The sequence below is a fragment of the Zonotrichia leucophrys genome, chromosome 5 (assembly GCF_028769735.1).
Source record: "Zonotrichia leucophrys gambelii isolate GWCS_2022_RI chromosome 5, RI_Zleu_2.0, whole genome shotgun sequence".
NCBI classification, from domain to species: Eukaryota; Metazoa; Chordata; class Aves; order Passeriformes; family Passerellidae; genus Zonotrichia; species Zonotrichia leucophrys.
The window spans coordinates 15,315,113-15,459,291 of NC_088175.1; the positions used below are offsets into that span (position 1 = coordinate 15,315,113).

Genomic DNA, 144,179 nt, shown 5'->3' on the forward strand with positions numbered 1-144,179 from the left:
TTTTTTCTTCTCATGCTGTTGTGGTTCCCATGACCATAATTTTTAAAAATTAAATGCAGATATATCAGAGATCAAACAAACATAAAAGTTTAGTGGATTTAGGCTTGCCTTGGATCCTCTACCCAATGGGAGTAACCAGCCACTTAAATTTCACCTAATGTGTTACATTTTACAAAAATCATGCAGTGCTATACCTGTCTACATTCTCCTCTGGTTTTCTTCTTACTGCCAAAGTAACAGCTTGCCCCTGTATAAGGTATACAGTAACAGGGACACTGTATACCTTATTAAAAATGAGAAATTATCTCTCTGCACCTTTTGGCTTTGGCAAAGAAATATTTTCGTTGGCACAGGCTGACAACAAAGCATACAAAACTATCCAGCAAAACCAATGTATCATCAAAGGAATTTCTGTTTCTTTTGGACCTCTCTCTAGCTTCTCAGATTATCTTCTCAGATGACATAACAACTAGGAACCCAGACTTGGTTCCATGCACGTCTGTGATGTGGTGAAAACTTGTGTGACCTGGGCCACATGAATATGCTTCTGCCTTAGCCATAATGAAGAGGGATGAGAGGGATGAGATTGTGCTTGACATGGCAAGGAAGCTCTGAGCATATGCAGATGCTGTACATGGCCCAACACATGCCAGAATCGCAGCGGTAGAAACACGTATGCAGAAATTAGATGATAAGATAAAGGAGAGTCACAAGTAGCTCAGAGAGGAGGTTAAAGAAGACCTTCTCCAAATCTCGGCAGTACAGATCAGAGGTTCTGGTATCCAAGGCAGACGTTTCCCAGATGGCGAGAGAAGGTACACCCCACGAGCTGAGCTCTAGTTCTACCTGCGTGATTGTGGAAGAAACATGAGGAGCTGGGATGGAAAATCTGTTGCTGTTCTGGTACGATGGGTGCATGAATTGAAGGAAGACAGGGCTGAGAGAGGGAGTTCCACCAGAAGGAAAGCAGCTCCAGTTGCCCGTAGCCGAACTGCCAGGTATGATGATGATGACATGTCCTATCCCCTTGAAGGAACATCCAAGGCATATGCCCAGGGAAAGAAGGATAACCAGGCTTAGAGGAGCCCTGCCTCTAGCCAGGTAGAGGCATGGGAAAACTGTGTTTTCTGGACTGTGTGGATTTGTTGGCCTGACACATCTGAACCACAATAGTATAAAGCTTTGGTTGACACTGGTGCTCAATGTACATTAATTCCGTCGAGACATGTGGGGACAGAGTCTGTTTCTATTGCTGGTGTGACAGGAGGACCCCAGGATTTCACTTTGGTGGAAGCTGATGTGAGCCTGACAATATTGCCTGGCACTGTCCAGAGGCAGCTTGTCAGCTTCAAATATCTTCCAGCTTAAACTCTGTTTTCTCACAACCAATTCTGATGACCTAGTACAGCTCTGAGCATAACAGAGTTCTTAATTCTCACAACATGACCTAGTTTGCCAGAAAAGACCAGAGATGTGTATCCCGTCTCTAATTACAGTACAGCTGGAGTGATTTGTTGCAGTATCTTGTGTGTTACTCTCTGGCAGCCTGCCTCTCTCCCTCTTTTATTCCAACTTCAGAGTTATTTTTTATATTTCACTGTGTATGGACAAAGCAAAGGAAAAACAGATTTATTGGTGGGAAGATAAGTAGTCCCAACACTGGAGTCATTTCAGTAGCCTATCATAAACCAATTACTCACTTGTCTGGTGTACTTAACATTACTAATAGGGTAACCTGCATTAGCTACTCCATCATAATTGTGTTTCAGATTCCTAAAAAAGAGGAAGGGTAATTTGCTTCACTGCTCTTTCACCAAGAGCAAAGTATTTTGGAATACCTTTCATTTATTAGGGAAAAGGAGCATGCACATAAATACTGGCATCAGAAGCTTTGGCATGCCAACAGCTCTGTGGCAGTAGTGATAGTTCAGAAAGTGTTAATGGAAGGAAAAGTATCTTCCCAGCTATTTCTAAGGGATCAAAAATGGAAATGATAAAAGATTCCATATAAAAAATGGCAAAGCTGACACAAAGATGTTCAGAATAGACTCTAAAATAAATAAGAACTGCTTAATACATGATTTCTGGCCTTGAACCATAAATGAGAGAAGGAAGGGACTCCTGTCATTGAAGGTCTGATAGCTTTGAAGGAAACAGGACAGAACATGCACCTTCAGCCTGGAAAGAGCTCCAGGTCTGGATGCACCTCCTTCTGTGCTTCAAGACTTGGCTTGCACATTCTGAGCCAGGAACATCAACATAGTTTGGGTAGAAAAATGACTGTTGGCAACCATATGGTGTTTCTGTGGGCACTGGCTTCACTCGGAAAAGTTAAGTTCTAAGTAAAATCATGTTTGCATTGTAGTTTCTAGCATGTTTAAGGAATTTTGTGGTTACAAGTTTGCAATCACTGTTCAGTTGTTTCCCTCTGTCAGGGCTCTGGCCTGGCCAACCCAACCATGCCAGCACCATGACCCTCTCTAGGAGCTCCGGGGTGAAGTAGGAGTCCTTGTAAAGCGTATGTGTTGTATAAGTGGCCTTGCCCCGATCCTAGTTGTTCTAAATGAGCTACAGCTGTGAAGTCCTTAATTGGGCAGCAGCTGTGGCTCATGAAGGCAACTGGGATAAAAGGGGGGTGGGGGGTGGGTTAACTTGTCAGGGAGAGCTTTGGTGGAGCTCTGATGAAGCAGCAGGAACATCACTGCTGAGAAGAACTGCTCATGAGAAATCCAGCCAGAAAGGTATGGGACTCTAGAAATATAATAACAACAATATGATTACAACACTGGGGTCTGGATCAGCTCAGGCCTGAGCTATTCAAACACTGAACTCATTCCCAGCCTGATTCCCACAGCCCCATCTTGCTGACTGGTTTTCCTGCATTTACTGGAGACCTATGTGGTAGCATTGTCTTCTCTCCAGTCCTGTCTCCTTGGCAGACCTTGGACATACATTATTGTCTTGCCTCCAGGTGTCTCCTGCTCCTCATAAATGGACACTGGATCTATTTTCATTCCCTGCCTTGCTGTGACTGTCAGTATCACCAACCCAGTCCTGCTGAGATGCTGCAGGACTGTGTCCTGTTGGCAAGACCACTCTCTGTGCTGTGGCCATGCCTGGCTCACAGCCTGCAGTCCCCTCCTAGAGCGGCCTGTCAGAGCTGAGACCACTGATGGCCCTGACTGCCCCTGTCTGGCCTCCACCGGGCCTTTCCTCCAGCCTGCACAAAACCCAGGACCGAGTCAGCCTCCAGGGCTATCAGTCCTGCCCTAGCACCACCATGCACAAACAGGGGCTGCCTGTTCATGGGCCCCGCTAGGCCAGCCCTGACACCCAGGCTGCCATCCTGGCCCAGCCTTAGCCTGTCCCAGTTCCCCAAGGAGGTGACAGTACCTGGGGTTGTAGCTGCCCCAAAAGCCACCAGCAGCCCAGTCCCTCACAGGGCTGGTGGGATGGAATGGAATGGGCTGCCAGGCCCTCTCTGCTGCTCAAGGAGGATCCTCTGTGGCTCCTGGTGCTGCCCTGAGGGAGCTGCTAGCCTTGCATTGCCATGCTCTGGCTTCTTCTAGCCAGTTCCCAGTCCTTCTGTTCAACTTTTTCAAGAACAGGTCCAGTGAGATCGGGGAAATAAGAGTAAGTTTGTAAGTCTACAGATAACCCCAGGCTAGGGAGGTCTCTGAACTCTGGGTCAGAAAATAAATTCTAAATAGAAAAATACAGGTAGCTACATGCAATAAGACACACTCTGCATGGCACAAATATGGAAATACATTGCAATTATTCAATTTCACTTTGCATTTATAGCATTGTCTGGAATATTTTATCATCAAGAAGTAGACAAACAGGATTATTGACAGGATAGTAAGGAAAACAGTAGGTTTAGAAACATGACCTATACTGAAGGAATGATAGAACACAGTTGCTTAGCTTAGTTAAGACTGCAACTGTTGTAAGCTGTAAAAAAGAACAATAATCAATAGTTTTGATCACATCAGTTTTGAAAAGTGATGGCATCTAGCAGCTTAGAGTGACTGGCAACTTTTCAACCCTGTAGAATATTAATAAATGTTTCTCTTTTATATACTAACACCAGTTAATGTATTAAAAGTATCACCAACAAGTGTACATCCACAATTATAAATATAATCCTAAGAACAGACATGCAAAATCCTGTATGCCCCAAGGCTAGAGAAATTAAGTCATTTTTATCAATTAGAATGTCTTGTGCTCTGATTCAAATGCACATATAGGAAAGAAAGTCACTTTTAAATCACTGTATATTGCAGATTTTTTTCCTGGCTCTTTTTCAGAGACCCCTGCATGTTCCTATTAATTTAGATACAGCAAGGCTTGGCAGGCATTTTTTCCACTGTTATAGGCACTCCCTCTAGTGACAGCCACAGTTTGTCATTTAGTACATGTCCTCTCAAGCATTGCAAGGCTCCAAATTCCATAATTTTTGTGGTGCTTTCTGAAAAAAATAACATTATTATCATATTTCAGATTTGATGCAGTTTCTCACTTATCCTTTCACTGCTTATATGGTTTATACACAAATCAGATAAACCACAACAGGTTCTAACAAAGAAGCAATTAGGTCTAATTAGTGTTCCACATAGATCACCAGGTATCAACAGCCACATCTAGGAACAACTGCATGAGGAAATGTTTAAACTGGGAAAACAAATCAGTAAAGAGTAGATTAAAAGACTTGGTGGGGTTTTTTTCCTGACTAATCCAAGTGTTTTGACATACTAGATGCTTGGAAGATATGCCAATTCCTACCTGTTTCTATTTCAGTATTGCAAATAATTTCTGGCCTCTCAGAAAAAAATACATTAGACACACTGCTTTGACACAGCATCATTTATCAAGTGTTTGAACAGCTATGTGAAATAATTTTATTCTAGGTTCTTGAAGATTCATGTTCATATAAAAAAACTGTCTTCTATTTCAAGGTAGTTTTGGAGTTTTATGGTTACGGGATATTGAGGAACTCTTGTGCTTTTCCTTACTGTAAGAATCCATGAAAAACTGTGAAAATTGAAATACCCAGTAGGCTGCAGGATAAAGAGGGGGTACTGCTGTGTAAAGCCTTATAAAGTCTGAGGCTGTCAATTCTAAGAGTGCTCAGACAGATGAGCAAGATGAAACTATCTCTTGGCCTTAAGCAATTAGTTTAGGTAAGAATGATGAGAGCTGTTTTCAGGCAGTATATTTGTCTACAGAAAGAGTTATTGAATCACTGAGTCACAGAATCATTGAGATTGGAAGGGACCCTGGAAGCCATCTGCTCAAGCTCCTGCTCCAGCAGGGTCACCTAGAGCTGGTTCCCCAGAACTGTGTTCAGACAGCTTTTGATTATTCCAAGGATGTAGATCCACAGCTTCTTCATGCTCCCTGTGCCAGTGTTTGGTCACCCTCAAGACTGAAAAGAGTTTCCCGATGATGACAGAAAGTCCTGTTCCGTTTGTGCCCATTGCCTCTTGCCCTGTCACTGGACACTCTCCCTTCAAGTATTTACACACCGATGAGATCCTCCAAGCCTTCTCTTCCCCAGCCTAGACAGCCCAGCTTTCTCAGCTTTTCCTCAATGGAGAAATTAATTATCTTGGTGTCCATCATCCTGCCAGTAGCTACCTCAGCAGCCATGGGTGCATCCCAGGGCCTACGGACTTATGTCTCTCTTTGTATATTTTTTTCCCTCAGGCTTACATTCCCTGTGCCTCTTCATCTGAAGTCAGCTTTCTAGCCATCTTTGACTTCATTCTGCTCTGTCTGCATCTCTTGCCTGGGCATCCAGGCTTAGAAATAACCTCTAGCAAAAATGAATTTGCCCTCATAATTCTGACTTCAGACAGATCTTGCACTTTTCTTTGACTTGGGTCATGGCACATACTTCCTTTAATAAGGAGACCAGCATGTTTAATAGAGGAGTTTGAGTGTTTATTACAACAATCATAAATAAAAAATGGCTTTCAAGCTCACTGACTTAGGTGACAATTCATCTACCACATGGTGCTTCTCCTCTTTTATGCATTTATGATAGCTGTTCACAAAAGAACTCATTTTCTGAGTACCATGAAAGATGAATCTGTAGGACAGTTATTTATTTTGTGTTGTCTTTTTTTGATAGCCTTGTGAAAGAAATAGCGAAACAATTTCCTGAAAGCTACATGAATAATGACTTGTCATGGAGGACAAGTAGTATAGCATGAAAAAGTATCATTGGTGACAAATACAAAAATTTAAAAAATTGAATTTAAGCTTAAAAAAAAAGTTATAGTCCTTCTGGATTTTCCAACTCTTAAGGTATGTGTCCTCAGACTCAATACACATTTATTTATAATATATATGCACATTTAAAAAAATATATTATTCTGACCCATTATATATATATATAAATAAGTTTTAGCCAAGATCTGTATTTGTATTATATATTTGTATTAGTCAAGGGGCACAACAGCATTAATCAAGCAGCACTAACGCAAAGCAGAAAGACCATGCTGGCCTCTCTAAATGCAAGCACCGTCATGTTACTGTCTAACACAGCACTTCAGATAACAGAATGCTGGGATATAATTTTTCAAATCCATCTAATAAAATTAAAGGGTTCTGTTCTTATAAAGTTAAACAACTTCTTTATAATTTTGTCTAGTATAGTGGTTTCTTTTACACAGTTAAATAATTTCTCATCATCCTCATTCCAAACTGAAGATGTATTGTAGCAATCTTATGCACATATTTAACATCCTTATGACAAAAGGAAACAAACAAAATCGCAATACTCTTTAGCTTCAAAAAAACAATTCCAAAAACAACTCTGAGAACTGTAGTGGGTACATCAGTATAAACTACTAGGAAGAATAAAATTAATGCATGTATGCTCTTTGAAGGAAGAATCAGAACAGCTTTTTTGAAGGACAGATGTTCCTTATATGTTTTGAAAGTCCTTTGAAGCTGTCAACAGAACTCTTGATACAGTTTATTTAGATTTTCAATCTGCCTTTAGCACAGTCTTCAGCAAAGACCCTTAAATTATGCAAAACCACAGAGTAGTAATAAAGCACTTTTACACACTCAGAAGTAAGCTTCCAGAAATCATTGCTAGGAGGTCGGGAAGGCACACAGGATTATACAAACTGCGGGTCTACAGGCCTGTAAACAGACACGGAAGGAAACAGCCTTCTTACAAACGAGCTCTGACGCGACAAATGTAGATGCCAGAAGAAACTACAGAGGGTTAGAGCATAGTACATAGCCAGGTTCATGTGCTCTCTCTCAATATCCTGCTGTCACTGATGAACACAGTGTGCGGGGCCAAATGGACCACCAGGGCAGTGCAGTTACCTTTGGCTGGAGTGCTCACCTACAGGGGATCAAATATTCCAGTGAGTGTTGGCCTATTGCAAGCTATGCCCAAATTTCAGAGGCCCAGGAGATATTTCCTGCAATCGGTCACAGCACTCTTTATCCCTTTTCTCTCTTATAGGTCAGTCAGAGCAGCAGTGTGTAATACCTGGTCGTTCTTACTGCACACAAGGGTAATGGATACAACATTTGGGAGCAGGGGAATGCGTGGCTTAAGGAAACAAGAAGAAGCCAAGAACCAGGAAGGGAGACGCCTCCTTGTAAGAACAGCTGCTCTCGGTAGCTCAATGCCTTTCCCCACCCAGCCTATCAGCCATCTGCTCGCAAGCGGAACAGACTCGCCGGCTTTACCAGTGTGACAGCTTTTGTTTCTGCTCTTCGCAGTCATTTAGCTGCCTTGTTTGTAAACACCAATGTGTATTTTGTAAAAACTCAGCGTTTCACAAAACAACGTTCATAAACACCAGGTCACTTGCGGAACCTCCCACCACCGCTCTCCGCAGGCCCAACGGCCTCCCAGCAAGGCGGGACCTGCCCGGCCCTCGCCGCTCTGCTGCCGCAAAGCCTCTCGGGAGTTGAAGTCCCGCACGCTGCGTTTTCCATGGCGGGCCTGAGGCTTGTGGACTCGGTGTCCCAAGGAGCGCTGCGGGGGGCCCGGCGCCCGGCCCGCGGCCCCGGCAGCTGGCGGCAGGGCGGCTAGTTCAAGTTGCCATAGCGGCGAGGTGAGGCGGGCGGGAGGCGCCCGGGGACGGGGCGGCCTCGTCTCCGAGCGCTGTGCGGTGCGGGCTGGGGGTGCGGAAGGGCCGCGGCCAGGGCGGTGTGCGGGAGGCGGCTGTCCGGCATGGAGCGCCGCGGGCGGACGGGCGCGGCTGGGAGCGGCGGCGGGAGGCGCGGGGTGCCGCGGGGCGCTCTGGAGGCCCGGCCGGCGGCGTGCCCGGCGCTGTTCTGGGCTCCTGTCCGGGCCCAAGAAACGGGGGACTCTCGGAGCTGGAGTCGGGTGTTAGTGAAGTTCCCTGCGTGCCCGGCAGGAGGAGGATTCCCCGCGGGCATTACTTGCTAATGAACAGTGCGAAGGAACCGTTTCTGAGTTGTGCTGCTGAAGAGTGCTGGGAGCGCGGTGTGACAAATTGATAGTAAAATGGGGTACTGGTCCCTGAAGGCACGATAGTGAAATATCACCATATGGGATCACCTTCCTGTCTTTTTCCAAACTCAAATACAAACACTGAAAGAAAGGGCCTTTCAAATGTCATATTGTTCCTTTCTGAAATGATTATAAATTTTTTTTTTCGTTGTGCTTAGTCTTGGCTATAAGGCTTCAACCATTCTTTTAACACTAAGTTAGTTACCTAGCGATAGATTAGTCTGTGTGGAGCTGAACAAGTAAAACACTCGAGGAATAATCAGGTTGTGTACACTGACTTTTATCTTTTGTTTACTCGAGCTGAAGAGCTTGACGTTGAGATTGTCAGCTCTATTTCTTACCTGGCAGATCTCTTAAAAAGTCCTCAGTGAAGCTGAAATGCTCTGTTTCCTACAGGAAATGAAAATTCTGAGTATTGATGCTTTTCATCAGTTCAGCAAAGGTTATGATCTGCTTGGGTAGAACTAAAAACCAGTAAGAGCCAAATGATTCTTACTGTCCAGTAGGTCATATGTGCTGAAATTAGTGTAGCTTTTTGGAAAAAGTGATAAGCTTTTGTTTTGTTTGTTTCAATTGATAGGCAGATGTGCATGAGGAACATTTCCACAGATTTCTGCTTCTTGGTGATTTTTTAAAATCTAAAGTGAAACTTGCACAGTTCCTTTAAAAATGAGGATACTGACTTATGTGAAACAACTTCTTCACCTTAAAAGTACTTGTGGTTCCTTCTAGGTTGCTCATGAGAACAAAGAGGAATGCTTAACCGTAAATAGTAAGTTTTCTTCAGACAAAATGTCCTCCTTATCCTGTGCTTTCTTTTATTTTTACTTTGATTACTGACCTTTCTTCTGTGCTTTGGCTAGTATGTATCTTAATGAGCCTATTTTTGGACAGCTGAAAATAAACCCATTAATCTTTCATGCTGTAAATCTTTATTTCCCTTTTTTTCCTCCTCTCAGTAGTTGGGGCTTTTATGGTTTGGTCTACTTCTTTATTGGGTTTTGCTGATTGTTTTTTTTTACCAAATTACAGTAAAACCAATATTATTCCGTGTTATTATCTATACCAGTGTTTTATTTTATTTGTCTTTGAAAATCTCCCGTAATTTCTATTTCCCAGTGTTTAGTGTTTATTCTTGTTCTGTCTCATTAAGACTTCAGTGCAGCTGACTAGAGTGAGGCATTGGAATAACAAATTCTGATACTGTTGGTAAAAATGTACTTTAGTGAGGTGAGGTAAGAAGAGGAAAGATGAGTTAAATTCACCAGTTCATTAAAGAAGGAATACTGATATACTTGAGCACAGACTAAGCATGTTGATTTGCTGTTCTTTCATGTTTGAAAGGTTTTTATTCAAGTCTGGGGGACACAAATGTGCAACCTTTTGAAAATTAAATATAAAGACTTGGAAAAACATCAAGTTGCCTCTATATAAAATATAATACAAGATTTGAATCCATCCATGGTTTCTTTTGTAAATTTCAGCCCTCATAGCTAGAAGAATGTCATCTTTACTGTGACTTTTTTTTTTGTTGACTACAGGGGTTCAAGAGTTTGCTAGTCTTATTTCTTCTTTCACCAAGTCATTCCATGCAGGCAAACTGCTGCAGTGTATAATAGTTTAAGAAAAAATTTCAATCTAACCTACCTTTTGAGGGTTGTTATTTAATCAGTTACTATGTGATTTTACTATTCTAGGCACAGCTGTCTGTAGTTTTTAATAATTTCGCCCATCTGATGATTGTTGACCTATTTTCCCTCTATTTTGCTGTCCTTGAGATTTAGCAATCCCCATTGTGAAGACAGCTTAGTGAGTAGTGTGAAGTAAAAGAGAGTGGTTCTGCAGACCAGGAAGATTGATAAAACATTGATGTTTTATCACTCTGTGTTTGGAGGGGAGAATTTTCTTTGGGCTGTGATTTGATAATGGGTACTGAACATTTGGAAGCAGTGAGATTGCATATTTTGATTTAATTAGCTCCTAAGAGGCTCTGCCTTCTGCATCTTGACCCTGCTTCAGAGTGGGAACAAAGGCAATAACTGAGGGGCAGTTGCAAGATCTGCTTCAGAAGTACATCCTGCTGACCCAAACCAGAAAGGCAAATGCCATCTGAGTTTATGAAGTTGCTTTGGGAATGTTGTGCAAGACTTCAGTTACAGACAGGAATTAACACACATGAATTTTTCTTCCTGCCTAGGCTTCAAGACACTGATGGCAGATTCATCCAGTGATTCAGACAACTTATTTACAGGTCGGGTTGGAAGGCGGCCTTTGAGAGCATCCCACAGCAGAGCTCAGAACTATGGTGCTGAAGAAGTTACAGAGAAGATCCATACTTTAGCAAGCACTTTGCAGGTTGTTTACAAAATACAACTTTAAAGCATTTATAGAGCCTGCATTTCTGTAACACAGGGTCAAATTTTCATTTCTAAAGCTGTGGAATGTACTGTACAGATGGGAAACATTGCTTTCTCTGCAAACCAGAGATGGTTTTGGGAAATAATTCATACTGCTTTTGAGCTGAAAGTGTGTGGCTTGTCACACTTTGATACAGCAGCTATATCAGACAGTAGTAGAGTGTTGTTAGAAATAATGATGTGTTGGGGAATACTATTTATAAAGTTAGCAAACTGAGTAAGGGCAAATCAGCTTTGTTAGATTCTCACAAAATGCATGAAATTTTCTAGCAGAAGGTTTCAGCCTTGTCTTGGTTGTCTTTGTACTCTGTAACATTTCCAAATTTCTGATAGATATGTAAGCGGTCAATTCCTTCAGGAGACAGCTTACATTTCAGGTATTTTATAGATGTGGAAAAGCACTGTGAGAAGCATTATTTCTAAACTTGTAAGAGAGCAAGAAAAAGTGGAGAGTGCAGAGGGAATATCTGTTTTGCAAATGGAAGGAGACATTTAGCTATCCTGACACCATTAGTGCTGGACAATTTATTCTCATTCTTCTCTAGTTGACAGTTTTGAATACCTAGAGTGGGTGGGTGTATGTTTTATTACTTATTGTTTGGATAGAATTTTTTTTTAATATGAGAAGAGAAAAATCAATATAGAATGGTAAATTTAAAATTTCTTATCTGGAAAATAAACATCAATCTAGAAAAAATATAATAATAAGAATACAGTCTGACTACTTTTTAAAAGGGATTCTTTGGTATTCTGATTCTGTCAAACCTCTTTCTAGCTGCTCTTCTGAAATTCTGATTTTAAGCAAATTGCTTTTTGTGGACTGCTTTTCAGCAGATCTTCCATCTGATCCAGCTGTTTATCTGGTCAGAAAATACTCATGCAGTGACCTTACCTAGTGTGTTCACCTTCAAAAACTTGTTATTTCTCAGATAACTATTCTGTTCTACAAGCAGGTAATGTTAAGATTGTTGGATTAAAAAGTTTTTTCTACAGAATGGCTGAAACTTAAAAAAACTTTTTATTTGATGCTGAGGCCTTACTGTTGTACTGAAATTACAGAATCTGGTGGTTTTTTTTTTTTTTCTTCATTTTCCTCCCTTTAGCCATGCTGTATCCTTTCATATTCTGGTTTACTTGAATAGGATTTTGAATGCTTAGAGCCTTTAGAAAACATTTGTGTTTCAATTGAATCTTAGTAACCAATAAGAATAAAGACAACAGTAATGTTTGATTAGAGGAAGTTTCTGTTTTGACTTTTTTTCTAAACCTTTTTTGTTTAAGGATACCAACAGAAATCTAAGACACGTTGACCATTTGCTGGGACAATACAGAGAATACAACAAGGAACAAACCAAAGCAATAACAACTGTGAGCAACTTTCAGTTTATCTTAACTTTTTTGGTCTTTTCCATTAGTAGAATTCATAGCTTGGTATTGGTAAAAAAACATCTTGGTATTACTGGATGGAATATATAAGGAGTTAAGTAGCTGTAAACAGAAACTTTTATAATTTATTTGAGCAAACTAAATCATTATATAGTAATATGTTGTGTAATGAAACACTGACAGGTTTTGTAGGCTCGTTACTTCTCTGTTTATAAGCACCCAGTAGATTATGTTATAGTGCTATGCAAAGGACAAGATGTGTAGCTGAAATAGAGTATTAGGGAACATGTTTCTTTTGCAGGAAGAAGTGGTAAGATAAAAGCTGAATTACAGCAGGGAATGAGATTGTGATCATACTGGTGTAGCATTTTTTCCTGTCATTTCTATAACAGTTGACCAGCTTGCTCTAAATTGCAGAGAGGATGCAAAATTCTAAAATTAGTTTTCTCATTTTAGAGAAAAACTCAAACTTGTACAAACTTGAAAACAGGTGTCTTAGAGAAGACAAAACAAATTAGTGCTGCTAGGGCTAGAGAGAGGTTTACAATTCGGTTACAAGCTGCAGCAGGTGCTGCCTTAAAACAGATACATATGAAATGTAGAATATTTTGCATGTGAAGGTAGAGAGAGTGAAGAAGCAAATGTGTAGAAAAGACAGCTTGTTTTCTTCAGAGGAAGAGATCCAACACCATATAATTCTGCAGGAGTAAAGCATCAATTTAACCATTGTTTACAAGCTTCTCATAGAAGAAGGAGAACCTTTAGAAACTGATGTTTTGTGGATTGTCAGATAAAGGTGTAACAAGGCAAGTGGCTAAGAACCAAAGTTAACAAATGCAATTGTAAAAAAAATGAGATGTAAGTTTGAAAAATGAAGAACTAATTTTTGAATAAAGCTAGTTCTGTAGTCTTAAATTGGGAATGGCTTCCTTTTCCTGGAAGTAAAACTTCTAAAAATAGAGGTTTCTGTAAAGCTGCTTAGGGAAATTTGATAGCCATATAAAATTGATTCCAGATAGGGCTGGTGGAGGAATTCCAGTAAAAAATAATTTCTTGGAAGTTATTTTCTGAATTTTGCAGAACTGTTAATGAGCATTGCTGGCAAATAGGTCTTATTTTGGTTGTAGGAGATAAACTTTTGAGTTTTCATGGTGGTGCACCATGTGGTGCACCGCTGTTTTAAGAAACTTGATATTTGAAGCTGCCAGTGTTGGAAGCATGTTTTGCTATATTTACAGGAATGTAATATATGAGATATTGAAGAAAAGCTGTTATTAATTCATAGCTGTAATTGGCTTAAAATAGTTTTTATACTGTTAATGACTTTTAAATAAACAATATTTTCCACGCTTTTTAAAAAACAAGTCTGTGTTCATATTTCAATAAGTTATAACTTTTCTACAGTTGAAAGAAACACTGGAGCAATCTATAGGTCAGTTGAGGAGCCAGCGACTAACACGAAACTGTGGAATGAGAAGTGCATCTCTCTCAAGCTTATATCCCAGTGACCTGGATGGAGAAGGAACATCAGGTAAAATACTTGAAGGGCTTGAGTATGCTTGAATTATGTCATATGGCTGTGCTATGCAAAAAGGAAATTAGGAAAAATGTATAGAGATGGTCTTATGGAAAGTCATCGTTGATGACTTAAAAGAAACCGAGTTTAGAAATTTGGGAGACCTGCACTAAGTTATGCAGTTGTTTATGTGGTAAATTTTCCAGCTTTGTGTTTCTGTTAGTATTTTCTGCTGGTATCCCAGGAGAGCTAAATGAAATGTTGATTCTTTCAGCTGAGGAAATTAATTTTCCACTTCATGAGTTGTAGGTACATACAGGTTAAAACTAAATCCAAAAGATATTGCAGCTTCTGAAGCTTGCTTCACAGCAAAAAGGGAATTTAAATTTTAAATGCATAAGATGATGGATGTTTGAAAACAGTGGAAAAGAAAAAAACCAGAAATTATTTATGACACACAAAAGAGTAGGTTTTTTTTTCCTTGTATATCTCACAAAATTCATTAATATTTTGGGAAAAGGTTTGTTTGGGAGGAGTATTTCTTTTAGAAGTAATATTGAATATATTTTCGCAGAAAGCTGTAAAAATTTAATTTCTATGTAAAAGCTGTGAAGTATAATAGTTTGAAGATCTGATAGATTCATGTGGAGGAAAAAGTGATTGGTTGGGCAAATGAAATTTGAGGAAACACTACTCCTTGGAGAAAATTTCCTCTTTCTGGAATACTTGTATGTCATGGGTAAGAAATGTTTTAAGTGAAGAAGAATCCTGGGAAGAGCTAGGAGTCATATGCATGATATGTAATTCAGTAGTTGTTTTGTCTGTAATGTGACCTAGAAGGATATTGTCAAGATGAAATAAGCCTTTTTTGTGAAGCAAAATGCAGAATTTCCCATACAAAATTTTGTTTTCCTGCTTTTTTTTTTTTTTGTATCATATCTCCTGCAGGCAACCACCACTTCCTGCCCACTTCATCTCTCAGGGATTACGGAGGCGCACAGGGCAATAAGCACCGAAGGTCTCGCTCTGCAAGTGTTCGGTTTGTCAGTGAGGCAGACAATGTGGAGCAGGTACAGAGCACTAATGGGAGCTGCTGCCAAACAGGCAGTATGTTTGTTCTTTGAGAGTCCAAGAGTCTCAAAGACTCTTTGCTTTTACATTAAATGAGGTGATTCTGAAGATGCAGCTAAGAATGTTTCAGTTATGATTTGTGCTTTCAATGTTACCTGCTTTTTTCATTAGGCAGTCACCTCTTGTATCTGTCATGAAATTTCATGCAAATCATTATAGAGAAAAAGATGTAGATGATAGTGGTATCAAAAGTAAAATATTAAAATAATCTTCCTACTTTTTAGGCTGTCTAATGACAAAGAAAAATAATCTCTGAATAGCCTGTTTAGTCTGGAGAGTACTGAGATGGGATCTCAGTAATGCATATTAATATCTCTAACATGGGTGTCTAGAGGAGGGTGCCAGACTGTTCAGTGGTGACCAGTCACAGGACAGGGAGCAATGGCCTTAAACTGAAACACAGGAATTCCACCTCAGTGTGAGGAAGAGCTTTACAATGAGTATGGCAGAGCAGTGGCACAGGCTGCCCAGGGAGGTTTTGGAGTCTCCCTTTCTGGAGACATTCAGAACCCACTTGGACAAGTTCCTGTGTCACCTTTTCTAGGTGGCCCTCCCTTGGCAGGGTGTCACAATTGAATCAGGAATGGATGAATGAGTGACACACTCCAGATCTCTTCTGGAGGCTAATAATTTTATTAGGAACCCATTCCTTTTTATACCCTGTTCAGACACGGATGGACCTGACTGGTCCTTTAATCAACACAGCTCACATGATTGGCTAATTAAGGAGACACCCTTTGGTAAACATCATGGGAAAACAACTGTTCAGAACACCAGCTGCAAGGCTGTTTTAATTCTTTCTCTCAGCCTTCTTAAAACTCCCCAGAACAATTCTTGGGATTGTTTATCTGGCTTTCTCTCTCTGACCAGGTTGTCAGTATCCACAGCAGGGGGCTTGGATGGGATGACTTCCAGAGGTCCCTTCCAGGCAGTTAACCTTCACCTTCGTGCTGAAGTTCAGTGAGGCTGTGAAGGGGATTGTTCTGCTTTAGCTAATGGTGTAGGGTCTTAGTGCTTTTGCTTTTAGTTCACTGTAGCTTGACTTAATTTTGAACCAGGTAGTTCTTCATCTTAGTTCTTGGTCTGACCTGTTAGTGGGATAATTTTAGCCTGTTTCAGGGAGATGATGGGAGGAGAAGATGTGTGTGCCACAGGTAATTTTCATATCCCTTAACCTGTATCTGCTTCCAGACTTCAGAAAAAATAAATTAATTACCTTAATGGATAAGATTATAGTGTTTCTGTTATCCTATAGGTAGAGAGGAGATTTCACTACCTGTTTTTGCTTTTTTCAGACAGGGTGGATAGACTTGCTTGAGTGAATCTGTGTAGACTAATGTTAAAGAAGCTGATTGTAAGGTATTCACGTTGACTTTATTAAATCAATCTCAGCTTCCAAATAATTTTAAACTTAACTACAACAAGTTTTCTCAGTTGACTTTTTGGGAAACTATAGAAAGTTTGGACTTTTATTTTACCCTGTTTCATTGTCTTTTCAATCAAGTTCTCCCCCCATTCCTTCCTCTCCCAAGGTAAGTGTAGAAAATAATCCTTGGAAGGAAATATTATATGGGAATCTTTCCTCCCAACCATCCAAAATCCTTAGGACTATTTTAGATTATTTCTTGATATTCTATAAATATCTTGGAAATTTTATTCAAGGGAGTTCCTGCGATGCATACAGAGTTCTTCATATTAAGTAACTATGTAGGCAAATAGCATTTTTTTTTCTGGTTTTGATGATAACTGCTGGTTTATTCCTTATTCTTGCTTTTCAGTGGGTGAATGTGGCCTTTTTCTTGTCATTAACTATTTTGTGAGAAGAGTATAGTGCTTTGAGGAATGGTAAACTAGAAGTAGCCATTGATCATGATTATAGGTAGAAATTACACCAGAGATAAAGCTGTACTGCTAAAGTAAAGTTGTGGCTTTTTCTATTTTCTGCAACCACTGTTCTCTTTATTCCCATTCTGAATTTTTCTGGCTGAAGTAATTTTTCAGCCAAATGGTCTTTTAACTCATTCAAGTCCCTCTCTTTCTTAGCACATACATGTTGAAAATACAACGTGTTATTTCAAAGTCCTTCAGGTCAGGTGGGAATTTATGGTTGATCATACAGGGGAGGTAGTAGTGCCTGTGTCTGAATGTTGAGGGCAGTCAGCTTGATTGTGGAAGATCCAGGTTTAAATCTAGGACACAGAACAAAGGAATATTATAAATTAGGTTTTTTCATAAAGATAATCCTGGCTCTGGAATTGTTGACAGTAATAGGTTGCATTAGGATGGATTAACTGTCACTTTCTGTTCCATGAAGAATGAATGACCTATTCATTTTTTTATTTGCTCCCTAAAACTTTGATGATAAATGAGGAGCTTGCTGAATGGGGAGAATGGGAGGTTTTTTAGAAAAAACCTCCTTTGTCAGAAAGTACTTTTCAGAAAGTAGATGGGTGGTTTTGTTTTTTGTTTGTTTGTTTTTCCTGAGGTTTGAAAAAGGAGTATGTAAAGTCTTGGGCAAGGTAAAATACCTATTCTTGGTAGTTCCTGAATACATTATACTGTTCTGCTTGTTTCATTTCAAGTTCCCTTGTAATCTGTTTATAGTAGCATATATAGCTGGGCAGAACTTTGTTCTACCTATACTAGTATCTATTAACATGAAATATGTCCCTGAACATTACTTGTTCAGATATTTCAATTTGCTTTGCATTGAGTTGAAGAGCTGGTATAGTTTGTAAGTTCTGAACCACATTAAAAAAACCATAGTTAGGAAACTTGGTTTATCAAATAAAGTACTGAAAGTTAAACTACAATGAGCAAGTATTGTGAAGGGTGGATTGAAACAGAAGTGCATAAGCCTCATCCAGTCATCCAGGCTCAACTACAGTTCATGGAGTTTAAGTTTTTTTAGGTTATTTTTATCTACTTTATTTTCAGAAGTGTGTAATGTGTAGATATGTATTTTTGGAATATCACAGAAAAAGAGTTCCTAAGCCTTGGCATAATTTGTGTATTTCATTTACAGCTGCATTCTTTCCACCAGTCTCTTCGGGATCTCAGCAGTGAACAAGTTCGCCTGGGAGATGACATCAGTCGCGAGCTCTCAAGAAGAAATCGGTACAAACAGAATAAAACTCTGTGTGGAGAACAGTGTGGAAAAAAATTCTAAAAACTTTTTTAGTTCAGAAAATAATTTTGTGGAGGAGTGATTGTGCAACATGTAGATGAAAGCAGGATTATGAACTGCTTGTTTTATGTCATTTCCTGCAGTATTTATAAATGTAAATAACACCTACTTATTCCAAATTGTATAATATATGGGGCTTTCCTCAGCTTTTTCAAATATATGCACAAAATCACAAGGTCTAGGGATTTTCTTTTATTATAGCTTTGCTTGTAGTTTGTTGTTGTTACTGAGTCCCTTCAGGGCAAGCTCTCCTGCAGGCTGTAATGTATATACTTTCTCAACATGTGGTGCTTTGTTCAATAGCAATAACAGGAGTTAGACTGTTAACTCCTAGTAGGAAAGGACTGTTCAAAAGGACTGTGTAGATGTGTCCATAATTTTTTACTTGTTGACCTAATACCTGGCTGATACTTAGATGCTCTGTTTCTTCACTTGAGGAATGGGAATGCTTTTTATAATGCATTTTCCACTTGGGGCTTGTTTCTCATTATGTTATAAATTATTATGAATTGGCTATAGAACAAATTGAGGAAGCAAAAAATTCTGGGGGGAGTTGTTGCTGCCTGAAATTATCATGGGTGCTACTTAGCTTCTGCACTATAGAATGTTGTCTTACTTATATTTTTCTATGAAGGACTGATGCTGAATTAAGAAAGACTCTAGAAGAATTGTCTGAAAAGCTCACTGAGTCCCAAAGACAAGAAACGGTGAGTGTGACTAACATGAAAAGGATTATTTTAATCTGGTATTCTAAACAAGATGTGGGCTTCTAGTTTGAAGTATCTGTTGGTAATTGGTATGACATACTGATATGTATATCTGAACATGATCTTATTTGGGTTGCTATAGGTTGTTGAAATGTTACCCTTTGATGATGAAATAAGCAAGGCAAGTTTTATACTTCAGGTGCTTGTTTTAATGTACTTAAAATGTTTTGCAGGTGTGTGTATTGTGTGTTTTTCTGTTTCAAAATATACAGCCTTGGAGAAAGGTGCATTTTAACTTTGAACATTGGTTTGGATGCCTATAATTGTTCAAGGTACCTTTGAAAAGATACAAGCTTTCCCGTGTTAAGATGATAAATACATTTGTTTCTTCTTCCTTCATCCCTCCCTCCCTGTTCTTTTCAATCCTTATCATCTGTGTAGCAAAATGGAAGGAGTCTCTTTGGGCTGTACTCTTCTCTAAAGGCTTCCTGACAAAATGTGGCAAAGGAGGGAGGACAGCCGTGGCAGTCTTTTCTTTTTTGTTTCCTGTATCTGCTGGAAGCAGACTAACTGCACTCTATGTTACTTAAATCTGAGAGAGATCTGCTTTTGAGATCGAAGTCAAACAGCATATTGCTGTAGGAACAAGAGAAGTTGAGAATCACCACAGTAATAAGTAGGTGAGAATCCTGTAGGTAGCTCTTGACACATAGGACTTGAGTGTATGCTTTATGTAAGCATTTACTGTGATACTAGTAGCAAAGCTGACTTTCCAGAGCAGGTGTTATACGTACATATTTTCCTGTAGGTGATTCATCTTGCTCTAAAATTGCATGAATTGGTACTAAATGCTCTGCCAAGGGCTGTAGTGATGTGTTTGTCACTGATAACAATATCATTGGCGTGGACCACCTGTTGGTACCAGCGGACTTAATAAATATCCTTGTGTAAATTCATGTTACTGGATTAAATTGGAGATTGATTCAAGAGACACTATCTGTACCAGTTATGTTCTTGATATGGTAGGGTCTATCAGGGAAAGAAGACTTGCCTTGACAGCCTTTGTAGAAAAATATGATGGAATTGTCTTTGTTAGAATGTTAATTTTGATTTCTCCTAGTAGCCTGGTAGGATAAAATAAGTTTATCTGATAAAGAATTCTTGATACTTGGAAAATGCTGTGTTTTTCTTGTAGCAGACTTCTCAGTATACTTACTTTTTTCTCTTCCATGTACCAGGAATTAGCAAACTCAATTTTAACCAAGGTGGTTCTCAAGCAAATAGCTGCTACAGCTGGCTACATTTCAACTGTTCAGTGCCATTGCATGAGAGAAGCAAATGTTCCTCAATCCTCTGGAATGGAGGCATGCACTGTCTGTTCATTAATGAAAGAAATAACTAGCTCTTTGACCTCCTACACTACTCAGTGCAATACAGCAAGTAGGGTTTCAAGATATGAAATTGAAAGTTACAACTTTTGACCTGAGAGAAGCAAAAACTGAGAGAGGTGAGGTATAACAAGGAAGTCTTCTGTAGATTGTTAATGGTAAGGGCAATATCAGAAGAGTAAGTGTCTTAATTGGGAGGGAACGTTATAATGCAATAAAGCTATGAAAACTGAAATATTTACTGATATTCTTTTAGTGAAGACACAAATGATGCAGTAAGCTGCAGTGGGATGATTTTTATGTGTAGGACTAGTAAGAATTCACCTGGATTATTCTGCTCATTGCTGATTACTGATTTTATGAAGAACATCATAAAGCCAGATGGAAAGAAGACTGGAAAGAGGAGGGGGGGGGAAAGAAAAAGGGGAAAAATAAAAAAGGCCACTAATTCAAAGACTTCAAAAAGACGGAAGAATAGCTGCAATTCAGTTTGCACAAGAAACAGGTCATTAGGAAGGATCTAGCCATGTATGATGAATGCCCAAAAAGTGGAAGTTTACTGTACAATATAAGACAGTCATCTAATGATAATTTTGTACAATACAAGTCTAATCACCTGTGAGTTAGGAGCTTCTTGGTCTGGAAGTGATCTGTCTGCTTTCTGTACTGAGAAATAATCCCTCTGTGGATTTCTTTTTTGAAACTTGTCCAGTCTTTATTATAACTTGCATATCTTTATGATCTTGTCTTATGGCAAGGGGTTCTCAAAATAGATTATATATTATGTGAGGAGTTGCCACTTTTTTGGTGATCTGGTTTCTTGGGATTGTTTGGTCATTTTGTGTATATGTGTTTTGGTTGATGTGTTTTGTCTTGGGTTTTTTTGTTTGTTGTTGTAGGGTGTTTGTTTGTTTGGGTTTTAAATCTAATTTTTCATCCCTAATTTTAACTTGGGAGGTTGTTCAGCTTCTTCAGAGTCTTTTTAGAGTGTTACTTTTCAGGCCAAAAAATTCTGACATAATTCACTATCGTGTCCAGCCAATTCCCTGCCGCTTAAAAAGCCTACTGGTAGCAACATTGTGCACTGCTGCTTTGCCAGGGCTCTCCAATCCTAGGTATGGATCCCTTGCCCTTGTTCAAAGCCTACTGATCTCCTGTTGAGGCTGGCAGAATCAGTGAGATGAGGTAAATGCAAAAAAGGGGAATTTAGTATGGATGTTAAAAATAACTCTCATGGTATGCATAGCAAAGCATGCATGAGATTAGAGTGCATGTAGAAACTAGGGTCTGTTATTGTAGATATTTGACATCCTTTAGCATGTGTATGCATTTAGGAATTTTTCTAATGAGATTGCTTAATTCAGAATTGATTGTCATTGGTGAAAATGAGTTGGATAAGACAAAATACTAAACTTCTTTGTGCAAAGTTGTTTGGGAACTTTTATCCTTAATGCCTTTAGGCTTGGGAGTGTTTATCACCTCAAGCATTGCCATCCATGTATTTATATTCTGCTGTATGATTCTTGGCAATAAATTGTCAACTTGAAATCTTGATAATTTCACAGGATGAGCTCATGGTAGAAACATTCTTTTTGGTTCAGTGTCCTTAAGTCCTTTATTTTTTAGAGACATATATCTAAATGCTTCCAGTTTGGTATATTTGGTCCTGTTTGAAAATTGCCTGTATGTAGATGTGTGATGATAAAGGTCTAAGTCACTACAGTTCTTCTGAGTCACTAGTTCAGGATTTATTTTATAAGGGTTTATGAATCTTAGAGCCTTTTTGATGCTGCATTTGAGTACTTTAGGATTCATACATCACAACAAAGCACAATATTTTACCTCAAAAGAGAGCTTTTCCATGCCAATATAAAAAACAGATGACATTGAAGGTGGTGACTCAAGCATAGTTGGATCCTTGTTTCAAGTCAAGCACTCTTCATGGCCTTGTACTTGAGAATTTGTGTGCAGTTTTGCTAAAAAGACTTTCTGGTTCTGCAGCTCTATATCAGAATCTATTTATTACCTAGACATTTTATGAGATTCCTTTGTTCTTGAAAAGGGTTTGGATGATTGCTAGACAGGCATATAAGCAATTGAAAGAATATTTACTTACTTTATGGTTATATAAGATAGCCCTCTTGGATATTTTGTTGGAATTGCTTGGGTAGATCGACATCTCAAATAGCACAAGATGCTGATCTTTATACATAAAAAGCAGCTTTATCAGAGCACAGTTTTGTTGAAATTAAGTAGATGCTTGATTGAGATGGTGCTGTTATAAAATGATAGTGGATTGTCTCTGGAAGAAGACAACAATGTAAAGTGAAATGTGTGGTTATGTGGTTATGATACCTCAGAGAGCCGGGATTATTGTCAGTTAATGAACTGTTCCTCAGAAGTTCTAGAATAAGGAATTTTGGTGCTGCACTGATGACTTGTAAAAGGAACACATATTATCATTTGCCATGAGAGAGAAGTTTAACAATATTTCATGAGGGCAAAGTTTAACAATATTTGAAGTTATATCTCTGAAAAAAGTTTGCTCTTTTGTGATTTTAATACTCCTGTTTCAAGTATGCATTGATGGGTCGTAGCAAGAACAGCGGCAAAAATCTGTTGAAATAGATTTCTATTAGCAGGACTTTTGCACTAGAAATAACAGTGGAAAGCTGAAAAACAGGTCAGGAACTCAATAAGTAGGATTGTGCTTTTTGTACAGTAAGCATCCAGCATCTTCCCTGAGATTATATTTAGCTGGATGACTTAAATGTCACCCTAGTTTTACAAAGGACATTCTGTTCTTTGTGTTTAATTGTGGGGGAGGGGAGGAGCTTTTTGATAGCAGCAAAATCTATGAAAGCAGATTAAGCTACCTGAAAGCTTAGTGGAGACACAGCTCTAGTATCATCATTATTATTCAGATAGTCTGTTGCTAAAAATGCATGCTTGGAATCACATTCTAATATGTTCTGGATGCAGTAATTTAGTGCTAGCATTTCATGTCATTGTGTAGAGCCTCTATAATCTTTGTACTGGCCTTTGGTGAAGCACTTGTCTGCACTAAGCACTAAGATTTTTGATAACATTCAGAGGTCAAGATACATAGTTTCATGGTAGAGGTGTTGTTCTGAGTCAGGGTCATTTGAAACAAAGGAAAGCAAGTATGTTTTTAAGTTTACTTTGCAAGTACTACTTAATAAATTAACTGTTTCTAATTTCTTTTTAATCCCTACTGTTGTATGCTGCAGGCTCTGTGACAATCTTAGAAAAGTCAGAGAAGCTACAAAAACAGGGAACATAATTCTTTTGGGACATTAAAGCCTTGCTGAAGTGCAAAGGTGTTACCAATACCATACCAATATACAGAGTATGGGAAACAAATAGGAGTTATAAGTAGCATCAAAATGTTTGATGGTTTGTGTTGGTTGTGGGGTTTTAATTTTTTTTTTTTTTTGTTAAAGAGGATTATATCTGTAGCTGAAATTTCCATGACAAATATTATGATATATAATCCATCTTTTGTAGTGCCTTGTTAGAAATAATACAACAATTGTATCCTGGAAGTGAGTTGAAGGAAGTCAGAGGCAAGGCAAATCACCTCATAAAGTTACTTTCTTACTTGTTCTGAGTTAGTGATAATATGTAATGAAATCTGAACTTTGCAGGAATCTAAAGCCTATCTAGTGCTGCCTTGTGTTCTGTTATCTGCTGTGCATGCTAGACCCATTACAGTGAAAAAGTCACTGAAGTCTCCTCTGGAATGTCATCTTCAGGGGTGATGTTACTTTTGAATCTTCTGTCAAGTCAAAATTGTATGTTTTCTTTCTTAATAGTGCAATATAATTAGTGCACTAAATTAGTGCTTAATAGCACTAAAGCTGTTAAGAAAGTGCTTCATTGAAAAAGGTGCATGAGAGACCTGAGAAAGCTTCTGTCTTCAGAAACACATAGTCAAAACTTTTTCAAAACATGTTAAAACATTACTGTTTCATTTCTTTATGTTGGATATGTATGGGAGAAAAGATGACAGCTTATTGCTTGGTTTCAGCAAAGCTGTAACAAGTTTAATGACTATGTTATTTTCTGTTCCTACTACCTAGTATCATTGTTTCTGTTAGCTGGAGTATTTTATGAATTCTGAGAAGTAATGCTAAGTGGTACTTGTCAAAACAAACATTGCCATGTGGTCTTTTTCTTTTATTTATACATTAGTTTTTAGTAAATAATTTTTCTGGATTATGACTGCAGAGCTTTCATAGCTTCATGAAAGTGTGTGGTTTGATGCAGTACCAGGCATCTTCTGATGGTTTTAGGAAAAAATACAATATTCCACACTGTCAGCTGACTGTTCATCTGGCTGCACAAACAAGAAGTGTTTTCTGAGAGATGTATTCTGTTGTAAAGGAAGTGTTTTGTTCATCCAGCCTTGTGAAGCCCAGATTATAAGCATAGCCTTGATTGTGTTTCTGTTGCTACATGAATTGTGTTGCTTGTGGTGACATTTTCTATGCATGCATATGCCTAGTCCTAATAGAAGTGTGCTTAACAGGGAAAGATGAGAACTTATTCATCTCCACGTACATCAAAAGCTAATAGTCAAATGGTGCTTTATTTTTTATCTTTTTTATCTCTTTCTCTTATTATCTAATTATAATTTGGTAATGGATATATTGTTTTCTAGTGTTTTAAAATAATTAGTTTTAAGGTAGGGAGGAAATGATACATAAATATTTTTTCTTACTAATCTTTAATGAAACAAATTTAATTTGCTGCCTCAAGAGGGTGCTGTCTGCTAGCAGCTTGAATTGCAAAAGTGAAGTAATTCTGGTATTCTAGTCTGATTGAACTTTTATGTTCATAATCCAAGTTGCTTTAATAAACACCTGTTGTTGTTTGTATTAGTTTCTACATGGATTCACAAAATACTGGGGAAAAAGCTTAAGTGATGTAATTAATTATTTTGTGTTGTTACACTCATTTTCATGTATTTAGTTCTTGTTTACAACTTTTTACTCACAGATTTTGGGTCATTAAAGAGGCAAACATTGGTCTGTTTTGCAGGCTGGAGATATGAAAGAAATGTCCTTCCAGAGGTTAATCAGGCTTGTGACAGAGTAGCTAAGACTTTTGTATTGCAACTTCACATTAGGCTGCTCTAACCTTGATAATGAGATATTTAACTCTTGAGTAGAGCCACCACTGTAGAGAAAAATATGCATACACATAAAGGAGAATCCTGCCAGCAAGATAACAGTTTGGTTCCCTGCCTGAGTACTTCTGGAGTACTGACTACTATAACTAGTTATTTTCTCTACAATTCTAAATCTGCTCTAATAAAATACAAATGGTGTTCTCTTTTCATTTTGTCCCATGATCTATTTACATTTTTGCCATTGATATTTTCACATGTATTAAAAGGCACACTAATTTCCAACAGCATGTGTTTTTTTCCTTTTGAAGGTATCAGAACGAGTAGAGAGGAGACTTCAGGAGATAGAAGAAGAGATGCGTGCTGAAAGACAGCTCGTAGAAAGGCGCCAGGACCAGCTGGGCCATGTGTCTCTTCAATTACAGGAGGTATGAAATGAAAGCTTCCCCTGTAGTTCAGATTTAGTTAGGAATGTGTTGCATTTGTGAGCCTGTACCTGTCAAATTGGCAGAAGTGCTCATATCTTAGGCACATGTTTTAGCTCAGTCCAGCTCGCATTGTTTTGATCAGATAATACCAAGCACAGTCTCTGTCCTTCATTATATTGTCTTGACTATATTTAGACCTTTTTGGTAACTGCCACAAATCTTCTAACAACCTACCCCCTATGCCCTTCCTGAAAATCTAAGCAAACAAAAGCAAGTCATTACCTGGGTTTTTTCAATTTAAAAGTTTACCTTTTATTTTCTAAAAGGTAAACTTCACTTGCTCATGCAAATGAACACTTTATTTCAACGAGGAATCTAAAGCACTGTGTAGTGGCCAGAAAACTTTTCAGTGCTTTCAGTTTTATTCAACAATACCTGATGAAATAAAAAATACTGTTTAGGAGACAAATAGAAATGTTTAGAATATAATTTAAAATTTGAGACAGCTATTAGCTTTTTTCCTTCTTGTATTAGAAAACATGAAAAATACTACTTTTTGATTTTACTTCTCTTTGGAAAATCTGTTTCTTCACATAGTGTGACTTTTTATTTTGCTCCACTTAAGATTTGCAATGTTATCTCTGTCTGTGAAGTAGGATACTAAAATTGAAAAGAAATGTGCAATTCCTTGGTTTTCACTGTTAGTATTTGTAACATAGCTTTTTGGAAGGCTTGATACTGTGTGGTGATATGAGGAACCTTGTTCATGATGCCACGTATTTCATGTAAAGCTAGAGACTGTTCCAAGATGTTAAATTTTAGAAGATTATATGCTTTTTAAAAAATATATATAAAAAGTAACATTTATCAAAAGACTTGGAATCCTTCTGCCCGAATTTTTTGTGAAAGACCTAATGTTTCATTTTCCCTCCATTTCATGCCCTATTGGGTGAAAAGAACTAGTGTACTGAATTTCAGTTTTTATCTCTCTTTAATATGCCTATGTCCACTTCTAGATTCTTCAGTTGTGTCTTCAGGCTGGGGAAGGGATGCTTAATGCATTGGTGTGATTGGATAGTGTTATCTGCAGAATGGAACATTCTTATTTTATCCTTTTAAAGGGAGGATGTCTTGTGTTCTCTAAAGATACATTGACACTGCCATAGTTTCCTTAGAAAGAAAACTTGAACTCAAGTGAATGGGTTTAAATGTAGTTCAAAGAATTTTCATATGATCTTTCATAGATAATATGAATGATCATAGTGTGTGTGATCATGAACCTCCAGGCTGGGTGCCTTTTATTCTTGGTAGCTCATCTTTTGAATTTCATGCAAAAGGAATATGAAATACTAAGTACATCCTAGACCTTCTATTCCCTTAAGGTGTCCAGCTGTGAATTAAGATGGTTTAATAGTTTCTTCTGTAAATTCTACTTTATTTTTGTAAGTTATTTTTCCTGAGGAGCCCCTTTTAACAATACAGTTAAAGTGGCTGTATTTTAGAAAAAATGTACTTGAACTGCCTTGTGTACTTTTGCATAGCCTAGTGAGAATAAAGTAAAGAAATATTTTGCTACAATTGTTATTTGGATGAAACGGGTTTTTCTATAATTTTGAGCTTGTTACTTTGTTACTCTGTTTCTCATCCTTTGTAATTTGAATTGTGAGTTAAATGGACTCTAAACTCTGACAGTGGCCTCAGTCTTGCAGTAATCATTGCACAGACATAATGTTCTATTGAAGTCTACTTGTGTTTACATTAATTTCTCCAGGATGCTTCCCAAGTAACATAACTGGAAAAGAGCGTAGTGTTTGGACTGAGTTTTGAAATCCTGTCATTAATATGGCCTGAATGATTTACAGAGAAATACTGCTTAAAGCATTTGTGGCTGTTGAATGATATAATTTTTTCATTAGTTTGCCTGTTACAGATTTCAAATTAAATAAAATTTTACTTTTGCATGTGATCAGCAGTTGCTCTAATTAAGACATTGTGTGACATTTGTGAGGATTAAATGCTATTTTTTTTCAGTGAAGTGCAGTGCCTGTAACTGACCACTGCTTGTCAGTGTTTTACCGTCTTAAGAGAATCACCTTCCTAAATTGCAATTATTAAATTATATATTTGCAGGCTCTAACACAACATGATACATTTGTTTTGGCCTTTCTTTTGTCTGTCTTTTCTCTCAGTTTTTTGTATAATGTGCAAACTTCTTATTTGCAATGTAGTATTACATATTACTATAATCATAGACTGATTATGAACCAGGAAGATATCTACATGTATACTGGCCATTAAGAAAACTTGATGTATAAAATGTTTTATCTTTAAGTTTTAAATTTGCATTTTTGTTTTGAATCTTTTACCTGTCTGTGTTGTGTGTAGTTGTAGAAAACTTATTTTCTGCACATTTTATGTCTCTTTTACCTTAGTGTGTATTGGTACATTTAATCAGCAATTACTGCAAATTAGAAAATAGCAATTAGCAAACAAATTCATGCAAATCGTATTATTGTAATTTTTTCTATATTCCTGATATAAGCATTTTTCTGATTAGAAGGAAGAACAAATATTCTTTTCTTGCCAGGGATAGTGACCTGTGTGAATTGCTGTAACAACTGAATTTGTTTTGTAAATGAAAACTATCTTGAGATTCTTCAGTGCTTCTTTTTTTCTATATATAAAGACACCATCACCTCTTACTTTTGTTTGTATTTTTACATCTATTTTCTAAAACAAGATCAAATATCATTCTTAAAAATGTTTTCCTTGCATTCTTTTCTGTGCATTGGGTGTCCTGGATGGCTTTACAAAATTCTCTGCTTGGCTTCTTGGACTTTGGTGAAATGTGTCTGTGTCTTCATGCTTGGCATGCTTTAGGTAAACAGATTCATCATTATAGAACCTTTTGAATCCACTGACTGTGGTAAGGCAGTGACTGCAGTTATGTCTTAAGCTAGCAACTTGGGTAGGCCAGGAAGCATTTTTTAACTTTCTCCTAGTGCAACTGTACACTTAGACTCTGTTTGCCTCCCACTGCAAATACTGTGAACTGCAAGAAGCTGGTGGACGGAGGGTGGGGTAAACTGATTGTCAAAAGTCTTACTGAACAATGTATTTTGCATTTCTTTATCACTGATCTTTATAGACAAACATAAACTTGATCTGTGCTCTGAGCCACCTGGATATTTTAGTGCATTGTTGATACTTGCTCTTTGGCTCTGTGCTATGCCACCTGTGGCCAATGGTTTCTGTTTTGATTGTAGTTTGAATCTGACTCTTGCTTGGAACATAACACTGAAATAGCTAGGTAGTCTCTTTTTAACTGCCTGGCTGGTATGTTTAGGGAGCATACTTGGAGTCATGCTAATCAATAATGTAGCAAGTTAGGGAAAGTATTTTCATTCAGATTACGATGTGGTAAATTTTTGCCTTACTTTAAATTATAGCTTGCGGCTGTTCTGTTTGTATGTTTGTGATAGTATGAAACACTCACTGATCAGTCTCACTTTGAAAGAGCAAGTTTCAGTTTGTGGTCTGTACACAGCTTTCAAAAAGTCTGGTTTTATTTAAAAAGGAAAAACAATACAGCAAAACCAAACTGAGACCAAAACCCAAACCCTAAGAAAAGTTAGTAGGCTTAAGTTGCTGTAAAAGTTATGATTTGCTTTTGAAAGGTTACCATATGTTGGAAAGATTGAGAGCTTGAGTTGTTTCACAATCATCCCCATAGTTTTTCTCATGTATAAGAAAAAATAATCTATGAAGCAGTAAGTTATGATTTTGAAGTTTTGAGGTTCAACAGATATTCTGTGTGTATGGATGAGGTATGCTCAGTTGGGGTATACCAGTTACATTTGTATTTTAATGCCGTCTTATGCTAGTGAGCTCTTTATAAAGACCTATAAGAATTGCCCTCCTTAGTAAAATCAAAAGTTCATCTAGCCTGACCACCTAGCAGGCAGTGGAACTTGTGGCTGGTCCTTTCCAAAGCCATGCTGTGAAGACCTCTGTACATGAAAGTTCTCTGTCTCCTGTGGCCTCCAATATACCTGCCTCCTCCAAGGCCTCATCGACCTCGTCAGTCTCTTCCAGACCAACCTGGACACAAATGCTTTCAGAGGAGGATCTTGGTAGGAGGATCCTGCTGACTGGAGGCCTGGTGCCATTCCTTGGTGGGCAATGTCTGCCTGCTGTTTGTGAGCCATCAGGCAGGAGTGTGTGCTTGAACTGCTGTCCTTTGCATCCTTTTCCTAGTTCCCATTTTTGACATTTGACTTCCTCAGCCCCTTCTTTGGGGACAGCAAATGAAATCAAAGAATCAGCTGGATCTTTAAATGTGTTGTTTGGTTTTTTCTTTTACCCCTCCTAAGAGAAAGCTTATTGAGCGATCTTTAGTGGAGAAAAAATGAGCATAGCCCAAAACAACAAGAGAGAATTATTTAAAAAAGAGGACAGAAAGGAGGCAAAACACAATTAACTTTTACCTGTACAATTTCTGAATTGTCTGTAAGAGCTGACCTTTGTCTGGCTGTGCATGATCAGATGTTTCCATTGCCTCATGACATTTTGATTAACTGCTTACCTGGCACCTACTGGTTCAATGCAGGTTTCACACTCCAAGCAGTGCACATGTAGTATGTTTCATTTACTGTAACATTACTTCTTTTTTGCAGTATTTTAACTCTGGGGTACCTATCTATATCTCTCTCTATATATGAGCTGTTATTTTCCTTAAAATGAAATGGCTATGGGCTATTTTTACAATATGCAGAAAATTAAATGGAAGGTTAGATTTATAATATCGGTTATAGTAAAGGATGCATTTCTGTTTGAAATTATTCCTATTTCATAGCCTGAATATCAGTCAGTGAAGTTGAAATGGCATATTTATTTTCATGGTTTCTACTGGGAATTAGGATGTGCTACTGATGCAGAGATATTTTTTGCTTTTAGCAGGAATAATCTTTGAAAATTTTACTAGTATTCCTGAATCCAGCCCAGCTGTAATATTTTCTTTGTGATTCTGACCTCTCTAGCCAAATTTGTACATGATAACGTGTGCGTTTGGTGCTATGTTAATTATTAATTTAGTGCCAAAAATCAAGTTGGCCTAAATTTGACTGTCTATAGCAAAGCTTCTAATTTTGCTAGTAAAACTGATGGTTGACTGCAATTAATAGACATCATATATTCCAAGTAGGCTGTTCTGAACCAATACTTCTTGTCATTAGAAATAAGCAAAGAAAAAAACGCAAACCAAAACAAAAACCCAATGAACTTGGCTAATGCAAAACAGCATTAGCTGAAGAGATGATCTTAGACTTTTGGTCATGTTGCTTTTTGGGACTTCCCTCAGGAGCCTTTTTGAGTAGAATGTGTGCAGTGTTGAGTTTTACAGTTGACTGGAATGATGGATTTAAATCTCTACTGATTACTTAGGAAAGTACCTTAAATGTGTTACAGTCTTCTGTTATCTGATTAGGGATCAGTATGACTAAAAGTATAGCTCTTTATGTGACATAATATTTTCAGTGGCATAGTTATGATGAATGTCTTCCATGGTCTCAGATTTTAATGTAAGCTGTTCAGGCAGAAGAGTAATCCAAACTGTACTGAAACTCTTAGGTTTTCTGAGGTGAGGTTGTAAGAGGAAGGTAAGCATATAAAGCCATTTATTTTCTCCAGAAAGCTGCTTTTAAAGCCAAAACTTCTAAAGCTGAATGCCTGGCCTCACTGAAGTTGATTAATATCTTGTATTCTGTTTTCATACACTGAAATTGTTCTTCAGTGTACAGTGAAGAGAAAATGTTCAAAACTGAATGAAATGGCACAATTTATAGGGACAGATTTCAAGGAAGATAGGAAGAGATTTTCCTATAAATGTAAAATGAAAATGCTGCTTGGGAATGACAGACTGGGAAAAAGAAATTTCTTTCTGGAAAGGCTGTGCATTTTTGTTGTTGTTCTGTTGTTGTTTTAGCAAGTAATTATGAAAGCAATAAATGTACTTATGTTTCAAGATATGGGATGAAAGTAAAAGATTTGTGCTCAGGTACCTAATTAATTGATTGGTGACTAGTGTGAAAAATGCTTGGTCACGTTGCGCAGATAAAAACTGTGATTTGTGAACAGTTACAGAAATTCATGGCAAGTTATCAGTGTGTGGCTACTGATCTCTTTCAGCTGATATTTCTAAGTGATATTTAAAATGACCCAGTGTGATTTTAGATACCTCAGTCTGAGAGGGATTGGGAAAAGTTTCCATGGAATTTTTTTATTTTTTGTTATTGTTGTCAAGGAAGAGCACATCAATGTTGCTAATTATTGATCAGGAAAGTTTCAGTTGATTCAGTTGTAGTTCTATGGCTTTAAGCATCTGTCCAGATTCAGAAAAAAATAACCTTTTCCTTTTTTTGCTTTTAACTTCTCACACAACCTTATGGTAGTGTTTTCTTGACCACAGTGCATTGAATTTCATAACATGCACACTTTATGTTAGAGACTATATTATTTTTCTCTGATGTGTGCACAGCTAGTCTGTAGGGGATCTCTTAAGCCTTTTAGACCTTAATCTAAAGGTGTTTGGGGTCAACTTGAGAGTCTGGAGCTCTATACATCGGAAGGATGTTAGTGCTGCTTTAGACGTTGTGTTTGTCCCTGTTCTCTGCATGGGTGTGTTTATGTATGCATGAACTTATATTTATCTTTTCATAACAATATACATTGGCTTTACATGGAAGTATTACATGCAGACAGAAAGCATTTGTCAAGATCTTCTTTCTTAAATTCTTTATTTTTAAAAATTTAAAAAAAAAATTATTTTTAAAAATTTTTATTTTTAAAGATTTTTAAAATTCTTTATTTTAACAACCTTGGAATGATGGCTTCTGTAAATTTTGTGATGTCTGCAATATATTTTTCTCCTCTAAAGGTTTTAAGGAAGCAAGATGTTAAAGCAGATGAAACAGAAGAACTCATGAGAAACAAACTTGTGAAATATGAAAGTGAAAAGCAGCAGGTAAGACTTAATTTTTCTTTTTTGTTTGGTTTTAAATGAGTGCATAGTGTCATCTGTTACAGTATGTGCTTTCTTTTTCTGAGAAACCAGCAGAACAAAACTTTCTTTACTCTTCAAGAATTCAAGGTGTGGGATTTTTTCCTGCATCAGAGGCACTGTGAATATAGCTTTGCTCAGCTTGTGTCTCTGCTTCAAAGCTCTTCAGTTATAGTATGTTACTTCTAATGGCTCTTCCATCCTGCCAGGCAGACAGATTTATAACTTGGGCATAATCCTTGATTTCTTTCTCTACTTTTGTCTCTGAATTTGTATGTAGTCTGCTGTTTCTTATTTGCAGGAGCTCAAAGCAGTTTTTCTTCATCCCTGCAACTAGCTCATGCTGGTTATGTTGCACCATAGTTGTTATTAATTACCCTTACTGAACTGTTGGCATAGGTCACTCTTTCTTTTCATAGAAAAGTTCTTGTATTTCTATTCTAGCAGGATGCTAGGGCTATATTATGCTTTCCTTGGTTTTTTTTCCACTTGCATCAAGTTTAGCATCTTTCAAAGGTATACCCCTTTATGCCAAGCCTTTATGTAGTGTAGTGTTTTATGTTATGTTGTTCTCTTCATTCCCTTAATGTTGGTCCTGTTTACTTTGCCCATTTGCCAGGCTTTCAACATCCTCCTTCAGATTGCTATCTCAACAATAACAATTTCTGCTGTCAAAACCTCTATTTATTTCCAAGTGGATCTTTGAACTATTTATGGAAGAAGTCAAAAAATATTTTGAAGCTTTTGCTTTCGTTTCTTTTTTTTTCATGGTCATCGATTTGATGACTATTTCTGATTACACATTTTGAATATTATGTCTTTAGGAAAACTTTCAGTTTTATTAAATTTAGGGCACTTCAATTTTTTAGTCATCTTGTTTCCAGAACAATTCAAATACATCATCTTGCACAACACAGAAACCCCATAGATTTTACCAATTACAGTTCTACCAATGCGTGTCATCTTTAACACTTCTAGGAATAAAATACTTACCAAAGGTGACTTAAAATATTAAGTCATTATTAATTTTGAGTTTGAAAGTATGTTTCAAATCCAGGGACAATGTATTTGAAACTTTGTTAAAACTTATCTTCCATTTTTTTTTCTTTAAACCCAGTAAAAATTTACTTTTGTGTTTTTTGTTTTTTGTTTTTTTTTTGTTTTGGGTGATATGAATTATTTTATATCTTTATGAATAAATTTATATATTTATGGAAAAATTATAGACTGTAAGTAAAATTCCCTTTATGTAATTTAAATAAATATTGCAGGGATTTATTACAAATGAAGGTTTACTTAAAATTTTGGACAAATAAAAATAGTGTGTATATTATACCACATTTCAGATAGATGCTTATGTGGATGAATTTGTGTCAAAATTAAATGTTAAAATACACTTTTATATTATGATGCCTACATTGCTTTTCTTTTTTCATCATCCTCTGAAATACAAGCTTGAGCAGGAATTGGAGCAGTCCCGGAAAAAGTTGAGTGAATCTGAAGGCAGTAGAGAAGCTCTTTTGCATCAGGTAACTGCTTTAGTGTGGTAAAAATCCTAAGGTTTTCATATTAGGTTGTGTCTGAGTCTTTTTGTTTAATATTCTTATCTCATACTTTGATAAAATGGTTTTATGAAGGAAGGCATGAGGTATAGGAAGACAGGTTTAAGTGTGTATAATATTTGGACTGAGCTCGTCATCCTTTTTCTGCTTTCCAAACATTTATGTGTATATGTTCATATCTATTAATTATAGTAGTGATAGTAATGGTATGTTTTCAGTACATAAACATATTTTGTGAAATTTCCTTTCATAATACACTTTAGAACTACTCCTATATTAGTAATCATTGTTCTGCAAAGCATGTGCTATAATTGGTGAAATCATAAATCGGTGACCTAGAGGTATTTGGTACATTGTAACATGTAATAAAAGTAAGTAATTACCTGAAAAAGTATCTAAAGCGTGCTTTAAACAATAGCTATTGATGCATGTATGATTAAATTCAAAATTTGTAGGAATTTGGATTATAACTTCAGAAAGAAGTCCTTTCTCCTAACTATCTTTCCTTTAGAGGGACTGGATAAAAAGACTTGAAATAACTAGGGAGGGGGCAATTGGCATTCTCATCTTTTAGCATTAGTTGTTTGTCTTGTGTATCCAGCAGAATACTAGTTTTGAGTTAGCTGCATTACTGTTTTGAATTTAAATAATTGTAAATGGCATATAGAGTAATATGAATAACAGATATTTTTCTTCAATTCAACTTCAGCATGTTGGATTTTCTCTATTTTCCTACATGTCATCTTTGTAAGTGCTATACTATATATGATAGAAAGGAAAATGTGAAGACCCCTGTGTTTCTTATGAATAAATACATTGTATTTTTAAGGAGCACAATTTAAATAAAACATACACTTTATTAAACTTGGATAGACATTTTCACTAGCTGTGAGAAAAGACAATTGCAGCATATAATATGGTAGCATTTTGTTTGGTCTAAAGAAATTAATGCTCATCTGTGGTCAACATAAATTAAAAGGTTTCCTTTAATTTTGAATAATCAATTTATGGCCTGTAATTAGGAAGTAGTTTGTCTTTTTGTTTACCGTCTGCAGTACTCTCAAGATGTATTTATAAATATTTTTTGTGTGCAATATTTTTAAGTGTTTAATAGAAGTATGCTATTTATGTTTTTTGTTCTGTTTTTCATTGACTTTTGATGCTTGTGCATATATTTTAGATTGAAGATCTTCGTTCTCAGCTTTTGAGAGCAGAAGAAGACCGTGTAGAATTGCAGCATCAAATCTCTTATGCTGCCATGCATCGCCAGAGCTATCAGGATGCACAAGATGATGACAGGAGAATTAGAGCAGGTACAGCTAATACTTTGCACTGGAGACCTGCAAGCTAATTAGTGGGCATGGATATTAATTTTATCTTAGAGTTGCAGTCTAATCTTCTAATGTTTTGACAAAACCAGCCAATTAATTCCTCAGATTTAAGTTAATACATATTCGCACCTGAATATTAACAGACAAATGCAATGACAATTAATTTGTGATAAAATATTTTGACTTGCATGGTTAAAACCGATGAGACAATTTCAGCAAACTGAATAGTGTTTTTACAGAAGAAAAACATGTATTATTTTTAAGGAATAATTTTCCAGAAAACTGGCATTTCAGTCCATTTGCAGTTTGAATTCTGCCATCTTGAAAATGATAACAAGAGTCATTGATTAGGTAGTTAATAAGGCTGATGATTTTCTGGTAGAATTTTTAAGCTGCGTGTTCCTGAGTGGTTTAGAAAATTTTTCTGTATGATGCAGTCAGAGCTTCTGTTTGCACTATGTTAGAGTTTTAGAGTTGGAATTGTTTTATTTAGAAGACAAATACTTTAAACAATTTCGAGATATAATTGCATATTAAATTAGCACTTTAGCAATGTCTTCAATTAATTGCTAGTTATCTATCTGTATTTAAACTTTTCAAACATAATCACATAGGTATTAGAGAAAGTCTTTATCTTTCTCCTTATTAGCATAGCAATGTATTACTCAAGGTAATAGAGAAATAGTGACTCTATTCTAGAGTCCAATGTCTATGGGACTATTTAATTGGTTTGACTAATGACATATTTTCTTAATTCAGAAGCTGAAGTACAAAAATATCTTCGTTTTTAAAATAGGACTCTGACTCCATGTTTTACAAACCTCAGAGCACTGGAAATGGGCTTAGCTTCAGAAGTGTAATGCAAAATAATAATTTCAATAGTTTTTTCTCCAATCCTGTTAATGTATCTGCTTAAAAGTTAGTTTATTTGGAGCAATATGCCTTTCATATTAATAAAAGCATATTTTAACTTTCCTATTAATCTAATAAAACAGTTGTAAAAATATGAGGAAAGTTATAATGTACTGTAAATGTTAAAATACATGAATACATTTGTATAATTTTTGCTGTTGTGTTTCACCTCGCTGTGTTATTCCTGTTTCATCAAAGATATATGGGAAGAAAACAAGTAGAGATTTTTTTCCTTTTGCCTCCAGTAGTTATTTATCACTTAAGACCTTTGAATTTCTGATTGAGAGAATTTATAGCTTACTCTTATCAAAATCTTTGGTTGTAGTTTCAGGATTCAGACATAAAATTCATAGATAATGTGACTTTCAAATTGGGAGGTATTACTCTGGTGAGATAAAACCTTGACCTTGAAAGTGATGGCCAAATTTCATTTACAGCAGAACTTCCCCGCTGTTTCTTCCATCCTATTTTATTTTATTCAGTTTTGCTGCAGCTTTTGTTGTTTTGGTTGGCTTTTTATTTGAGGGGAGCAGCTGTGTGCAGGAGGAAGAGTGGAAACCCCTATAAAATGATTGAAAAGTACTGTTTTATAGTTATTAAAATGTTATTAGCTTATGATACAGGTATGCGATTTTTCACTGATATTTTGGTGAAAATCAGTAGTTGTAGAATATTCTCAAGTGGAGAAACAAATTGCCAAAAATGAATTGAGATTAAATTAATTTACCATGAGCTGGTATTCTACTGAATGTGTTGCTCTGTTCTTGCTGTTTTACAGTAGCTGAAAGGTATGAGAGAGAGAAGCAAGATCTAGAGAAACATATTTTGGAACTTAAAGCAAAGCTGAGTCATAATGCTGTAATGTCAGAGGTAGAAGAACTGAAGAGATGTATAGAGCGTAAGGACAAGGAGAAAGCACAGCTTGTGATGCACATACAGGTGAGTTGGGTTCTGCTGCTTTTTGCCTGGTGGCCTTTTTGTTTTTTGAATAATTTCTCATCTGTTTAACATTAGGTGATGTATCAGATTAGGGATTAACCTTTAAAACTAAGAGTAACAGTCATGCTTATTATTTATTGTGTGAAGAACTTTGAAAAGTGATGAGTTTGCCAACCTTTTTCCTCTCCCATGTTATACTAAAAAAGATATTTGTTGTTGCCCATGATTCCATGGTTTGGATTACTTCTCTTTCCCATTTGCAAAGAAAAGTTGATCTGATTTTATCAGCACTTACTGTTAATAATGGTTTTTGGAACTACTTTTATAAGCTAGTACTTACTTTCTTATTCCCTATTCCATCATTCCACAGAACTGAAGTTCAACTATAAAAATTGAAATGCCTTGTTCTATAGCAGAGTGTAGTGGAGTAACAAAAGTAGGTCACAATTTCCCTTTTTTTAGTAATTAAATGCAATATAGTAATATAATCATAAATATTAGTAGTCTTCTTTATGGTAAGCATATTATAATGTTTAATGTGGTTCTTTATGAGAAGGATGAGAGCAGTCTTTTGTACTGGAATTTTAGTTAGAAGATTTTGACCATAAAACGAGATCCAAGTAGGCAGTAGCCTTCTTATTTAAGATGGGAAATTTCTGTGTTTCTTGCTCTTGCCTAGATGTATCATTGGTAGTGGAATGGCTGAACAGTAACAATTTTCTTCTGTCTGCTGTGACTGTCATGAGAAAAGAGTTTGCAAAACCATGTGTATTATTTCAGTAGTCAAGGATTTCACTTTTTGTTCAGCTTGTATTTTGGCATTCTGTAAGCAAGGAATTTTGTATGTATTTTCCTAATGAAGGTACTTATCTGTGACATGATATTGCATATCTTTGGAAATTCACATGTAGGAATTGATTTTTTTTGTCTTCATAGATTTACAGGACTATACTCTTCAGTTTACTTCTCTTGCTCCTTTACCTTGTCAGTTCTCTGCTGATTTAAATCAAAATAAGACATCAAATTATGCTTGGAAAAAAATGGCCTTCTGAAAATAAGTTCCTACAAGCTTTATGAAATTTGGTTATTGAATAGGCTTAAAAGAACTTAAAGTGTTTCTGTAGAGGGTAAGATGAGCAGAACTCATTTCCTGGTGTCCATCAGCATTTGTATTCTAGCTGGTTAATAAAACCCATGAGTAACTGAAAACATTCTGGGTTTTGATTTTGTTGTGCCTGGGAAACAAATTATTTTGGTGACAGGAATTAATGGGGTAAGAACCCACATAAACCAAATTATTTTAAACTTCTGCTTGTAGAACATGCTTTCTTAAGGGTCAGAATGATTTTATAATACAAATTTCCTGCCCTGAAAATACTCATGCAATACTGCTCAGCTGGGGTCATTGTCATTTCTCTGAGTTAGAAATCTTTGACTTCCCTCATTTTCTCAAAAGAAAATACTTTGTACTTCTTATCTGCTTCCCACTGCCGTTCTCCTACAGGGGCAGTAACAGGAAAATAGCTAGTGTGTTTTTCTTTTAATGAGACATCAAGGAATGCAAGGATGTGAATTTCTAAACTTGTGTACTAACAAAGCATTTTGTCAAGCCTGTTCTGACAGCTGCTCCTATCAGATAGTCTGATTCCCAGTTGGAAGTGACCAGTCATGTTTGACTTGGGTGTGATTTATCTTTGTTTAGTGCGGAGAATCTAACTTGCCTCTGATGTAAATGTGATATTAGACATTTCTTTTGATTTATTAAAATATCATTGTTTGCAACAGTTTGAGTTGTGTGTGCTGTACATTTAGCCTCCTACAGTTTCCATAAAATTACAGTGTGATGTGAAATGAACAGGATGAAAAACGTTAAAACATATTCTTAAACTCATGTTTAGAAGTGAGTTCAATCTTAGTTCAATTAGATTTTAAATTTAATATTTATTTCAGCTACTCTAGTTTACTTAAGGGAGTGGTTGTGCTGTCTTCCAAATGTTTACAATCATCTTCAAGTCATTTTTCTGCATGAAGCCAAATAGATATGGGGCTGTTGTGGCTAACTATTAAGATTTAACTATTATGACTAAGAAATCATTAAAGTGCACAAATTAAAAAGATGCTATACCCTACTTTCTCCGGAAGTGTTTTTAGACTCTTTAGAGTTTTTTAGACTCTTTTAGCCTGTAAACTTGTTTGATTTACTAATTACTCTTCATTTGGATTTGGTGTTAATATTCTTATGGTATTGTCCAGTACAGCAGTCAGTTTGTTAAAATATTTCAGTTTTTCTGAGGGAAAATTATTGATATGTTAGAATTCTTCAGTAATATAAATCTTTCAGTTTTATAAAGATTGATTCATATTCTCACTCAAATTTACTTTTATTTTTCTTCTACAAATGAAATTGTTAGCCAATTAAATGCCAGTAGTGCAAGCCCTTATAGATTAGAAAGAATTTTGGCAACTGCACCCATGTTAACACAGAGATACACACATTTATCGCACATAACTAGGAATTCAGAAGTACAGATCAGTCCATTTGGGACTTGTGTTTTGATATAGAAACAGAGTGTGGAGATACTTTCTCTATCCTCTTGCTTTAACAGGGTTGGCTTCATGAAATATTGACTTGCTATTATGCTGTTTTCTACCTGATTTCTACTGTTGGGTCTGTGCTGGCTTAACTCTTTTAAGCAAAGTGCAAACTATTTGCTAAGGTTTATCTTATTTACACATATTGTAAAAATAAAACATTAAAAGTCACTTCATATTGGTACATCCATGTCAAAATCCAGTTTTCCTCCTCATGCAAATAGTTCGTGTTGATAAATTAGTTGCATCAAGGTAAATACCTAAAACAAATGTTCCTCTTTATTATACTGTAAATCAATAAATTGGAGGTTGATTTACGTCTACATGATAAGGGGAATGTTTACAGTTAATTGAACATTATTTTATGTGTTTAAGATTAGACTCATATTTCATATTTCATATTAAAAAGTTTGTGGGAACAGTAGCTTTGTTAATGAAGGTGTGTACTCTGGGGAAATGATATATAAATAACTATATTTTAGTGGTGCAGTGTTGAGTACTACATCAATTTAGTCTGACATCCTTTATGGTCTCCAGAAAGACATGAAATAGGAAGTGATAATAGCATGTGTAATCATAGGACTAAAAAAATGATGACCCCTTTTAGAAAATCTGTGGAATGGTAAATGTACTATCTGATTGTATTTTATGAGGTTATTTTTAACTTCTGCTATACTCAGTTTAAATCTTTGTCTTTAAAGAAGTATGTTAATCTGTTTTCATTGGAAATTAAGCTTGTTTTGATTTAAATTTTGCTAATTGTAGCTTATGAGCTTGTTTTGGTTATCTTTTTAGTACAGCAAATGCTATCTCAAAGAGATTGGTACAATTTGCTGCCTGCCAGGAGATGTTGGCCTGGTTTGGACAGAGAAAAAACCCCAAACGAACAAACTGACAAGGAGAGAGCCCTTACCAACAAACCCAATCTCCTCCTTCTCCCCAACTTGTGGAAGTATCCATGTCTAAATAGTCATTCTATGTCCATCTGTAAAGTTGCCCAATCTTTCATAGATAAAATTATTTTCCTTTGTCCATTCTGAATTGCAGTCTGTTTATTTCAGGCTACATCCACTTTTTTTTTTCAGTCATTCTGAAATCTAATCCTCTTAAAAGTATTTCAGTCCCCTGAGGCTTGATAATATGTTTGACTGGCTATAGATCAGGTCTATCAAATTTATCTTTCATTATGAAAAGGCTGAGTGGTATGAAAGCAGTCTAAATTGGCTCAAAATGCAGAATACTAATGTGAATTTCTGTGTCATGATCTCAGTAAAATACAATTTTGCTAGTGTACCTTCAAAAACTGATTTCTGAGCATGTCCTTTCAGAATGTGTATGGACACTATTATTCCTGAGTTTCTTATGAGACTGTTCAGAGAAATATGATTTGAGAAATAGAGAATATTTTATTTTTAAAATGTGTGTTTTTAATTTAATTAATTTTTGAAAGGCTTATATATGCCTCTTACATTTTCAAACTTGTTTGCACTTTGTTCTAGAAGCATTTACCAAGCTGCTGTATTCTCTTTGTATTCAATGCTAAGAAATATACCTTTATTTAGCATATTGTTTTCATAAAGGCAACCAGCATAAAACTGGGTAACAACTAGCTCATAAACTATAAATTTCAGTTGTTGTGGTGACTGCTGTTTTGTCCTTTCCAGTTATTCTTTTCCTCTCATCTGTTTACATTAATCTCCTTATATCTTACTGTTTAGTTTATTTCTTATTTGTGTAGTGTGTAATATATAGTCAATGATTGATCTCAAACTTAGAATACAGAAAAATAACAAGAACAACTAGAAGAGGAACAAATTCAGAAAGAATTGAGTAGTATGTATTCTATGTCTTGTGTTGGAATTCTTTACTCTTGCAGAGGGAGAGATTCTCTGGGCTAACAGGACTTTCCTTGATAGTCAAGAAGATCTTTTATGCTGTTCATTCTTAATAAAAATGTGATTTAATGTTGCTGTATGTTACTTGATAAAGTTTCATACTGCACATCTTTAGAGAATGTTTGTATTTTGCTGTTATCATTCCAGATGTTAACATCTGACCTGGAAAACAGGGAGAAGCAGCAGGAAAAAATGCTGGATCAGCTGAAGGAGATAGAGAATTGCTACAAGGCATGTGAGAGTGGACGCAGACAAACTGAACTCCAGTCTGCTGAGTTAGCTCAACAGGTTGAAGAGAGTACCAAGGAAGCAGAACGCTATCTCAGTGAATTCAAGCACTCAGAGGCACTCAGGCTGGAGATTGAGAAAAAAAGAGAGGATTTGAAGGTGAGAGCCCAGGAAACCATCCGCCAATGGAAACTGAAGTGTAAGAAACTGGATCGTGAGGTAGAAAAGCAAAATCAAACTATCAGTGAGCTGATGGACAAGAATAGTCAGGTAAGATTTCTTGATTTTTTTTTTTGGTACCCTTTCCCTTTGTTTTGAAAATGAAGAGAAGGAGTTTATATGTAAACTGTGACTTAAACTGCTTTCTGCTTTAAGTTCTGGACCTCTTCTGTATAATTTTCAGAACTTTTTCTTTAAAAAATCAATTTGAAAATTGATTGTGTAATATTTCTGGGGTTTTCGTTTGTCTTTGTTCAGTATGGCAGACCACTTGTTCTTCCTTTTTTCCTCCTCTAGAGTTTCTCAGGAAAACATAGGGGTTTTTTTGTTTTGACTTAGAAGACTTATTTGTTCAGTTACTGACACTGCTTTAAAGACAAGCACTCACATCAATGCTAATGTTTATCATCCTTTATCAGAATAATGGTAGCAACCACCATTCTGTTGGCATTGAGTTTGTGGGTCTGTTTTCCAGTGGCTGGGTCAAAAGTTGCTTGTTTCTAATAGTGGCTGATATAGTGCTTAACTCTATGCTGTGAGCTTTTATCTTAACCTACATGCTCTGCTGGTGCAGTCTGTCATATTGTATGGCTCTTGTTTTACAGTGCTATACTCTTTTCACATATTTTCTCATGGCATCCTTCCAGTTTAAGTTGCTGAATGTGATGGGCTAGAGAGGGCTCCATCCTCTGTTTTGTTTTGCTCAAAGATTGAGGTTTTCAAGGACTAAATGGGACGCAGTGGTGGATGTCTGTTAATCCTGTGTTGTTTCTGATCAAACGGTCTGTTCTGAGATTGGTACATGAACACAGGCATGGTCAAAGCACAGGAGAAGTCACAATGGGGCTATCACTGAGTTGAAATTAATAAAATGTAGCAAAACTAAACTTTGATTCCTGGTGTTACTATTTCTCTCCTATTGCCTATCATATTCCTTACTTTTTATTATTATTTCCTCTTTCCGTGCTCCAGCAATTCATTCTATAGTAATCTTGTATTTGTTTGCCCTAGCGCTTGTCTGGGAGAGTAAGATTCTTAAACATGTAAGAAGCTGGTCAGTCTTGCCTAAGAAAATGGTGGTTGTAAGGAGAGGAAGAATACCTGAATCATTTAAAAATCATGGGTTTCTATCAAATGGACAAAGAAGCAAAAAGTAGAGACAAATTGTGAATAAGAAGCAGTAGTTCCCAAAAAGGTTCTGGAATCACTGTTCTTTTAAACACATAGGCTGGTCTTTGTAGAGGCACTAGATAACACTTTCCATGTTCAAATTTTCTTTGTTATGCAAGATTGTTTAATATGGATTTTACCTCTTTTTATGTGGCACATATATTCACATGCTAAATGCAGTGGTTAAACTTTGGCTTAAGCTCCATTTAAGAAATGCTGTCAGTATTTGTTTTTACTTTTAAAGTGGTGACCGTCCTGCCAACAGGTTTGAGGTAATTGTCTGGTGAAGAAAGTTTCTTTATTTTAAGATATAGAAAATCAAATGAACTGTGTGTCATTGTGAAGGAGAAAAAAGTACAAACAATGTTTCATGTTCTCAATATAAAGTTGGAAGCAGTTTTACTTATAGGGATATAATCAATCTAGATGCAGCATTTAGTTTAAACTTGAGCTAACTAGATGTACATAATTTAAGTACCTTTGAAATGCAGGCAATTAACAATTGAGACAAAAATCTGTAAAAACAAAGGAAGAAATCTGTAAAAACAATAAAGGCAGTTTGTTTTCTTTGATTTCTGTTAGAAGACTTCAAAGGGTTGATGGAAAATTTTCAAAATTGGGTTACAATCATAGCTTGCAATTTTGAGATTTTTGAAATATTGGCAGACAACAAATGTGCTATACAAAGATTGTTTAGGTTTCATTCTTTTGGAATTACTGGGATAATTTGGTTGAAGTTTTGCCCATGTGGTTGTCCTTAATATTGTTTGACAGTGGAGTTTCTGACATCTTTTGAAACGTTCTTTAAGTTACGTAATGTAGAAAACATACTCAAAGCAAGTAACTTATAGGTTGTAGTTTGAAATTTTTCTGGAGTTTTGTTTTTGTTTGGTTTTTGGTGGTGCTTTGAGTCTTTTAAGCTGAATTCTTCCAGTAGAATTACAAGATAGGTTTAGGAGAGTCTTTTTGTTGGGTAGGTTTTTTTTCTGGAAAAACCCATGATGGTCATCAGTCCATGTCCTCAATTTTTTTACATTTGTATTTTGCTTTGTGTTGCTTATTCTTGTAATTGCAAACTGTTTTATTGTTTTTAACTGCACACTTTTAACCCTAATTGCCTTTTTGTTCTGGATTGTTTCAAGTTATTTTGCTATATCCATAGGAAATGTGTGTTGCTTGTGGAATTGATGAAAATGCTCAGTAAAATTTAGTATAAAATTTATTAAGTCAGTTTAAAGAATCTGATATATTGGAACAGATTGCCCAAATGGGTTGTGTAGTCTCCCTCACTGAAGATACTCAGGAACCATCTGGATGCCATCCTGTGTCTGTGTTCTAGGAAAAATTTGCTTGAGCAGGGAGGTTGGACCAGATGACCCATTGCGGTCCTTTCAAGCTTACACATTCTGTGATTCTCTGGTAATTTTTACATTAAATATAGCAATGTTGAAAAAAACACCCAAGCCTTGAAGATCCTAGGAAAACACAGGAATTTTTTAGTATTTTATTGCATTTGATTGATTTCTATTTGGGAGATGATTTTCGTTATTTCGTGGCTTTGATGCATAAGTGAACCAAGCTTTTAACTGCTACTAATTCATCTACGGGGCATAATTCCAAACATAGGTTAAAGCTGGTATACTTTCTATGTAATATTTTAGAAAATAAACAAAATAAGTCAGCATATAGAGTGGACCATAGGTATGCTTTATATTTCCAGTAGTCATCCCTGTGTGCTGCTGCATTACTCCATTACCTTATTTTCTCCATCTTGTTTTCTGGAGGAGCCAATAAAGAAACACTTCTCAGTCTGCACAGAGAGAGTGTGAGATGCAGAGAATTAACCAGAACTATCCCTATTTAGAAGGCTATATAATTTAAGGAAAAGTCCAAGTTTGAGATTGCGCATGATCTAAAGTGTGTAAATTTAAAGAAACACTGACTACATTTGAACCGAGTTCATAGCAAGCAAAAATTTTGTATTTTCACATACATATGTTAATTGTTCCATAGACATACCTGATGTCTAAGGATATCCTTCCAACAACTGTCTTTAATTACTTCAGATCAGAATGGATTTTTTTTCTTTCCTAGGCCCTTAAAGAAAAAGATGATCTCAAAAGTCAGCTTCTCTCAGCTATAAATCAAATAGAAAACCTGCGGAAAGAGCTGAATGATGTGCTTACAAAGAGAGCCCAGCAGGAAGAACTCCTCCACTGTAAAGAGGTAAAACTGAATGAAATGGAGTCACACCAGGTATCTCTTGAAGAAGAGATCAAAGAAGTTCAAGGTACTGTAAAAAAGTTGGAGAATGAGTTGAAAAAGCAAGCATTTCTACAAAACCAAATGCAAGCTGAGAAGGAGCACTTGAAGACAGAACTTGCAACTATTAACTTGTTTCATAAAAAAGACCAAGAACGACTCCTAGAAATGCAAGCAGATGTAAAACATTTAAGTGCTGTACGTGTGGAACTAACAAACAGAATTGCAGAAGAGGAGAAAGCCAAAAAGGAATTACTTAAGAGCCTCTCAGACCTCCAGAAACAGCAGGAATCTAGTAATGAAGAGATGATTTCAGCTAACAGGCAGCTGAAGATGGAAAGAGAAATTCACCAACAGGAGTTGGCAGATCTTAGATCAGAGTTACAAAATGTGAAAATCAAACATGAACAAAATGTTCAAGAGCTCATGAAACTCCTTAAACAAGAAAAAGATGATGGAGAGGCTCAGATTAGATTGCTAAAGGTACTTATTTCAAAGAATTCCAATGTCAGATTTTCCCCCTCCTCCCACACACCCCACATACAGCCCTGCCACTGAATGATGAAGGTAATAAAGCATGGGCTTTAAAGCACTTAACACACATGTTATTGAAAGCCATTGTAAAAGTTTAAAGTTCAGGGTAAAAGTGTTACAGTACCAGTTTTAGGTCAAAATCTTAGTTCAAAAATAGTAAAATAGGTATGATCAAAATAAAAGGAAATTTATGATGCTGTAATGTTTTAATATGGCAGGCAGGTGAAGTCCCAAGTGACTGGGTAGGGGAAGCATTGTACCATGCAGTCACCCCAGGACACCATCTTTTAAAAGGGTAGAAAGGAGGAGTATGGGAGCTACTGGCCTGTCAGCCTTCTCTCTTTTCCTGGAAAGATCATGGAACAAAACCTTTTAGAAGCTACACTAAACCACATGGAGGACAGGGACGTGATTTCAGACAGTCAGCACAGCTTCACCGAGGGCAAATCATGTCTGACCAACCCAGAGGCCTTCTCTGATGGAGTGACTGCCTCAGGGGACAAGGGAAGGGCTGCAGATGTCATTTAGCTGGGCTTTTGTAAAGTGTTCGACACAGTGCCCCACAACATCCTTCTCTAAATTGGAGAGAGATGGATTTGGTAGGTGGACTGTTAGATAGATAATAAATTGGCTGAATGGTCACATTCAGAGGGTTGTGGTCAGTGACTCAGAGTCCAGATGGAGTCCTGATGTACAGGAGTGAGGAGTGGTGTTCCTCGGGGATCTGTGTTGGGACTGGTGCTTAGTTATGTAATATATCATTCATGACTTGATAATAATTCTTAAGCAATTGGTAACATGGAAACCTTTAAGTGAAGAAAGCAATAAAAACCCCCCTAGGTTGTTGTTAGTAGAAGGGTCATTAAAATCAAATATTTTGACAGCAGTGCTTAACATTGTAGACCTAATTTTTAGTGTGTATGTCATTATTTAAGTGGTCTGTCCAAAAGTGTTTTTTTCTTTGGCAATGACATTGAAATTAAGAGTTTACTTTTGATATCAAGTGAGAAGAAGGAAGGTGTATTCTGGATGCAAATAAGAAAAAGTAAGTTGATTGTGACTGTGTTTTTCTATGAAGCAGCAAATCCTACTGTTAGGACCTTTTTATTTTTACTGATTGTTGAACCTAAACAGACTATTAAAAAATTCACTTCCATATTTCATTTACAGTTCCATGACTTCCCCAGAATCATAAATCCTAAATATATTTTTTAAGAGCAGAAGGTTTGAGGGAGATGAATTTTCTAAGATATTAGGGTAGGCAAATTTTTTAGAAGTATACAAAATGATAATGCACAAGGTTCTCTTAATTAAGAGACTATAAGTGAAAAAAAATCAGAAAATCACATGCATCTCTAGGAAGATCTGATGAGAACATGTCATCCTGCAGGTGATTTGGTTACTTTTTGTCTGAACTCATCATTACATTGCATTTGGATTTCAATTTTATGGACATACTTTTCTTCTAAAGTAAGGTAAACTTAACATACATTTTATCTTTTTTTACCCTTTTTTTTTTAAAGTATTTTGTTCTTAGTGTTTGGGGAAATCCAACAGAAAAAGTTGGGGTTTTTTTAACCTGTTATATTTTCTTTTCAAGCTGCTAAGATTTTGTGGCTAGCAACCAGTTGTCTTTTACTGTTACAGTAATAGTTGACCTTATTTATACCTCAGCTGTGTCCAACCTTTGTAACTGTTTTTGGAAAGGAATACACATATCCTGTCCAAAGATAGTTAAGGCTTTAAAAATAAATGTTGGTTGAGGGAGACTTGAGGAGTGAAGTGAAATTTAATATATTTGTAGAATCCAAAGCCTTAAACTTAAAGAGGATGCATTTATGAGTTACTTCCAGGAAATCAAGGCTAGAGAGTCCTGTGTTTAGAGAACTAACTTCTGCACAGATTGTAAAAAGAAGTGACTTTTGATTTTAGTTGTTCTTTCCTCGCTTGCCTACTCTGTATGGTACTTTCTGCCCCACTTTTGCCTGGTTTTCTGTAGTGCAGCACTGGATTGAAAAATAATTAAGTAGTTAAGGATTTTTTTGGGGTAGTAGGGAAGGTACCATAAAAATATTGTATGATGCAAAAGAAGTGGAGAAAAAGAGTTTTTAGAGATACCAGTAAGAAGGATCTTACTGTTTCATTACTGAAGTTCTGATGCTTAAACTTTTAATTTGGTTTCTATTAGAACATCCTAAATGATTCCCAGCCAATGCCTCTATGATGTCTTATTTCGTATTTAAAAGGATTGATACACTAGGCATAGGAAATCAAGTGGTTTGCTTAGTGATCCCCATTTGGCTTTGTGCTCAGAAACTCTGGATCTGTCACCTAATTTTAATACATACCCTCATTTGCTTTAAAAACATGCTTGTTAGTATGATAACATACAAAATTTCCTGCTGCCTGACAGTATGGAAGTGTTTGAAGTATTAATCTTTAATCTAAACTTATAGAGATATGTAGCTATACATATTAAATTGTGTAAATGTGTATATTTCTTTTTAAATTGTTTTCTATACATTTTCCAGTTGTGCCATCCGATTTTTCCTGGAGCGTATTAAATGTTAAAATTGGGTTCAATAAAGATCAATTAAATTATAGTCATATCTACCTTGTCATACTGGAGATTAATAAGTATTGACTTTCTCTTCTGTGTCTCAAGGGTAATAGAGGTGAAGGATTTTTTCTTGAAATGTCTCCATCTGCATAGATGTTATAATGCAATTACTTTCAGTAAGAACTGATTTTTATAAGCATAAGCATATTCACAGGAGATGTTTTGGCCATTGCAGGCTTGTCTTTGTGGTCTTAAATCTTTGTAGACTCTGAATGCCCAAGTTCTTTCTCAAATTGACCTTTGGAAGAGTTTTTGTAATCAGTTTAGTGTCTAAATTAATTCATAAAACTTCTCTCCTTACCCTTCTTCTTCATAGAAGTTATATTTATAGTGTAATTGGGAAATCGAATTTTTGCATTTCCTCACAAAGAAATTTACTTCCCAAGTTTATTTTTCTGTTTAAAACTGCATCCCTCACGTCATCTAATCTGAAACTGGTTTTGACGCATGTGTGCCTTAATTTGCTTCTTTGTTGTATTTTTTAAAATTTTCTAGATACTATGGAGCTTTTCTCAAATCTCTCATTTTCAGTCAATTAATTTTTTCACTGGAAACAAATATACATTATTTACTCATTGTTTTGGGGCTTTCTAGATCCTTACATATTTTCTTCATTTTTCTCTGCAAAGTTTCATGAGTAGCATTAATTGTACAAAGTAACAGCACTAAACCCACACAAATCTAGAACTTAAAAATACTAAATCTTTGCTGTTGTTTCCTTGCAGATATAAATTTAGCACTGGTTCCTGAAATTAAATGAGTTTTAGACTTTCTGATTCCAAATTATTTTAGTAATGGAAAAGCTGTATAAATACTAGGCTTCTCAGGATGATGTAAGCTGATGAGCGTAGCAGAGCTGAAATGAAGAACATGAGACTTCTGTTTGCTACTTTTAAAGCACTGTATGGTTCTGCAACTTTGTGATGTGTGTTTTCCATGTTCAAATAAGTAATTGCACTTAGTAGAACTTAATTTAATTTTTTACATTTATCATTCGGCAATAGTATTCCACTGATATAAAACTTAAGAGTTTGGATGTGTTTTAAAATAACCCATACAGTAACTTTGTAATCTTTTTTCCCTTTACCATCAGATGGAACTTTTAGAAGAGAAAAACATAGTCAAGGCTCAGAGTCGACAACTGGAAAAAATAAAAGTTGAGTGTGATAAGTTGACAGAAGAATTAACCCAAAATGAGGAAGAAAATACAAAACTAAAACGGAAATGTGAGTTTGTAAAACAAGAACTGGAGAAAAAGGTAAAATTAACTTATTTTAACCATGATTTGTTTCTCTGCTGATAAATACCTAAAATAAATGACGGATTATAGAAATAGATGGTAAACCGAAAAAACCCCAGCCTGTATGTATTAAAGAATACACCCAGTTGTGCCACAGTACATGGTTTCTTTATGAATGGAAGAAGACAAAAATGCTTTGGCTGGATTATGAATGGTATCACTCCAAAGATTTGCTAATATTATTTAGGGCTAGAAATATAAATCCTCTTACTTGCCTGATGTTGAATGTAGATAACCAACAAATGTTTAATCAGCTACTTCTAGTTTTCTTCATGTTTTTCTTCAAGATGCAGTGGAGCTGTGAATGATTTAGAAATAATTTGAAGTAGATATGCAATGTAAGCATAGTAAAAGAAATTCTAAGTAATGTTGGGGTGGAGGATTTTTGGTTTTTTGGGATTTTCTTTTATAGTGTAGAGTTAGAAAAATGTTAAATCTGGCGTTTCTTTAGCTTGCTAAACTATCAGGAAGTGGTTTAAAAGCTCAACTTGTCAGACTAGTAAAAAGTACTTAAAAATGAAAATTCAAAATGTGTTTTTTCTGTGTTGGCATTTCAGTTCTATAATATCTATCATTAAGAAAATGTGTTTATAGGAATGTATATTGGCTTCTGTAGTCTGTTGTGTATTAGCTCCAACCTTACCTAATATTGGGAAGACACTTTTTGAATCAAAATAATCTTTTATCTCTAAATTGAAAAAGATCAGAGAAGATTTTAAGCATGCAATCCTGTGGTCTCAACTTGTGCAGGTAAAGGCAGATGGAAACTTCTATTAGCTTGCATTAAGGTTAACTTAAAAGAATAGTTGCTATTTTGGTTTTGTGGATTGTCAAAAGGGATTTTAGGATGGGGGAAATAATATTACCTCTTCAGAAACCTCCTGCTAGCATACAATTGTGGCAACACAGCAGAAGCTTATTGTGTTACAGAGTATTTTATTTCTTTTCCATGCTTTTTATACTTTTAATATTCTGTTCTTAATGCAAATACTAATTCAAAGGGGCCTAGGTATTATAGCTAGCTTAGATTTTTTTTAATTGAAAGATGAAGGAGCAGAGCATAATGGTTGGTTTCTTTCCTTTTCCTTCTGTGCACTTCTGAGTCATTAGTGACTTTTTTTCTCCTGTAAACTCTGGATGTAGAATGTTAACGAATGTTGACACATTCAGAAAATCAAGCAGATAAATAAAAAACTAAAGTTATGTGTTCTGTTTTAGTCATGATCTTTGGGAATGAACTTTGACATGTGTTGGAATGCATTCAGTGAATAGTGGGGTAACAGAATACAGGTACTGGAAATATATACAGTGCAATCTTATTGCTTTCAGAATACTAGTCTAGGTCAAAACTATTATTTCAACTCCCATCTTTATAGTACAGAAATACTGGAATCTGTCCATCTTTAAAAATCTTATGACTTCTTCAGTTTGAATAACTACTGTCCTAAGTATTTTTGTATTAGTTAAATGAAAAAATCAGACTGCTTATCAAGTATTGGTGTTCCACATTTGTAGGCCACCTACATTAGAAACACCTGTTTTGCTAGTAGAAATAAACCCCTATACGTATATATGTATGCAACCTCATGAAAGGAGATAGCATGGTGGATGTTGGTCTTGTCTCCCAAATAGCAAGTGATAGGACAAGAGCAAATAGCCTTAAGCTGTGTCAGGGGAGATTTAGATTGGATATTGGAAAAAATGTATTCAGGCATTGGAGCAGGCTGCTTAGGGAAGTGGTTGAGTCACCACTCCTGGAGGTGTTCAAAAGACATCTACATGTGGTATTCAGGGATATGGTTTAGTGGTGGACTTGGCAGTATGGGGTTTTTAGCTAGACTCCGTGAATGATTCTGTGATTCCATATATATCCCATTCATGGAACTTGAGTGTTAGATATTACCTAACTCTGCACTGGTGTCTCATAAGAGCAGTGTATGAAGATTTCTAACAAAGAGACTTCAAACAGTTCTACCTTGTCATTGTGGAGGTCCACAATTAATATTTTTTTTTAATCCTTGCTGTTGTCACTATTCTTGGTGCAACTCACAGTTAAAGTGTTTGCCCTTTGCTGCATTACATCCTCCTGATCTCAGCAGCAGACAGGTGTGTTTCCATTTCACTTATTCTCACAGGATAGGTTTGTCTATATTATTTATAATGCATAATTCAATATTTTGTGTAATTTAGCAGCAGTTTTGTTTGGTTTTATGGCAGCTCTATCATAGATATAAAAAGATAATCTGAATTTTAGAAACCTGTAATATATTTAATCAACTTTCTGACATTAGTTGATAACGTAAAACACTTTCCTCTGTGCCACTCACTCTCCTGTGAGATATTCTTTGAGTAGTTTTCCTTGGAGGGCACACTGACTGCCAATAAAATTTTCCTTCTGGGATCTCTTTTCTGACAATAGAGATTACATGCCTACAACAGATTGAGGGCAAAAGATAATAATGGGAGTATTTACTCTGGGCTCTTTTTCTACTCATGAAGAGATTTGTATTAGAACATCTATTTTTGACTTTGAAAATAGGCTTTATGATTGTTGAGTTTGGATTTGGTAGCAGTTTCTTCATAACTGATTTACAGGATAATGAGGAGAAGCAAGGGAGGAATTTACAAGTGCTATTAGAAGGTATTATTTTTCCATGGCAAGCAGTTGAACTTAGTGTGACTGAGTATGGTGTGATTATGAGATTGAATGATACATGGCTGATGACATATATTATTAATGCAATTACTTAACTTTGTTTTGTTTTTCCTTTTTCACTCCAGGAAAAACAGATCAGCAATGAAGATCATTTGAGAAAGATGAGTGAGGCCAGACTGCAGTTTAAGGATCAGCTACGTCAATTAGAAATGGAACAGCAATCCATTCTCTCCATGATAGGAAGTGAAATTGATGCTGCTTGTGAAATCATTTCTCGGGACTCCATGGAGAAATTCAAAGTAATTCTAAGTTTTAAGTATGCTGCAGGTTTTGTTCTTTTCTTGATGAAAATTTGTAGTGGAACTTGCATGCATTGTTTTCACTGATGCATAGATAATCATTCTGACAGAATTATGGGTATATAGGTGGTACAGAGGGACATTGCTATGTATTAGAATGGGATACTGTGAAGGACTGTCCATGCATGAGTTGGTACTGCTTTCTTATTTTTTTCCTTTTTGAGAAATAGTTCTCCTTTGTTTCTATGAAAGGACCTTTTATTAGCCAAAATTTTGAGGTAGGTTTTCTTAGGCCATGTTCCTGGAATTGGGAAATCCTTAAGAAGGGCCTAAAATGCTTTTAAAACTGGGAGAAAATGAAAGAAATTTTTTGTTTAAAAATCACTTGGATGCTTTGTTTTTTATGTAGAGAACTGAATACTGAAAATGGAAAGTGTTTATACCCTCCTCTTTTGAGGAGCAGGTCCTTGTATCCAGAAAACTCAGACTCACATTTTAATGAAACTGGTAGCTTGCTGGAACTTCTGTTTTGCTATTTTGCTACTTCTCCTGCAGCCCCTGTCTCCCTGTAGCTTTTCTTCTGAGCGTTCTCATTTGCTGCCCAGGTGCAGAAACCACTCTTGCTCCCTCCATATGATTCTACATGACTGATCCTCTTAAATCAACATTGTACATTTCTGAGAATAGTGAGAACAGACTGTCTGACTCAGCTTGTCGCCACACTTACCAGTGCTTGACCTAGTGGCCTTTTGGCCTTAGCTACAACCGAGAGTACATTCAGATTACATCTTTTTTTTTGTCTTGCTGTTTAAACAAAAAATACTTTGTAGCTCTTGGTCATTTGACTGGGCTGGATTGCTTTTGAAATTTATTTTTTTTTTCACAATTGACACCATTTCTCCACTTACACATGGAGTTGGGGTATTGCAGCACAAAACTAGATGAGAATTCTAAGAAAATGTATTTTACAAACAAGCTTTCTCCTCTGTATCCTTACAGATAGGTCTCTTTTTTTTATTAAGTTTTGTAATCTGCTGTGGTTGCCAGATTTTTGATCATTGAACCATGCCTTCTTGGACTTGTTGCTCACCTTGTGACGATCTTTTGGTTTCTGGATAAGGTTTTGCAGATCCCTGTTTATACAATTCTCCTTGGTTTCTTATCGCTGGCCAACTTAAACCAGTTCTGAATGCAAGTTTTTGACTAGACAGTTAATGTGAAAAAAAAGTTAGTTTTGTGGTCCTGGTGTGAATTTTTATTTTTTTAAAGATAAGCGTCTTGTTTTATAATATTGTTCCTCTGCCTAGTACTTCAGGTATTGCTAAAGTTTCTAAAAAATTTCACCATTTACTTCAAGAAGTTGCTGCTCCAACTTGGGTAAGCAGGAGGAATTTGATGGATAAATATTTGTATTGAGAGAAGTCAAGCACTAGGCTTAATCTTCCTTGATAAGAAATGTATTTCTTTGATGAATTTCCAGTAAGCAGAAAAGACTTTCTTCCTCCTATGCCTAATTCCCATTTTATGTCTGTTTCTTTGTCACCTGCTTTTTCATAGGCAATATCCCTTACGCCAACAGTACCGAATGATCCTCATCGCTGGTTAGCAGAAACAAAGGTAATAGTCAAACCTCCTGAAATGTTACTGAGTAAGCTAATATTCAGCATTTGATGATGTTGTGGGAGGTGTCCCTGCACATATCAGGGAGTTGGAACTAGATGATCCTTAAGGTCCTTTTCAGCCCTAACCCTATATTACACTCGAGTGAGGGGGTGAGTCTGTGAATGGATGGGTCTGATTTAGTTGAAAGTCCATTTAAAATGGCACTTCAAGGGTAAAAGAAAAAATACAAAAGCATTCCTTTGGCAATTATTCTGATATTTCCAGACTTTTATTTGAACTGATAGAATAATTTTCCAAATGTTTCTATCAACAAGAAATAGCCATCTCTATAGCAAAATAAATAGCAATGTTGTTTTCACAAAAAAAGGCATATAAGTAAGAGCAGTGATAGCCTTTAGATTTTTTGAATAAAGCATGAGAATGTAGTTAGCAGGTTAAGTTTCTCTTACAGAAGTATCACAAGGCTAGAAATTATTTTAAATAAGGCTGGTATTTGTTCAGTCTAAAATATATTAGATTGGATTCTTGGAAAATGAACGATTTTTCTTTCCCCATTGAAGCTTTCAAATCCTATAATATGGGGGCACACATGCTTGAGAACATCTTCAAGGTGATGACTGTAACTCATAAATCTTGCTTTTCATTTTGCAGCTTTCCTCCAGCTCCCTTAACTCACACACATAGCGCACTTCTTACCCAATATCTTTTAAAATAAGTAAATTTCTCATTATTAAAATAGATCACATACTGTGGAAAAACAACTGGTGGTTTTGCTTCATATAGAAAGGTTGAAGCCGCAGGAGAATTGACTTAAGGAAAAAAATTGCAAATGTTTGCATGTAAGAGAAGATTATTCATGGCATGAGGTCTTTGTGAGACTTGTAGACCAAGAAAGACTTCCACCATAGATAACAGAAAAAAGATTGGAATCAAAGGAGAAATGTTACGGAGGAAGTGTTTTCTTCATTTGAAAAAGTGACACATATTATTAAAAATTTTTTTTAAAGACCACCTATTAATACTTTGCAAACCTAAGTTTGTTTAGCTGCTAGAGGGAAGTTTAGAATGAATGACTGCCTAAAGTGCCACATTTATTTTCTTTTGTTTTTAAATACTGTGTGAAAGTTTCCATACTGTATTCCATTTCATCGCTTCTAGATTTACTAAATTGATCACAACCTTACCAATGAGATCTTTTTCTCCTCTGAGTGAACCTTGAATATTGACTTTTGCTGACTAGAAAGGATTGATGTCACTTTTTTAGAAAGGGGAAATATTGTAAAATTCTGCCAACATTAAAATGAGAGAAAAACGTACTTTGAAAGGAAGGCCTATCTCTTGGTGCCTATGTGTGCACTAATTCAATATGAATTTCCATATCTACCCTAGCAAATTCATGCTTCTGATTTAAAAGAAATAAAATAAAAGAAAATCACTTTTCCCATATAATTATCAACCAAAATATGTCTTTTAGGTCTCTTGAAAATCAACTTTTCTTCTCTTAATATATCTAAATGCCCTCTGTTATTATTGTTCAGATAGCTACAAATGAGTAACGTGTGACTCCAACGATAATTTGGTCAGTGAACATTTATGTCCTCTTATTTTTATTAGAACTCTTTACTTTTTATTGTACCTTTTGTTTTAAATGTAGACTAAGCTTCAGTGGCTCTGTGAGGAGGTAAAGGAAAGAGAAAGTAAGGAAAAAAAGCTGCGATGCTACTTGCTGCAGAGCCGAGAACAGCTCAAGCACTTTACACAGATAAAGGAGACTGAGCATCAGTCTCTCTTTAAACAGATAAAAAAACAGGAAAAACTTTTGGAAGAAGTTCACAGAGAAAAAAGAGGTATGTTATGGATTCCATTTTTGTTAATAAAAGGGACAAAGAATTTAATATTCTATTAATTATGATTTTCATGGCACAGTCGTTTTATCAGCTAATTATTTCAAACTGCAGTGGGCTAGTGCTAACCAAGAATAATGTTTTGTTTGTGGTTTTTTGTTTTCCCTTGCTGACAAAAAAGGCCAATGCAATCAGCCACCTTTCAAACCCATACAGTGACTGAGTAACACACGAGTTTTCATCATGCACAGTGGATAGAGAAATTATTTCCCAGCTGTACCATCTGGGACATTGCACGACCTGGGCAAAAAGGGATTATACAAGAGTCTGAGGCAGTCTGAATTAGACTGCTATTGCACAGCTCACTGTGTCATGGTATGATCTTTCATTGTATTCTGGTCCCTCAGTTTTGGAAGAAAGGTGTCACCTTTTAGATTTTCTTCAGAAATCTTGTTCCAGCCTTTATTCAGGACTCCATATGATAGAACTGGGCAGAATAAGTATTCTCTTTCGTTATTTTGTTCATTGTCACTTTGTGCTGATTGACGTAGATTCTCATAAGTGTAAACTTTTAGTAAATATAGTTACAGCTTCTAGCAGTTGACTTATTGCAAATGTTTTGTGAATTGCAACAAAAAACAAAACTGCTTGGTTTTGGCGAGAACAAAGTTAATTCTCTTCCTCATAGCTGAAATGTGCAGTGTTCTGGATTTAATATTGATAGTAATGTTGCAAACACACTGATGATTTACTTGTTGCAATCTAAGTCAAGCAGTTTTCAGTTTTCCATGCTCTAATAGTGAGATGGTGCATAAATAGCTGCACGGGAACATGGGCAGGCCGGGGGAACTGGCAAAGGTATATTCCATGTATTAGAATATTATTCCCAGTGTACAAACACAGGAGAGTTTGGGAGGAGCCAATCACAGCTGGAGAAGGGGCTGGACATTACTTGATGGTGAGTAGTGATACTGTACATCACTTGGGGTTTTTTTTTTAATTTTATTTATATCTTTTTTGACACGTGCATGTCATGACAACGCATGTGACTGTGTATGCAAGAATAATGGATTTACAGTCTCCATGTGAATTTAATTGGTTTGTTTTACAGTCATGTCAGCTTAGATTTTTCTTTTTGATTTGAAAATTATGATCTTCATTATACCAAACCAGTTATTTTTCAGAAGTTGCAGAAGGTAGAGAAATAATAGAATGCATATCTGGTAATCTGAGTTTTGAGTACTGTCATTCACTAAGGGATACATTTAAATGTTTAAAAGGGGTTTTTATTTAAAAAAGGGTGCAAGACAGAGTCTGTTTTTATATCTTGAATGAATACTCTTACATAATGAGTGAGAAGCCCAGCCTTGATTATGAAGCAAGTAATACAAGAATGTAAATGTGTAAATAGTTTAATGGATAAATAACTTGAACATGAAAATTGGAAAAGCTACTTTCCCAGAGAGAAAAAAGAAAACCCAGCTAAAAGCATAGAAAAGGTGTTAAGCCAAAAGGAGAAAGCAATCCATCAAAATGATAAAAAATTTAAATTAAGGTTACAGAATGCTAGTTGGATTTTCTTACTTAAGCATAAAAAATTACACAATACTAAGACACCCAGTAATGAAATTACAGGCAAATCCTGGGTACAGGAATAAAGGAAATGAAGGCAGAATGTATTTAATTCATTAAAAATGCCCTTCACTTTTTTTTTTTAACATCAAAGTATTCTTTAAGATATTGCTAAATAAAATAGATGTTCAGTCAAATGTGATCAAATGGATGAAAATATTTTCTGTTGCAATGATGCAGATTTTAGATGGAGCATTTTATCAGATTCTGTGATAACCATGAATATCCATGGATGTGGTTCACTGTCCCCACTGACACAAACCTCTTGTCTGAGTACCTCATATAGTCTGAAAATAATCCATTAATTTAAGTTCATATAAATCAAAACTTAGGAAAATGAGACAGAGAAATTGTATTCTCAAGAAATTGATTTTCTTATTTCCTTTCTGTGGATCTGATGTAATTTATTCATGGAGTTTTTTGGGGAGAGAATAAAAATAGAGATTTATGGTGGACATATCAAAAGTAGGTGGCATAAGTATTTAAATTACTTTGTTGATGAACATGTTTAAGGAAGTTTTATTAGTTTAAATAGATTTTCTAAAACTTTTAACTATGTATTTTTTTGTCTTTTCACCAAGGCATTTGTAAATAGCTGGGATATTGTAGGTTTTTAAAATCTACTTACAAATCTGTGTAGAAGTGTTAACCTTATCACAGTGGTACCTGTGGTGGTATAAACTGGCTGTCCCTGTGGTATAATCCTGACAAATACACGTAAGCTAACACAGAGAATCATCCATGAGAGAATATGAATGAAGCAAAATATAGTTGTGAAGCACAGAGTTTCAGGATTGTTTACAGAGTAGCAGAAGTTTCATAGTTATCTGGAGATGCTTCAAGATCAGCTACATTTGTCTTCTTTTCTTGAAAAGAATATCATGATGGTGAGTTTAGAAATTCAGAAGTCTAGCAATATTTATAAATACAGAAGAATTGAAGAGGATGTGACTTCTGATTTCAGGTTTGTAGATTGGTACATGGGATGCAGTTCACTACTTAACAAGGTATTTATCTAGCATGCTACACAATGGGATATTTCAGTAACAACTTGCATTCTGTGTTCATCTTGGAGTGATTTTGGTCTTAGAATCAAATTTATTGCACTAGGTATTCAATATGTTAAGAAAATAGACAAAGGTCTGAGGAAATAAAATGCATAAGTTCCTGTTTCTTAGCTAAAAATTTAATTTGCATTCTGGAATCACTGAGCATGCCATGGTATTCTTAAGAACAATTTAAAAATTAATTTAGCTAACAAGAATTTTATTTTTATTATTTTGTGAATGCCATTGTTAGCAATTGTACGCAAGACCTAGCACAAATTTCTTTCGTTTATTGTATTTCTGTATGATCTAGCCAGATGGTGTAGTCTGAAAAGCTCATCATTCAAATCAGTGAAAGTCTGTATTTGATCCTGGGTGGACCCAATGGTTTGATATACTTTAATTGCCTTTCCAAGAAAATCTTGGAATATATTGATATGTATATAGCTAGACATAATATGTTATATAGTGGTGGACATGAAGTCTGCACAGTTCTTTTGTTTCAGGATAATATACTGCTACTTCAGAGAAGACATGGACAGTCAACAAATAAATCTTTAGCAAAATAAGACCTGAATATTTGGGAAGACCATATCTGTTCCTTTTTTAAGGAAACAATGTTAGTATGGCTGTAGTGATGTAAGAAGAGGAGGTGCATTGCTTGCATTTACATAACTTATTTAATTTATCTCAAAATATTCTGCAAAAACTGTTTCACACCAAGTCCCAGGTGATGCAGGATGTATTCTGTATCCTTTCTCAGTGTCTATTGAAATAATGCTCTACAATCACATTTGAATTATTGCATATTTAGAATCTCTTATATAACATTTATACCTATACTGCTCTCTGTGTGTGTGTGTATATATATATAGAGAGAGAGTTATATATATAGTTATATATATATTTATATATTTATACTGCTAAGTAAAGCTTTGGAAGTTAACAGCTTTAGTCCTGAGCTGTGATAGACTAATGTTAGATGCATTTGTCACAAGTACAAAACTGTTCTGGGCAAATGTGTTGTGTTTTTCTTTATGTATTAAGTTTATCGTTCATGCATTTATCATTGTGTGTTGTTTTATATTTGAGGATACAGAAATCCAATTTTGAAAGACTTATATTTCAGCTGGTTTTAGTGGTGGTGTCAGCTCTATGAATCATACAGTTACCTTTAGTTTCGTCACTTTAAACAAGTAAAATTTGCAAAGATTTTGGGAAGTGATTCCTGAAGCAAGACATCAGTTGATTTTAATTTCTTTTATTTCTGTTATGTTCAGTCAGGATTATCTGTTATTCAACTGCTGTGGATAACATAAACTCAAAAGAGCCTGGTATATTAAAGTAGATTAAAAATGTAGGTAAAACCTTGCTTTGACAAAACCTAATCTTTCAAATTATATTTCTGTTTTTTCTGTTTTAAAGTCAGGAAGTCCAATTTTTGTTTGAGTCAGGAACACTAAAGCAGAAAGAGTAAAGATTTAAAATAAGAAACAGTATAGTACATTGAATGTAAATATACTGACACTGAGCAATCTCTGCTATTAAACTGAGGAACGGGATAAGATTAGAAACCTGTGAAAATCAAAACAGTCTAAAATTTTTCTATTATGACCTATTATGTTTCATTAAATAGTAAAGTACATATGCTGTTTTGAAGACAACTTTAAGCCTGAAGCTGCCCTTTCTGCTTTGATTCTTTCTTTTTTATTAAATTTCTTTTTCTCATATATTGCATGATATTGCCCTTGTATGAGCAAGAGTCCTTTCTGTGGCAACAAGAAACATCACAAGGTATTTTCAGGTCATCTTTTATTGAACAGTGGATGGGAGCATCAACTAGAGAGAACACTCTTTTAAGCATACATACAGGAAGGAGTCTGAAGGATTTCAGAGAAACTTTTCATAGTACTTGGTTTTCATAGTGAGCTTCAAAATTCATAAAGTTGAAAATCATTACTGTTGAAATAGTTTATTTCTTCTTAATAGTGTTCTTGCCCTTTAAATAATGCTTGGTTTTTTTAATGTGATGGGGGAAGGAGGAGGGAGGACTTCTAAGTTATTTTTAAACTTTGCCAAAATGAACCTGCGTTCAGAGTCTTAGAAGAATGGAAATAAACCCAAATCATTTAGAAATCATGCCCTGTGGAATTTTTTTAAATCGGAAAACTGGAGATATCTAACTGAACATGCATTGCTGTAATTATTTATTTGTTTTCTGGAACCATTTTCATTTGACATTATCTTTTTATGCACTCATAAAAATATGGCTGCCATTGTAAAAAAGAGAAGGTAAGAGATGGGATCAAACTGTAGCTAAGATCTTTTTAAGACTTCCTTTGATTTCCTTTTTTCTTTCTGAATCACATACTTTAGATGATTATCTGAAACTTATGTACATGTTTTTTGGTGTGGAAAGCATGATGAGTCCTTTAAGTTAGTGAGTTTGTACTGCTCATTAACAGTAAGAGACTATATTTATTAGATTTATTTCTTGGTTTACCTGCACATACCAGAAACTAAACCAAAATTAACAAAAGTAACCTGAGGGATGAGGATTCAGTGTATATTAAATAATTAAAATGTATTATTTCATTTTTTCTTTATTTTGTGAATTATGACTTTTTTTCTTTAAACCAAGCTAAAATAGCTGGTGTTCTATGATCTAGTGGTTTCTTTGTGGTTTTTTTTACAGCTATTGAAATGATGGCATTGGACTCTTTATAAGCACAATTACAGCTTAACAGTGATTTAACCCTGTGTAATAAAAAGAATCTTGTAATCAACTGTACAGCTTTATCAGTTCTCCTTGAATTAATATGAAAGGTGCTGTGATGCTCTCAGGTTATGTACTATGTTTCTATACCAAACTGGTATCACCATTTTACAGCTATTAAATTTTAAAAACCCAACCAAAAAAACTCTATTCCAAGAAACACAGGTACTTCCACACTTGTCTTGAATTCAGTATTTTTCTGAGAAGTATGTAACAGAAGCATACTATCTGTTATTTATTCTTCTTTAGGTAACAATGACATCCTGAAGAAACTCATCAATATCTGAGAAGATGTCAGTTTATTTAAATAATATGCTGTCTTATAGGAAATAAAACTGAACCAAGGGCTCTATGTTCCTCTCCTGTTGTGCCTCTTCCCTTGGTCAAAGCCATCTTAGTCTAAAATACAAATGAATCATGTTTGAAATTTGAGCAGAAATGAAAAAAATGCTATGATTTAGTATAGTAAACTTTTTGAAATTAAAGAAGTATTTAAAATCTTGCATCTTGCTGTGTCAGAGATTCAATGTCTTTCAAAATTAGTGCTTATTGTAATGGTTTTGCCTAGAATTTTTCAGGCTGTAATAGAGCATGATTTTCAGTGTAGTTCATTGCTATGTTAAAAGCTTTTATGTCCTTTCAGCTAACATGATAGCTAAGATCTTTTTTTTCCTAAAATGAGTCCTAATGATATGGTGTGTGTGGAAAATTGAAGTTTAAGTGCTATGTCAGTACTAAAAAATTCCTCACTTTGACAAAGGAATTTTTTGTCAATACCAAACAATTCCTCACTTTGAGAAGAATTGATCATCAGTAAAACCAATTCTTAATGTTGACTGTATACAACAAAATAATTTTAATTACAGAATATACATTTAAAGAGAATTCTTGAAAAAAAAGGAAGTCTAGCTGGTTTTGGATTTTTCTATATAAAAATCAAATAAATGATATTTCATCTGTTTGCCCATTTTTTTCCTTCTAGTGGGTTAAATATGACAAATTCCTAGGTTGGATATTTACTCTGATCAGCATATTCAGGGTAATAACTATTTATATCTAACAATCTAACATCTTTTTTTCCTTCTTGTTTTTTTTTTTTTTGAGAAAATTAGACATGATTGGTACTTTTAAATGCTTTACATATTTTGTAGTTAAAGGGGAAATTCCTTAAAAATGTTTTAGAGCCAAGCAAGACAAGCAAATTAACTATACAGTTCATATAGTATGAGTGATTAGAACAATTAGCTACTAATTGTTTTTACTAAATAACAGGTTCCTCTATGTAGTTTTTTGAAAACTACAGACACATAATACTTGGCACATATATCTGAATCTTTAGAGTGGACAGAGAATGTCATGGTATTTTTCTTGTCTGCATCTATTATGTCTCTATGGTAAAGCCATAACATAGTAAAGGGCATTATTTGGATACGTCTGCCTATTTTAAAGGACTTGAGTTGTAGGTCATTAAGCACTGTTAGTAAATATTGTTGCTGTAAAATTTTATTTGTTTGCTTAAACAGGTACAGTATCTGAGTCAGAGAGAATGTGCCTGCTCGTGGTTATGTACCAAACAAAAAAAAGAGAGAGAGAACTGAGGGTAAAGCTTGGTCTCCTATTCCTCAGCTGGATTTCTTAACTCTACACCACCTTTCTACTCTGAGAATTGTTTTTTAAAATACACATCTTCATATTGCAGTACTTATTTTTGCGTATTTGAGCAGTACCTTTGTGCAACATTATGTATTGCTAGTATGTAAATATGTGTTTAGTGGAAAACATTTAAATGTAAAGTTTATGACCTTACTTTTTGTTTCGCAATTCAAACAATTATGATTTTGTTGTGGATATGTTTTTTTTGTTTTAGTATACCTGGTGAATTGAGGTGCCTACCCCTAAAAAAAGAGACGAAGTGCAAACCCAAGAAAACAGATTCATTGAAAATATATGTATGTACTTCGTGCATATGTACATACTGCATCAATATTGTATGTACTTCAGCTGCCATGATAAACGTTTGTTTTCCTGATTTTAATTATATTCGATGCCTTGGCTGTAGAACATTACTTTCTTGATTGGATTGAAATTCTTGGAGCAGCATTTTCTAAAAATAAGGCTTGAATGTTTTCTGTATGGGAAACTGCTCTACTTGCAAAATCAAATGATCAGACTGTATACCATTTCTTGCAAGACACACTATAAAATGAAGAATCCTAGTGAAATGATTTTGTTCTAACGCAATGTGCTTAAAATCCATGGAGCACATTTTTATTAAGGAAGAGCTCCAAGGGCAGAATTAAGTTAGGATGCTATTGAATGTAATGCAATGACCTTACGGCTGTTTAGCAATCCACAGTTTACCCTATCAAGTTTTTAATGCCTATTACAAACCAGCTTATTTTTTAGCAGAAGCATATTTAAACTGGGAGAGAACTTAGTTTTTCAGATGCCTTGCTTCTGAAAAGACATGAGCCATGAGTCATGGAACTTGGGAGTGAGTTTGTTTTGCGTAGTTTGGTGTCATCCTCATGTCTGAGGAAGGGACTTTCCTCTCCAAGCTGTTGGGAATGTTGAGCTGATGTTTCTCAAGTGTATTAAAGGGATTATAAGTATGTTGGGCTATGTTTTTTTTATTAAAGTGGCCTCTTACATAAGAGTGGAATGTGAATGTTCTACATATACATGCTTATTCTCTTAAAAGTTGGAGAAATATTAATACTTCATCCTTGGTCAATGAGACTTATCTACACAGACTAGTTTAATGAGTTTGTACCATGCACTATTCATGTATTACAGTGAAACAGAGAAAATAAGCAACAGTAGGATAAGATCTGAACTTTAAGGTTGAAATATTTTTAACTTGTTGCAAAAACATCTCAAGTTTGAAAATATAAAAATACTCTGTCCTTTCTGATATATGCATGTTGTATACAATATGTATATAATATAAAATCTTCGGGCTGACTTATGATATTGTGGGAAGATTGCATGATGAGGGGAATAAAAACTGAAAGCTTTCTAAGATTTCTTTTTTGGCTGTTTTAAGAATGATTGTATTTTAAAATCTAAGGTTTTTACAGTACACTGCAACTCCTATATTGATCTGATCTTAAAACACTTCAGTGTGTGACTTCTAAAATAACTTGATTAATGTAAGTATTTTGTAGTCTTCCCGTAATGTTATCTGGAAAGAATTTTGATTTCCAAAGAATTATTTGCAATAAAGGCAGTGTTATTACTACTAAATTATGAAAATTTCCATCCTTACTGTAATTGAGAATCAATGGTATGATTATGTGTGCCATTCAGCAGCATGATTATGCATTTTTCATTCATTAATCTGCTCTTACTATAAGAATGGCAACATAAAATGCTTTTAGCTCATAAAATTAGCATTTCATATTTCCTGAAGTGGTAATGTACAAATTTAGTGTGATTGAACTTGAGCATTCTATTTGTTGCTGCTCATAAGGTTTTCATAATTAATTTCTTTTTGTTCATTGGGAATTTTGTTGATGATGCTTCAATAACTTGTAATAATCTAACTTACTTGAGTAGTAGTGAAACAGTATTGGACAGATCCAGGAACCACGCTGCATCCAGTTGGAGGAAATGTCAGTACTTGTGGTGTCACTGGGATAGCTGTAGTCAGGGCATTTTTACAGAGCTGTATAAGCTCTGTAAATGTGTGTGGTCGTCAGAAGCTGGGTAGTTTCTTTCTCAATCTGAATCGCCAATTTGAATAATATTTTATAACACCAGGTCAAGAAAAAGTAGTATCAGGTGTCTTGTGCCTTAAAATTTGTTGCATGTGTACTGTTCTCATCTGATGTGTGCCCTGAAGTATAGTGTGCAAGTTGCACGTGTACTCTGGTTCCAAGAAGATTATCTGACTTTATTCTTTTTCCTGAGCAGTGTTTTTAATCTGTGTCCTGTAAGAGATGCCTGTTTTTTTTCATTTGCTCTAAAGATTTGTTTGCACTGCCTTATTTTAAATTGCTCTATAGACTTTGTTTGCACTGCCTTAGCAGAGCAAACGAGATCCGAAAGAAAGAGTTTATTCCAGAAGTTGTAATGCTAGTGTATTTCAGCTCAAGTAAACTGATTTGCTGGTGTATAAAATACACATCAAGGCGGCAGAAGGACACACATTTACAGTAAACCAAGTTTTTATTAAATGGGAAAATATCTGTTACTGATCATGCTAGTGCTTTGGGACAAATGAACTTTGACCAAGTGCGTAGAGGAGAAGCACAGTTCTGTGTTGCACTGCGACATTGTACTGTGTAAAGTGTAGGTCTGGAAAAGATGCTGTCAGAAAGCTTGACAGAGTAGAGAAACCCAGCATGATTCATTTTAAATATTACTTTGATACTGAAGGTTGTCTATGATTTGTATTTTATTGTCATTATTAAAACAGTAGGTTGGCATACAGAAAAAAGATATGGTCCTTGTGTCAATGAAAAGATGGTGTCAAAAAAATATTCTGGCAGCAAATGTTGCAGTAAAGGAAAATTATACTAGAAAAAGGGGTAAAATTAGAGAAGCCACAGAAAAGCATACAAACTTCTGGGTAAGAGGCAGAAAAAAGTTTCTGAAAAGCACACTTAGATTTTCATTTTGGTTATTTTCTTGTTTTCTGAAGAAAGTTTAGAACCATATTTTCACAGTACAAAATCTATTTTAGAGCTAAGGCTTAAACCTTTACTTTTGGTCTCAGGAGATTTAAGTTTTGTAATTATATCTTGTTATACATAATATAAAGACACAAGGGAAGAGAAATTTAGCCATCTAAAAAGATGGCTAGAGAGTATAAAAACTGTACGTAAACAGTATGAATTTTCAACATTGGTTGTATATTAGGAGAGTAGTTTTTTGTTGTTTTCTCTGTTCTCAGGAGGCATGAGCAGATCAATGCACATTATAACCTATGTCTCTTAGCAGTTACACATGAGGGGCATTTCCAGAGAAGCACATTTACTGTTTGCTTGTTACCTCCCATGCGTAACCTAGGAGATGATGCCCCAGCAAGTTTCTGTTTGCCAACATAGCTTATAATGTGTGCTGCAATAGGCATCATATAAAAACATACCAAATATTTTAATACTTTAGCAAAATTCAGTTTGTTCCTTGCATTTGCTTTGCTGAGATTAAATAGACGTGCAACTGTAATGTAAATAGGTAAAGGATTAGGTATATAGAATACTCAGTGTGGTCTCCCATTTACAATGGTATTTTTGTGGGATTTTGACAGTCATTTTGCTATTTCTTTCATTACTATTTGAATATATCTGTCAAAATTATGTAGTGTTGGAGAATGGGCTAAGCAATTCTATAATAAGCATAATGTATTTGCAGCTCTTATCAGCCTTGTAATAAGATTTTCAGTGGGTTTTTATAACAAATTTTTTTCTAGTACATTTATTATACTGCTCATACTTAATATACTTTCCTCCATGTAATCTCCATTGTGAGATAATTGCCTTCTTACCTTTTAAATCAGTTAAAACAGCAGTGTAAATTTGGGTTTTTTGTGATCAGTCTCCAGAAATTCTGTTGATCAGAAATAGAAAGTCAAGTGTCAGTTGAAAATTACACATACTCCACTGCACAAGAGAAAGAAAAGAAAAAAGTTCTGATGTTGCTATTCATTTATAATATTATATATGTAATTTTCCTCTTAATATTATCTTCTCTTTTGGAATATAGGAGAGATTTCTTCCTCAAATCTATGTATAGAAAGTTCTTTAAAAAATTTACTGAACTTGTATTGTAAATTTTTGCAATTGGCTATGCAGAAGGAATAATAAGTTAGTGCATTTAGCTAGTGTAAATTTCAAAATAGTTTTTTAGATGTTAAGCAAAATGTGCCATTCACTGAAACTTAAAATGTTTGTCAGCTGAGCTGGTAAGTCTCAGTTGTATATCATCAGTTACCGTGGGACAGTACAAAAACAGGATTGTCTCACCAAGGAATAAACTTAAAGCCTAACTGCAGCTGAAAAAATGACAAGTAAAACATTGCTATTAGAGCCTTCTTCATAATTGCCAGCTCTATTTACTGCATCTTCCTACGTAGTATGTGTAATAGACAGTTATATAATTTCTAGTTGCATTTTCATTGGGTGTCAATAAGACATACTGACCTCTGTGTGTGTATGTATGTTTGGTTGAAGTAAGTGTTTTCTCAGAAGCTGTTTGGGTCCTAGTGATACATAGTGCCATCTAGTAGAATTAAAAGCTTTCTTACAGCATTTGTCAAGGAGTGAATCCCATGGAGATAGGATGTGTGCTTTTTGTATGCTTTACTCTTCTGACAAAGCATCCAAGCTGCTTAAGAGCTCCTTTTTTCCTGAGATTGGCAGGGAAACTTAATTTCTGGACTAATGTCTCTGAGCTTCCCATATTATTTGTTCTCCTATGCTGTGAACATTGCAAATTTGATTGTTTAGTTCTGATCTTCAAACAGCCCAATTAAGAAATGCACTTCTAGGCTTGGGAGAATTACTGATCTCAAGTAACAAGTGACCTTGGCTAGAGACGCTTTCTGTCTTGCAGCTGTTGGCCTCCTTTGGTTGGCCCAGTTACTTCAATTCAAATGAGGTGCACTAGCTGCTTCAGAAACCTGGATACCCTTAATCATTGACCATTCCTTAGCTGATAGGTCCAGGATCAGTTCTGTATGTATTTGCATTAAGATCTGCAGCTGTCTTTCAGATGTCGCCAAAAGGAAATTTGCTGATACACATAAATATGGTTGGGATGATAAACATCAAAACAAGAAAATCCTAGGATATTAAGAGAGAGCTCACTGGAGCAAGTGGCATTCAATTTCCTGTTTGTCATTTACATGAGCCATACAATAATTTTTATATAGCTACCATGCCCATAAACATATCAACATAATTTTCTAAAACAAGAAATGACAAATTATCTTTCTAGCTTGCAGTTGGTAAATGAAAACAAATTACATTTCAATTTCTTTCTGTGTGCTCCTGGAAACTTTTATTCATTATCAGAAAGGAAATGTTTCTTCATTCAGGAGAGAATTATGAGAGTTATGTATTATATGCAGTGATAAAAGTGTTCAACTGCATTTTCTGTTTAAAGTGTTAACTATTATGAGGACCTTGCTTTCAGACATTTCTTACTATTTTTTATTTTGTATAATGCTGATTTTTTTTTTCTTTCCAGGTTATTTAATAGGTTTTCTAACCAAAGCTATGGGAGAAAAAGCCATTGTCAGTTTCCTTGCATAGATCTGTGCTACAGACAGGTGTGATGATAGCTCACACACACAAATCCAAGCAAATCATGAGTTAGTGGGGTAAACTGCAGTTTTCCATTTGTGGAGACATTTAATATCACTGCAGACAAAAGGCAGAATTCTTATTTCTGTTTCTCTCACTCCTGTCAGTGCTACTTTCTCCATCCCTTGTTTCATGTCTCCATCCCTTGTTCCTCCTCTCTTCCTCCTATAATCATAAATTGCTCTATTAGCCACATAGGACTGTCTGTTTTTTGCCAGTATGCTGTTCTTGTAATGAACTAAGACCTTATGGAGGTCCAGGTTTGTCATTTTGCCAGTGCAGGGCAAAGTAAGCAAGAGCAATGCACAACCAGAGGCAGGGAGCAAAGCGACCTCCTTGCATTTTGGCAAATGCCGCTGCAAATGCCATCGAGGATGTGATCTGAGCACATCTGGCAGAACTGGAGCACTTGGTGCTAGCACCCTGTCAGCTGGGTTGGACTGGTTTCTGTGGAACACAAGAAGGAATGATTACATAGCCATTAGTACCCAAATTAGCTTATTTGAAGCTATTAGTAAAGAATTCCATTGTAGTATAAATGTGCTATTAGATTGTTAAGGTTGAAAATTGATGGCCTCTCAGCCAAATTTGTGAAGTAAAATCTGAAGTGTTTATTCACAATCATTGTATGTTAGATTTTTTTAAAGTCTGTTCTCAAGATTTATTTCCAGTGGGAACATTATTGCCTGAATTCCAGCGCTGGTTGGTTATGTTACTGTTGTATGAGTAATCAATATCTATATATTTGGTAATGGTTTCAGCTAGAACTATAATCAAGTAATTGACATTTAAGGCCTTAGAAACATTAATAATCGTCACACAATGCTTAGTGGCAGAAATTCAAAATGTCACTATTTGTGTTTTGTTTGAGAATAATTTCTAAATGCAGGAAATCTCAATTATTTCCTCAATTATCTTTATTTTTAGGGTTTTAAATCTTTTTGTTTCCTCATAAGAAATTCTGTATAGTTATAACTGAAAAGAGACTTCTGTTATTGTAGTTAAGTCATGCCACTCTAATGATAGTCTGAAAGAAGAGCTGGAGTTTTCTGATAGATGTTTCAATAAATAGTAGCCAAAAAAAAAAAAAAGGCATGGCAGCATACTCCAAATCTAGTGTTTAACTGTTCAAATACCATGTGTTTGTGTGCTAACAAATTGTCTCTGGCATATGTGTCTTTGATGATAAGCAAGATGACATTTGAAAATACTGTCTCGGTTACTGAAATTAAATTAATATTTTATTACTACCTTTAATGGTACTAAAAATTTTGCCATGAGGAAAGTTTGTTTTGCAGTTAAAAACATTTTGCTCTTTTTGCCTGCAAATAAAAGGCATAATCCAGAATCTATAATGACTGGAGGGGTTTAACCATTGTTGCTGTTTGAGGCTTGGATTTTGTGTTTAAAGTGCAGTTACAGACAATGTTCCTTAGCTCATGTATGAGGAGGGCATAGGCAGTAACAATGCTGGCTTTTTCTGCTATACTCTTATCCTTTTTTTATCCTTAAGCACATTAAATGGAAAAAAAAAAACCCCATAATGTTGACACAAAGGATGTTATAAAAGGAGGGTAACTTGCAATTATTAGGGTTGTTTTAATATTGTTTAAATCGTTAATTTAAGCATACATTTGACCAACACCTTCTGGTAGAAGGTTGCAGATTTGTGGATACAGTTTTTATAGCTAGATAATTTGTAATCCGAAAATGTCAACATTCTGAAACTCCTAAGCCATTTCCAAACCAGCTATCCAAGCCATTAATTAAACATAATGGGAAAAAAATTGTCAACTGCATTTTTGGCATTTGATGTGTCCCATTGTAATTTTCATGGCAGAAGCCATGCCGTTCAGATAAATGTTTTGCTTTACTGGATCAATTTTCCATGATTTTGTTCTTGGTTTTTTGTTTTTTGGGTTTTTCTTGTTTGGTTGGTTGGTTTTTTTTGTTTGGTTGTATCATTCTTGATATCTGAAGTTCTTGTTTTCAGACAAGAAGGTTCTTCTGTCTGAATTATTAATTTAGTGTGAAATATGTGTATTTAAATGAGTTTTTAAAGAAATTGTTAAATAGAGGCATAAAGAAAATTCTAGCCTGAAGTGTTATTTTTCTGACAGTAGAATCATGGCTTAGTAAAGGCTTCAATAAGAAAAGCTATGGTGGTGGCATCCTGCAGCAGTGAAGCAGGTTAAGATCTGTAGTGCAAGGACACCGATGTAGAAGATTTAATATTCCTGGCAATGAAAAGTGGCTGCCTAAGACTGAGACAAGTTGATTGATTAATGAGTCTGCCTGAAACTGAAATTCCAGTGGTCTGACTTTATAACAGTTGAGCAAATAATGCAAACAGAAGGTTTTCTATAGCTTTGCAGTTGTGACTCACTGTGAGTTAATACCTTTATTGCTATCCCAGCTGTGTTAATTCTGATGTAACATCTCTCTAGATTCTAGAAGAGACCCTTGATTCTGTCTGTGATTCAGCTTGCTTATTTGGACACTTCTTCAGAGAGCAAGCAATACCTGGGTTACCACCTCTTAATATTTCATAGTGGCAGCTGTTTGGAGATGACACTCATAATTCTAGATAAAAAAAATCTTTGTAGGGATTTGTATTAACATACAGACTGTTCCTCTTCTATGTACAAAGATGTGTTTGGCACTTGAAGATTAGTTTATGCCAGTCATTCATGGCTCAAAAGCTACATATCCAGATATGCTGGATATGATCTTCTGCTCATAGGAGAGCCTCTATTTGAATAATAAGCCACACATTCTGTCCCTTTACTGTAAATAGTTCTAGTCACTTCTTTTCTTCCTCATTCTTACCAGAGTTTCTCTTCCCATAGACACCCTTCTCAATTGACCTTGTTCTTACTTGAACTTTGCTTTTTTACCTCTCAGTTCCATGTGTTGTGATGTATGCTGCTTGGTGTATTAAAGAGAAAGAATTTTGGAGTAAAAGGCTAGAAAACATTTCAGCTTTATAAAAACTAAATGCCTTTATTGAAAAAAATTCTGAATGCTAACTGCCTGCCATAGTCTGCTTACTTCAACAGTGAGATTGTTCAAAGGTTCTAAATACTGAGTACTAGTCTCCAAACTTTGTTGATTGCATGCCCCATTGGTAAAAAATTCATGAGCATGCTGCCCTAGTATATGTATATTTATTTATGGACCATAAATACATATAAACATACAACTTGATGATAAATAGGTATACACATTTTTGTAAGTTCAGCCCCACAGAGCTAGAAGACCTGCCTTGAACACATTTTCGTAAAGAAATTGTCTTTGAATGAGGCATTTTTATTTTTTCACTTCAAGTTTAACCTTCTTATTTGTCTGTGTCACTAGCAGTGTCCTAATGAAACTTGCTGAAACTTACTAAAGCACCTAGGAAGTGATGCCTGTTTTGGGAAGTTGTTCTTCAGTGATTTTTTGTTTTTAACTAGAAGCTCCAAGGTCCCTCAGGAGCTTTTGGAATCCTCTACAGCATGTCCACTGGTACATAAATGTCATTCAAAGCAAAACAACAGAATGCTTATAGCTGCTTCAAGATGTGTTAACTGCATCTATATTCACAACCCTCCCTCATACTCCTCCTACTCTAATTTCAGTTGGGAATCAGTATGGTCCTAAACAAATATAATAGTCATGCTCTCTCTCCCAGCTCATACCTTAGGCAGTTGCTGACATAGAGAAGTTTTGGGCTGTTGTCACCTTTTGTATTCATAAGAAAGTTCATAGGAATATTTTGCATGGATTTCAGTGCACTTTGTTTGAGCTTCACGTCAGAAGATAGAGAAATATTTTCTTTAGCCATGTTCAAATGAAGCACAGAAAATTTCCCAGGAATAGAGGGGAGCCAGGAATAGAACTAAAAGATCTCATGTAAGCTTTGGGAAAAAAGCCTTCTCATTCTTTTGATAAAGGCCTCTTAAAAAGCAGCACATGGGAACTTACAATTTTTTTATTGGTAACCTTATGGTTTACTTTTAAAAATATATTTAATCTCATATTCAGACAAATTATTCCAATGCAATCATATTTGGACTGTAGAAGAGGTTACAGCAACTTGGCCAAGTGTCTTGTGTACTTAAGCTGTGTATTTGAATATATATATATGTATCCACTCTTGAACGTGTGAATTCACTGTAAGGCAGACAGTGTAGTAGTTCAGGTAATGACAGGTACAGAGAGGTTACAAAACTGATGAGGAGAATTTTGGACTGGTTCTTGGGACAAATAAAAAATTGGAAGAGGTTTTCTAAATGAAATGTGGGAGTTTTGCATATCTACATCAAATACCAATCAAAGTGAAAGCGAAATAACCCAGTAATGTATCATTCATTCCTAGAAGTCTTCTGAAAATCATGAGTATAACTTGAATAGAAATTCTCTGAGAATATTAAATCACACTTCTTTGTTGTCCCACACAGCTCCTAAATGATTACATTTCCCTTCTATAAGCTATCTTTTCTTCTTTTTTTCCCCCCAGTAGTAATTAGCTTCTGTGCAAATAGAGAAATATAGACAAGGCCAGACTGGAGATGCGAATGTTTAAAAGTTTTGCTACAAAATATCAGACCTGCCTAAGCCTCAGGGAGTAGAAAGAAAACAGTTCTGTTTCTTGTATAGTATTAATTCTCTTAGGGAATCTGAACGGTGAATTGTTTCCTTCTCTTTTAAGTTCTGACACCTTTCTTCTATTTCTTTTTCTGCTATGATTAGGTGTGCTGCTTCAGGTTAGGGAAGTCAGTGCATCACTCTTAAGTTGAAGAATCTGCTTTGAATTTACACAGTAAAAATAGAAGTGTATACCTAAAAGTTATAAAAGGAATGAATTAATTTCAAAAAAGCTCAAGTTTTCTGTAAAGTATATAATTTTGAATTCTTGATTATGTAACTTGCTAACTACAGTAGCTAATAAATTACTAGGAGCTGAAAAGGCAAAGAATATTTCAAAAGGCACTTCATTTTTTAAAAATGTATTCTTTTAAGTCTGGAGCTCTTTTTCAATGTGGATGAGAAAACTTTTGATTTAGATGCAGACTAACAGCTTTTTGGTCTTGGTGATCATGAGTATTGCATTGCTTGCAGTGGTGGGAACTGAACTAAAATCTTTAAAGACAGTGGAATGTGCTCAGTATAATATAACAGTTTGGTAATGAACTAGGAAAGCTCTAAAAAGTATTAAAAATCACTTGAGACTTTTTTTTTCCTTTTTTAAAATTTTGCTTGGGATTGCATAAACACTTGAGATTACATAAACACTCAATTCTGAAATACAAATAATGTATGGACCTTGTTCCACACTAGCAAAAATTAATGTTCTAAGAGATACCTATTTCTATAAAACTCCTTCAAGATGATAATAATATGGTTATGTAGAAATTCCCTTCATGGCTTGCATGTGTGGCAAATACTGTTACAATTAAAATAGTGCGAAGTAGTTGCCAGTGCTATTTTACATCTCAGTTGCTTTAGTGCCAGGATGATTTGTAGTGTTGGGCCTGACAGTAGGAAGCTTGAGCCTCGTGGACACATCCTTTAGAACTGAGTGTTTCTGGATTGTGACAGTTTTCACAGTACTATGGAGCCATTCACCACAACCTAACACAGGTACAGAGCAAAACTGCAGTTGTTCTGCCTCTGCTGGACATGAATTAATATGTATTATCTTGTGAAACACTTTGGTTACACTGGTTCAGCTAGAAATATATTTATTCACCCCCAAAATAGGGCCTTCATGACAGATTCATTGTGTGAAGGGAAGAACTTGTAAGTGATGTGTGATTAAACTTGACTGTGTAGATGTGAGCAAGATAAGTAATTTCTAGCTGAGAGAAACTGATATATTCAGCTGCTTGAAAATTCCTTCATACTTGATGGAAACCTGCTTGGCTGCCTTGTGCATCTATGGGAATGCTGCAGTATCTGTTCAGCAGTTTTGTGGGAAGTATATCCAAATGAGTGAAAGCTGTAGGCTGTGTATTTGAAGTGAGAATGATGGGAAATACTTGACATAAAAAAGCCTTACAATTTTTGATCAAAGTGAATTTCAAGGTAATATGATCAGAGTGTCTAATTAAGTGACTTATCAAGAGTTTGATATCCACTTATATAACTTAAAACCTTAATGTTTAGGGTTACAAACTTTGGGAAATGCAAAATCCCTGACTTGTGTTTTGAAGAAGAGCTTTTCTTAGCTTGATGATGCAAAAATTATGCTGACATTTTTTTTTCCAAGCTGCCATTCTTTTCTGGTAATAACCTGGATTTCTTGCTTTAGTGCCACATAGTAGCTGTATTTTTTGTATTATGTGAGTTCTTTATTTTCCTGTGTGATCTGCAACTGCTAGGGAGAGGTAAGAATATTCAGTCAGACCTACCAGTAGCCTGACGATATCTAGGATAGTTTACAGCATATTGCCTATGAATTCAAAACTGAGCTGTAGTGTGAATGTCCTCATCACCTCACTGAATCATATTTTAGGGCTTCTCACTGTATGAGTAGATATCTATGGCTATAAGAATTGACTTTATGTGCACTTTTGTATTTGTGCATTCTCCTTGGCTAGAAGAAGATAAACATAAAATTGTGGTATTGGTCCAATTTGTAGATTTTTCTCTGGCATGTCAATCTTCTCTGAGAATGTGAAGAGGAATGTTGTCTATTGTTATCTTCAGTTTCTAAAATGGGGGGTCATGCAGTGTTTGAAATAAAAAAATTGATGCTCCAGTTATTATAAAGTCAATGTCCTGTTTCCCACCTTTTTTACACCCAGCACAAAGCTAAAGGAGTTGAACATTTTAGTTCATAAAAGTGTTTTAACATTCTAGTTAGTTAATGGCATATTAATGGATCAGCTAGGATAAATAAGGTAGTACTGTTGCATTTTACTCATTTAAATCAATAAATATCTGCTCCTAAATCTATTTGCTGATACTTTTCACCAGCAATAAAAATTACAACTGGGGAGTTTGTCTGTGAATAATCCTTTCAAATAACCCTTTTTTCCTCACTTGTCAGTGTGGTGTGATGGAATATATAATCTTTATCTCCAGCTTAGTATTTGCAGTGTTTTGAAACATACTGTGGTGGTTCAGTGTCAGGAAAACTGTAAGAGATAATGATTCTGACAGAATGTTTTAAATCATAACCTATATTTTTCCTGTAACTTTGATTAGTCACATCTAAGTCACTGTAGTGTAACTTCAAGGACACTCAGCGTATACTGATGCATAGCTCAGTGAGATATAATCTTTATATGATTTGGAATTTAGGCACTGTAAATAAAATGGTTTTGTATGGCTGCAGAAAAGCATGATCCCTAATTTTACAGACAATGTCCTGAGCTTGCTGCTGATTTTAAACATCTAAAATATATCTGATTTTTTAATAGTTTTAGCTTATAGTTCCTTATTAGATTGCAATATTCATATTTAGCTAGAAATAAAAAGGGAATATACTGATGAATATCTTTGTTTCTACATCTCATTTCTCTTGTTGTCTTTTCCCATACATTATTCATCTTTTGAGAAGAGCCATCAATGCCTAAAGGTTCCTTTTTCAATAATGCTATTTCTTCTAGTAAATTTATAAATTGATGTGTTCTGTGCCCCGTGAGAATAATGATGCATTGCTTTGAAAAATCCCCAAGGACCCTGTGGTTACATTAGGCCTTGAAAGAAGATGGTAGCAGGATTGTTGTAGCAACCCATGCCACTGTGCAACTTCTTTTATGAACAGAATTTGAATTGGAAGAAATCAGAGGCTGTTCATAGGATGGATGAAAGGAGTTCCACTAGGGCCAGTGACCATCTTTGCTCTGCTCATTGCAGACACGATGCATTCTCTGTCTTAACTTTATTGCAACATTATTTTCTAGCACATGACATAGGGCATAAAACATATATTTAAGTTTGCACAAGAACTTAAATATGGGAAGTATTGTACAAATTATAAATAAATTAACAGAGCTCTTCAGATCAAGTAAGCAAAGTTATTCTGTCATGATAAATGATGTCCAGAGGAATGGTATATGCTGTATATTACTTGACTTTTTGTATAGCTGTTTAATATATATGGCTTAATTTTTTTTTTTTTTTTTACTTCAGCTTTGGAGAAAACATGTCATTATTTTACATGGAATACTAAATGGAATCATCAGTTGAAATGCAGAACTTGATTTTTAAATATATGTTCATAAAGGATGCCTCTGTACGGGTGTATATTTTGTCAGTTAACACAACTTGAACACCTGCCTGCCCTTCCAGGGACAGAGCTTTGTGAAGCACCCTGCAGGATAACTGATTTAGGCAGGAGTAGGATAAAGTAAATGGATTCTAGATAACCCTAATTTGAGGTGCAGAGCTTTCAAATCTAGAGACTGTTAGCAGAAATCAGTTCAACTTATTTTGCATTTGTGAAAGATGTTTGAAGGGAGCTTTGTAATAGCAACCTTTTCACTTAGAACAATCATGCCTATACAGTAACATTTTTATTACTACATTAGAATGAAAATAAAGCAAAGTAATAATAATTGAGGGGTTTTGGTCAAAGGGGACATGGGGATGAATTTTTCATTTCCCACCCTTTTCTTATAACTTATTCCATGCTCCTAATTTTTTTTAAAGCTTGTATTACAATACAAATTTTTGTCAACTTACATCTAATACCGGAATATACCCAAAGTAAACATACAGGGCAGCTACTTTTCAACCCAAATTTTTGTACTAATGTTGATGGCAGTGCATTTGGCTAGAGTAATTTATATGGCAGTTGGATCACTGGACTGAAAAAGCATACCAAAGAACAATCCAGAAAAACATAGATGCACCAAAACAAAGTGAAGAAATTATAATTTTACTAATTTTAAAACAGGATTTGGAAAAAGGGGCATCGAAGTCAAAAAGAAATAATAGCGAGTCGATCTCTCAGCTTGTGAAAGAATTAAGTAAAAATTTTTACATGGTATCTACATCTCTTAAAGAACTGATGCTTGGAAATAAGTCTCAATCCACATGCAATCAGAAATTAATAATAAGCTATGGAAAAAGAGGATTGGAGTGCTCACAGGAAGGTTTCATAACAAGAGAAGAAAAGATCGGAGATACAAAGGAAAAATGACAAATTAATATCAGAATATTTTCTGTAGTTACTATTGTAAATCATTGACGCTTATCTTTATGAACTATGTAAGTATCATAAAGTTTATTTCTTATGGAGGCAAACACAGATAGTTTCAGTTAGCTGTACTCATCTGTACTAGGATGCTGAGGAAATTAACAGTCAGAATTCAGTCCTCTGACGTTGTCAAGGCAGTTTCATAATCCCATAACTCTCCTAATTGCTACCAAACTGGAGCATATGTGAATTCAAAGTCAGTCTCTGGCTTAGATAAAGAAATGCTCTTCTCATGCAAAACTTATGAGTAAACTTCTGATAGCTGAAATAGCCATAAGCCTGCAGCATATTTTTTTGGTTTTCCTGCTCTTTATGAGGTTATAACTTCAAGGTCCCAGAATTCTAAATATGTTACAATTTATCAGAAACATGATTTTAATCATGAAACTATGTGAATGAAGGAAAAAGGGAAAGGGAACTCATGACATAAGCCACAGAATTAAAAAAAAATAATTTCAAATGTGAAAATTATGTATGTGCGTATATGTGCTAATTGTCACACGTGATGATACAAGATATTAGGATTTTATCTTGTAGAGACTGTAAGAAACTTTTCTACTATATTGTCACAGTGTATTATTTTCCTTAGCAAAATTGTTCCATTTTAGTGAGAGGAGGTGATTATTGTGAGTCAAAATAGTCTGCAATGTTCTGCAGTAACTTTTCATATACAATTGCATTGCTTTGACAGTCAGTTTTAGTTAATTTTTAGGCAGAATCTCTTTGATTTTTTCATTCAATTCTAAAAATGCACCAGGAGATTTATTTCAAGATAGAAAAGTTTATCTGTAAATCTTAAAGCTCTTTTCCCCCTTGTCAAACTGTGTTCTTAAGGGTGTTTTTTAGTCACCTCAACAGCCCATGCTTGAAAACAATCATATCACTGACACTTTTAATCTATTATTTGATCAGCTGAAAAGGAGTGTTGTGAAATCTGTAAAATAAAAAACTCAATTACTGTTTTACACAATACCTTTTTCTATCAGGCCATGAGACAGGAATTTGAATTTACAAGTTCCATTATTCATTTTGCAGAGCTACTAGAGAAGACACACAGAAAAGAAGAAGAAATGGGAGCTCTCCAGGTATATTTTCTGCTAAATTAACTAGCTACATTTTTTGTTAAATTTCTTTAAACATATTGTATTACAGCATTATGATTTTCTGAACTGCCTTACAGCTTCAATTCAGATTTGGAAATATATGCAGACAAATACAGACCCAATAGCTGGTAATACTCACTGCTGAGTTTTTTGATTGGTTGGGTTAAATTCTCTGGGCTGTGTTACTTTCTTTTGTAAAACTGAATAAAACTGAAAGTAAAGTATTCCAAGTAAGTATTTAAAGCCTCTGAAGCACTAAATGTTCATAGCCACCTTTTTGAGGAAGAATGGACCAGTCAGTATTTGCTAGGACCTGATACAATATTATAAATCCTTATTGTATGTCATCTAGCAGTAAAGTTGTTTGTGCTAAGCACTTTAAATTTGTGCTTAAAACCTTTTACCCTAAGCTCAGCTTTGGAATAGTATTTAAGCATTGCAGTCAAAGAAAACATACTCCTTTCAATTTAAAATGACGAAGAAAGCAAAAACAGGCTGGAATGTCTGAATTGTGAGGCTCAGGAGGCTATGAGGAAGGGTAATGTGTGTATTCTTCAGAGTAAAGAAAGAAAAAAAAAGTAATTTTTAACAACAAATTACTACAAACAATACCCAATATGAACATAAAAAAAGTTTACATGCAATATGAAGAGTATCAATGAGTCAGTATTCTGTAAGTGTATTGAAAGCAGGACATTTGTGAGGGTATTGATGAAGATAAGGCTCATAAGGAAAATGACATTATGTATTGACCTGAGTTTTGACCATGGGATTTTGTTTGAAGATAAGCCTTATCTTCTCATATAATAAATAGAAGGCATTTTGAGGGCTAGAGGTATCAAAGAAGTTAGTGTACAAACAATTTGATCCAGTAAGAAGAGACAAGTTGCAAGACCCAAAAGTTGCACAACACACCAATCCAGCTGTTTCCTGTTCTAACAAAAATCTTGGCCTGGCTTTCTGGCAGCTCAAGTTCAACAAGGCTGAGAGCTTGTCTGCGTAAGCAGTTTACACAGGTGCATATCTAATTACATCAATGTAAAAAGATCTCCTTTCATGTGAAGCAATTCTGCATCTGCTTTCATGTGAAGTTTCATGGTTGACAAATTGTTCTAATGATATTACTTCTGATTGAATGAGGAGTAATTTTAGACTGCAGGAAGTTGCATCATAGTAGTATCTTGCTTGGCTCTATGTGCCTGCCTGCCTGTCATGTTCCTGATTAAATTGCTTTATTCCTTTCCCTAGCTGGCAGTTCTGTTTAAGTGTGTGAATTGTAGTGCTCTGGCTGCTGTTCTTTCATATTCAAATGCTTGATAGCAGTTTTTTCTCCCTTCAGATATCCATGCTTTCACAGTCAAGTGGTGTATAAATTATCCATAGTAAATTTCCTAATACATTAGAAGCTAGTCCAGAAAATTATCTGCTGAGATTGTAGGAGTTTATTATACTTTTAGAATTTGGCAACTATATCATGCACTTTATTTAATGCATGAGTCATTTTGAAAACACTCTTTATTCTATCATTGGAAACATCCTCACTCTAAGACCTTTTTTTCAAAGTAGTCCTCTTTAAATGAAAAAAATTATTTGAATTGAAGTTCATTATTAGCAGAAGTTTATGAGCTCTGTAAATACCATCTTTTTCATGGTTATGAGTATGTACTTCATTGCAGAATCTTTAAATAAATATGAGCGTTTGCCACTGCAATTTTGTGGAGGATCAAACATCTCAGAATAAAAATTTCTGAGTTTTCAATATAATACTTTTTGTCATAAGTTTGTTCTGATGCATGGAAAAAATCTGTATCTCAGACCTACTTCTAAGGAAGAATAAAGACTTTAGCAGGTGATAGACTACCTTGCCTAAGAAAAAATTGAGCAATATTTGAGTAAGGTAAGAGTTCCTGTAATGTCTTAATGGTCACGTACTGTAAATGGGGACTCAACTAAACCCTGGAATATATGTTTTGTCAAATAACTTAAAATACCATACTTAGTCAGGATATAGTACTATCTTGTTTTTACTAACTTCGTATCTTTCTTAAAAATACTTCAAAAAGGGAAAAGTATGTTGAAATAAATACAGTAAATTAGTTAATTCTGTGTTCTTTATATTTTGTGCTGGATTAAAACTGACACAAGTTTGTTTTATTTGTTTGACTAATGTCATCCTGTTATTAATAAAACATTATTCAGAGCTATTTCTGGATGAAAGAATAATGATAAGAATAATAAAGAATTTACTTTTTAGTTTTCTAAGGAAATGCGTAAAAGAAAACTAAGCCTGATGCTAAGATGATATGAATTCCAAATCATGCTATATTTACAGTCAGAGATGATCAAAAAAAGAAATAATTTTTTGGGGTATGTAGGAGTAAAATCAGCAATATTGAAAACCTAATGCACTAATTAAAAATATATTGCGGAGTAATTTTTGTAAAATCCTTTCTCACCTTGTTTCTGGATGGTTTCTTATTTTTGGGGCAATTTTCTAAGTGGAATAGTATAATAAAGACATCCAGTGAAGTACAACAGTTCCTACTCAGTGAGTTTTTTACAAAAAACTCTATGTATGAGACCACCAAAATCCCAACATTAATCCTATTCATAATTCTTTGACATACTCTGTGTTTATATTTTTTGCTTTTTAATGGCATCTTGTATTTTGTTTTTAGGAACGTATTATGGCCTTAGAAATGGTAAGTTTCTTAATTTCCAAACCAATCCCAATGACATTGCTGATAATTTGTCCAAATTATGAGAACATTATTTATATATATACTTTTTAAAAATTGCAGTTCTGGGTTTTTAACTGTCATTTTACTTTTAAGAGAAGATGGGATAATTTTGCATTGCAGCTCTCTATGTAGATCTTTACTACGGTATTTTGGTACTCGTTATATGAAATACAATGTATTTCAGTGTTGTTATTTTTCTATACAGTTCAGACCTCATCCCATCCCTGGGAAGAGAAATGTTGTAGATTTTATCCATACAAAAGATGTTATTTTTCTAACACTTCTAATGTTTGAGGTCCATGTGATAGATCTAATTATTTCAGTGACTACTCTGTGTGCTTACTTGTTTGGTCAGGGAGGTGCAGGACAGAATCAGTTCATCTGCTCATATCCATGCTGCAACTAAAAGAGTAAAGGAATGTAACTTTAACCACTAATTAATATAATTTAATGTGACATTAAGTTGGAAGAACAAAACCTTGTGCTTGTACATGCTGTGAATGCATTTTCCAGATGTCCCAAGGTAGTCAGTCCGTCAGGTGGAATAGCTGGAATGAGTTTTAGCTTGCCCTATGAATTTGGAACCATTCTTCTTTCCCTTCACGTAGGAATGTCCAATAAAATATCACAAATTGTATGTATCAGGCCCACAGTTCCTTTTCATGAGAAATCCAGAAAACTTCATCTAAAGAAACCACTACTGAGACAATATCAATGTTGCAAGTATAAACTTCTAAAATTTATTTGTCAAATTATTACTTTATTCTTTCTGATAGTCTCTGCATCTCTGAAAACAGTTTCCAATTTCAAAAATGTATTTTAAATGTATTCAATCTGTTAAAAACATCTTTCATTCAGTCATGAAAGGCCCTTTGGAAATTAGAGTGCTTTGCTGCAACACCTGCCTTGTGGAAGCAGGAAGCGAATGCTGATGTTCAGTGTCCTGGCACTTCACGTGGTGCTGTGTCAGGTGTTGACAGGACATTAATTCTGTTCAGGACCTTCTCTTATTCATGGTTTGCTTACATGACAACCAGTCAGGCATGTATCCACTGACATCCATTTCTCACAAACCATGAGTTAAACTGCCTGCAAATTCTTTGTCATTTCTGCTCCCAGAGCTATTTTTACACAGGCAGAGGACAAGTACTCCAATGTCATGCAAATTCTGTCTCTATTTTCTGACAAATTTTTATTTCTATTTTTTCTAGAACTTTTCTCCTTTTTTATACTCCCAATGGCTCTCACTTTAGTAAGGAAGATTTGTAAATTATTGTTCAGATAGAAGAAAAGGATGACCCATTTATCATACTATCTCACTGTTCTCCCTTTCTCTACAATCTACTCACTTCCAACTCCTGCACTTGCCAGTAAAATTGTTGTAGTGGCCATGAGATGAACTTGCCAACTTAGATAATAAAAAAATATGTTGGGAAAGAAATGTAACATGAACCTTTCAGATTCCATTCAGAGCTCTGAGTGAATTAACCTTCCAGTCGTAGCTTAATTTAACTCAGTGGTTTTGTGAGTTGCAGCAAACGAGGAGGTTCCTTGCCTCTCTCTGAGCCCTGTCAGCTCCTTCTCCTCTCAGTAGTCTCTTTGAGCTAGAAGCTCCATCTCCTATCTATAGTACCTGGCAGTTTCTTGGGTCTTCTATTTCCTTAGCCAGCTCCTGTTTCCAGAGGAAAGTGCTGTTACTGTGAACCTCCTTCAAGATACTACACATGATCTGATCACCCCCTTAAGGAGCCTGAGAACAAATAGTACCCATTTAGAAGAAGCTTTTGGATATTTTGGTGCTTTTTTGCAATCAGATCAATGTTGCTGTATGATTTGATAGGTATACCGCTTCTTGCTTCAGCAAGTTGTGCAGGGCAGGAGCAGAAGCTAGAAGGTAAGAGCATGGTTTGTTACACAGACTCACTAGTGGATATAAAAGGAGATGAAGAACCTAGATGTTTTCTGGAATAATCCTTCAGCTCTTGAGAAGTGCCAGAGAACTAACAGATATAGGCAAAACTGAGATTTTTGCATATCTAGAGATTGTGTTTTGTTTGGCTTTTTTATTTGGTTTAATGCTGTTAATTAAAGTGAATTTAATTATTTAATAGCTATTAACAAGTAAATATCCTAATTACTTTAGCAATCAGTTATTTAGTCTGACATTTTGAGAGAATGAATATGATTAAAATAACTCATTTAATTGAAAGATTATTCTTGAGTATAGTTTAGTTGTTACATACAAGATTTGGCCCTATTTGTAGAGAAAGGTGTATGATTTTTTGGAAAAAAATCTGCATTGTATTCTCAGATGAGGCTACAGTGGAAAGTATATTTATTTCTCATAAAGATGTCAGAATGCATTTTGTAGGTGCACACTGCTACTGTGCTGTGCATGGGATTTTAATGGGTTTCTATAAAGTATTCTGTTCTTTGTTTGCATAAGCTGCAAGTCGTGTTCCTCTGCCTTACTTGTACTAGTCTGACATAGAAGACTGCAAAATTTAATTTGAAGTCAACCACATCCTGAAGTTATTCCAGTGAACATATGCATTCTATATCCTTTCATCAATAAAACAGCTTGTTGCTTTCAGTAGAGAACCCAGAGTGAGGTTACCACTTTTCTAAGAATACTTGGATCAGACTTTTCTGGACACAATTCAGCTTTTTGTTACAATGTCCATAAATCTAGGTTAATATCTGTAGTGCTGTAAGTATTCAGCAAAATTGTTATTTTAACATGAATTTTTGGTTCAGTATGAACATTTGTGCATTTTGTTGTTGTAATGCATTTTTATGTTCAAGAAAGTAAGGTTTTGAATCAGTAAAACAAATTTCTGTCTGCATCCACTCAGCAATGTAAAAGCTATTAGAGTATTCTCTTGTAGTAACATGCTCAAATTTACATCAGTTTTATGGTTTATCATCCAATTTAAAAGAAGAATTGGGAGGATAACGATACCAAATGCATTTTGTAGAGAGATTATGTGACTGCCTGACACCATCCATTTTTATGTGCTTGTTCTTCCTTTCTGTCTCTCTCTGTGTGCCTTCCATCAATAAGTCTTGCTGTTAGCTCTTGAGGTTATTTCATGATTTTCATACTTTGCTTGTATGAATGTTGAGGAAATACTGAATGGAAGGGTTAATACTTTCTTTTCTTCTTTAATTCTGTAGCGTCTTGCCAAAACTACCATTACATCAAAGGTTTTCTGGTCCTCCCAGAACAGAGCCATTCTTTGATCTTAAAAAAATGACCAGGAGCAGTTTGAAATCCTCTGTCCTGCCTGCCTCGCCCTTTCCTTTCCTTTCATCGGGGAGCCAGTGTGTCACTTCCCTTTGCTGGGCTTCCCAGAGCCTTTCCTCTGCTCATTGCCACCAAGTGGCTTCTGTGTCCTGTGGGCTCACAGCCCACTACTTCTTTCCTCCTAATGCTCAGCTTTCTCTTCCCTTCTTCCTTGATGTTATCTTCTCACCCTACGTATTTATTGCTCTTGTTTAATACCCAGCTACTTGTCCACCCTCTGCCCTCTACTCTTTGGTGTTTCACTTGTTCTTTCAGTTTTTTTCTAATGCAATCACCCCTAGTTTTCTAGCCCTCAGAGTGAAAAGCATTTCCTGTGTTCAGATGGAACCTCCTGTGTTTCAGTTTGTGCTTGTCACTGGGCAGCACTGAAAAGAGCCTGGCTCCCTCTTCTTTACACCTTTCCTTCAGATCCGTGTGCACATTGATGAGACCTCCCAGAGCCTTTTTTTCTCCACACTAAACAATCCCGGCTTTCTCAGCTTTTCCTCACAGGAGAGATGCTCCAGTCCCTTAAAGATTTGGTGTCCGTTGCTGGACTGGCTCTTGTATGTCTCTTTTGTACAGAAGAGCCTTGAACTAAACCCAGCACTCCAAATGTTGGCTGATTAGAGGAGAGGGATCACCTCACTTGACTTGCTGGCCATGCTCCTAGTGAAACCCCTACATGCTCTATGTTCCTTTCAAAATTAGGAAAATTTGTTCCACATGTTGCAGATATAGAACATTTTTGCCAAAGTTTAATAAACCAAAATCCTTCATTTTTAAATTAGAGAAAGTAAAAATCTCAGGAAAAATGCTTATTGCAAAAGATTTAAGTAATCTAAAATTATTTATTTCAGTTGAACTAGGAGTAGTAGTATACAGCATTCTCATTTTTTTTAAAGTAGTGATATATGCGTGTAAATGTAATTTTAAAGAGAGATTCTATGAGTTCCTTCCACAGGATCTTCATGAGAAATCAGAGAATCACTGAGGTTGAAAAAACCTCCAAAACCCTCATGTCCAGCCATTGCCTGAACACCACCTTGTCAACTAAACTATAGCACCAAGTGCCATGTCCAGTCATTTCTTCAACACTTCCAGGGATCACCCTCCACCCCCTTCCTGGGCAGCCCGTTCTAATACCCTTTCAGTGAAGAAATTCTTCCTAATGTTCAACTTAAGCGGCTTGAGACCATTTCTTGTCCTGTCACTTGCTTGGGGAAAGAGACCAACCCCCACCTGGCTACAGCCTCCTCTCAGTCAGTTGTAAAGAGTGATGATGTCCCCCGAGTCTCCTTTTCTCCATGATAAACAACCCAGCTCCCTCAGCTGCTTCTTATATGAATTATGTTGGCCTTTAATCTGTGGAATATGTATCTGAGTTCTTCCACAGAATGTAACTTGATAAGACATAGATTTGTGCTTTATTTTTCTTGGTTTGGTTTGTATATCATAAAATAAGTTAAATTTTGTTTGACAGCAGACTATTGACTAGATGTTTCTAAGTGCTGCTAGGTCCTTCATTTTAGATTTAAATGCTTCCTATTTGATCTAGGTATAACCATAGGAGCACAGGCATCAGTTACACCTGTTACACCTATTTTTCTTTCACTATTGGGAGCTTTTTATTAAAATAGGGAAATCCATAAGGAAAACTCCTAATTCTTTTCCTACTCTGACACTGATTTGCTGTGAATCCTTGTTTAAATCACTTCTCTTTCTACTTTAATTTTTCTCACCTGAAAAACTGAGTGATATTTCTTCTTTCCCATGAAGGCTGCGTTAATTGATTTTTTGCAATGCTTTCTGGAAGGCTTGATGAAATACTGTTAGCATTAAAAACTTTAACATAAATTACATGTAAAGATTTTTAGCCTGCAATGCTTCATAATGTTAAAGATGAGCAACAAGCAAGTCTTTACACCTTTTGAGAATGTGTTCTCACTAACATTGCATTACTTTGCACACTCTACTTCTTGTGTCATATTTCTTTTAGTTCCTAGGAATTATATCTGGATGTCTCTGATCAAAATCTTAGTAAACGATAAAGAATGGATTCTGAAAAATTACTCCTATGGACCCCCAGAGTACTTAGAACACGGACTGATGATTCACAGAAAGCTAGCTTGCCAAAAGACAGCAGTTTCCTCCATGTTTCCAGCTGTTAGGATGCATCAAACAACTGCAAATTCATAAAATAGTTTCCTAATATTTTCCCATGTAAACATTCCCCTAGTTAGCACAGGGATGTCATGTGCTTATGAATAAGAGAAAAGACAGTCCATGTCATTGCAAACAGGAAAGGAAGCATTCATGAAGTTCCTTTAATTAAAATGTGGTCCACCCCATGCAAAAACATCTGGAATCCAAATTGAATGTTCAAGTAGTTTGACATTGGCAATGCATTGTTAGCAAGGTCATTTGTTTTCCATTAGTGTAGTTTTTGATTAAAAAAATTTTGCTTGTTGAAACTCATGAAACAATGTAATAGAGGAAAAAAAAAACAATTGAGCATTGAAATTGTAATTTGATAAAGTTACATGTGTTGCCTACCTTTTTATAGGTAATTTGACTTCTTGATATGCTGAAATCATCAAAACAGTGGTATAATTGGAGTTATGATATACGTGGAATATAAAGATATAAAATACATTTTTCTGGTTTCTCTGAACTTTCCCTCTCTGCATATGATGTACTATTCACAGAATGTTCCAGCTGTTGTGGAGTTTGCCTGGTGTATAAAAGTCAGCAGAGCACCTCAGGCCTCTCAAGCAGAACCACCTGCTTAAAATAAAACTATTTGATTTATCAGTGGAGAGCTAGAGATTGAAGCTGATAGTGCATAGTTTTACAGATCTTAACAGGGAAAGCAAAGGATACTTTTAAACATGCTGTGTGCATCCTGTTCTTGCTATTTTGGTATTCAATACACTAAGGTCATTTAAAAATAAGTACTTTAGGTCACCTCTAACACTGTATTTTTCGTTTGAATTGTAACTGCCTGCTGACATGCATTGCAGCCAGTTAAAATGATGTTGCATTTAATCTTTTTATGGTTATTCTTTGGGGATTAGCTAACTGGTACTTAAATCAACTCTTATTTAAAAAAAAATATCTGTGCAATACAGATAGCCATTTGTTTTTACCTACTTCAGAAAAGAAAGGAGCAGTGTACTTGAAAGTCAATGAAGTTTGGTTTCTGGTTTATGTTTATCTGTTTTCAATATATTGACTATAAAGGCAAACCTCAGGAGTATTATATACAAACCTGCTTTGATTTATTTGCATTTAGCATTGCAGCTTTGAGACTAAAAATAAAATGTGTCTTATTTTGATTTAGATCTGTCCCTTGAGACAGTGTGAAACCATGTATTACCAAGAACACATCAGAATAGGAGGATTAACTGTTCACATGCAGTTTAAACATCAAAGTATTTATATGAAGTCATGGAAAAATAAGTAATTTGTTTTGTCATTCTCTGCGAAAAATAGAATGCCCTTTTTAAAATTAAATAGTCTTTATTTTTAAAACAAAGATTAGTAGCACTCAGTCTATCGAAGAGCACTGCTGTTAAGTAAAATGCCATTAATACTGCCTCAGACAGTACAATGGGTGTTTTTCCTCTTATCAGTACCATCAGTGCACTGGTCGGTACCTGCTGTTGCTTGTTATACAGAAGTAGACAGATGTGATTGCTGTCTTTAGGATTATTTTTATGCATTATGACATACAGCTCTCTGATTTCTGGGAAAAAATTTAACAGTACTTAATTGGCCTCTACATCAGGTGTTTCTAACATCCTTTTCCATGTTTTATCTGTGTGGCTAAATCTGTCTCTTTAATAGAATAGAGTGTAGTCATTAATGATACAAGTATGGCATTTTAACCATCTTGAGGTGGTTGCTGTGATTTTCGTTAATTACCAGGCCTCTTCTGTGGACCAGCTAAAAGCTCTTTTATCATCTTTCCCTCACATTCTTCAATGTATTTCTTCGTTGCCACCTTCCTTACTGAACCTCTCCTAACAACAAAAGTTGCTTTTTTTCTGTTTTTATTTGCACATCCACTACCATTCTTTTCATTTGTTTTATGGAAAAGACACATTTCTGTCCCTGAAAATGTTAGTGTGTGAGTTATCCTATTCAAGTCCCTCAAGACTGCTCAGAAGACTGTGAAAATTTTACAATATAAAAAGAACCGTTCTGGTCAAGACCAAAGATCAATCTAGCCCAGCTGTTGTCATTGCAACAATGGCCCAAGTAAAATGCTCAGGGAAGACTGTATGAGCAGGACTAACATGTATTTCGTTTCCCATTTATTCATTCTGATTCCAGCTGTTCAAAGGCTTCCAGACTTAATGTAGTTTCTGTGAATTTGGAACCATTCTATGGTCTTCCTCATTCATGAACTTGCCCAGTTTTCTGCTTAAAGCCATATAAAATTTTCTATCTTTATGTGACTTGTGATTTTACACATATTGGTAATTAGTCTTCTCAGGCATCTCTCTTACTGGCTGAAGAGTTCTATTCTTTAGAGTATTGTGTTTATGATTTCTCACTTGGAGACAGCACTCCATGGCTTTGAAAATTCTTGTTCAACTTCTATGACCTTTCCCTTTTTCCCTTTTGAAATAAAAATCCACATCTCCACTCAGCAGTCAAGATACAATTGGATTAATGATTTGGGACAGTTATGTTTTCTGGCTTTTTTTATCCTTTCCTGATTATACTGAGTGTTGATTTTGGTTTTCTGATTGATACTGAGCACTGCATTAGCAGATTCTTGGTAATATGCATCACTACCCCATGATCTGCTTCCTGAGCAGCAATTACCTTAGAGCCCATCATTTTGAATGTGAAGTTAGATTTAAACTTTAGGAGTCTAAAACACCTTTCAGAAATCCAAGTAACTTGTACCATTCTTTATCCACATGATTCTCAACAAAACCAAAAAACCAAAGACTGAATATGCATCTAACCCAAAGGCTGGTCTTCTGCTTTCAGGATTATATTTAATAGCATAACTAATAAGGATTAGCAGAGAAACAGCTAATTTTTTTTCCTCTACAAAAAGTGCATGAAATAGAGGGGACATATTTAGGAGACACTTTGGAAGAACAGATGATTAACATCTTCCTTAAATTCATTTACAGACAGTGTTGACATGAGGTCTTGGCATTGAAATTAGAGAAGGAATTAAAAAATGAATGGCTTAAGGCATAGGCTTACACCTAGGGCCTGAGTTCTTTTTTTTTTTTATGAGAAGAGATCAGAGGTCATCTGTATTAAAACAAGGCTGGTAAATGGATAGATAGGTATCTATATACATATCTTTGCAGACATGTAATTGCAGAAACAAAATAACAAGTCTCATATCCTCTATCTAATTTAGTTTATTGGTACTGAATATTGACTATAAGTTCAGTCCATGTTAATTGCAGATGAATCCCACTGTTTATAAAATTTGACCTTTTATTGTTATGAATATTTCTTAAAACCAGAATGTTAGGAACTAACAAAGAGGTAGATATCACTGCTTTCAAACAGATGGTGTGTCTTCATTTCGGTTACCTTGTTCATTTCGGATTCTGCACTCCTCACTCCTCGTCTCCATCTTTTTAAAGTTGATGCCACTTGTGCAGAGAAGCTTCCATTGAGTTTTCTTCTCCTGTTGTGACTGAAACTTTTAGTCTCTGGGATCTAAATGGAATGTTTTTCATGGTGGTCAGACTGAGATTTTCCAGAACTAGTAACAGAGGTTTTTTAATTAAGAGCAAGTTAATTTGGTTTGCACAGGCCTTACAACATAATATTTGATTTCAGGATTGATGGATTTTATTTGTTTTAAGATTTTGCTTTAAAGTACCAAGGCAGTAATATGATTAATGAAGCCCATTACTGGTAGATTGAATACCAGAGTTGCAGAAACTAAACCATAGAAATGTGATTTTGAGAATTATGGAGGAAATACTAACTGTTGTTCAGAAAGTACAAACAGTTCTGGTTTTACTTGCTCTTTGGCAAATAATAGAAGGACAGCCTTTGAGAAGCTGCAGAAGCATCTGACCTGTGGGACATGACTGTTCTTTGTGCATGATAACCAACTTCATCTGCACACAAAACCAAAACCATTATATTTATTTTTTTCAGTTCTTTGCAGTTTTCAATAGGCTGCATTTTTTGTCTGGTGGGTGTGAATGTGAAATCTTAATGTTGAGGCCAACCCTAACTCTTCCTAGAGTGGTAATTCAGTAGTACACACCATATGCCTAATATAGTATGCCTAATTTTTCAGTAGTACATACCATATGTGTGTGTGGTAACCAAAACTGCACACAGGACTCAAGGGGGTCATAAAAGGAAATCAGGTTTGATAATAAGAGGACTTTACTGTCATGAAATGAAGACAGCTGTGAGCAATGATGTTGTTGTCTTTCAGGTGTTTTTCAATACCTCCTGGCATAATTTATTCCATAACTTTACCACGCAGTAAAGGGAAACTGACCTGTAATTCCTGGGGTTCCTCTTTCTTGCCCTTCTTTAAAATTGTGACAAGGTTTGCCGGCTTCCAGTAATCTGGAACCACTCCGGATTCCCAAGACCACTCAAAAAATATCAAGAGAGGTTTTTTGATGGTATCAACTGGCTCTTGAAGAAATCTTGAATGAATGCCTTCATGCCCCGTAGGCTTGTAGGGATGCAACTGAAGCAGCAAATCCCACACAAGTTCAGGGTCGACTGGGAGTTGATCATCTCACAGTCATGGTCCTTCTGCTCAGTGCACTGTGATCCCCTTGGTCGATCATCCTCTGTTAGAAAACAGAGGCAAAGAATGCATTAAATGCCATTGCCTCTCTCTGCCCTTGTTTGACCATCCTCATCCTGTAAAGGGATTAGTGTTTTCTTGCACTGCCTGTTGCCATGAATATATTTTTAAAAACTCTTTATTTTCCTCCACATTTCTGGCCAGCTTCAATTCCAGTAGAGCTTTGGCTCCATGAATTTTCTCCTTACAGTGACAAGCTGTACATTGACTCTCTGTTCTTCCCATATCAGTAATGTCTCTTATTCTAGTCCCTGGAGACAGCAGACTTCCCTGTGAGCTGGCTCCAGTCTGCATAAGGAGGCCCTCCATTTGCTTTAGAAGGGTGTTCCCTATTACAACTACCCCCCTTCATTTTCCTGTTAACAGAGGTCTTGGTGCAGAGTACAGGTGTTGTTGTTTTAGGAGGCCACACTATCCCAGAAGGACCTCCACCCACCTCATCAGTAGTCTGGCCTTCTGGTTCCAGAGCCTCACATGTATTGTAGAGGGTGCCAGTCCTGCCTGTCAAATTCTGAGAAGGTGGAGGAACCTTCCTCCTAGTACATGCTGTGACCTGCTTCCAGCCTTCACCTTTTAACAGACCCTTGGCTAACAGTCCTTTGACTAATTCCCCTGAGGGTTCTGAGTGCATCTGCTTCTCCACTATAGTGGAGGTTCATGACTCCTGAGAGTGTGAGACTCTGAAAATAATCACTTTCTCTCTTGCTTGTTTGCTCAAACACTATGTAGCCTGTTCACTTCCTCCTGTAGCTGGTGATCAGCTCCTTCAGCACAGCTAACCTTCTGCAAAAGAATGGTGAGCCCCAGCCTCATGAAGAGGTACCAGGCACATGTGGCAGCCTCTGACCTGGAGAGCTCCATCTGCCATCAGCAGGGCTGGCTGGCTGGCTGGAGCCTCTGGCATGGCTGCTTCAGTGAGTCCCGCAGCCACTTGTGATTGAGCTTTAGGGTGACTCAGCACCCTAACTGAGGAAGCTTGAACTAGTATGCTAATAAGACTGAGTTTGTAATATGTGAGATGGCTGAAAGAATGATTTTGTTTTTAATGTTTTAACTTGTGTTCGGCTGAAAGAATGATTTTGTTTTTAATGTTTTAACTTGTGTTCTGTTTTTTAGAGTACCCGAGTGGCTTTAAACCACCTGGAGTCTGTGCCTGAGAAACTGAGCCTGTTAGAAGAGTGCAGAGATACTGGGGTGAGAAAGATTTCGTTTGACTCTCTCAGTACTTCTAAAATATTCTGGTTAATGACCAGTATCTATGATGTACAGATAAGTTGTTTAATAAGATATTTACAGTTCCATATGTATGTATTATATAGACAGAAACATACTGAAATTTATTTTCATGTTTATATGGATATTTTTGAAGTTATAAATTTAGTTCTAATTATTAATAATGCTCCATAATGTAGGCAAACATTGATAACTTGGCATAACAGGTCATGTGTTAATTACTGTTTCAGAATATTTTTATGGAGTGGTAAATTCTGATATTACATGTTAAAAAATGAAAATTTTATAATTAAATGAATTATGCCAGTTGTTTCAATATTTAACTCAATGAGTGAAAATAGATGATCTTCATAACTTTTTTGTTTTGTTTTGACATAATTACAATACTTGTTAGTTAATTTTGCAGCACCACTATCCAATCAAGATGTGTTTGGACATAGTAGGGCATATTGACAGTAGCAATGACATACTGTCAAGAGTGATAAAGCTCAGGTTGGATTTTCAGTGTACCATAGTTACTTTCCATTTATGAAATGGGTGGTTTAATAGAAAAAAATTTGTAGCTTCCTTGAACGATATAAATTTTAAATCAGTATTAAACCACAGATCAACAAATACATAATGATTTGCATTTTATTTGATATGTAACATTTCTTAAACTGTGGTTGTCATAAATATTTCAAAATATACTTGTTTATATTTATTTATTTTGTGTTCCTGCACGAGGTCATCAGATAATGATTCTATGCCATTTTATTGCTGTCGTCATCAACAGATTTGGATATGCACGTACTGGTTAAAATATTTGGGTTTTTTATGAACAATATTGTTGAGATGTATAGTTTTAATTTCACATTCCACATATCCCCAGAAGAGCATTTTTGCTCTGACAGAGGTTTATGTTTTTCTTCTGTTTCTACTAAAAGAAAAATTTTGTTCTCAGCAGGCATCTGCAATCTCCTTCACACTTGCCGTGTCACACTTAACACTACTATGAAATTCCACTGTAATTTTCTGGTTTGCTGTAGTTATAGCTTAGCCAATATTTGTGAGATTGGAATGCAAAATCTTTGGTTTCAGTCGGGCTTTGTCCTTCTCCATCATGCTTAATTTTTTAAATATGGTTTTCTGAAGATGAGCCCCTATCAACACAGTGTTTTGTTTAAGAAATAATTTATTATTCAAGAGGGCTAAGCTTTATGCCTTAGCTTTGAGGAGGATGCCAGTTTGGAGCTTTGTTACTGTTTGCAAATAACATATTGGATTTTTTTGTACAATAGCTAGCAAGTTCTTCCTTCAATGTTTTCATAGGAAGGGAGAAGGCAAGAGCAAGTAAGTTTTGGTAAACCTCTTGGGTTGTCTAGGAGGTTTGTTAATTCAAGTGAATTATGTTTTCTTGTGAAAATACTGCTTTGTCCATATCCTTAGAACCGTTTTTTCTTCAAGTGCTTGTTTCCATAGTGTTGAAATTAATTTTCCACCATTGCAGAATTTTTCTTAGAAGGTATGTTATTGCCGAAGTTTGGAAAGTGTTACAAGAAATCATTCAACAATTAAGGATAAGACCATTTTTGTTTTGATCTGCATGTATTTTAACATTTTTTTTCTGTACATAGCATTATGCTTTTGTATGATGCCTGTAGTTCAGCCTCTGAAAGTTAGTCCTTAATTCATTCTTGCTGTGGTGAAAATCCTTGATGATATCTGTGTTTACAATAATTAGAATTTTTAGCTACTTTTTACATTATGAAATCATCTAAATCTTTAAATTCATTTCTAGGAGTCCCATTGCCGAAAGGAGATGATTGAGGAGAGGTATATGAGGTATAAAGACATAGTGACTTCTTTGCAGCAACAGCTGGAAGATTCAAAGCAAAGAGTTGGGCAAGTCAAGGTGTGTGTGTGTGTACTCCACTTCTGTGTCCCAATTGCTTTCAATCAGCAACATAACCTTACCTTATTAACTCCTAGTACAAACACAGACTGAAATCATGCATGAATGTTTCTGTTTCAAATAGCTGCCATGGCTATTTGGCAGGTATATTGACATGGCATGAAATTTGATGAATTAAAGGTTGCTTTCATTGTACCCATGCCTTGGATACTTTTCAAAAAATCTTTCAGCTTTCACAAAAAGGTATCTTACTGTGTCTTACTTCTCTGAAGATTTTACTGCTTTATCAAATTGCTGTCTACAGCAATTTTTAATTGTTCAAATTTCTATTGTCCTTTCAAGTAAAAGATACAGATAGAAATCTATTTCCCCTATAAAAAGGTTGACTAATTTATAAATTACATGTAGCAATTCTTCAGTAGTTGATATTTGCACTTATTGGAAGCAATTCTGTGTGATGTCTCTTTCATACATAAATGAAATCCAGGCAAACCGAAGGGAAGTGATTTGCTAAAGGTCACTCACTGGATTTAGAGCAGTGCTAAGCATGAATAACTAACTCCCTATAATATAAATCCAGTGCTCTTCTGTAGAAACTTTGCCTGTAATGAGTTCAACTTTCCAATTATTAATATGCTTTCTTTCCCTTAGTAGCTTGTTCATTGTCATATCACTGTCATTGTAATAGCAGCTTACTTCAGCAGAACTACGATTTCTTATGCAAGTGTTTGAAATAAGTGATCTGGCCTGAAGAATCGTACTAGTATTTCTGCTACATGTCTCAGTCAAATCAGTTTCTTTGGCAATGCATCAAACCTGTGTCTCTAAGCAATTGAGCTCAAATTGAGGATCACACACTCTATGAAAAAGACAGAAAGATGTTTGTGTTCCCCAACTTATATGTAACCGTCTTCCTACTGTAAAATGAGAACATACTTACAGCATGTCTTTTAAAAAGTGGAAAAGCTAAAATAAATACAGAATGTTTTAGCTTAGTAAGTTGCTGTTGTGAGAAGGCACAAAGTTACTTGAGAAGGCTATCTTGCTCTTCTGTAAGAAAGAATTGAAAGGAGGATACAGGCACAATCAGTATGTTGCTGGTGATAATCTTCAGTATCTTGAATTTCTTTTCCCTCCACACAAGCATTACTAAGTCAGTAGCTACTGAAATTTGGAAAACATTGAAAAGCTAAGTGGAATGCAATCAGCTGACGGTAGAACATAACATTGCACTAAGCTGACTGAACTTACTGAACTTGTGTGATTTGAACTCAGTAATCAGAAGCCAGTACAAAGCTGATTCCAAAACAATTCTCTTTCTTTAGACAACTGAGAGCATTTAATGGTTTCCATTTAGTCAGGCCTAATTGGGTTTTTGCATGACATACAGTACTCTTTGCTGTCACGGCTGCTGCAAATAGAACAGAATGTTCAAAACCGAGTAACAGACGGGTGCTAATCTGATTTCAGTGATCAGGCTAGCTTAGACTAAAAAAAACCTTTTAAATGCTTGCCTTTCTTACCCTCCTTTGAAACTAACTCAAATGCCATTTATTTTTTAATTTATTTTACTGTTTGTCAGTTGGGAGTCTCTAAAATTGATTGCTGGAAGACTGCAGGTTTGAGGACACCAAAGTTGATTCTTTCTGGTATTTTTGGTTCACACTGTGTACATACTGCCCCTGCTATACAAAGTAGACAGATACTTAATAGGTGATAAGAAAATCCATGTTTCTATTAAAATTTTTACATTGATCATTTTAGATGAAATTACTTCTGATATTAAACTTCTTCCTCTGTTATGTTTTTCTTTCTAGCCTTTCTTATATTACACTTGTTTCAGCTTGCTTGCCAACATTGATCTCAGACAGGCATTATCTAATCTTGTGTCCCAGTCTTTTCATTTTAAGGAGGAAAAATTAAACCAAAGTTGAATGTTCCTCTAAAAGCAGGTCTTTTTCTTTCTTTCTTATGATTTCTTTTATCCCTGCTCAATCTTCCTGCTCTTCTGTAGTCTTGTCAGATGGCTTTAAATTACTTGTTACTTAGAAGTCCAGAAAAATCATAATTTCTATTTGTATGTTTTAAAATGGAAGATTTCCAGTAACGAAAGTAGGCCATAGGCTGGGAGGATACCATCAGGTACAGCAGTCTTGATTTTTCAATGAAGAAAGGGCCAAATAATAGTAGATGAAGATGAAATTGGGGGAAAACTTCATAAATATAACATATTAAAAGAAAATAGCAACAGCAGCAAAATCAAAGCAGAAAGCCAGAGGAAAGCTAGAGATAAATGTTTTCAAGTAGAGATATAAATATTTTAGGAGAGTTTCCCTGCCACAGGTGATTGACTATCTACTCAAACACAGCAGATGTAGTTGTCCATGAAGCACATGACAAAAGGCACGTTCTATACATTAATATTTCTGTAAAAAGAAAGCCATTTTGTTTTGCAGGTACTGGTAGAAGCACCTTTCTGGTTTAAAAACTCTTCTTTTAAAGCATTTCTGGAAGCAGAATGGAAAGACAAAAACGTTTTTTATTCTTTAAAAATTGTTATTGTGCTATGAACACTTTGGGTATTAAGTCTCTCATCAGCACATAAGGGGATTAATATGTATAATTCCCATTAGTCTTAACAGGAGTAAATCCTTCTTCAGTGATGGAACAAAAGCTTATTCTATCTCTAAATTAATGTAAATTTTTTTTGTTTAGTTTTCAAATCTTATTTATAAACGTAAAATTAAGTATCAACATATAAGATAAATTGCAAGATATTTTAACAAAATTCCTTGAGGCTTTTTATGATAAGAATTCAGCAGTAATGTTGTTTGTTTTATGAATTGATGCATTTATTCATTATGACTTCTTCTCATTTCAAGAAACTGAGTAATTTGGATACCAAGCCAAGCTTTAAATCTCATTTTGGATTGTATTGTAACTGGGGACTACTTGCTGCAGAGCTAATAGAGATTTTTCAGGGATTTTTGTTTAAATGACATTTTTAAATTTATCTTCTCTTTTTAGCTTGTAGACCAAATGACTTTCCTCACCAAGAAGCTGTGCTGTATGGGTTTAGCCGTAAATAGTAACATTGTACTTAAGACTTTATGTAATGGTTTAACAAAAACATTCAAAAGCACCTTTAAGTATTTTGACATGCGAAATCTATCAACTTTAGGTTTCCTCAGTGGCAGTGAAATTAGATTTATATTTATTACTCCTTGTGAAATTAGTATGAACCATTCATTGATGAGGAAGTCATTATTCACTGATGTCTGCCCTGCTGATGTGGTGTGTGCTGAGCTGTGCATGTGATGTGAATAGGAAAGAGCTTTTTACAACATGCTGTAGTGGCAAAGACTTGCAGTGATGCCAGTGCTTTTCTCAAGGCAAAGGAGTTTTTCACAGACGTTTTATAGTGGTGAAGTGGGGATAAACTTGTAAGCAAATTTGAACCTAAGTACAATACCGAGAATTCAGAGAATTCAAATCAGTCTTTTCCAGTGTGTGTGAAATCCCAGCATGTGCCTGTCTGTGTGCTACTAGCTTTTGTTGAAGTTTACAGCTGCTTGATAGTGATAGATAAAATTATTTTTATTTGATTCCCATAGGATGTGAAAATGGATGCTGAAATTTCTGATGTAGAAGTGGCTGCTCATTCTAGTTGGCGAACTCAAAACAGCTTTTTGTGCAGCTCACCGCTTTCAAGTTCAGGTTGTAAGTATTATAGCACAGAAAAAAACGGTAACACATTTTTTTCTTCTAAATTTTTTTTTCCTGATGAGTGAGATGCTGTTTTCAGAAGTGCTGGAACCATCTTAAGTATCCTACTGTGTTTTAGTTTTAGATGCTGGATGGATGTCTTTGCCTAGGAAGTACTTCATTACATCCCACTGACAGTTGTTTGGGTTTTTTTGGCTGGGACATTAAATATATTTTGTTTATCTATTGCAAAGAAAAGGGCTGCCATTGAATTCTGAATCTCTGCTTAACAAGTCATCCCTCTGTAAGCTGTGTAGACTCTCTGGTCTTCTGAGGGACCACAGAGATATCCTCAAACATGGATTCTTTCCAAGATCTTTCATGTGTGCCAGTTAGTCCCATGCTTGTGTAGCATTTTCTCAGGGAAAGTTGAATTCATAATTCTACTTCAATAGTGTTTTTAACTGTTTTTACTCTACCCCCATGTGCATATACAAATTGTGTTCATGTGAAGTCATGGGTTCTCTGATTCAGCTGAGAAATGCTCAATAAAACATATGGCGTATTAGGTCTTGATTGGGTATGTAGGCACGCCTTTGCATGAGTGTGACAAGTAACTTAAAACCCAGGTTTTTAAGGGGGTTTTAAGCATATCAGTACAAGGATATCAAAATACCTCTCTTCAGAAGGGTATCATCTTCCGTTTATTTTCAGTATAGCCAGTTTGTGTACTGGGAACCTCTTTAGAAAGTTGCATTCTCTTGAAGCCTATTTCAGGCTTCATTGCACTTTGAAACATTGCATCTTTCTGTGAGTGCTGTGGGGCATTTCTGCTCATGAGTAAGTCTTGAGCTGATCTGATGAGGTTAAAGGTAATTGGTTTCTCTTCCTTTCAGAATCTATGGGCTGGGGTTAGTATCTTTTTGCAGAGCATATTGAATAAGAGTAGTGGGAATACAGCATAGGAGATAATACCTCTGTATCATCTGTACTGCAGGAACACTTTACCTTGACTCAGAGTTGATTTTTCTGTTTTCCCAAACCTCATCCCTGTCAAAGTCTTGCAAATCAAAGTGCAGCTGAACCTGTTTTGGGTATAGAAAAGAAGTAACAGATGCCTCACAGAATATTCAGATAAATGGCCTCTACCAGTCCCTTCCAGTCCCAAGAATTCCAAAACTGGTCACTGCAAAAATGTACTGAAATTTAAAAATAAGTGCTCCTAAACTATTTCAATGTCTTCATACTGCTTAACCTGAATTAAACAAGCTAGGACTTTGTTGCTTTAAAACTTTTTAATAAATTTTAGGGAGTTTTAAGAGAAATAGGATCCATGTGATCTGAATACCAATCTGATGAAGCAGTTGTGCATGTTTATTCTCTGATTCAACTGTTTTTTACCAGCACTAAGTACTAAATTTTCTGGAAATAAAAAAAAAAATTATTAACAAAAGACAGTGGTGATTCAATTCACTACTTAGTCCTTATGGCACTGAAACATGTGGATTACTCCACAGACTTTGGTTTTTGACTGATTGTCACTTTATGCTGAAACTGATTTCCACCAGTCAAATGTGTATTTTGAAGTTATTGGTATAGTTCTTGAGGACAGTGAAAATTCTGCTGTGGTATTAGCATTAAGGAGAGTTTTCAGTGAGTGGCAAATGAAAAGTCAGCTACTTCACTCATGCTAGTCACAAAAACATAATGAACTTTAAATTTCAGTAGTGGTATTAATTAATTCTCATTTGAGATTTTGACAGTGAAGTATAATTTGACATCTTTGCTCCCAAACCTGCTGTAGCTTTTAATAAATCTTCCTATACATGTCATCATCTATTTTCTGTGATTAATTGTCTCCTTCTTCAGAAACAGAAGGATGGAAATTTTTTTCCTTCATTTGCCTTTTGGAGTGGTTTGCAAGCCTTTGTGATTTATATTTCCCCATTCCATCTCTCTTCAACTCATGCAGCCTTACAGACTATAGATTCAATAACTAATTCGAGAAGCTTCCTTCCCAATGTGGGTATTCTATGACTTGTGGAGAGTACCCAGAAGGAGAGCAGACTCATTTGTTATAATTTAACTTATTTGTGAGGGAGATTGTGGGATTTAAGTTTAAAATGGGTTGACAAAAGAAGAACAAATAGTATGGGAAAATAAATAAGGGAACAACAATCTATTTCCATATATATACATATATGTTTACCAAAAATTTGCCAGTGCAGCAAGCAGTTAAAAGGAAAGTAATTAACATCAACATTGTGTTTTGTTTCTGGTATAATTTCTTCAGTTATAACAGCTTTTCCATTATAAACATATTTTAAAATATGTTGAGGGAATGTGCTTTTATTTCTGTACACATTTTCTTAGAAATTAAGAAGTTGAAATGAGAAAGTAATTTTTTCAAGGAAACATTCACTATATGTGGTTTGCAGTCCATATTATTATCAGACCAGAATGGTTGGTCCAGCCAGTCACTGGTTGTTATCTAAAGAATAATCCTCAGAAACTGTTTTTACGGCCACTGTATTTTCCTGAAATTTTGAGTACAAAAGTCCCTTGGGTTACACATGCTTTGCATTAACTTTGTGCATTGAGTCCTGCCTTTCTCTTTGCACATTTCATCACTTTGAGGTTTTAACCTGGATGGTTTCCCAGAAACCATATGTCTTAGAAGTTTTCTATTGTTGTTGGGAATTTATGTTGCAGGGCTTCATAAGTTGTGGTGGACAACACTCTTGTGTCAACATGGTATGTAGTAGGACTGATACCACAGCTGAATAAAACCAAGCTGTCCTGAATGTAGGCTTTATTGTCAGAACAATTAACTTCTGAACTGTATTGCTGGTGCCTGTCTTTATCCCTCTATGTATACTTTTTCATAAATTCTTAAGACTATTTTTATTGGCATTTATAAATAATGTAATGTACTTACAAGTAAAAAGACATTGCAATGTGACTATGCTGTGGGCACCCTTCTAGAACAAAACGTAGGGCTGCTTAAGAATAAGAACTTGGAATGACTGGAAACTTGACATCATCACTTAGAAAAATGCAAATTGAATTAGTTAAGCAATGAACTTTATGATTTTTTGCCTTACTTTGAATACTGTCCACAGGAGGTACCACTGACATAGCATACAGCAGCAGAGCTTTGAGCCAATTCTGAAAACTTTGTGCTGAATACTTAGAACTCACTGTTATACCAATGTCCCAAACACAGTGATTTCATTCTTCTGAAAGTGAAAACATCTCACCCCTCCTAACCAAACTGTGAAGTCTTGCTCCTTGTTAAATAACTTTTGGTTATGTATTGCTACAATTTTACTGGATTGTTAGAAATTGTATTCTGGATATTCAGTAGGATGACTTTTCTTCCATGCTTGTGCTATAAAGAAGGCCATTAGAAGAAGGGTATATGTAAGCTGCTAGCCACTTTCCTTCCCTTAATTTCTGCCTTTTGCTAAATGTTTGGGTATTTGATTTTTTTTTTCTTCAGCCTTTTATGATAAGATGTTTTGTCAATTCATATTGTTTGGATTTTGATGCAATATAATATTTTTAGAAATAAGCACCATATGTGTACCCTGCTGTGAAGGTATATACACAGTATGACATTGTATGAGCACCTGTTCAGTGTCACTTGGTGACTTAAGTCCATTCTGTTAGTAAAGATATTCCTTCACAAATTTTTGAGAGGTATGTCTTATTTAAACAAAAATTCTGGAAAAATAAATGGAAAATATTTCTTAGTGTAAGAATCAAAGTTTTTTAAACAGAGTCTACATTTCTTGTGTATAAGAAAGCTCATGGCTATGCCTGTATTATAGAGTATTAAAACAGATTTCTTTAGAAAACAAAATATTATATTCTCAGATATGAATATTGAATATATTACTTGCTGAATAAATTATAATATCATATAATGAAATACATGTTATAAATAAAAACTAATGGCCAGTCAACCAAATCCAAGAATCATAGGTTTGAAAAGGCCTCTAAGATCATTGAGTCTAACTGACGTAATACATGATTCTGAAAATGCTTAATCACCTTTTTTGTGTGACTTATTTCTAGCACTTACGAAAGGGATGGTTCCTTTGGATACAAGTGGCACCAAGGAAGATGCTACTAATGTTGCTGTTAGTGAAAAGAAGCTGCAAGCAGAAGGAGGAAAGTAGTAGAATATTTTATGAAACCACACCAGTTTTCTCTGTGGTAAATTCCATTCCACTTTTTTTTGGTTTTGAACCATAGTAATTCCATCTGCTGTAGGAGTGATGCACCCTTAATGATTCAACAATTGCCAAACACTCAAATGAAAGAGCACCACGACTAATTCTAATGAACTCTTTTGGTAATCTAGGTGACTTGCACGCCAAAGGCTTTCTGAGATTTTGCTGTTCTCTTGTATTTGTTTCTGCAGTCCTCTTAGACTATATTTATTGTATTCCTGAAATACTGTGAAGTGAAATACCTGTGACATTAATCTTTGCTATGAGCTTATTTACCCCTATACAGGAATTGTTCTGACACTTGTTTTTTAATTATGTTTAGTAACATTATTAATAATGAAAAAAACATTCAGAAATTGCCTATTACTATGATAGAGAATAATTACACAGTGTTGTGCAGACACATTTGTGATTTTAGGTCCCTCAGTTTGAAAAAATCATTTCAAAAAGAAGTGATAAAACAAAATTTTCTCAAAGCAATTAAAAATTCACAGCTTGGTTTCGGTTTCAGCATATATGTATTATAAATTGTCTAGAATTATTCTTTTGGCCAGAACACTTTTATTAGATGGCCTCAATTAGGCACTTGAAAGAATCTGAATCTCACTCATCTGTATCAGGAGTGTTGAATGGCACTTCTTTGTGGCTGTGAAAATTTTAAAAGCAATGTTTAATGTTCATTTATTTATTCTGTTTTGTTCTCTATTAGAGAAGATGTGTTATATTGATTGTAAAATACTATGGAAATAGAATATTGCTCATTTGTATTTGTTCAGATATCACTATTCTAAACAAATTAGACACAATTTTGCGTTACAGTGGTCTCAAAGAGCAAATCAAAGAATTTTCTGTCTAAGAATTCTGCTGTCTAAAGAAATGCAAGTGTTTCTGATGGTTCTAGTTTCATTTTCCCCTCAGCTACTTCTGGCTGGATCACTGCTAGTGTGCCTTAAAAGATTTGCCAAAGCTACCAGGGTACTGTAGCAACATTAACACCACTCAAACAATTTTGTTTTGCAGACTTCTGTCATATTTAGGAAGTCTATTTCTTCTCTGAAACACTGTTATTTTTTACCACTGTAGGTGTCTCAGGTATAATTCATAGGCCATGATGTGCCATCACAAAAGAGGACTCTTTTATTTTTATTTTCCAATACTCTGATGAAGTGTTCTGTAGTCCCAGTGGGTGCTCTGGACCGTGCGCTTCTTGACAATCACCTTGTGTTCGTCCTGTTTCAAACAGAACAACATGCTGAGAACATCAAAATCAGACAAAGAAATGAGAAAAAGATTGAGTTTATTCTCTGTTCATTTTCCATGAACTTAAATTGCTTAAAACTAAAAAAAATCTGACATGGTTAAAAGTTTTCTTTACCTTTTGTTGTGTATTATGCTGTGCATGATAGTGCTGGCATTGGCTTTTTGCAAACTTCTGGCATATCTCCTCATTCAGAGGGTCAAGAAAACAAAACAGGCACATCCATCTGTTCTGATCTCAATGGCCATGACAGGAACAAGAAAAAAAATCAACAAATAAACTGATCTCTACAAAGAGTGTGGATGTCATGAAACAGTGTTTAGCTCAAGCCACAGCTACTATAAACTAAACTTACTTTAAGTGGATCCAACATTTGGAATTTATTTTTTTTATTAGATCACAGCAGAGGTGAAAATATGGCATTTAAAATACTTTAACTGGTTTGGTCTGCTGCAACTTATAAAATTGCAAAGCAAAATGTTAGCAGTTTGCAGACTTTATGGTACCTACAAATTATGGCCAAAACATAGAATGATCACTTGAAAATATATTATTAAGCAATAAATCATGTTCTCAAAACACCTTATGTGGTAGTGAGGTCTGGTGCATGGATTGCTGATGGATAAATGTATACCCTAACTGTTTTACCAAAGTTTAAATTATTTTGTGTCATGAAAGTAGGTAAATAAAGGGGCCTTTGAGAGTCTTAGCTGAGAAGTAAGACCAGAAATATAATGTCCTCTCTTTTTCCTAAGAAATTTGTAAAAATTGTACCATTTTATGTATTTATACATTTTTTCCTGACTTGTAACTTAGAAATCTGAAGTATGTGTTCTTAAAACAGGATCACTACTGATTTATATTGTTAGAAAACAAGGACAAGCAGTCTTATCTCCCTCACTATTACATCAAGTATTGAATCGACTTCTGTACTACATAGGACAGAAATTACTACTGGGTGAACAATTTTGGCTTTAAAACTTTAGGTATGTTCAGTGCTTAGTATATTTGCCTTTTCCCATGTGACTGGGTTTTCATCAGTTTTATATCCTTTTATAAAATTTTCTAAAAGGAGTGGAAGAACAGAAGAGACGTCAAACCATGCACACACACACACACTCGCAAAAAATTCTTACTGAGTAGACATAGGGACTCCAAAGCCAGGAAATTCTTTCTTAAGTTTACCCTCTTGGCATGGCAGTCTAGATAGCATGTAATATTTGTCTCTCTTCCTCCTTTAATAGAGGTTCATATTACAAAGTGAATTTTGTTTCCTCTTTACTGAAGGCTAAAGTTCCGTTCATGACATTATGTGAAACTGTCCCTTTGTGGTTTAAGAAATAATATTTTTTCCATATTAGTCTGAAATAATATTCTTCTGCACAATTTCAGTTTTTAAAGTAGAAAAGCAGAAATTTTTAAATACAACCTTTTGTATATTTCACATCTTTAAAATTGCTGTCCCTTCTGGTAGCCAGATGTTTTTGTACTTTAACCCTTTAATGACCTATTACTCAATTCATACCCAAAACAGTTGTTTTCAATAATCAAAAATGTGGTATTGGACACACAAAAAGTGATGGTTTAAATCTTTGTTCTGTTTAGCATTTGGCAAATCAGGCAATTTTTTATGTATGTACTAAGTACATACAGATTTTATAAGCTAGTATCAGGCACTCTTTTTTTTTAATGCTGCAGTGAAATACAGTGCTTCAGTACTGTGCTTTCAAAAATGTATTGGCCCTCTATTTTAGCATCAAATAGCTGTCACATGAATAAGCTACAAATTTTATGCCCTTCAGTTCCTAATGTTTTATAGCAGACTTGAGAGTACTTAATTACTTTTGAGACTATATTTACTAAACAGACAAAATAATTTATTATTATTGTGTAATTATGTCATCCTAAGAAGAAATGTCAAAATAAAAATAAAAAATAAAATTTTACAGTGCAAAACAAAGCAATTTCTTACATTTACTTCCCAAATTTTTGATGGAAACTGGTCTTCAGTGATGGTGAAAATACTCCTTGGATATTCAAAGCTCAGCCACATTTTTACTGACTATTACAGCAAAGTAAATAAAGAAAATACATGAAAAGCCCATACAACAGAGAAACTACAATTCTCAAATCCATTTCTCAGCTAAGGAATCTACATATCAGTTCATATCTGGCTTGCAAGGCATAGTCTTTGCACTGGATAGCACTGAGTGGTTTTTCATGAATGAAAATGCCAGTATTACTCTGGAAGGAGCTCAGTAGGTATTTTTGTTACACTGATTATAATTTTTATGGCTTAATATGAGAAGTCTGCAACTTGGATGCATTCTCATATCTATAACATGCAGGAAAACTTTTTCATAAATTTTTGTGGCACTGCTTGTTACAGTAGAATTTTACAGTATCCATGTTAAACTCCTTGTGTCTGCAGTGTGTTAGTAACAAATTTATCTGTCTAAGCCCTTGTCACCCCACAGAAGTAATTGATACTGCAGTTAATGTGAGTTGCAGGTCAATAGCTGATGACACAGCCTTCTCAAGAATGGATGTGCTGGAGGACATCATGCAAAGTCCTGTGATTTTGATGTAATTGTAGAATTTAGAAGCAGTTGTAGAGGAAGACTTAACAGTGGAAGGGATGGAAAGCAGTTCATGATTAAATTAAAATTTAAGAACACTTTTATTCTTGTTGCCTTAGCTTAAAAACTGTCTTATAGCTAGTATTTACATCTGAATGAAAGTGATCCCTAAACCAAATTCCATGGTGGATAATTTTTTTTTTTTTTTTCGTGCTTAAGTACTTTCTACTCTAGCACAACTCAACTCTTTACTGTAAGCATGTCTGGGCTGCTGTGAATATGAACTTATTTGCTTTTCTCTGTAAATAACTAAATTAGATTTTAAATCTGAACAATATTTTTGTGCTCTGTACAAGAGTACAACACAGCAGAATCCAATAACCAAGTCAGTCAAAAATCTGCAATGCGTCTGGGAATGTTGATGGCAAAAATGAAGGACATTGCTGTGGTTAAAATCCAGCAACATCCAACTTTTATCATTTGTGCTAACAACAATAGCACTCCTGTTCATAAAGCTGAAGTTGCACTTCTGTCATTTTTCTGGCTGAAATAGTGAGATTTTATTTTCTTTTCCCCTAATGATGACAAAATCTGTAGTGTGAGAATATGCAGTGAATATATTTTTAAATTTCTAGTATTTTTATTTGGGAATCTACCAGGTGCTATTTGGAAGTAACACAGTTGTTAACATGTTTTTGTTAAATTATTACATTTAAAAACACAAACTCCATAGAGATACCTCTTTTAGGATAATTTTGCTGTCTGTTTTTAGGGACATGGCTCCTTGATAGGTGTTTTATGGGAGTAAGTACAATAATTGTTCTTGAGTAGTTTGTTATTTTCTTCTCTCTTCAGACCAGAGTTGTTTTGATGTTAGACTACTTTTCTGATCTGCCATCTAAAGTGCACTAGTGTGTCAGAAGACATACCATAATTTCTTCACCTTCCCACTGTCAATAATTTTGGTAGTTTATGTTCCCATGGAATTACATTAGTATTGATGGCAGTTGTTTCTTATAAGCTCTTTTCATATGAACTCTGACACTCTTGTTTGTTTACTAAAATAAAAGCTACATAGTCAATGGACTAACATCAGGTCACATGCTGTCTAATTTTAAAGATTATTCTACAGGCCAAAGTAAATATCTCTTACTACATTCGTCTAGATTTTCTGATTGCCAGCATTGATTCTACTATCAGTTTGTAGAAGGAAATGGTAAAGGATAGACTTTGCAACAATACCCCTGAAATATTATTGATTTGAGGCAAAAAAAGAGACTACAAGAACTTTAGGACATCTGCCTAAGTGCTTAGTCTAGAACCTAAAATACTCATATTAAAAAGTGTATTTCTTCAGTGTGTTAATATCAAATCATCTTCCTTATAAACAGTTGCTGACACCTAAAATATTTTTGAAAAGTCCTACTGAAATTTGCTAAATGTGATCAAAAGGATTTCTGTATCACTCACTGTTAAACAAGCATGGAACTGGGAAACGGCCCAATTTATGTTTCTGGCATGAGGCTCTTCACAGAAACCACCAGTGGTACAGTTTTGTATTTAATGTGGAAAATGATGAGGATGAGCTGTGTTTTGCTGGTGTCCAAGAGAACAGTTTGCATCTGTGGCTTTTTGGTGAAGGGAGCTCAGTGCGTGCACTATTTTTATTGAGGCTCTCCCTGGCTTCTGCAGCACTGACAGCACCATTTCACTCAAACAGCTGCAAGCATGAAGACATCATGGAGCTGGCAGAACTTTTGTTACGTTTTGACTAACAGAGTGTCAACAACTCCATCAGAACCCTTGGAGTTGTTTGTTTTGTCTTCACTGGAGCAGTCTCCAGTGCAGTCATAGAGCTGGAAGATGCAGAAACCTTTGTTTAGTGTGAGCTACATCAGCAGGGAGGCTTGCTGGCCATGGAATGTGAATGCATTAGTATATTGTCCATTGATCAATTAGAGGTCTACAAATTTACAAAAAACTAATCTAAAAGGTTTTTAAAAGTGAGACAAATTATTCTTATATGGTAGTTAAAAAATCTCTGCAAATATGAAAAAATGAAGTACCAAAGTCAAGAAACACTTCATTTTTCCAGAATGCGAGTAATTGGTTAATTTCAGTGAAGTGACAGACTGAAATGAAGCTCCTGAATATGTTAATCAGCAGACATCAACCCACTTCATATCATCTCTTAACACGTGAGACTTGCTGACTTTGATTTAGACTTAACTATGTTCCATACTTAGGGTAAGTCTCTTATGTGTGCTTTGCACTGAGTAGCAGAGTGGAAATAATTCCACTGGATACGCTACAGAAGGAATACTGGCTCTTGCAGTGTATTTTAACAAATAGCTCAAATGTTCACATTTCTGCTGTGGTATTACATTACCAGAAGAAAGCAACAAATAGAAAAATACTTGAATTGTAGGTGAGGGTGTCAATACAATAACAGTGTATTACTGAGGTTTTGAAGGTGTATCACTTTTATGGCTGACATTTCTAGCTGTGCTTATTAGCAAATGCTGATATTCTATTTTAATTTTTTTTTCCCTTGGGGCATATGAGAAGAAAATATGTTTCTTGGTTTTGATTTCTGGAACATGTTTTCCATCTCATGCTGTCAATTTCTATTTAACTTGGTGTTAGCTAAAAAATTCCTCCATCTAATTCTGATACTTCATTACAAGCACTCCTAATTAAGTTAGTTAATACATGAGTCACTTTCCTCCAGATCTTTTGTTTTCATTTCATTTGAATGAAATACAGTGGTTTTTTGCAGTTAGTGTCCTAAAACTGGAGCAAAATTATTCTTGTGAACTAGCATTTTGGTTGGGACATTCCAGAATGAAGATTTCCCAGGCAATTCATACATGTGACACTGAATATATTACATCATATTTCCCAGTCAACTATTGTCACTGCAGTAGAGTATAAAGTAACAACAAAGAGCTTGCAGAATTTCAACAAATAATATGGATGAGAAATGTTTCTGTGCTGGTATGAAGTCAGAAAGGTCTGTTTAATACTTCTAAAACTTATTGTATTGGTTAACGTGATAGAAATAGGCATAGTGGAATGAAATTCCTCAATACTGAATAATTTCTTGAGATAAAGTCCTTGAGTGTTTAGCAAGGAGTCCAGCTCTTTGTACATGTTGAGGTTCACCTTAGTGTAGTAACCAGAACTATTGCAGTTTCCTTCAGACTTGATTTCTGAAACATAAAGGTGTGTTCAGACTTCTAATAGCTGTGTAGGCATCAGGTATATCCTGTCCACATAATTATATCTCTTTCTTATAGACATTGACATATATAAACACATTCATGCAGTATAAAATTTTACTGCTCAGAAAGAAAGATTGCCTTTTATGCTTGGAAATCCTGACTGCAGTTAAGGCTAGCAGAGGCCTTGCCATTAGCATTAGTAGAGTTACAATTTTGTGCTGAGTTTTAGAAAAGAAGAGAGAAATATTTTTTTTGTCTGTTTTTTCATTGCATTCTGAAGGTCTGCAAGTCTGCAATATATGTTGGTTTGATGAACAACAAATGCTTGCCGAAAAATACATGATCTTATAATAATCATATGGTAACAAACTCCAAAACACTTGGAATAATTTGACACTATCTCATTTTTATATTTTATTTTTTTTCAGAATCTAAGAAATGAGATTTTGAGTTCATTTAGGTTACTATGTTTTTTTCAAGACTAAGTCAAAGTTAGTTATATCATGAAAATCATAGTACTTCTGAATAACATCAATCCAAGCTTATGAAATTTGAAAAATTCTGAAGCAGCTCTTTGATCCCCTTCTATGTGGTCTACTACAGTATTTTCAAAGTAATGAAGCCATCTCCAAGGAGAGATGGCTCATCTGTTAGTATGTATCAATTGTATTTCACAGTCATGACTACATGTTTTGTTTTGTATCATTTAGTAATTTAATGAGAACCGAAAATGGGGATTTTTGTGTGTGTAAGGAGAAGCTAATTACATCTTACATCTAAATTCCAGTACTGTTGGTATTCTTTCTTAACAAAAGACTCACAAAATAAAACCAGTTTTGACTTTTTTGTCCTATAATATTTTAGTTCCAAGATAGCTTCACAAGTTATTTGCAGTCCACTTTTCCATTATCTGCCATCTTCAAGGAGGAAGAAAGTTCAGCTTGACTATCTTAAGAAGTATGTAATGAATTTAAAAAAAAAAATCTAGAATCTTAGAATCATTTAGGTTAAAAAAGATCCTTTTGATCAAGTTCAGCCAAACTACTGCTTGACTATTACTTCCTGTAAATCGCATGGATACACATAAAAGTAAGTCTACAGGTTGGATTTTCAGAACACCTCATGTAGGTTTAATAACAATGTAGAAGTATAAAAGGAAGAACTGTTACCATGTTGGTTTGATGCACAAGTCCTTACCAACTGTAAAATTTGAGATATTTGGTTACAGACGAGCTGTGACTCATGTCACACCAGAGCACCAGTTTTATTGTTGAGTTGCTTCTCTGACTTCAGAACATCTGTGTCTGATTTATACCAATATGAAGCCAGAATGAAATCTCATGCATAAAGCCTAAGTACCAATCAAAGTACTAAGTGCTGAGATCTTGTCAAGTGATTGCAGTACGAAGTATATGAAAGCTGTCTTTTGTGCTCTGAGTATGTTGCTGCAAGCTGAAATCTTGGCACAGTCTGCAGGTATGTTTAAGTTTGGTTAAGGCTGTACTAGGAAAGTTCATATGTTAATTTAATGTCAACATTTGTACCTACTTTCTGCAATTAGACTGTAAAATGTTAGCCAATGAGGCAGTAACAAAAATATCAAACTACATTGCACTTCTGCTGACTTGGGGTTTAGTCCAAGCAATTCCTGAAGGCAGGGTTGCAAGTCTTCCTTGCATCTCAGGAGATAGCTGGTACCTTTGCAGGACCAAAGTTGCTAGCTGTACTTGTAATTTAAAGTATAACATGAAAATTTGTCATTTTTCTAAGCTAACATAATAAATTATTTTTCTAAGTAATGCATGGCATCTGTATTTATTTACCTAACATTGCCAAACTTATGTAAAGGCCTGTTTTATGTACTTGATCTTTTTTAGTTTTGTGAAGTACAGATGTGTGATATGGAATTATATTGCCCAGTTTTCTTCTTGTCTCTAGGAGCAATTGGATTTTTTATTTTGTTTTCTTTCTCCTACTCTAATATTTGTTTAAAAACTAAGATGATAGTTTCATTATGAGAATAAATAGTTTTCTTCAAACATTTGTATTCAAAATACTTATTTAGGTCAAAGATTTGTATGCCATTTGTATGCCACTGTGCAAAAATCTGGCAATGTATTGTGGTGTTACAGTTGGAGCGGGTCTTTATGTTGGCCATTACTGACAGTGTTTCCAGAGGTGCCCTTAATTAGAAGAGGCTGTTGTGCCTATAGTGTCTTAGGGAGTGTGAACAAGATTAATTTGATTGAGCTCGAGTGTGGATCGAACACATGCCTCCATCTAAATGAACCTGCTTTGTACTCAACGAGATCTGTAGCGTCCTTCATCTCAGACCAAAGTAAGCAGTCAGAGTTTGATCAAATTGCAGTGAACTGCTCTTACTAGGTAATTTAAGTCTCCATTTAGTAAAAAGGAGAATCAGGCATCTGCCTTAGATGCTTATTGCTTGCAGTATAGGAACTATGTCTATCCACAGAGTGGGGTCTATCCATGTGTGCTTTATCTGGACTCCAGGGTAAGTTCTTTATTACCTTAAATAAGAGACACCCCTGGAGGCAGTGAAATGGGATGCAGTTAAACAAGCAAAGAGATTGAGCCATGACAGTGTTTAATGAAAGAAAAATCATTGTTGCTGGGAGGTTCCACACAGCTAAATTTCTATGGAAGCTTTTAATAGAAAACAAAGCCTTGTATTTTAAAATACAAAGTAAAACCAAACCAAACCAAAAGGTATTGCATAATTGCATATAATGAAGTTTTCTTATTTGGGTTTCTCACAACAAGCTGGCCAAAATATAGTTTCATTATATACTGAGAAATCAGTTACTGAAAACCTGTAATTATTTTACTAATTTCATTTTCCTCAATTACATATTCCCTTCCCTTTGGAAATTGAGAGATTTTGCAAGTATTTAACATTGTTTTTTGACTTGCAATTATTAAGTTATTGTGACAAACTTACTTTTCTGTGTTTTCACTGATGATAAGAGAGTTGTTTCTTTCACACATGATTATTCCTCTCTTCCAGCAGCTGTTGCACAACACTTTTGCCTCCTTCTTAAATCTGCTATTCCAGAGGCTCTACCGCCATTGCCTTGGCCCAGAGAATTGAGCTCTTGTGATGTAAATACCCTACAGGCTCCTTTACAAGTGAAAACAAGTAGTTTATTCTGATTTCCTTTTGGATACCTTCCAAATGTGATCCGTAAGTAGAATTTTAAAAGCAGAACATACTACTGGAAAAGTCTGGAAAACTGCCTGAAAACTACTGCTGGACGATCAATGGTTCTACAGGAGACAGGATGCCTATGAGGACAGGTCAGTCAACATCGCTAATGCTCTGGGCAATGGACAACCACTACAGCTCAAACAGCACTTCTCAATGGGTAAGGAAAGTAGGTTGATAAAAAGAGTGGACAAATTGGTTTAATAGGAATTTTAGTTGTAGTCTCAGAAAAATGCTGTGACCTCTGGTAAAAGTCCCAGCTGGCCCTCAGTTAGTGTGGACCTTAACTTATCCTTGTTTTATAAGCCAGGAACCCACTGAACTATCAAGTGATGGTCCTTCCTGGCCTGACCCTGTGTACCTCCTGGTGACTCAAATTCCAATAGGAACTAAACCAGAGTACAGGATTGGGTCTACAAAAGATTCCCCAAAACTGGTGAATAAGAGCAACAGACAATGCTGAAAATTACAATTTTGATTTTATCTCAGGAGCTGAGAATTTTGAAACAGTCTGTGTATAGCAAAGTGCAAGCACAGTCAATTTTGTCAATTTTATATAGTAATTTTCAATAGTCAGTTTTGTGACAAAACTTCCAAACAGGCAATGATGCATCTAACACTGAATCTAGCCTAGACCTGCAACCAACAACAGTGATAGAGGGCAGCTTATGATTTCCTTACCATCCCTTAGAAAAAACTGTACTATGACTTTACTAGCAGATGGTTCCAGAAATTCTCCCACATATACCCCATGTAGAAATGCAGTGTTATTTATCTTAGTTTATTGTAAACTATGTTTGTGGTATAAATGGAATAAACTCAACTTTTAAGAAATGCACCAAATACAGGCAGATACAGGCATACACCAAAATAATAAAATTTGCTAGCATAATGTAGGCTAGGAGGATATATTTTCGGATTTTGTAGCCAGGTTTTTAGTAATTTTATCAGAGTTCCTGAGAGTTGTCGCTTGACATCCCTTCTGTTGATCTTACCCTCAGGGCATATGCAACCTTCCATTTCTCAAATCCTTTTGTCTTGTAATCCCCATGCAATGAGTCACATTTGCTTTGTTTGAGACTGATGGGGTCAGGAACCTTTGAAAAAAGGCAGGAAGATGACTTCTCCCCAAGGAGTAACTGAATGTGCTTAGGCAGAAAATTTTCAATATGTGAGATGGGGCACTTGGACGGGAAGAACTCAGCATTAGGTGAAAATAGGACATTGCAGAGATGAGAGAACAGATAACAAAGCCATACCTGAGCAGTGATTGAAATTATAATTACTGGGGATCTGGGAGGCACTGTACATCATTGGCTGCATCTCAGAAAACCATCATGTTGTTGATCTAAGACCAAGCCTGAAAGAAAGGACTCATTTGTGAGCAGGAGAAAATTTTTTTACGGATACTTTCAATCTTCCTCTGTTTTGCTTAAACATTTGTTAGGACCCACCCCTGAGGCAGGATAACTTAGGTTTTTGTTAATAGATCCACTGGGCTGCATTAGAGTGAAACAACACTGAATAACCAGTGTGTGTGTATGTGCATATATCTATATCTTTATTCATATATCTGTATCTATATATTTTGGGACAATTTGGTGTCAGTGGAAAGGAGTATGTAGCCATTTTTTGTTATTGTCTATAGGACTATAACAATATTAAAGTATAAAGATAGCACATAAGGAAAAGAGAAAAGTAGAAAGAAAGGACAAGAGTAAAGTGTGAGAGGAACCCCTGGGTTCACAGACAATACTTGGTTCATGCAATTTAGATATCTAGAGGTTGAAGTGATGGTCGCTGTATTGACCCGTTGGGAGTGAGGGGAGCCTGTAAAACAAGAAGTTCAATGAGTTCAACAGTTCCATACATTCAGGTTCAGGTAGAAACACCTAGGTACCTGCCTTGGTTGGGGAGTTTTGCACTGTTTTACACTGTACATAGCAGCACTATGGATCATGCTTAATTCTCTGGTGGAAAGCCCCAGAAATTAGTTGGAGGCACTTGAGAGGTCTTTGGTGGTTGATGATCCCTTCTAAGACATGATGGCTGTTTCTCACACCTGCGTAGTTGAGCCAGTTGTGCCTTATCAGAAGGAATGAACACCTTCAGACTTCTGTGTAGGTGTCCCAGTGCCTCCCGGGAGCTGGGGGGAGGGAAATTTTACACCTGAGTCCCATGGGGAAGGAGGACATTGGCATGATAAAAAGCATTTTCCCACCTCGGAGGATCTGCTGCTTATCTACCTTTTCACTTACCTGGCTCAAATCCCAGATTGTTGCTAAACAAAGATTAAGGTTTGTTTAGATCATCCTCTGGTGGTGGGAGTGCACCCTCTCTGCACCTGGGCTGTTGCTTTGCAGATCTGAGGTTTTGCCACAGCACACAAAAACTCTCCTCCCATTTGGTTGGAGGTGCAAATCTGGCCTTAGCAAAGCACCTGCTGCTTTTGCAAACGTCCAATTGTTTAAGTCTTTTAACCTTTAACATTTGTCTCACAATTACAGAAGCCTTCTGCTCAGCAGGACTATTTACATGCACCTGTCCACTTATTTTTTTGTTCCTGTTCATTCCCTGGCATCTATTCTAGTTTGTCCCCTAATTCTCCTTCCTGTTTCTAGCCCCAGCCTCTGTCCTTGGAGGAAGCAGCTACTCAGGTCTTCTACCAGAAGGCTGTTAATTAGTCACTATTTGGCTAGAGATTTTTCTTGTTCTTGATATCATGTCCTTACTTAACATGCACGTAATTGTCCAGTAAGGGAGCTTCTTCATAGTCCTTCATGGGGAAAATTATATCTTCCATCTCCTTTGGAATCTTTCCAGTTAAGACTCACGAAGGAAACCTTTTTTGCTCATTTCCAGCCATTCCACATATTCCATTACTGCCGAGTTGAAGTATCTTGAGGCGATGGCTGCAGATGTCACTGGCTGGCAGTCACCCCTGATTTAGCCAACTTTCCATGTACTTTATTGGCAAGAACAGAGCTCAGAGGAAGCTGCCTAACATGCAAATGCTCTCTTAAAAAGGAAAAGTACCTGAAGGCTAATTAAGGCAATATTTTTGGGATGTGTAACCCCAGGAAGAGTGGTACCATTTCAAACAATATTTCATTAATCTAGAATTGTCTCCAGACATCAAGAAAATATTTAGAATTTTGATAATATATGATGTGGGTTTTTAGGGATATGTTTCCAACATGTAATAATTTTTGTTTCATGGAATTCCTGAACCTGTGGTGATAGTCTCCTAGTTAATGATAGCCTTGAGGTTTCTTTTTGCTGCCATGAATTTGTTCTGATACTTTTAGAACTTGTATGAGTTTTATCATCTGTAAGATTCTTTAGCAGAGTTTGGTGACATAATCATGCAGTATGGATGTGGTTATCTTTCTGACTATGCCTCCTGCAAATTTCCAATTCAAATGACCTAGTTCTTAGTGCAGTAACAGAATTATGTCTTCTGAAGACCCTTCCTTTATGATGAAAAGTGCTCTTCCAAAATAATGTGGAAAATCAGAGACTTAAGTTGTTTCTTTCATCATCAGTTTCTCCTGTGGCTGCCTGGTATGTTGCAAGTGCTTTAGCAGCAAGGATCCCATCTGGATGGGGAATTTTTTATACGGAAGAAAGATCTGTTAGAGTTGTTAGCTACTCAACAGAGGTTGGAATTTTCTGGTTTTATTCTACAGCATTTTGAAGACAACATGTGAAACAGATTCTGTGAACTTTGATGGAGGGTATGTTCCTTAGGCACAACCTAGTTTCAAGAGAACACCTGTTTTTTCTGAGAAACCAAGGCTGTTCTGAATAAATAAGACTGGCTAATAAAATAAATGAGACTAGCTCATTTTGATGGTCAAAGGGGATGGATGGACAGAAGATACCTGGGGCATAGCAAAACTGCTTTCTTCAAAGTGGAGTTTCTGAATGAAGTTGGGAAGAATCGATGTTCCCTGTTCCCTCACATAGCCTAGACTAATTCGGTATGGACTAATAACTGTAACTGTGTCTTTTTATCTCACAGTTTCATATTGGATTGTTTTTTTATACTGAAATTCAAAGCCCATATAATCTTTTGTTGGATCTCAGCAGATTGCACTAACACAGGATCATTAAGAATCACAGAATTATTAAAGTTGGAAAAGATCTCCAAGATCATCAAGCCCAACCTTGTCCATTCCTACTCAGAATGTACCATGTTACAAGGTGTTTCTGCAGTCTCCTGGGCAGTAAATATCATATTTACTGTGATTTAAAATAGAAGGTTTAATTCACAGTTTTTCAGAGCTAATTTACTAATTTCAAAGCTGGGAGCAAGTGTGTGTCACTCCATATTGCTCTACAGCAAAGGGCCATCTAGCTCAGTGTCCTGCCTCCAACATGGGTAAGGAATACATTGCTAGGCAAGAGTTTAGGCAAGTATCTGGCACTGCCTTCTCAAACTATTCTCCCAGCTTCTGGCAAAATGTATCTCAGAAACCTAAACAGAAACTTGCAATTTTGTTCTGTTTTTCTGGTTAGCCATGTGTGGGGAGGCTGCTGCTTTTCTGCAGCTAGGAAGGAAACTTCTTCCCTGTTAGATGCATGAAAGGAATTACCCTTTGTGAGACAGTACAGAGTGCATGCAAACCTAAATTTTTTTTCAGGCACATACAAAACTTAATCTTCAGAATAGCAACCACTGCTGTGCACAACCGAGCTCTTCAATCAATTCTCATCTCTGCCTATCTGGAAGTGTTTTCTGGAAGGATCCATGTTTTTTCAAACTTCATGGTTCTGGGAAAGTCCATTGTTTTGTGGAGTAGAGGAGGTTTCTCCTTAACAATTCCTATGACCACTGGAGTCTTGACCTACTTCCATGTATGCGTGTGCTACAGGCAGCAGAGAGATTGTGGCAGGGAGGGGCTGCTCTGCAGTGAAGTCGGTGCTGACAGCGGTGTCTGCCGCGGTGCCAGAGGGACTGATGTGGGTGACTCAACAGGGGTTGTTCCATTTGTTTCGGTACTGAAACAATACCGCAGCAGGATGCTGGAGGCTACATGGGGGATGAGATGTAAAAGCCTCCTTTTCAATGCTCCATTACTCTATTTAGTGTTTGCTTGCCTTCTCTATTGTGTATTTGATGAAGTTTTAATTATTATTTATTATATTGTTAATGCTATATGCCAAACACTGGGGATGCAATGGAGATGGTTGGTAAATAAAATAATTAGTATTATGCTCGAGAATAATGGCCCCTTGCACAGTGAATGGCATGAGTGAGCTGGTACTTCTGCAAAACTATTTTTTTTACTTTTCATAGTTTTACTATTCATAGTCATTCTGTACCTTTTCTTCCTATGTGCCAAGTCTGTAATGAAATCTTCCCTCTTGTTTCTTATGGTAGTTAAGGAGTTAGATCTACTTTGAATTTTCATTTTAATTTCTGGGTATGAAGAGCATCTTGACCAAAGCTGCAAAATTGTGGCTAAACCAGAAAGAGTCCTGGTCTCCAGTTATTTTTCAGATAATTGCATTATCTGAAAGACTCTGCAGTAATCTATGCAGGTATTTATGGATAAAGGTCTTTATCTGCACTAAAAATGACATTAAATAATCTAACAAGTTGTCTTTGTTAGTAGGCTAAACAGAAAAAGAGCACAGTGGCGCTTTTTTCATCACAAAATGTAAGATATCATTCTACTCTCCAGTTCTGAATTTTTTGAAACTGGCAGGAACCTTGAATTGTGTCTGTAGATTTTGCTTTTTTCAGTTTGTGTAATGAGCAATTGGGAGTAACAGCCATGTCAAGCACAGAGGAGAATTAGATATCAGTTGAGGGAATAAATCAACACAGGAAGACCTTGAAAGCAAATGCATGAGTTATAAAAGGAAAAGAAAAAACCCTTCAAAAGACAGGAGCCTGTGATTGTTTACAGCTGTCAGAAAACATTGATACTGCTCCCAACCTTCTTTTCTATTTAAGGAAAGAAAAGAAATATGAAGAATTTAATTTTAATTATGTAAAATAACATGCCAGGGAAGTAGGCCATGCCAGGGCCTACTCTGCATCTAATATTTCACATAATTTGCTTGCTGTCCTGGCTCAGAGCTGCTATACATGCCTGTCATGTGAACTGCAGTTCCCCAAGGCTTTGGGATTATTCAGGTTTGTGCCATAGCACTCTACTGCTATTGCTTTAAACCTGATTAATGAATTGGAAGTTGAGTTGATTTAGTACTTCAGGTTCCAGCATAAAATTAATGGTTGCAGAAACTTGTTGAGGTTTTTTTTTTTCCAGTAAATATTGCCTTATTCTTCCTGTTGTCATTGAAGAAAGGCAGAGAAGAACAGTAGGTTAAAATTCAATATAACTGTTTCATTAAGCTGTGGAAACTCAGATGCCAATGAGGGGACAGAAATTGGGTGTAAATTACCCCTCCCAAAAACATTTGCAGGCAGTGTTGGAACAGGTACTTCAGCTGCAAAGACATGCAAAATTGCTTCTCTTTTGTTCACCTTCCAGCTAGGAAAATGTTCTCTCCCCACTTAACAACAGCAGCAGCAAAAAAATACAAACAAACAAAAAAAAAATCAAGGGAATGATCAAGGTCTGCCCAAGTAAGAGCAAATACTTTTTCCTTCCTCCTTGGGGCTGCCTGGCATGACAGTAATCGAGTGTCCGGCTACCCTGGTACAGCCTGAGAACAGGAAGGGTGCCTGGGGAGGCAGCACACCCCTGCTGCTATGCCAAAGTGCTACAGAGCACTACTGTGTTTGCTGTGCCCCCAGCTCAGAGAGGAAATTTTGTTTCATCTGTTCTGGCAACTTCACAGTTTCCTTTGTAAGCTCCTGAAACTGAGCTGTGGTTGTGTCACATGAGATGCAAAGGCAGGAGAAACTGGGTTGGGATCAACAGCACAAAAATCTGAAAACACAAGTGAATCTAAAGACTACCAAGCATTTAAATCATAGGATCATGAAGATTGGAAAAAATTCTGCCCTTTGTATAGGTGCAGCAGATGAAAACCGGCAGTCAGAAAAGAAAGGCTGCTCCAAGAGCACCAAAAGTGCGCCATTGGGATAAGCTACCAAGAGGTCTATTGGCCTCCTCCTGGGAAAGATGTCCATGCCTAAACCTACCCTGCAATGATGCAGGCAAGGACAAGAAGCTAGAAAGCTACTGCTTCTAGAAAACAAAACCCTTTTCCAACCCTTTCTACCCTTGCCTCTCCCTGTTGATGAAAGGAAAAAGCAACAGAGTGTGTGTAAAGTTCTTTGTGGTACAAAGTAATAAAAAGGCTACATTACTGGGTCAAATTCTATGTTGGATTTCAAGGATAGTAGTATGGATTTTAGAGCTTCAGGTTACTGATAGCACAGTATTAATATGTTCTAAATCTTGGGTCTGCTATACAGATGTAGCATATCTAGTGAATGGAACTAAACAAACCCAAATAATCCCACGTGTTTATGTGGGATGATGTCTCGGCTTCAGGTGCTTCAAACTCTGGGTGTTCATTTCCTTTAATATGTCCAAAGGTCTGCAGTTCAAAGGCAAAAAAAAAAAAAAAGCTGAGCCTTTGCAGTTAAATGACACTTTTACTGTTTATTCTATTAGTGATAGTGATCCACGTGCTTGTATCATTCTTTCTATCAGAGTTTGACACTTGCATGTCTGTTGTTGAGCTGGCTGATAGTTACAAAAGGCTATTGCTTCAGTCATTGCTTGAAACACTGGAATGAAGCCTGGCCCTCTTGGACATTTTAAGTAGCTGGTTTATTTGTCTTTCCAAAGCAATTTATCTAAATAGGCCAACACAGTCAAATTACATGGGATTCTAAATACATTCCACTGCCCAGTCTGACATCTTAATTAGAACTTTTAAAAAATAATGATTACCTTTTTTCTCCCAGAATTTCACTAAACTCTCTTAAAAATTGGCCAGTGGATATCACTAGCAGCCACACAAAACTATTTGTTTTTAAAGTTGATCAGACTTTCCATTGGCACATATCCTGGCCAAAGGAAAAAAAAAATAAAAAAAATAAAAAAAAAAAAAAGAAGGCTGCAAGAAGAAATACAATTTCTGCTGGTTCAAAAACACAAAATCAGGGAATAACTGAGAGTTCCAGGGAATAACTGGTAGTTCCAGTTGTAATCTTGATCTTGCATAAAACCTTTTTATCCTTTATACCTTTGTCTGCTTTATAAAACCATTTATTTTCCAATATAGTGTAACATGCTTGTGTTGCACAATATTGTGAATAATTTAAAATACCACAATCATTGCATTGGCTTTCCCATGCTGTTTCCAAATTTTTTTGCTGCAGGGACTGTGCAAGTGGAGCTATTGCTGTTAAGTGTCATTCTGAATTTTTCTGTATTAATTTATAAATTACATCCTGTGTCTCAAAGTAGATTATCATCTGTGAATGAAGGAGGATAAATACCTACTCAGAGAGAGACTTTGGAGTGCATGAAAGACAAACAGCATCAGAGCTCAGAGATGAGAATGTAACAAGATGCTAGCTAGCATTACTGCTTCCTTTATTTTTTTTGTGGATTTTTAAAGTGAAATAAGTTTTAGACACTTTACAAAATTCTTGAATTCAGTCAACTAATTTACACCAATCTTTCAAATAAAACAAACACCACTAGCCCAGTCCTCCCTAACTTCAGTTGTCAGAATTTGTCGGAATTGCAAATGGTTCTCTTAGTATTTTCCAGGTGCTTGTCTAGATACTGAACTGGAGAGATTGATGATTTCTTTTAAGATAATTGTACCTTACAACACAGATCCACTAGTCAAAGTAAAGTGAATATAGTTTTCTAGAGATTAAAAAAAATGTGTTAAATATTAGTTCAGTTATCAGTTTTGGTGCATAAGAACAAGGCTCCATTCAATGGAAATTAAAAGTTTCATTCCACGTGCCAAATGCAAAGCAGTCTCTGAGAGACACGAGCAGCAGGAACTGAGCCTTGAGACAACTTCCAACCATATTAATGACCACTTTAATTCTAAGTGACCAAAATGAACCTAGCCTGACATGAAATTCCATAAAAAGCAGAAAGATGAGATGTGGGATGTTCAGAACATACTGCTTTGATCTAGAGATCCACTTGTATTGTTTGCTAATATAGACAGCCTTTGTGACTTTGTGAAGTTTCAGTTTTCTGTGAGCACTTTTTTTAAAGCAGTTGGCAGTATTTACTGTTTTCTTGAATATCGCTTTCGCCTCCACAGTTACATACAAACTATCTGAAGGAAAATAGCTGGATAAACACATCATATGATGTGTGAGCAGCTGGATCAGAGGTTGAGCACAAAGGATTACAGTAAATGGAGTGACATCAGACTGGTGACCTGTCACTAGTGGGGTTCCACAGGGCTCTGCTCTTCAACATCTTCATAAATGACTTGAATGCACAACTGGAGGAGATGCTCAGTGAGTTTGTAGATGATACAAAACTAGGAGGAGTTGTTGACTCCCTAGAAGGCAAGGAGGCTCTGCAGAGAGACTTCAACAAATTTGAGGGCTGGGCAGTCACCAAAATTAAATGGAGTTCAGCAAGGGAAAGATTCTGCATCTGGGATGGGGCAACCCTGGATGTATGGACAGACTGGGGAATGAGAGACTGGAAAGCAGCACCATGGATCCTGGTCACTGACAAGTTGACCCTGAGCCAGCAGTGCCCTGGCAGCCAGGAGGGCCAGCCCTGTCCTGGTGGGCATCAGACCCAGCATCACCAGCCAGGCAAGGGAGGGGATTGTCCTGCTCTGCTCTGCACTGGGGTGGGGTGGCCGCACCTCCAGTGCTGGGGGCAGTTTTGGGTGCCACAATATAAGAAAGGCATTGAACTGTTTAGAGAGCATCCAAAAGAGTGTGATGATGGTGAAGGGCCTTGAGAAGAAGCTGTATGAGGAGTGGCTGAGGTCACTTGGTCTGTTCAGCCTGGAGGAGACTGAGGGGAAACCTCATTGCAGTTACAGCTTCCTCACAAGGGGAAGAGAAAGGGCAGGCACTCATCTCTGCTCTGGTGACCAGTGACAGGACCTGAGGGAATGGCCTGAAGCTGCACTGATGAGGGAGGTTTAGGCTGGATATAAGGAAAAGGTTCTTCACCTGGAGGGTGGTTGGGCACTGGAAGAGGCACCTCAGGGAAGTGGTCACAGCACCAAGCCTGAAAGAGCTCAAGAGACATTTGGACTTGGGCATGTGATGTGATTCTTGGGGCTGGTACTGTGCTGGACCAGGAGTTTTCCTCAGTGACACTTGTGCATCTCTTCCAATTCAGGATATTCAGTGATTCTGTGATTCTGATAAAATAATGAGCTTTGGAAGTTTGACACTCTGTGTGTAGAGACCATAATACAAGTCAGTTACTATATTCCTTATCTGCTTGTTGTAATTCTGAGGACATACTACTTTTATTGTACTGAAGATTCATGCTACATTTCCATTATCACAGTATGTCTAGTATTTTCTATTAAAATTTCAGATTATTCTGCAGTTTAAGACAGTATGGTTTGAATCTCATGATAGATTATACAACATACAGAGGAAAAAAGGGGCAGTACCACATATCTCTGTGACTTCTGCCTTGTAGTTTAGCTGAGCCAAAAAAGAAACTGGTAAAGAGCCAGGTTCTTAAGCAGAACACTCACTGATTTGGGCTGGAATGGGTTCTCATCTTGCCTTATTCAATTCAGTCAGTCTTATCTGCTTTACTCTCTCTGTATGAAGAGAGTAGAGGAATGCAGTCAAAATCATGGGAATCTGCCATCCTGAAGCCATTGCTAATAAGGCATGAGCAAAAATTGACAGAGGGAGGGAGGGAGGGATGGATGGATGGATGGATGGATGGATGGATGGATGGATGGACATCCAACAAGCAGAATAAAGCTGTCAAACACTGAGGAATGCATATAGGAATCTGCATGAAACAGAGTAGAAAGAATTAGGAAGGTCAGAGACTTGTCAACAGTAGAACTGTTGGCAAGATGGCTGCAAAAGTCTAATTGAGGAGACAGTGAAATAAGAATTCATCAAATGCAAAGTGAGAATATGATGCTAAATGAGAGAAGACAAAGGATTTGTGAGGACAGAAATTCAGCTTGATCACCTAAGAATGTCTGCTCTGCATACATCCATTGTCTTGTGTTTGTGCAGTAGTTCCAGAAGCTGTGCTTTTCGCTATGGAAATTGGAGCCAGTTGGGAGTTCTAGGAGAGAAATTTGGAGATGAAAATAATGATACCAAAGTAAGAAGTCCTTGCTAATGCCAAGAAAATATATGTGAGACAACAGGTAGAAAAAACTTCCCATTATCAGTGATAGAAAAGGGAGTAATAGTAACAGAGCTAAAAAAATACGAGTGAAAATTGAAGTTAAGATGCAGAGAAAAAACAAGGAAGAGATTTAAAACCTGATATAATACATGACCCAATACAGTATCTCAGTCAAAAACCAAACAGAGCATGCTGAAATCAATGACATTACTTAAGGAAGAAATACTGATTTTATTAGCAAGAGGAAAAAGAACAATGAGATAGTTTTTTATCTTCCTTAAAAAGTGAAAAGTCAAGTGTGCTGAGATATAAAAAAAACACAGCAAACATGATTTTGGTTATTGGCAAATGGGTAAGTGATAACGCAAGATTATGACTAATAGATCAAAACAGTTTGCTGTTTATGGAAAGCTTTGTGAGAAGCAACAACCAGAGTTGTCCTGGAAATGAGAACCTAACTGTTTTACACACTAAAATACCTTCTCTCATGCTCCTGAAGTAGCCAACCTTCTTCGGAAACACTCTTAATGAAGGACAATGTTTTGCTAGCCAGCATGACAGGATTTTCAACAAATCCAGGGTATATATAATCTGTACTTCTGCAACAGGACTTCCTCCCAAGCCAGGTAACTCAAAGCTTGCCTTAGTTTCCTTTCTGAGTAGAACAGCCTTGCTCACAGCTGCTGTGTTGCTGGTAAAAGAATAGCAGCATTTATTAACTGAATTGTTCATCTTTGATTGCATACTTTAAGGAAAAAATAGGGCTGGGTGAAAACTTTACTGACAGTAGAAGCATAGCAATTTTCACAGCCTAGAATGTGGAAGAGAAGAAAACAGTATCCTCCCAAGTATAAAAGATTTTTTTGTTTAAACTTTTCTTTGGGAATTTCAAATACCTTTGGAATTCTGTCAGCTTAATCTAACCAAGCAGTGGATGCTTGCACAGGTACTGAATAAACATTGTGCTGGAGATAACTGCACATTTTTAGCACCAGTAAGCACAAAGAATTAGAATTTCCAAGCTGAACAAATGTTAGTTTTCCAGTTGAGTGAATAAAACCTGATGTGCTTAATCCAAACTGATTAGGCCATGCTTGAGCTTGTACTTTGTGTGACTTTTTTATTAAGGTGTTTCTGTCGGCAAATGTTTTAAATACCCACTGGTTTGTTTCTGAGATGCTGGATAATAATTGACATTTGAAAAGAAGGGAGAGAAGTCTAGGAATCTAGGTAGGAAGCAGGACTTCCACTCTTCAACAAAATTAGAAATTAAATGAGTTAGAAACATAAACCCTCTGCAATCAAAAGGAAAGCAAGATAGGCATCAAAGTTCAGTTTATGGATGTCACATTAGGGTGAAATCACAGTGAAGTACATTCCAAAATTATCATCAGTTTCAGGAAGGACAAACAACTAGGATTTCCTTTCTTTATCTTGACTATACCTACTTGAGCCATTGAGGAGCCTTTCAATCTCAGTTTTTGATTTGTGTAAGTCAATAAGAATGGAACTCTGACAGTTCTCATGTGCAGGATCTAGTGCACCAGGTTCCATCTTTTCTTTGACCCTACAGGCAGGATTTTAGAAGCCTCACAATAGTAGCAATAAATTAAGTTTTTCATGCTGCAACCTAGAAGCTAGTGTCAAATTATGAGATTTTCTTCTCTTCAAATTTTGGCTATCTTAAACTTCACTATTATTGACTCTGAAACCTTCTAAAATTCATACATATCATCCCAGTTCCACTCTTGCTGATCACTCTATGATATTAATATACATCTTGGGTTTATGTTTTTTGAAAAGCTCTGTAAAAAAAATTCACAGCTCTAAGTAAATAATATCTATAGTGGAATAGTCAATCCTTTAGAATGAGTGACTCAGTTTGAAGAGTTGGTGTAGTTGACTTCAGATGCCTTCACATAAAGCAAAATAATTTATTATTCATAGCTTGAGGTGTTCTGAATATTGTTATCAGTTCTGTTTTATCTTTGGACTGCAGTATAAATGGCAGGGATTTTTTTCCTTATGGAGTAGTTAGTTTTGAGAAGGACACTGAAGGTGGTTGAAAAAAATGTCTGCATATGGTTTGAATCAGAAACAGCCATCTGAAGGGAGAAGTAATAAGCAAATCAGCCAGCCAGCTAAACAACAGAATATAATTCCTGCTAAATCTTTGGCACAGAAGTGCCCTCCCAGTGCCCCAAAGCATCTGGGAAATGAGTATGACATTCAAAGCCTGACAGATGGTGAGAGGATCCTGCATGTACTCAGGCCATGCCAACTGAGGATACCTGGTCTTTCATGGTCCGAATTGCGCTTGAATGCAAAAGAAATTTTCAATCTTCTTAAAATTGAGACCATCTAGATGAAAACAATGTCTGGTTTCTGGTTTTGATGAGAAACAGAACAGGTTGGATATTGGAACAGAACACTAGAGGCTTCAGAGTGAAAATTGAAATCTTCTCTCTGTGAAACTGGAATGTTTTCTGATCCATACTTTTCCTTAAATGATCTCAGGTTAGCAATTGTGTTTTAGTGATTAACTCTTTCTGAGACAGATTTTTAATGGGGTAATCTGCCAGTCCTATTTCTTCTGGAGAGCAAACCAAGGTCCCTTGGGGCAGGAAACAAATTTAAGTGGTGTTCCAAGAAGTTTGACGCCCTGGAACATGGTTGAATAGGGCAAACAATACATGTCTGCACTGAGCTGCCAAGCAGCCTTTCAGATGGCTGGCACTTCCACAAGATAGGCAGTCTCCACTGCAATATTACTTTAAAATTGGCATAAAACATGTCACTTTCCCATTCTAAGGGACAAAACTCATATGAAACAAGAGGCTACATGACATATGTAGCTATTTTTCTCCAAGTTTTTTTAGTTTTTTGAAAATTGTTTCCAACATTGATGTCTTCAGCATGGCAGTTTTCATTGTATTTTTTGACTTATATGAGTTGATGATTTTGCTTGCTTGGTTGGGGCTTTTGGATAACATTTTATTTTTCTGAATTTACTTATTATGTGTATCAGCTTTTTACTTGGCCATGTTGGTGTAATTTTGCTTTGTCATAAGGCTTCCTAATAGTCAGTGTGCATTCACCAGGTGCCTCTTTAGGCACCTTTGGATAGACACCGGACTACTTGAAAGATTCTACCACTCTTAGATGTTCGTTCCAGCTGTTTTTAAAAGAAAAATTCTTGGTATTCGTGTTTTTTGCTTTTGAAAGAGAATGTAATTGTGTAGATTTTTTGAATTTGTTTTCTTGTGTTTTCTTTGGTGAGTGTTTTTTTCTGTTTCATAGATACTGAATTCAAGCATGTTAAGGCTGGTGCTACAATTCTTTAATTATAAAGATTTTAAATGTGGTTCTGAGCACTACTTAGCAACAACTGAAGGGCATCTTCTGCTGTGGGATCCTTAATCACTCCCCCATTAACCATTTGTGGATTGTATGTCCAAACACAGGACCAGAGTCAGAAGTGTGATATCCATTCCATAGACATGGAGTGTGTTCAAGTCCAGAGCTGGCCCTTGCAAACAGGATCAGTTGTTACGGCTGAGGCAGCAACTGAGACTTCTTTCAAAGAGCTGATCTGTCATTTACGGTTCATAAGTGATGCAACTCCATGTTTATAGGAAAGAAAGAGCTTTGCTTCAAACCATAGATACAGAAAAGAAAGACTTCAAATATTTCTTTAACCTTGAAAAAATAACTGGTGAGCACTTTTGATTTCTATTCCCAACCCACCTTTGAAAGCTTGAGTACTTTACCAGCTCTGCATCAAAATCCCTGGTATGGATTGCTGTAAAAATCAGGGCACCTTCTGAACATTATGAAGTCAACACTGAACATGAAAAGGTTGTAAGTTAAGAAGCAAATGTTCCTTTCCCATTATTATAATTTCTTATTGGCTATAATCTGAAAATATGGTACATTTCTCTTCTAGTGGGTGAACCTTTTATCTAAATTGCATTTACTTTCTTTACCAGAAAGTTTATGGAACTGTTACAGCTTTTAACTAGCTTTGATTAAGAGCATGTGCATGTGTACTTTTCAGCAGAAATTTGGGAACTAGAGGTGTCATCATGGCCAATGGCCTTGCCTGAGCAAGTTTTACTCAACATCCCCAGGTTTGCATCAATAGAGCTACTAAAAAAATTTATATTTGACTGATTCTGCCACAGTCAAGATTGTAGGATGAACAGGACAATTAAATAGAATGAAAAATCATTGCTGGTAACTCTCAACTAAGATGAAGAGGTATTGGTAGAGTGCAGAGATATTTGTTGCTTTATATTCCATGCAGGACAATGTCCTAAGTACTTTCAGTAGTACTTTTCTACTTTCTTCTAGTACAATCTACTTTTAAGATGGGAAAAAAATTATTTCAGTAATTTTGTAACAGAAAAAGTGCAAACTCAGAGTCAAGGTGACTAATATTAGTATGGCAGAATCTGGATAGTTTTGTTTGCATTCTGCAGAAGAACTTGGTATTTCAGCTTTTGCTATCCAGATGTGTTTCTAATGAACAAGAGTCTGGACCGGTCTCTCCTCCTTATTTTCTTCATGTAGAGAAGCTTTAAATGAAATTACAGCCTGCTTTCTGTAACTTGTAGGCCAACCTCCATTACCTTATATGCTACTTAAGATCAAGGCTGAAACAATAGTTGAAACTCTGAAGCTGAAAATAACTTTTACTGAGTAGCTGGTAGAACACATCCTGCTTATGAGCATTGTGTTTAATTTGCATTGTTTCATACCCTGTAATGGAAAGGAGTCCATAAGGTTCTGAAATCTGGACCACAGTGTCTGCTTCCATTGTTGTAGAATTCAGTCCTGTGGAGACAAATGCAGTTGTCATCTTTGCTTTAGTATTAAACAGTTCTCCATAATGACATTTCAGAGCTGCAGGCACAGTTTTGAGCTGTGACTGCAAATTGTTACTTGGCTGGTAAAAATCAGTAGGGAGGTGTTAGAGCCATTGTCTGAAGCTTATTTTTGAATGCCTTCCATCTAAAAGGCAAGATGCCAATTTTCTTTGAGTTCTTTTTTTTCTGGGTTTCCCTTGGCTTCCCTAATGGATAACTGTTTTCTGATGCTAACAAAAATCTTCAGCATGTCTCTGTTTTGAAGTTTTCACTCTCATTTAAGACATGGTGTAGGGTCTCCAGCAACACATGAGTTTCACACACACAATTATATATGCTCTAGGAAGGGATCTGATCGTGCTCACTGATGAATTTCTGTTGAGAGAAGAAGAACTTATGCTAAATATCTCAGATTTAGCACATGCCTTTAACGTCATGTACCTGCAGCCACTATTGATATTTATCCAGACCTTGACATGACTGATCACATCTCATTTTTGAATATCACTATTCATTTCTTCCTTGAATGTTCACAGGGAGCAATAGTGCACAGCTGCCCCAGTGGGAGTAATTGACTTTAAATATGAAGTTCACAAAAATATTTCGTCTGGCCGCTTCTCTGTCTTCTCATCTTCTGTGCAGTACGTGCTTTCTTAGTCTAAAACTTTTGTAGTGCAATACTGCCCTAGGAAAGGTCTGTGTCATGTTGTGAATACAGTTGGTCCTGGTACTGGCAGAGCCCTCAGAAGGATGTTACAGCCATATACAAAATAATAATATAGCAATATGTTGATACCTAGGAATATTTTTCCCCTACTATTTAGCCTAAATTTGTTCATAAAGGAACAAATAATTTAGTGTATTATTTCAAATTTAGGTGAAGAAATACAGATATGTTTATATTTAGAACCTTTAGCTTTTTTAAGTAGGAAACACCTTTTCTTACTAATGCAGTCAGATTGTTTGATAAAGTTATCTTAGCTTCCTTGCTTTCACTTTCACCCTGCAGATATTAGGTTCAGTATCAATCTGTCAGCTTAACTGGTGTGTGCTGATAGTGCCCAGTCTGATAAAATGTTAATGACTGACTTTTATAATGGCATCCAAGGATTTCAAACTGTCTTCTGCCAAAGATTACTTTACTAGTCAATCTGTCCTTCATCTCTTTAACACTTGACAAGGAGTAAAAGATGTCAATCAATTACAGAAATTACAGTATAAGAACATGTGGACAGCCATTCCCTGTCTGAGCAGTGATCTATGTAATTTATCATCTTGTCTGTGGCGCTGCCCAGCAGAAAAGGCCTGGAGAGGAATGAATGTATTGAGTGAACTCTGTATTCAGTTTTCCTTAAGCAGTGGTTTAGAAACTGCATCCAGAACACTTCCAGCTATGATAATACTTTCCATTATTCTGATTCCTGGACCCTTTTTATTTATTTATTTAGTGCTCAATTCATATTGTAATGGATTCCCCATTGTAATGACTTGTCGAGTGAAAAGTGGTTTCTTGTTTTTTGCATTAAAACCTTCTGCCAGATCACCCATTTTACTTCCCTAGCCTGGAAAGCTATGAAGAGTAGCAGAACAGGATCTGAAGGATCCTATGCAGATCCCATTAGCAGAGGGACAGAAGGTCAAGATACCAAGAACAGCCATGACTACCAGACTTCATGCATTGCAACATCACTTGCAAGTGTCAAGGCCCCTTTGTGCTAGCAGTGGTACAGACTTCTGAGAGAGAGTACGATGCTAAGACTTGAAACTGTAAACAGAAGAAGCTGTCAAAGTGGAATAATGAAAAAACAGGGTTCTCATTTTTTCTGTCTGTTTGGAAAGAGCTATAAAGTCACAATTATTGCTGCTGCTGCCTAGACAGGAGGATGGGAAATACCCTTGTTCACCATCCTCCCACTTTTACTCAACTTTCTTCGGCTACTTTACATGTTTCCTGCTTGGATTCATATCAGGAAAAGAAGCAGAAGTTATGCAAAAGAGTCAAAATGTGAATGGTCAGCAGAGAAGTGGTTCCCTTGCATGAACTTTTTGCACCAGGATCTCTGAGACAGGGATGTTCAGGAACCACCTGCTGCTCCCTGCACAGAACCACAATTAGTGCAGAATATAAACTCCAAGATGACAAGTATTGACTGCTATTCAGGGAAGCAAGCAGCTGCAATGAGCAAGAGAAGGTAGAGAAAGTTCCAGATGAAGTATTCTATTATGATTTATAACTACAACAACCTTATGCCCACCCCTGTTACATTGATGCTCCCTTGTATAAAACTGCTGTCAATAAAAGTGCATTCAGACATTGAATACTAATTTGTGATGCCAAGCAGGAAGCTGGGGTAAGATTTGAAGGAAATGTGAGAACAAGAATTTATCCCAGAATCTGCAGTTCTAAATTTGTAGTATGACTGCACCAATGAATGTCTTCAAACCAAACCAGAAATAGTAGACAATGACAAGAGAAGGAAGTACAGGCAATTCCATACTGATATTTCCCCAGAATATTCTCCCAGTAATCAGGAGTCTACACATCCCTCTAAGACTTTGATGAATTTTTTTCTGTGGGTTGTACATTCCCTTTTTGAACCTGTATGACCTTTGTCTTCTATGGCCACAGGTTAAAGAGCACAGTGATCAAGAAGTACCTCCTTCTGATGCTCTTGAATCTAGCCCTTATCATCTTGCTGTTCTCTAGTTATTATATTGAAAATTTACTAAAAATTCTTCCACATTTTACTCTTTATCTTTTAAAGCACTACTGTATTTCAGATTAAATGGTTTCAGTTTCAGATTGTGGAACCTTAGTTAATTAGTGTTTTTCTGGTTTGGGCTCCCTACAATACTACTACATGTCCTTTTTTGATATCTCTTCCAATTCTTCTTTTGGGGAAGAGAGGTTAGACCTACTCACAGTTTTTACAATACCAATGAGTCAGGGAGTTATAGAGTGGGATAATCCCGTTCTTATGACTGCTGGTGTTCTACAGTCTTTTTCTGACTGTTACAAATTATTCAGATTATGTTTTCATCAAACTATTCAGTAAATCCTCAACATTTTCATCCTGCCTTGAATTAGTCAGCCCATAACTAGAGTTTATATGTGAAGTTCAGGTTGTTTTTCCCCATAGGCATTTATCTAAGCTGAATTTCAACTGTCATTTCTTTGCCAAGCCACTCATTATCATAAGGCTTTTCTGAAACTGTCTCTCTTCTTTATTGCCTTGAATAGTTTAGTGTCAGCACCATTCTTTGTCACCTCAGTATTCTTCCCCCTTTAATTCATTTATGAATACACTGAGGACCTCAGGTCCCAGCACAAAACCCTGTGGGACTCCACTGTCTTTTTGTTCTTTGGCTCTGTTTCTGATCTCCTAAACAGTTCTTTATCCATGCAAGGACATTCCCATGTTGCTTAGATTATTTAAGCGTCTTTGGGTGAGGAACATTACTGAATGCCTTTTGAAAATACAAGTAGACCATATCAAAGGGATACTCCTTGTCCACATTCTTAATTGCTTCTTCAGAGAAATTAAATAAATTTGCAAGGCACAAGTTTTCTGTAAAAAAACCCACAAGAAACAGTGTTGACTTTTCTCTATTCGTATTCATCCACATGTCCATTAATTTTAATATGTAGGATAAATTCCACTAACATTTCAGAGGGCTGGGAGGGTCATTGGTGAGGTCTTCCTTGGGTGTCTCTGAAATTTCTGGAAAATAATCAGTGTCCTGTTGGCCATCTCCTAGTACCAAAGCAGTTTTAGGTACAAGATGCAATATACCACAATTAGTGCCTCCCTTCTTCATCTTGAGTTACCTTAGTGCTTTAGGGTGAACAGAAGTTGATGATAGCTTATAATTAATTTCTTATGTCTTTTGCAAGTTTCTTACCATGTTTCTTATTTTCCTTCTTCTTTTTGACTTGCCTTACTGTGCTATTTTTTCACTTAGCATGCCACCACTGAAATTTTCTGAAGGGGTGCTTTCACACTTTAAAAGCTGATTTTATTCTGTTTTTTTCTGGTGCTTTCTGAGACTTTCTTTATGTGCAGTACTGCTTTGTCCTGAGAATCCAATAGATGGTGGCTATTTGAAGCTGTGGTTGGAAGCTGCTGATAGGAGGAGTGGCTGTAAAAAGAAAGAAGCAGTGAAGAGGAAAGGAATATATTTCTAGTGACCAAGCATCTTGATGTGGCTTTATAGGACAGCAGGAAAATGTTACCTGTGCTCCAGCAATGGAGTTTGGATAGACTCATGATATTGCTAAAAGACAATAAAGGATGTTTACTGTAGAGTAGAAAATTGAACTCAGATCTTTAACAGCCAAAGCACCAGATGGATCCCTCTTGCTCTTTTAATAAGTGCCTTTGCTGGGAGGATCCTAGTCCTGTTAGCAAGTCAGCATTTTCACTAGAACAGTGGCTTGAATATTATTACAAATGAACTATAGAAAAAGGAAAATAAAAACAGAGAGATCAGGACCAGTGGCTTTCAAGGAGCATGCTTCTTTTCTTAAACATTTAGCTGGTTGCTTCAAGAAGCAGCTGTGGGAAAAGAGGATTAAATAGGGGAAGTGTAAGAGATGCAACTGGGATGTGTACAGTTTCCCTTGAGAAAGAAAACTGAAAAAATGCGTGGAAATATTTGGGAAGAATAAGTGCTTTATTCTGCTAGCTTACAATGTCAAAGAAAAAAGGCCCATGACAATATTTTTGTTTATCCTGAGGATTTAATTTTGCTAGATGCAAATAGTATAAAAACATAGAATGAAGGGAAAAAAAGTCAACACGCTCATCTAAAGAATTAATATTATTTTAATGGAATTTAAGAACACTATTTTTGTATGTGAAGTAATGGAGCATTATAAAAAAATCAACTATTGAAAAATGTTTACCGGGAGATGTATTTGTTCTTACCTATGATTCTACGCATGGTTCTTACCTGTGGTTATTCTATCTGCTGATTAAAAATGGGGTGCAGAATTTGATACTTTTCTTCTGCTCCTGCTTCAGGCTCTGATTAGTTTGTAACCTCTGGCATGTTATTTTGTATGTCCCAGCTGTAGAAATAATTGGAACTTATAATACAACGTGAAATATTTTTACTGTATGTGCTTGTAACCATCTTCCATTAGATGATTGGTGTAGTAAGTCCACAGCATGATCAGATTTCAGTATATGTTGTGTATTTTTAGTTTCCTCTTTTTCAGTAGTAAGTCTATATGAAGATAAGCTATCTGGACCCACTTTGACTTTTGTAGCCCGTTTCCCCAGGAAGTGGAAACTACCAATTACTATTTTGTATTCAAAGCAGTTTCATATTTACATTTCTGTTAATTCTGGCTTAAATACTACGGGTCATATACTTACTTTTAAAAGCATTTAATTAAAAGTTAAAAAAAAGGACTTTAGAATTGTATGCTATTATAAGTGTTTTGAAGTTATACACGTTAAACATTTAGTTTTAATATAAAATGCTTAAAAATGCCTCATACCCATTGTTCAATTTTGGATCTACCTTACCTTGGGCCCCGCTGAAGTACAATGTAGGAATGGACAGGAAGTTTAGATGCAACTCTCAGAGATACAGAATTGTCTTTAAACCCTTGTGGCTTGTGCCATCTCTGCCTCTGCATAAGACTCTTTAGAGGAGAAAGGGAGATGAAAGAGAAAAAAAGAAGGTACTTCAGAAAATTTAAATATATGCACTTTTGCACTACAAATATGAATATCATTTTTAGTTGTTGCCATTACTTGGAAATTATTAGTCAGTTGTAAATTAACATTTATTTTGTGTTGAAGACAGCTGAGCTAGATATTTTTCTTTACAACTTAGATCTCAGAAGCACCTTTTTAAAAATGAGTTTATTCCTGTTTTTGTAGATTTATTTGACTTTCTATGCGCTACCAACTTTGGTGCAGTGAATTTGTAGTTACAATCCTCTAAAAGTTGCCAATCCTCAAGCCATCAGAAGCAAAGAAAATAATTTTACAGTACCTGGCAACATAATGTATTCAGTTTAGCTCCCATAATTTTCTTACCCTGAAACTTTTAAACATGAAACATTTGTTAAATATGCCCCTGGCCTGAGCAAAGTGATAAGGTAATACTGTGAAATGTTGGGACCTTCCAGGTTTTCCCAGATAAAATATAGGACCTTCACCTCTTTCAATGTTCAGAATAGGACTCTCTTGAATCTATTCCAGAAATGTAAAAATAAATAAAAAATCAATACTTCCTGGAATATAGTACAAAGTTTGGAAGAGCAGCAGAGATAAGATAAACTTCCCATGTGTGAAATCCTTTCACCTCTGTAAAGGCTTTCCTGAGTCATGAATTTCCAGTGAAAATAGTATCAGGAACTGATATAATGTCCTGAATGAAATGGTGTAAATGCCAATCCTCGTTTCACAAGCCCCTCTAATGGACTGTGCTATTCTGCACCCTGAAACCCTGACAATCTGGGACTTGGGAGCCGGAGAAGCACAGCTATGTGGCCTTGAAACTCTCTAGGGTGCTGCTGCTTCTGATGGACAGAGCACACCAGGATGGTAATTTTTCTTCAAAGCTCTGCACACCAGCCTCTTGGATTAGATAGACAATGGACCTACTATAACATAGAAACTTTTAAATGGCATGAAAGTGACAAAAGAGACAAATTAAGACATAGAACAAAACATCTTACATAAAGGCCGTCAGTTTAAAAGTATTTTGCTGCTTTCTTTTTGGATGAGCTCCTAACAGGAAAAAAAAAAAAGGCCAAAACAACTCCAAACTAATATTTAGTCTTGTCTTTAGCTATGTAACGGGAGAATGTGTTGCATCATTTGTCTGCTGCTTCCAGGTGCTTAAAAAAGCTCAGTGGTTGCTCTCACTGAAACTTGAGTGCTGTCCAAATGTTAAAATCGGTTTCTAAAAAGCGTAGTTCATTCTAGAAGGCCATGCCCTATGGGACAAAAACCAAAGGACCCACTGCCCTACTTTGTTGCTATCATTGGCACTTCCCTCTCAGGTTTGTTGGCACAAATCTTTCTGAGACCATTTAATAAACTGGATCAAGAGCTGAAAAAAACACCCTTCTTTTTTGATGGGTTATTTTGAAGTAGGATCATTTCCCTTTTTCTGTTTAAAATGAGATACTACAAACAGTTGTGCCATCAGTGGTGAAGAGATACTACACCTCTTTCTAGCAGTGAGGGGTGGAGATGGAATACGTCAAACTTCATTGACTCTGGATGGAAAATTTATTCTGATCTAGGCCACGTGATCACTGTTTAGATAAAGCTGTTTTACTACTGAAGGACCACAGAGGGCATATAGGCACTAATATCCTTCATGCATTGAGTTCAAAGCCTAGGAAATCTCCAGAGGGAAAGGACATGTTATGATGTCTTCAGAAAAGCTGTGCATGTTTGTTAATAATTTTAAAAAAACCTGGAAAGACATGTAAATAGTGGTTCTCCTCTAGAGACTTCACAGTACAATTTGGAAGAGGGCAAAAGGAATGAATAATTAGAAAGAGAATTATAGGAAAAACAGTTTTGAGATCAGATCATGGTAAAGTATGTCAGGTTGTTGTATTCATAATCCATCAAAGAAGTCTGTTGTGGTTTAGGAATTCCAAATGGGGAATGTTGCTTCCCCATTTAGTGCTTCCACAGAAATTCTCCAAACCAAGCTGCTGCTCACTTGCTCACTTCCCCCTTTCCCCTGTTCCTCTCCCCTTCGGGAGGCTGGAGAGGAGAACTGGGGGCACAAAAGGTAAAGATCACAGATTGGGATAAGGACAATTTACTGGAAAAGCAATGAGATTAAAAAATGAACAGAAACAGCAAAAGTGCTAATAACAAAGTGTACAGGGCAGACAAAGGATTGACATGTGATTGCTTGGAACGGGCCTTACCCAACCCCTCCCTCTGCCCACTGCCCCTGCCCCTGGCAATGGTCTGTGCAGTGCTTGGAAAAGAGGGTGTAAACACCAATCCAGGCTGTGTGTTGATGACTCTTGCTCAGTTTTGAGGGATGGTGGTGAATAAATATGCTGAAAATGTATGTATGCTTCATATTTCTAATTATGTTTGTTCTTATTTCTGAAAATATCTAGCATTCTTCCAGAGCAGGGAGCAGGCCCATTGGCAAGAAGGCATGGAGAAAGCTTTCAGTTCAGCTTCCTATAGTGTACATTTTCTATGAATAAATAGAGCTTCACTGGTTTAGGCTGACAACTTTCATTGAGTGAATTTATTTGAGACTGGTCCTAGTGTTTGGATTTTGGGTTTTTTTAAGGTCTGTAGAACAGATGATGTTGAAGGGAAGCATTACGAAACAGAGCCTGGATTTGTCTTTTGAGGCTTGGTCTTTCCCTCCTGATCTTCACTTCAATTAGCACAGCTGGGGTGTGGCACTAAGCAGATAATCCCCCCCTTCAGCAGCACAGCTGAATGCTGTTAATCTTTCAAATTGTCTTTAATTTAACACTCTTCTTGGTTAGCTTTGCATTTGCTTCATTAGTAACCAAGTGCATCACTAGTGGAGGAAAAGAATAGTTTTCTTTCCTTAGTTGAGGAAATTAATCCTTGGGAAAAATGTGGAGTTGTGATGATGCTGATTCATGTACCACCTAAGGTATGACATGCAAGTAACTTGCTGGATTTTTTTTTTTTTTAATCTTTACTAGGCCTTTAAAGAACATTAATATCTAACTTGAATGACTGGTGGTTTAAGAATACTGAATGAGGTAAATTTTTAATCTGTCAAGGTCTCATTTATGGGTTAGCTATTGCTGCATGTGAAGCAGCAGAAGGAGCTGGTCTGGTGTACTCATGTGTACCAGACAAGTTCCTCTTGCTTGCAGGCACACGTGCATCTGGAAAATGGCTCTGAACAATAAACGTAGAGTGGCTGTAGTGAAGTACAAACTGCTCTGTAGCATTTGTTCCTTCTCATTCCCCTTTGTCCTTTTTTTCTTTACCCTTTTCATATGTAGTATAGTATTTGAGCCAAATTTCAAGTACAGTGAGTACTCTGATGTATATCAGTGCTGATAATATGCTAAAAATTATGAATAATGTCTGTAAAGACATCCTGCTTGAATGTGTAAGCCAGTGTTTGGTGTTCAGTTCTGACAGGTTCCTGGATGTACTCTGAGGACCAGTTAGGCTTGAAGAATAGTTCATTGCAGTCTGATTTTCTTCTGGGTTTTTTGTTTGTTTCCTTTATTGTGCTGAAGCTCATCTCTGCTGAGGCAGGCTCAAAGAGACGGACTTGTCCACTGTTATAAATGGACTTTTAAGACGAAAGGTTCTTAGTCAGAAATTTCCCAGATCTGAGGTCTTTACCACAGCTGTTCTGCAAAACTTGAGTCTGATTTCCTTGTACTATAAAGCATTTTTTTATTCCTTCAGCTTTTAAAAAATATTCTCAGTATGAACAAACAAAATTCCTCTCCATGGTCTCTTACTTGCTTGAGTGGCATCATTAGCCTTAGACTCCATGACAGCTTAAACCTGCTATTTATTTTATACTTTAGACTAAGGGACTACGGTTATATTAAAATTTTCACCAAAAATGGAAGTAAGAACAGAAAATAATACAGATGCAAATGAAGCTAACCTTTCCATTGGAATTTCCTGATTTTGAAAGTGGTTTACCAGACTTGGATCAGATTTTGAAACATTTATGCCTCTGTATAACTTTGTATATACTTGGATAACATTAGTCATTAGATAAATGTCTGCAAGAACATAACAGTGCGTTCACGATGGCTTTTTTTCATTTAATTTTCTAGATTTTTCCTTAAGATAAAAGAAATGCTTGAAAATTCTCATAAACGTACTCCAAGTAGGATTACCAAAGCTGAAGGAGGTCAGTAGATGGGGACTTCCCTGAGACTCATTAATCAATAGGAGACAAAATAATAGCATGGACAGATGGCACATGGCTGTCCTGCTGTTCCCCTGCCCCTCACTTATTTCTTGCCAAGCACTGAGTAGTGGGACCAGGGAGACTAAAAGTCCACAGGATGAATGCCACAAGGGGAGAGGAGGTCTGGGGGCATTGAGGGTGTTAAATGGAAATATGTTGCTCCACAGGTTGGTGGTTGTATAGCATGGGAAGATAGAAGGCTCACTTCAGGAAATTTTCAGGGAGCTGGATTGCTATGGGAAAGGTTACTTTTTGCTCTTGTGAGGACAACAAAATTCATCTGTCTTGTCTCAGATGGGCTGATAAATTTTGATCCTTTTTTGCTTAGAAATTTTGGGAAAAATTAGCCCTTTTTCTGTCTCCAAAAAGTAATTTCACTTGCAAAGACTGGATTACTTGGAGAAGTTGACTAAAACAGAAGGTTTTACAATTATTTTCATTATGTGCAGCAAAACATATATCACAGACCTGACTTTTCCAGTGCTGCAAAATGTGTTTTGTGACTTTTCTTTGTCTCAAGACTTCCTTTAGCTGAGTTCTTCCAAGCACTGGAAGATCTCTCCCCTCTCACAGCAAGAATTGTGTAGTAAGGTCCAGTCCCCTTTTCTTTACAGTGGCTGAAGCTGTTCTTTGCTGTGAGATCCTCTGATCTCAGAATGACCCTTTGGGACCAATAGTAGCAGGTGCTAATTGGAACAATCTTCTGGCTGCTGTGCTGCACTCTGGGGACAAGCTGGAGTGTAAAAGCTGTGTGTATGCGTGCCAGATCTGAATAGTTAAAGCAGAAAGTTTGATGTTTCGCATTTCAGGCTTTGTCATGTTTCCCCCTTGTACTGATTTTTAAAAGTACAAATGGAATTAACAGGGATACTGGGCAGGAGCCATGGTGTTCATTCACTTCAGGCTATTGCAGATAACAACAGAAATAAGAAATAGCTTATTTTTCTCCCTTATTAAACCTACTAAAAAAAATAGTCATCATGTATTTGGAATCGATCTGCATCTGTGTCTTTTCAGCACAGTTTAGATAAAATGGAATTCGCTTGGGCACTTTTTCAAAGATATGACTTATTCTTCACTTATTATGGTAGTTCACAGCCATTATTTAGAAAAAAAAATCCAAATTTCAGTATATTTCATCATACTCCCAGTACCTCCCTACTTGACTGTACTTTCTACTCTTGAATAATGAGAATTTGGTACTTGAGTTTGGCCATCCAACATTTTTGCTTTCTCATGCAGATACAAATGGATGTGTCTTGTATTCAGTCCAATGAAGATTGGGTTTTGACTTATTTTTCGATGCTGGCAGGAGATTTTCTGATGGAATGAACAGTGTTTAAATATGCAATCTGGGCTTGCCTCTTCTATCTCTAAGCAAAACCTTTTAGACTAAATGTCACTGTGGAGCCTAACATTTGAGGTAGGCCATGAGATGACCAGTGCTGGAGACTCTTACACCCCTAGGATTTCTATCAGCCTAGGAATCTGATAAGAATCTGTTTTTACTCTAAGGAACAGCTACATACACAGAGTAGTAGTGAATATATTAATTTTCTATGAAAATGGTTTTTAATACTAAGCTAAATAAATCAGAGAAGTAAAGCTTGAATTTGTCAAAGGTTTGATAATCAACAATTTTTCACCAGAGAGCTTTATGAAAATTTTTAAGTTTGTGTATTTTGGGAGTCTCTGGGGTTTTTTGAGCAAAACACAGAAAATGTTGATACCAAAGATTACTTTTTGTGGAAATTTAATTTCAGTGGTAATTTTTTTTATTGTTGTCATTTCTCTTTTAATCTGCATTTAGTGTAAGCATAAATTCACCAGTCTGGATGTTTTTGTTTTGTTCCCCCACAGATATAAATGACCAAATAAGAGCAAGAAGTATTTTCTTGTACCATGTAGCATTTGTGATTTTCCCGCTTTTTGAAAAAACAGAATTTCTCTATTGTATGGTTAAGGATAGGAATATCAGGGTTTTACTGGATACAACAGCACATTCAATACAGCATCAGAAAGCAAAAAAAAAAAAAAAGTAAATCTGCACAGTTTTAAAATTACTTCAATCTTAACCCTCCCCACCTTTTAAAATTTCTTTTCTGTCTGTTTACCATGTGTGCTAACTTTCCTGATGGAGTTTATATGGTTGAATACTCTAAAGAAGATCTCACAATGAGCTGTAAGCCTTTTTCTAAGCCTTTGTAAAGTCCACAACTTTTGATCCTGTCTTAGAAGAAGCAGTAGTGACCATTTGATAATAAATCATTTACTGGTATTCAAGGGTCCACTGGGCTTTGTTCCCACTCTTTCATCTTCACAAACTTTCTGCACAGAAATACTTTTTTCTCACTAAAAGTTCAGTGCCTTTGGTGGCATTTTAATTTTATTCTTTCTTCTTTTTTTTTTTACCCCCCTTGAAACAAATATGTTGCTGTGTTGATGTGGTAGATTGCAGGGACAGAGAGTTAAAAATGCTTAATGCTGTGTGGATTTGCGGGCTCTCATCTGTTAAGCAGGCAGCAATGACTTTACTGTCACTGGGGTTGCAAAATCTTGGCATCAGGCTACCAGAGAGACTTTGCCCATCCCACCCTGTCCCCTATTTCCCAGGTGAACTTTGGTTTGCAGCACTTGGTTACCTCATAGCTACAGAACAAAACCAGCCTTTCAACCATTGCACCATTTATATTTGTTTAATTGCGTTAAGTTAGCATACTTTTTTAAAATTTTGCTTTTAATGTGTATTATGAACTCATGGTTCTCATAAATTCTGAGACACTCAGAAAGTAAAATCCCCAGGGGACAGTGGTGGCCTATGAATTATGATAAGTTTTCATGGGTCATGTTCTTGTTAGTCTTGAGGTGGTCATTTCTGCCGACTTGTGTTGAGGACCACTGTGAGCTGGGGCCATGGGTAAGAATAAACAGATCTGATAGGCACAGATTTTAGAGACTGATCTCCCTTTCATTCCCTCTTCACTGCTGCTGTGTTAAGAGGAGCAGGGGGAGCAGTCAGGTTTCTCTGGCACAGTGGTGCTCTCTGTGCACACCTCCCTCCCATGCTGGATGTTTTCCTGCCTCATGCTTTATACCAACCTTCCATGTAGAGATTGCAGCAGGGGAGAGGGAGAAGGGAACCTGACCTTGGTGTGCTGCAGCAAGTCCAACATGGGGCTTTGGTGAAGCAGCTGGTGTAGATTAGAAGAGCCCTTGGATTGCTTTCATCTATGGAAGGGCAGGGTTGGTGAAAAACTGCCCCCAGGATAGGAGAAATGCATTGGTTTTTCATGGATCTCATCCTCAGCCTCCTCCTTAGTTGCATCTAATGAACAATGGTACAGCTGGGAATGTGGCCACACACAGCTTGGAGAGTTTCTTTTTGTAACTAGATCTTGGGAAAGATTTCCCTTCAATAGAGAATTTCATGGATTTCCTTTGTGTGAGTTGAGAAAATAAACAAACAAACCACGTCCAGCAGTTGGAATGTTTGGGACACCATGAAATTAATTTGATTTCCCTGTCTGATGGTGTACCAGGGGCACTGATTGTAACAGATGCCCTAATGGAATCTGAGTACATTTAGGTGTGGTTCTTCCAGTCAAGTGTAAAGTATCTGGAATGAAAGTATATACTATGTGATGTTATTTCTATGTATTTTTAATTTTAATTCTTACATTTATGTATTTAAAATATTTCTTGAATTAATAGGAATTTGGCCACCAGAGCTAACTTAGTGGTTCCTGGCACCTGTTTTTAGGAGATTACCAGCTGTTTACCATTTATTGTCCACAGTAACTGCAACTGCTCAGACCTCAGTGTGTTTCCCACAGCTTTTCTGAACTGGCTGAGCCAGTTCTGCAATACTGAAGTGGCACTGACAAATGTTGTTACTTGATTATTACACCTTGTTCAGGCATAGCAGGTTTGCATATTTGTATTTCTTTTACTGAATTAGC

General features: G+C 36.1%; 1 protein-coding gene across 2 annotated transcripts; it reads left to right on the forward strand.

Moving 5' to 3' along the window:
• The first annotated feature begins 2,665 nt into the window (after positions 1-2,665).
• On the forward strand, positions 2,666-107,020 carry CEP128 (centrosomal protein 128). Of its 2 annotated transcripts, XM_064714613.1 has the most exons (27): positions 2,666-2,741; positions 7,312-7,391; positions 7,493-8,093; positions 9,248-9,287; positions 10,713-10,870; positions 12,214-12,300; positions 13,723-13,849; positions 14,783-14,904; positions 17,991-18,082; positions 18,787-18,859; positions 25,711-25,827; positions 32,762-32,848; positions 34,339-34,413; positions 35,627-35,759; positions 37,468-37,628; positions 42,263-42,613; positions 45,827-46,477; positions 50,242-50,406; positions 53,230-53,403; positions 54,961-55,020; positions 56,681-56,873; positions 79,863-79,912; positions 82,609-82,632; positions 93,903-93,980; positions 95,800-95,913; positions 99,528-99,633; positions 103,699-107,020. In XM_064714613.1, exons 5-27 carry the CDS (start codon positions 10,727-10,729, stop codon positions 103,800-103,802), a joined length of 3,288 nt encoding a protein of 1,095 aa, XP_064570683.1. In that variant the 5' UTR covers positions 2,666-2,741; positions 7,312-7,391; positions 7,493-8,093; positions 9,248-9,287; positions 10,713-10,726; the 3' UTR covers positions 103,803-107,020. The 2 variants fall into 2 exon arrangements, with proteins under 2 accessions (XP_064570683.1, XP_064570682.1); XM_064714612.1 differs by lacking the exon at positions 7,312-7,391.
• Positions 107,021-144,179: the final 37,159 nt, after the last annotated feature.

Excerpts from the sequence above, each read along its gene's own strand:
- CEP128 (XM_064714613.1), top strand. The coding sequence starts at position 10,727 with ATGGCAGATTCATCCAGTGATTCAGACAACTTATTTACAGGTCGGGTT. Across the intron at positions 46,478-50,241 it reads CTCAGATTAGATTGCTAAAG|ATGGAACTTTTAGAAGAGAA; the intron begins GTACTTATTTCA and ends CTTTACCATCAG. Across the intron at positions 53,404-54,960 it reads ACTCCATGGAGAAATTCAAA|GCAATATCCCTTACGCCAAC; the intron begins GTAATTCTAAGT and ends GCTTTTTCATAG.